Raw genomic sequence first — 110126 nt, forward strand, 5'->3', positions numbered from 1 at the left:
TTGGAAGGCTGTGAACCCAGAGCGAGAGGTGGCTTCTGCCAATAGCTAGGGAGAGGCCAGCTCGGTAAGAAGAAAGCCAGAAGGAGTGAGGCAGTTCCCTACATTATCAGAGTCCCTAGACCCAGCTCTGCCTGAACTCCTTTCCAGTAAGAGACGCACTGGGGGCTCCGTGCCTACTCAGGCTTATTGAGATCATCAGATCTGAGCCACGGGAAGAGCTAGGATTGCAGGCCTGGTCCCTGGCACCGGTGTCATCCAAGCTCCTCATGAGCATGAGATCTAAAGATTGTGGTGCAAAGCCTACCCAAGTAGGAGAAATCTGTGAGACCGTTATCCCCATTAATCAGAAAACAAAAAACAAAAATGGGGCTGTGGCTCAAGTGATAGAGGGTCAGCCTTGAGTGAAAAAGCTAAGGGACAATGGCCAGGCCTTGAGTTCAAATCCTAGTACAGACATAAAGAAGGATGGGAGGGAGAGAGGGAGGGAAGAAGGAAGGAAAGAAGGAAGGGAGGGAGGAGAGAGGGAGGGAGAAGTAAGTTATGGCTCTGTGCAGAATGCTCAGGATCTCACATTGCTAAAGTCAGATGATCCTTGTGACCTGCTACCTCTGAACTAGAACTCACAGCCCTAGGGCTGCAGGAAGTTGACTAAGTAATTCTCTGATGACTACCTCATGCTCACAACTGAGGCCAAAAGCTCAGCCATGGGAGATAGTGTCAGAGCAGGGACCTGACACCCCTATCAAGGAGTACCCCTGCTCAGATCCATCACAGCTGACAGCTAGATGTGGCCACAGAACAGATTCTAGGTCTGTGGACCTAGGTTTAATGCCCTTTCTGCTTGGCCTGCTCAGTCTAGGTCTTTCCCGCAGCTCTTCCACACACACACCCTACCCAACTCGTCAACTCCCCTTCTCCATTTGTGAAAGAATCAGGGGGCCTTCCCTGCCCCAGAAGGCAGAGGCTGCCTTCAGCTTAAATGGCAAGTTCCTTTTCATATTATCTGTCTGTCTGCCTATCTATCTATCTACTTTGTGTGTGTGTGTGTGTGTGTGTGTGTGTGTGTGTGTGTGTGTGTGTGTGCGTGTGTGTGTGTTGGTGCTAGAACTTGAACTCAGGGTGCTAAGGCTTTTTTTTTGTTGGTTGGTTGGTTGTGGGGCTTGAACTCTGGGCTTGGGCACTGTCCCTGAGTTCTTCAGCTCAAGGCTACCGCCCTACCCTTTGAGCCACAGCCCTATTTTCTGGTGGTTAATTGGAGATAAAAGTCCCATGGACTTTAGTGCCTGGGCTGGCTTTGAACCTTGATCCTCCTGAGTAGTAGAATTACAGGTGTGAGCCATCGTGCATGGCTTGTTAAGACTTTTTCACACAAGAATGGCACTCTCCCACTTCAGCCATACATCTACTATCTACTCCAGGAACGCGCTCTCTCTCTCTCTCTCTCTCTCTCTCTCTCTCTCTCTCTCTCTCTCTCTCTCTCTCTCTCTCTCTCTCTCTCTCTCTCTCTCTCCCCCTTTCTCTCATTAGTTGTGGGGCTTGAACTTGAGGCCTGGGCACTGTCTAGCACTCTACCACTTTGAGCCACAGCTCTATTTCCAGTTTTCTGGTAGTTAATTGGAGATAAGAGTCTCGTGGAAGGCCAGGAGTGTGGCCTAGTGGTAGAGTACTTGCCTAGCATGCATGAAGCCCTGGGTTCAATTCTCAGGTACTACATACACAGAAAAAGGTGAAAGTAGTGGTATGGTTCTGGCGGTAGAGTGCTGGCCTTGAGAAAGCCCAAAGGACAGTGCCTAGGCCCTGAGTTCAAGTCCCAAAACTGGCCAAAAAAAGGATTCTCATAGACTTTCCTGCCTGAGCTGACTTTGAACCATGATCCTGACATGATCCTGAGATCTCAGCCTCCTGAGTAGCTAGGATGACAGGCATGAGCCACCAGCACAAGCCACTCCAGGCTTTTTACTGGCTAAGGGGAGACAGGAATGTCAAGGACTTTCCTGCAGTGGCTGGCTTTGACCTGCCTCATCTCAAGCAGTAGGCACAGACTCCTGGACTCCTACTTGCTGCTGTAACAAACACATACACTGTCTTGTCTTTTCTTTTCTTTCTTTCTTCTTTTCTTTTTCATTTTAGGTTGGTCATGGGACTTGAACTCAGGGCCTGGGCACTCTCCTTGAGCTTTCTTTTTTTGCTCAAGGCTAGCATTCTACCACTTTGAGTTCCAGTTTCATTTCCAGTTTTCTCGTGGTTAACTGCAGATAAGAATCTTTTGGGGCTAGTGGTTAAAGTGCTTGCCTAGCATGCATGAAGACCCGGGTTCGATTCCTCGGTACCACATACATAGAAAAAAGCCGGAAGTGGTGCTGAGTTCTAGCCTTGAGAAAGTCCAAGGACAGTGCTCAGGCCCTGAGCTCAAGCCCAGGACTGGCAAAAAAAAAAAAAGAAAAAAAAGAATCTTTTGGACTTTCCTAACCAGGCTGGCTTTGAACCACAGGTCAAAGATCCCTGACAGGTTTAGGCTGAGATCTGAGGATCATGATTCATACCCAGCCCAGACAGACGAATCTCCAACACTCTTTTTTTTTTTTTCCAGTCCTGCGCTTGAGCTCAGGGCCTGAGCACTGTCCTTGGACTTTCTCAAGGCTAGAGCTCTACCACTTGAGCCTCAGCACCATTTCTGGCTTTTTTCTATGCATGTGGTGCCAAGGAATCAAACCCGGGTCTTCGTGCATGCTAGGCAAGCACTTTAACCACTAGGCCAAACTCCCCGCCCCCATCTCCAACACTCTTAACTCCAGTTAATCTGCAAGAAGCCAGAAATGAAGCTGTGGCTCAAGTGGTAGGGCATCAACCATGAGGGAAAAAAACAAGAAAGAGTGAGAGAGTGTGAGGCCCTGCACACATACACACACACACACACACACACACACACACACACCATGAAGTCCCACATGGGTGTCACAAGACCTGTATGTTTGGGTGCCCTAAGAAATGCCCAGAATAGTTATGAAAAGCTAGCATGCCCAGTCTGCTACACTGTTTGCCTGCCCTGGCATGAATGGGTCCACTCTCTGAGCAAATGGCCTCTTTTTTTGGGGGGGGGTCAGGGGGTCAGTCGTGGGACTTGAACTCTGGGCCTGGGCACTGTCCCTGAGCTCTTCAGCTCAAGGCTAGCACCCTACCTCTTGAGTCACAGCACTACTTCCAGTTTTCTAGAAGTTAATTGGAGATAAGAGTCTCATGGACTTTAGTGCCCGGGCTGGCTTTGAACTGCAGTGCTCAGATCTCAGCCTCCTGAGTAGCTAGGATGACAGGTGTGAGCCACCACACCCAGTCATGGGCCTCCGTTTCTCCATCTGTAACATGGTGGAATTGTTATTTCTTCTTTTGTTGGTTTTAAAAGATGAAGAACCATGTAACAAGGATTCAGAGCCAGTACTCGTTTTTTTCTTTTCTTCTCTTTTCCTTCCTTCCTTCTTTCCTTCCTTTTTCTTTCCTTCCTTCCTTTTTCTTTTCTTTCTTTCTTTCTTTCGTGTGTGTGTGTGTGTGTGTGTGTGTGTGTGTGTGTGTGTATTGGGATTTGAACTCAGCGCCTAGGTGTTGTCCTTCATAGCCTTTTTGCTATAGACTGGTGCTCTACCATGTGAACCACAGCTCGACTTCTGGCATTTGGATGTCTAACAAAGAGACAACAGTGGCACAGATTTTCCTGCCTCGGTTGCCTTTGAAGTGTGATCTTCCGATCGCAGCCCCCTGAGTAGGTAGCAGTGCAGATGTGAGCCACTTGAGGCCTCAGCTTGAGGACAGGCTTGTGAGGAGCCTTGGGTCCCTGCTCCAAGCCGTATGTGGTCTCCAGCTCATAGCTGAGGAATGTCCTCTGAACAGGAGGCAGGTGAGGGATGGGTGATGGGAAGATGACACAGCACGACAAGCAGGGCAGGTGTGATCCTGTACGGGCAAGCGCTCATTGCTGGTGACGGATTCCATAAAGGCCACTCTCATCCCACTTCTCCAGAAGTGCACCTGCGTTGGGGAGAGAGCTGCACCCAAATAGCCATTCCATGTGCCCACAGATACAGAGACCACAAGAGCAAATTGTGGGCATGTCGGCCCACGGTGTGGCATGAAGGCCTCTGGACCCCCTGTGAAGTACACAGGACCACAAGGAGAGTTAGTTTGTTTGATTTGTTTTCCTGTGCCAGTCCTCGGCCTTGAACCCAGGGCCTTGAGCACTGTTCTTGGGCTTTCTCAAGGCTAGAGCTCTACCACTTGATCCACAGAACCATTTCCAGCTTTTTTTTCTATGTATGTGGTACTGAGGAATCAAACCCGGGTCTTTGTGCATGCGAGGCAAGCACTCTACCACCAGGCCACACTCCCAGCCCCGAGAGGGGATGCTTTTCAAGCAGCACTGTATTCATACATGACCTGCAGAATTGAAACTCCTTTGTATAACTATTTTACAAAAAAATAAATAAAAAATTAATATAGTAGCCGGTCACAGATGATGGATCACGTCTCTATTCCTAGCTACTCAGGAGGTAAAAAAGCCAGCCTGGAGTTTGGGAGCATGGCCTAGTGGTAGAGTGCTCAACTAACATGCATGAAGCTCTGGGTTCGATTCCCTGGAACCACATACACAGAAAAAGCCGGAAGTAGAGCTGTGTGGCTCAAGTGGTAGAGTTCTAGACTTGAGGAAAGCCCAAGGACAATGCCCAGGCCCTGGGTTCAAGCCCCAGGACTGGCAAAAAAAATAAAAATCCAGCCTGGGCAGGAAAGTTTACAAGATTCTTACCTCCAATTAATCACCAGAAAACTGAAAATAGCACTGGGGCTTAAGTGGTAGAACCTTAGCCTGGAGCAAAAAGAGTTCAGGGATAGTGCCCAGGCCCTGAGAAACAAAAATAAAGATGATCGAACTATGCCAGGAGCTGGAGAGTCACACTTATAATCCTAGCAGCTCAGAAAGCTGAGATCTGGGAATCCAGGAAGATAAATCTGTGAGGAACTCTTACCTCCAATTATGTTGCAAAAAGCCAGAAGTGTAAGGAGGTGAGGACAGAGACAAAAGGGACGAAAGGGTGATCAAACACAGCAATGGCTCTCACTAAACACCATCTTGAAAGAGAACTACACAACTTCTGGGTGGGGTCAGGAAGGAAAAACCAGAAGAGAGCCTGGGAAGGGGTGACATTATCCTAAAAGAAATGTCCTCTAGAGCTGGGAATGTGGCTCAGTGCTTGCTTACTTGGCATGCATGAAGCCCTGGGTACAATTCCTCAGTATCACATAAACAGAAAAAGCCAGAAGTGGCACTGTAACTCAACTGGTAGAGCACTAGCCTTGAGCAAAAAGAAGCTCAGGGACAGTGTGCCCAGGCCCTGAGTTTAAGCCACAGGACCAGCAAAAAAAAAAAGAAAGAAAGAAAGAGGGGGAGAGAGAGAGAGAGAGAGAGAGAGAGAGAGAGAGAGAGAGAGAGAGAGAGAGAGAGGGAGGGAGGGAGGGAGGGAGGGAGGGAGGGAGGGAGGGAGGGAGGGAGGGAGGAAGGAAGGAAAGGAAAGGAAAGGAAAGGAAAGGAAAGGAGGGAGGGAAGGAGGGAGGGAAGGAGGGAGGGAGAGGGTCTGGGAATGTGGATTAAGGATAGAGTGCTTGCCTAGCATACATGAAGCCCTGGGTTCAATTCCTCAGCACCACATAAAGAAAAAGCCAGAAGTGTAGCTATGGCTCAAATGGTAGAGCCAGAGCTCAAGCTCTATGACCTTCGAAAAAAAGAAAGGAAGGAAGGAAGGAAGGAAGGGAGGGGATGGGGTTTGACCTAGTGTTAGAGTGCTTGTCTAGCATGCACAAAGACCCAGGTTTAATCCCTCAGTACCACCAGTAAAGAAAAAAGCTGGAAATGGTGCTGTGGTTCTAGCCTTGAGAAAACCCAAGGACAATGCTCAGACTTCGAGTTCAAGCCCTTGGACTGGCAAAAAGAAGAAGAAGAAAGGAAGAAGGAAGGAAGGAAGGAAGGAAGGAAGGAAGGAAGGAAGGAAGGAAGGAAGGAAGGAAAAAAGAAACAAGGAAAGAAAAGCCTGCCGTGGAGTTGTGGGTGAAGTGGTAAAGCACCAGCCTTAAGTGAAAAAGTCAACTGAAGAGCACAAGGCCACAGTATCTTACCTTGTTATCTGATATATTGTGTATATGTTTATTTGGTTCTTTGAAATAGGATAGGGAAGGGGGGACAACAAGATGAGGGGTGGGGGTGGGGGAGGGAAATGGTATCATGAGAAAGGGCATCAATGCTTGTGAAGTAATGCACCCTCTATCTGGTGAATATAATGTAACCCTTCTATCAATTACAATAATATATATATGGGGCCAGGAGTTTGGCCTGGTGGTAGAGTGCTTGCCTAGCATGTATGAAGACCTGGGTTCGATTCCTCGGTACCACATACATAGATAAAAACCAGAAGTGGTGCTGAGGCTCAAGTGGTAGAGCTCTAGCCTTGAGAAAGTCCAAGGACAGTGCTCAGACCTGAGCTCAAGCCCAGGACTGGCAAAAATAAATAAATAAATAAAAGTAATAGACATAAATGAGTTAACAGAATGGATGTGTCCACCACCCCATTCCCAAGACCTTAGCTCTCATCCCTGGGGCTCAGCTGGAAACCAGGCTCAGAGATCCCTGAGCACATGGGACAGAGCGCCATGACCCGCCAGAGCCACTGCTTGCGGCAAAGTCCCCTAGCTCTTGCACCCCTGATCATAATTCATGTGATGTTTCCAGTTGCTTCCTCCCCACCCCTTCCACCTGAGGGAACTGTCAGAGAAGGACCAAAGTTCACTTGAAAACAGAGCCATTCAAGGAAGGTGTCATAGTGTCCAAGACATCCCAGAGCACAAACCACTGGACCTTTGCATAGACTTAGGATGGGAGGGGCCTGTGCCACCTCCACATTTCACCCCACACTACTTCTTCACACCTGGGGGACCCCCTGGGCGAGATTCAGTAATGCGGGCACAAGTAGAAGTCTCCTGTTCTAGGTGGAAACAGATGGGGGGGGTGGTCAGGCAGTTCAGCTCCATGTAGAGAGGAAGTTCCATGTGCTAAGCCTCCCCTTTTGCAGCCAGGGGGCAGGGAGTTAAGAGCACAGTACTTCTAGGCCAGGGAAGGGGCGGGAGGATCAGAGACTGAGATGGCTTTTCCAGAAGGCCCAGGGTTGGTGACCAGTAAAGGTGTGAAGGAAGCTGGATGGCCATGGCTCACGCCTGTCATCCTAGCTACTCAGGAGGCTGAGATCTGAGGATCACTTTTTTTTTTTGGTTGTTGTTATTTTGTTTTTTGCCAATCCTGGGGATTAAAGTCACAGCCTGAGCACTGTCCCTGGGCTTTTTTCAAGTCTAGAGCTCTACCACTTGAGCCACAGCACCACTTCTGGCTTATTCTGTGTATGTGGTACCAAGGAATCAAACCCAGGGCTCGTGCATGCTAGGTAAGCACTCTACCACTAGACTACACTCCCACCATTTTTTTTTTAACCAGTCCTGGGGTTTGAACTCAGGGTCTGGCACTGTCCTTGAGCTTTCTCAAGGCTAGCGCTCTGCCACTTGAGTCACAGCACCACTTCTACCTTTTTCTGTGTATGTGGTACTGAGGGCTTCCTGCATGCTATTTAAGAACTTTACCATTGGATGCTGTCTCTGAGGGGTTTGTTTTCGTTGTTTGTTTGTTTTTTTTTTGTCGGTCATGGGTCTTGAACTCTGGGTTGGGCACTGTCCCTGAGCTTAAGGTTACCGTCTTACCCCCAGAGCCACAGCCCCACTTCTCATTTTCTGATGGTTAATTAGAGATAAGACTCTCACAGACTTTAGTGACTAGTCTGGCTTTGAATCTCGATCCTCAGATCTCCGATCCTCAAATTACAGGTGTGAGCCACTGTGCCTAGCCTTGTCTCTGAGTTCTTTTGCTCAAGGCTAGTGCTCTACTAGTTTGAGTCAGAGCTCCACTTCCAATTTTCTGGTGATTAATTTGGAGACACAGACTTTCCTGGCCAAACTGGCTTTGAATCGTGATCCTCAGATCTCAGCCTCCTGAATCACTAATGATCTACCAGGAAAAAAATAGACGTCTAGCTGTGGCTGGAGAGGTAGCTTGAAGGCTTGAGCAAAAGGACATTGCCCAGGTCCTGAGTTCAAGTCCCAGGACACACACACACACACACACACACACACGATGGGAATGCTAGGACTGATGTTCTTCCCTGAAAGAGGAGGAAACACCACAGCTCTATTACAAGCAATGGGAGGAAGCTGGTGCTAGCAAGGTCATGCCTGTACTCCTAGCTGCTCAGAAGGCTGAGATCTGAGGACCGAGCTTCAAAGCACAGACTGAGAACAACAAAAAAAATGATCCGTGAGTTCATTATTTTCAATTTATCACTGAAAAGCCTGAAGTAGAACTGGATCAAATGGTAGAGTGCTAGCTTTGAGCAAAATAAGTTCAGGAACAGCGCCTAGGCCTTGAGTTCAAGCCCTGGACTAGTATCAAAAACCAAATTGAACAAAGAGCAATGGGAGAAGATCATTCTTGCCCTAAAATACTGTGTCCCCTCACCAAAATCCATTTGCAAAAGCTTCCTCAAGAGCTGAGTACTGGTGGCTCACACCTGAAATCCTAGCGACTCAGGAGGCTGAGATCTGAGGCTCACAGTTTGAAGTTAGCCTGGGTAGGAAAGTCCATGAGACTTAACTTACAAACCAGCAAAAAGCTGGAAGTGGAGCTGTGGCTCAAGAGGTAGAGTACTGTCCTTGAGTGTAAAAGTTCAGGGACAGAATTCAAGTCACAGTACCAGCACAAAAACAAAACAAAGCAAAACAAAACAAAACAAAAACAACAATAAAAACCCTTTCCATGAGGATGCCAAGAATATCTGGTCTGTGGGGTTCATTGGGACCCCAGAGTACCCCAGAACGCAGCTCACCGTGCCCCGTGGCTACCCAGACCCACACAGACCTGCCCCAACATTTGAGTTCTCTTCCCCAGATCAAAGCTGAACTTGGTGTGGACAGCCTGCAGGGCCAGGCTCTGCCATATGTAAATTCTCTGCTCGTCTCCACATCATGGAGGTCTGGAGCTCTGGACAGGAAGCGGAAGTTCAGAGTCTCAGGTTCTTTTGTGCCTGAGCTGGCTTTGAATCTTGATCCTCAGATCTCAGCTTCCTGAGTAGCTAGGAGTATAGGCGTGAGCCACCATGCCCAGCTTTTTTTTTTTTCTTTTTCTGATGGTGATACTGGGGCTTGAGCTGAGAACTTAGGTGCTGTCCCTCAGCTTTGTCACTCAAGCTGGCATTCTGCCACTTGAATCACAGCTCCACTTCCAGCTTTTTGTGGTTCATTGGTGATAAGAGTCACAGACTTTCTTACTGGGCTGGCTTCAAACCATGATCTTGACCTCTCAGCCTCTTCAGTAGCTGGGATTATAGGTATAAGCCACTAGTGTCTGCTGTCTGGTTTTTTTTTTCTTTTTGGTTGTTGTTGGTTAGGTGATCCTTGGATTTGAACTCAGGGACTGGTGCTTGGTAGGCAGACACTCTATTGGTTGAGTCATGCCACCAACTAACTTTCTTTCTTTCTTTCTTTCTTTCTTTCTTTCTTTCTTTCTTTCTTTCTTGTCCTGGGGCTTGAACTCAGAGCCTGAGCTTTCTCAAGGCTAGATCTCTACCACCTGAACCACAGTACCACTTCCAGCTTTTTCTGTGCATGTGGTACCAAGGAATTGAACCTAGGGCTTTGTGCATGCTAGGCAAATACTCTACTATTAAGCCACACTCTCAGCCTGATGCCAGTCTCATTTCTAACATTCTTTTTTTTTTTTTGTTCCAGTCCTAGGGCTTGAACTCAGGGTCTGAGCACTGTCCTTGGACACTTTTTGCTCAAGGCTAGAACTCTACCACTTGAGCCACAGCGTCTACACAGAGCCAGCTTTTCCTGTGTATGTGGTACCAAGGAATTGAACCCAGGGCTTTATGCATGCTAAGCGAGCATTCTACCAACCACAAGGCCACACTAGCAGCTCTCCATTTATAACATTCTTTTTCCCACTCCCTCCCTAGCAGTCTGCTGGACCACACACAGCAGGCACCCACTAAATCATTTATTCCAGTTTTGCCCAGGACCAACTGCATGCTGGATATTAGCCCTGTGTGTTGGGTGACATGGTTGTTAACGCCTAGGCATGGAGCCAGCTGTACAGGAAGAATTTCTGGGGAGCTCAATATAGGGGTGGGGGTACCCCATGTGTGTGCCAGGGAAGAAAAGGCCCAGGGGAAGGCACACCAAGCAGAGGACACGTGTGTACAAAGGCCCAAGGTGGCTCCCTCTTTGATCACCCAAAAAGGCTAATGAAGAGGAGAGGTGACATAGACCCGCTAGGGACTGAGAAGGACTAAGATTATCCAAGGTCATCGAAACCTCAGAGAGGTTAAGCAACTTGCCCTGGGTCACTCAGTCAATGGAGATGTTGCTTTAGGGCTTGAATCCAGACCTATTGCCTGACGGCCACGTTACAGTCATCCTGAGGGAGCCACTTGGATGATATCTTGAGTAAAGGTGACTGTGAAATCATGCTGGGGCTGGGCCTTGAGCAAGCTCAGGAGGACAGCTGTCCCCTGTTGGATTCTGGAGAGGTAACAGATTCCTAGCAATGGGACCTGGGCTCCCTCTGGTGGTGGATATGGGAAAGGGTTAGCATAACCCCTTGAAAAGTGGGCAGGAAGGTGGTTTAGCACTCAACTCCCTTCTGCAGGAAGCACAACTCCAACCAACTCCTAATTAAAGCCCTGGTTCCAATGCCTTCTCCCTTCAGGAAACCTTCTTTGTCCGGGAAACGCCAATGTTGCCCTGTGGTCCTATTATCCCATCCAATCTCATAAAATTGAGGGTGTTTGGCTATAGCCAACCCAGGGTTTGGTGGGCAGTAGGTGTATAACAAATGTGGAGCAATTAAATGCAAGATGAGGCTAGAAGCACCCTCAGAAACTATCCTTAATGACCATGAAAATTAGACTGATGCTGGGCTGGTTCCTTTGAGCAGGGAGACTATACCTTCCAAGCACTCAGGCACTGAGTTGTCAGACCAAAGCATCAGGCTTTTATCCCACTGTCTGACATGGAGGCTTTGTAGGTTTCTCCTTCCATTTACAAATGGCTCCTGTCTTCATTCAAGCCATAGCCACCTGCTGTGTGCCAGGTTTTGTTATAGAGTCGGTCAGGAACAAGTTACAAAACTTTCCCAGGCCAAATGCTGATAGTTGGCAGACTGTAATCCCAGCTACTCAGGAGACTGAGATCTGAGGATCTCAGTTTGAAGCTAGTCTGGGCACGAAAGTCCACAAGGCTGTTATCTCCAACTAGGCACTTAAAAAAAAAAAAAAGCTGGTTTGGTCTAGTGGTAGGGGGCTTGCCTAGCATGCATGAAGACCCGGGTTCAATTCCTCAGTACCACATTCATAGAAAAAAGCTGGAAGTGGTGCTGAGGCTCGAGTGGTAGAGCTTTAACCTTGAGAAAGTCCAAGGACAGTGCTCAGGCCCTGAGCTCAAGCCCAGGACTGGACACACAAAAAACCAACCACCACCACCAAATAAGATCACCTCATTTTCCTGCGGCCATGCCCTTACAATTCACTAGGTGGAAATAAGACTATGTGAGAAATGGACATTTCGCGAACAGGTGAAGGATGGGAGAAAGCAAACTCCATGGGAGTGGAGAACGAAGAGCTCAGGGACAGGACTGGAGCGCAAGCACCCGGACCAGAGGGAAGATTCACTTCCGCCTCGTCTAGGCTCCGCCTCCAGGCCTCATTTGCATCTCGTCTTAGCCCCGCCCCCAATCCGGGAGTTTCGGGTCCGGCCCTGAGCCCCGCCCCTCAGCTTTCTCGCATCTCCCAAGTTGACCCCGCCACCGCCCAGATCCTGGTTGCCCAGGAGACGGTTCCGCCCCCCCACCCTCCCCTCCCAGCAGGCCTCGCCCCCTCCGCCCCTCTTCCGCTGTCTCCAGGCGTGGCCGCACATCCGATCCAGGTTGCCAAGAAGATTCGGCCCGCCCCTCTCAGGCAGGCTTATCCAGCTTGCCCAGCTGTCAGTCACGACAGGCTCCACCCCGTGGTTCGGCGCTTCGTCTGAGCGCTGTACGTTGTTTGCTCCACTACGGCCACCGTCGCCCACGTCGCCCCGCCCCCGCACTCTGCACATTTCCTTGCGTCGTTCCCGCGCCTCACGCTATGCGTGCCGTGCGTGAGCATGCGTACCAGGAGTGAGCGTGCGCGGGCGCGTCGGCCGGCGAGGGAGCAGCAAACGGCCGGCGGCGGGCGGCGGGCGCCGCGCGGGGGCCGGGCGGGCGGCGCGGAGGCGGCGGTGGCCATGGCTGAGGCGTCGCCGCAGCCGGGACGGTACTTCTGCCACTGCTGCTCGGTGGAGATCGTGCCGCGCTTGCCGGTGAGGCCCGGGCGGACGGGCGGGCGGGCGGGCGGTGGGCCTGTGCGTGCAGGCCTCGTCGGGCCGCGACCAGGCGTGGGACGCTAGCTGGGAAACTGAGGCCGGCCGGCGCCAGCGAGGGTTTTCCCGCGCTGGCTGCGGGACACCGGGACTCTTCCGGAGCGGGGTGGGTTCGGGTGGCCCCGCGGCCGCCGTCGAGACCCCCGCCCCTGGACGATCCGGGCCTTCGGTTCAGTGCACTCGGCTCCACTGGAGGCGCAGAAGCGGAGGCCTCCCCGCAGGGTCGGGCGGACCTCGGGCGTTTCCCGGGAGTTCGCGGCTCCTGGACCGGGAGGCCGCGGGGCTCCAGACCCGGACGCGGTGCAGGGGCGTGCGTTCGCCGAGCGCGGGGCCCCGCTGCGGGGGCGCACGGCGCCGGCCTCGGGATCGCGGCGCGTGTCTCTTGTCGGGGCTGGGTTGGCGTCGCCTGGAAGCTCCAGGCCCCGTGAGGGGGCTCCGCCGCTGCTCCGGGTGGGTGTCTGCGATTGCCCTCAGTCTCCGGCCCAGGGCGCGGGGTCCAAGAAGGCCACCCGGCTCGCCCAGGTGTGTTCTTGCCTGCCTTCCGGCCTCCGCGTCCGGGTCACTTCCTGGTTCTTGGGGCTCTCACATTGATCTCAGGCCGACCTGGGATTATCTTGGTGGAGGAGGCTTGGGGAAAATTGTCTCCCGCCGCCCCCTCCCCATCGGGATTGTGAGCCTGCGGGATGTGGGTGGGGGCGGGCAGTCATCTGCGTTTCTGTTCCTCCTTCCCCTCCTCCAGTGGGTCGGAAATTGGGGCGTTATCCCAACCCCATCCCGCTTTCCAGGGATTGAGTTCAACACATGCTCCTGAAGTTGGCCATGTAGAGAAAAGCAGGACAAAAAGATGGAGGGCTGTCTGGAGCTGCTGACCTGGGTGAGGGGTTGTGGGCTGGCTCACAGCCTGGGCAGTGTTGGGACTTGACCTTCGAGACGGTGGCTATGGCATTGTCTAGGAGTCTGGACACAGAGGAATGGCCCATGGGCCAGGAAGAAGAGTGCTTGAGCGATTCCAGGGGTGAGCAGGAGAGAGAGATGTGGCCTCCTGTGCACAGGGGAGTAAGTAGAATCCAGGGTGTGGTGCAGGCCTGGGAGATTGAAAGCCCCTCTCCCACTTCAGCGCCCACCCCCACCCCAGCCTTGCTACTGCCTCTCTGTTTTACTGGACCTCCACTCGGGATTTGCTTTTCTTGGCTACTCCAGGCAGGATTGGTGTTCTGATGGCATCTGGGCAGGATTGGTACAATCTCTTCAAGTTGGTGCCACCTCAGGACAGGCTTTGCGGCAAGCCCCACAAGTGTGACGCTGGTGGCCTGACCCAGCTGTGCCCTTAACTGCTATTAATTTCTCTTTCTGGGACCAGCAGAGCACCTGTGGTGTGGCTGTGGGGGGTCACCTCCTGCCCCTGTGGCCTTGGACAAGGAGAACCCTGACCTGTGACTTTTTGGGTAGAACGTTTTCCTAAGTACAATGACCCCGTGTGGTCTTTGCCCTCCTAGGGTTTGTAGGCTGGCAGGGGAGTGAAGGGTTGAAGCACAGACATTGGTAAGTTTCATAGGAGCAAATAATGGTGGCTCTGTCTTCGCCTGTGACTGGCTCTGGTGTTCTGCTGTGAGTCAGAACAGGACTCTCCAGCAGGCATGCTGGGATGGGGCATATGGGAAAGTCCCCGCCTACCACAGGCACTGTGTGAGGAGGGGAACTGGCTCACCTGCTGCCACTAAACTTGAGCTGGTGGTGAGACACCGGCTTCTGAGGTGACAGGAAGCTACGCTGCAGTGGTGACTCCTAGGTTCTCAGGGCTTCTCTGGGGCTGCCCTTGGTGATGGGTCAGGCAGAGGGCACCCAGTGGTGCCACTGTTCTGCCGTTGGCATGATTACCTGTGTGTGGCCTGGGTTGGCCCTTTCATGCATGCGTGTTGGGGTTGAGGAGTACATGTCTGCAGCTGACTGGCAACTTGCCTGTGTCTGCTGTTGTCAGCCAGAAGTTGTGTGAACCGTTGGGGCTCAGCAGTATTGGGTGCCCAGGTAAATTTGCAGCTATGAGGAGCAATCGCATAGCATGTGAGATTCAGGAAGGCTGGCTTGGCTATATGTGGAAGCATGCCCCCATGGGCCACCTGGAGCTGGAGGCCATAGGCAGGTACATGGGCTCAGACTTGACCCCTCAGAGCATGCAGCGAAGGCCGTGTGCTGGGTGGGCGTGGAGCGCCGGAGCGCCTTGGCCAGCACCTGTTCAGCACTGGCCATCTGGCTGAGTCAGGATGGCAGATACGGCTGGAGGCACCCACTGCACATTTGCTCTTGGGCTGTGGATTGTCTGTGAATCTGCCCTAGTGGGAGTGTGCCATTCTTAGGTGTAGGCAGGATCCGGGGGCAAGCCCTTTTTCTTTTTCTCCCCCCCTCCCCAGGCTAATGAGGCACCCCTTGCCATTTGAGGCACCATTCTACATCCAGCTTTTTTGGTAGTTTAGCGGAGATAAGTTTTTGGTTTTATTTTTGTGTTTGTCAGTCATGGGGCTTGAACTCAGGGACTCTACCACTTTGAGTCACCGTGCCGTTTCTAGCTTTTGAGTGATGAATTGGTGACAAGAGTCTCACCAGGACTTTTCTACCTGATCTGGCGTTGAACTGCACTCCTCCAGTACCAGCCTCCTCAGTACCTAGGGTCCCAGGCTGACCTGCTGCCTGGGCACTGTCTTGGTGTGTGAACGGACCCCATTCGGTGGCAGCTCTGCCCATCCCTCTTTAACAGGATCTTACTCCTTTTTGGAGGTCCTGAGCTGCCTACCTTTGTTTTTCCCTCTCCTAGCTCCACCCCAGGAGAGTGTCTGCCGGCCACCAGCTCCACAAATCCTGTACTCGCTTCTGAGGCAGCTCTCTTTCTTCCTGTGTCTCCCTGCCCCCAGTGAGGGTCTGCAGAAGCCATGGCCCCAGAACAGAGGGGAAGACTCCCGTGCATGGCGTTCTGCACTGGGTGGTGGACTTGGGATGCCTAGCCTCAGACAGAATGGCAAGGGCTGAGGAAGGGATCTGACTGGGGGTTCTGTGGACAGCACACCGGGCCTCAGGCTCACTGGCAGTGTCTGGTATCCTGGAAAGAATTTGAAGGTAGGGTCCAGTTCCACTGGGCTGAAGTGCTTGCCAGCTTGTGTGTATGCTGGCTACCACCCTGCCAGGGGTCCTGTATAGCCACTACATCAGGCCTCACCCTGCCTGCCAGCCTGCAGTAGGAACCTGATGTCCTCCATGTGAGCTCAGGCCTGCCCAGGGACAGACAGGGCAAACCTAGGCCATAGTGGCATCCCCACACACCTCCACACCCCAGAGCAGCCCCTGAAGAGCAGGAACCAGAGTGAAGGGTGCTGAGCGTGGAGGGACACGGCTTACAGGGAGTGATGTCGCTGAAGCCAGGTAGTCATTCGGCACCAGCCCTCTCTCTAGCCTGTCTCTGCCTCAGTTTGCCCAGCTTCCCTGTGTGTTGCTGTGGATACATGTCCCAGGGACGTCCTGCAGTGGACATAGGGCTGCATAGATTCCTACTCAGCCTGGACTCAGTCCATGTCCCCCCAAGCAATGGGGTGGAACACAGCTTATGCAGAGGATCCAGCAAGTGGGGAACCATGTAGGGGAAGGACATTTGACCAAGGGCAAGACCGTGTGCACAACACATGTGGCTGAGGTCAACAGCAGGCAGACATGTGGGCTGGGCCGGGGTAGGGGGGTGTGAAGGAGGTGCTGCTTTGGGCCTTGCTTGTATGCAGGTGCCACGCTTGCCCCAGAGCAGGTGGCAGCTGGTGACTGTAATGAGGGCTCTGACTTAGAGCCCTGGCAGCCATCCCAGGCCAACTGAGTCAGCTGGCACTTATTCTCCTGGTGACTAATGTTATTGGGCGTCTTGTGCTCATTGGCCAGCTACAGACCTGCCTGTGCATACAGGTCCCTAGCCTGGTTTAACTTGTGTATTTCTTAGTGGGCTACAGCATTCCATCTGTATGTAACCGCCAGCCCTTTTCCACCCCAGCCAGCCTTCTCTGCTTCTTAGGCCTCTGTGCACAGCTGCCTTTCCCTTCTGCCCACCTGCTTGAGCGCCTTTGCCTCTCCACAGCCTTTGCTTCTGCTGCTGGAGCAGGTGCAGTGGGGGTGCTGCCCACCCCTCCCTAGAGGCCAGCAGGTAAAGCCTCACCACCCTCACACTTCAGTGTCCCCTTGGGTAATGTGAGGCCCATGGCCACCTCAGCAGTGTGTTTACCCTCAAAGCAGCCCTGGAACCCTGGGGTGTGCCTGCATGTCACCTTACACTGGTTCCTCTCCTCCCTGTTTGTGTCCATGTCCTAGGTCAGGTGGCCCTAGGACACTGAGCCCCATCTTGCCTGCAGCATGAGTGTGTGGCTTGGGCGGCCCTCATGGAGCCATCGAGCTGGCTCAGGGCCTGGATGTTGCTGAGCCAGCCCTCTTTCTGTGCCTCCTGTCACTGTGGGACATATGCTGACAATAAAATAAGCCCATGTCTCCCTGAGAGGGAACTAGATCTCATTTGCAAGACAGGGGATGGGGAAGGGGAGACTTAGTGATCAAAGACCAAAGAGGGAGCTGTCCTCACTCTCACCTCAGGCACAGCAGGGCCTCTCCATCTGTCCATGAGCTGCCATGATGCACAAAGAGAACACCTCTTGCACTTACCAAACGACAGAGACCCCCATGAAGAGAGTGGTTTACAGGTAGATGGCTCTTGGTGATCTGGCTTTCTACTCTCTCCTGCAGGATTACATCTGCCCGAGATGTGAGTCTGGTTTTATCGAAGAGCTTCCAGAAGAGACCAGGTAGTGCAGCCCTTGGCCACAGAGGCTGGCATTGTAGGCAGGGACCTGGGGCTGGACTGGACTGGGCTGGCCTGCCGTGGCCATGATCCCTCTGTAGCCTAGCGTTCTTGGCCCACTGGTGCATGTCTCCAGCATGAGGCCCTCAGAGCCCAAAGGGCTCAGCCAGTGAGCCTGTGCTTGCTGCGAGCCTTAGCCAGAGGCCCACTGTGCCGCGTGTGCAACTGTCCCTTGACCTCTTCCAGGTCAGTCTTCCCATCAGGGAGATGACAGGCATCTCCATCATGGTGAATCCTACCTTCCTGGCAGGCAGGACCAGGAATGGGCTGCAGAGGGTGGCCCCATGCCCGGGGGACAGGGAGGGACATTGACTGCCACTGACAGGTGCCGTCTTTCCCCAGGAATACAGAAAACAGTTCTGCCCCCTCTACGGCCCCCACTGACCAAAACCGGCAGCCATTTGAGGTGAGTGGAGCTCCTGTCCCCATACTGCATGCTTCCTTGTTCCACCTGAGGTCCCTGCCTTGGAGGGGCTGAGGCTTGATGGCCGTGGCTGCTGTCCCCTTCCAGCACCCCTTATCCCTTGCATCCCCTGTCCCTCTGTGTCTATAAGTTGCTGGCGTCCAAGATCTATCTGCCTTGGGCCTGCAGGAGTGCACAAGCCATGCTTCTCTGCCCGGATTCATGATGTCCCAGTGCCCGGGACAGATGTAGCCAAAGGAGACTGGGAGATCCACAGGGCCAGATGGTGGTGGTGGTGGTGGTGGGTGGGTGGGTGGGTGGGTATGTTGGCTTGAGTCTGTCTGTCTGCCTTCCTTCCTTCCTTCCTTTTTTTTTCCCCCCAGTCCTGGTTCTTGAACTTCAGGGCAGAGCATTGTCCTTAGACTTTCTCAAGGTTAGCCCGCATCTGGCTTTTTCTGTGTATGTGGTAACCAAGGAATCGAATCCAGGGCTCCTTGCATGCTAGGCGAGTGCTCTACATCTAGGCCTGATTCTTGGCCCTTTTTTTGGGTCAGTTCTGGGGCTTGCACTCTGGATCTGGGTGCTGTCCCTGAGCTCTTCAGCTCAAGGCTACCACTCCATCACTTGAAGCCACAGCGCCACTTGGGATTTTCTGGTGGTTAATTGGAGATAAGATTCTCATGGACTTTTGTGCCCAGGCTGGCTTTGAACCTTGATCCTCAGATCTCAGCTTCCTGAGTAACTAGGATTACAGGCGTGAGCCACTGGTATTGGGCTTTTGCACCTGTCTTTCTGCCCTGCCCCCAGGTGACCTTGTGGATGCTGTGGGCTTCTCACTGTATGTCACTTTCTGAAAGAAAGTGAAGTTCTACTGGACCTCCTACACTCCCTCACTGCCATGTCCCAGCTTTCCACCCCCACCTGCTTTACCTGGCTGTGCACAGCACCCAAAAGACCATGGAGGCTCAAGGTGCCCGCTCTCTCCTCAGAATGTGGACCAGCACCTGTTCACACTGCCCCAGGGCTACGGACAATTTGCTTTTGGCATCTTTGACGACAGCTTCGAGATCCCCACGTTTCCTCCTGGGGCGCAGGCCAGTGATAGCAGGGACCCCGAGAGCCGACGGGAGAGAGAACACCAGTCTAGGCATCGGTATGGCGCCAGACAGCCCCGCGCCCGTCTCACCGCCCGGCGGGCCACCGGCCGGCATGAAGGCGTCCCCACGCTGGAAGGGTGAGGGGACCCAGTGTGCTGCAGAGGGCCCCACTCGGAAGATGGGATGTTGAGACTCTGGGAGAGGGGCCTACATTCAGCTGCAGCCCCTTGAAATCCTGGCCTTTGCCTCCTGGCAGCCTCCATCCCGGGGAGCCCGGGTATGCACACCGCACGGGGAGCTGCAGCCACACATGTCCCCCCCCCCCCACTTTTTTTTTTTCTTTTTCTTTTTTCTTTGCCAGTTCTGGGGCTTGAGCTCAGGGCCTGAGCACTGTCCTTGGGCTTTCCCAGGGCATAATGCTCTACCACTTGAGCCACAGCACCACTTCTGGCTTTTTCTATGTTATGTGGTACCGAAGAATCGAACCTGGGTCTTCGGCAAGCACTCTGCCATTAGGCCAAACTCGTGGCCCCTTTTTACTTTTGTGTGTTGCTGTCAGTCCTGGGGTTTGAACTCAGGACCCGGGCGCTGTCCCTGACCTTCTTTTGCTCAAGACTAATGCTGCACCACTTGAGCCCCACCTTGGCCTTTTTGTTTTGTTTGTCAGGTAGGGTCTCATGGTTCGCCTGGGCAGCCTCAGCCCTCTCTACGCCTAGCTGTTGAAGCCAGCATACCTGGCTTGTCTCTTGAGACGGGTCTCACTCGCTCTTTGCGTGGGCTGGCCTCCAACTACAATTGTACTGTTCTTTGCCTCTCAAGTAGCAGGGATTTTATGTGTGAGCCATCACATTAGATCAAAACTTTCTGAAACGACTTGCCAAGTGCAAGTATAGGAACAACAGTGCAGAGACCAGAGAAAGGTCCGAAGAACTGATTGCAAAGGTATGAATTAAGGATCCAAAAGAAAGATTAGTTTTGATAGTCCTGGGGCTTAAACTCAGGGCCTGAGCACTGTCCCTGGGCTTTCTAAAGGTGCTCTACCACCTTGAGTACTACTTCTAGCTTTTTCTATGTATGTGGTACCGAGGAATGGAACCCGGGTCTTTTATGCATGTTAAGCAAGCACTCTACCACTAGGCCAAACTCCCGGCCAACAGATTTATTTGTAAATCGCTTTTTAAACTTCAGGGAAATATTTTTTTTTTGGCCAGTCCTGGGGCTTGAACTCGTCCAGGGTGCTGTCCCTGAGATTTTTTTCTCAAGGCTAGTGTTGTACCGCTTGATACTCTCACCATTTCCAGCCTCTTTTCTTAGTAGTTTATTAGAAATAAGCCTCGCAGTCAGGCAGCGGTGCCTCACACCTATAATCCTAGCTAGTCAGCAGGCTGAGATTTCAGGTTCATGTTTTGAAGCCAACCTGGGCAGAAAAGTTTCCGTGAGACTCTTACCTCCAATTAACCACTTAAAAACCAGAAGTGGAGATGTGGTGCAAAGAGGATAAAAAAGGAAAAAGGAGTCTCATAGACTTTTCTGCTCGGGCTGGCTTTGAACCACAATGCTCATATCTCAGCCTCCTGAATAGATAGGGTTACAGTTAAAGCCATCAACACCTAGCAACCTTTTTGTTGGTCATGGGGCTTGAACTCTAGGACTAGGTGCTGTCCCTGAGCTCCTCACCTCAAGGCTACCGCCCTATCCCTTAAGCCTCAGCGGTTTTCTGGTGGTTAATTGGAAATAAGAGTCTCATAGACTTTAGTGCCTGGGCTGGCTTTTTAAGGCAAGATCTCACGGTAGCCCAGACTGGCCTCAAACTCTTCATCTTTCTGCCTCAGCCTCCCAGGTGCTAAGATGACAGATGCCATCCTGTCTGCAAATATTACATTTTGGTCATAGCTTGTCATTGTCAAGATTTTTATTTGTTTGTTGGAATTTTATTTTTTTGCCAGTCCTGGGGCTTGAACTCAGGGCCTGACCACCATCCTGGGGCTTTCTCAAGGGTAGTGCTCTACCACTTGAGCCACACCACCACTTACAGCTCTTTCTGTGTATGTGATACCAAGGAATCAAACCAAAGGCTTTATGTATGCTAGGCAAGTACTTTACCACTAGGCTACACTCCTGGCTCAATTTTTTTTTTGTTGGTTTGTTTTTCTTTTGCTACTCATGGGGCTTGAACTTGTGAGCCTAGGCTCTGTCCTGAGCCTCTCTGTTCAAAGCCAGTATTCTACCACTTGAGTCACAGCACCACTTCTGGCTTTTTCTGTTGATATAGTACTAAGGAATCAAACCCAGGGCTTCATGCGTGCTAGGCAAAGCACTCTTAACACTAAGCCACATTCCCAGCCTTGTCAGTGTCTAAAGAACTAAACAGAATCATTGTGGGATCCTACTGCCAAGCAGTAATGCTGTTCCTTAAAAGTATTTCCTTCAGTCCTTGTCCTTCTACAGAGACCTGACCTTTGGCTTTTTGAATGTTGCTGTGAACATATCAAGTTCATCAAAAGGGAAGAGCTGCTGAGAAAATGGTTCATCTGAGTGCAGCCATGGTTGACTGGGGGCTGTGGTACTTAGAAGAATCCCAGCCAGGGCTTCCAGGCTGGCCTGAACTCGAGTCATCATAGGAACCCTGCCACAGAAAGCCACTAGCCAGCCACCAGTGGCTCACGCCTTAACCCAAACTCCAGTTAGGCAATCCAAAACTGGAAGTGGAGCTGTAGTAGAGTGCTAACCCAGAGCAAAAGAGCTCAGGGACAGTGCTCAGGCCCAGAGTCCAGCCCCACACTGGCTAAAACAAAACCCAGAGCACTTGAAAGCTGACTGTGACCTGCCCTTGGCACCGAGAGCAGGTCTTGCCCTGCCTGTGCCCCCATTATGGCCCTTCTCTTCCAGAATCATCCAGCAGCTGGTCAATGGCATCATCACTCCGGCCACCATCCCCAACCTGGGCCTGGGCCCCTGGTGAGTAGTGGGTGGGCATCCGGACCCCTACCACCTTGCACCCCCTGACCAGGCCTCTTCCTCCAGGGGTGTCTTGCACTCAAACCCGATGGACTACGCCTGGGGGGCCAATGGCCTGGACGCCATCATCACACAGGTACTGGGCTCTCTGAGGGGAGCGGGTGTCTGGGCCCGTGCTGGGAGTCCAGTGGAATCTGGGACAGCACATTCTGCACCTGAAGCCTTTTTAAGTCTCTGTTGCCCAGGCGCAGTTCCTTTTGGTGTCCCGCCCGGGGAGGAGCTGTGCTGTGGGCTGGCTTGTGCCAGCTGCATGGGAGCCCCGCCCCCTCTTGTCTTCCAGCTTCTCAATCAGTTTGAGAACACTGGTCCCCCACCTGCAGACAAGGAAAAGATCCAGGCCCTCCCCACCGTCCCTGTCACCGAGGAGCACGTAGGTATGCTCCCTGTCATGGAGGCCAGCCCAGGAGAGAGACAGGTCATCTCTGTCCCCTCGTGATCTCCCCAGCCCTCCTTCCCTCCCTCCTCCTCCAGGCTCTGGCCTTGAATGTCCTGTGTGCAAGGATGACTACGCACTGGGTGAGAACGTGAGGCAGCTGCCCTGCAACCACCTGTTCCACGATGGCTGCATCGTGCCCTGGCTGGAGCAGGTGAGTGCCCCTGCCCTCCTGCCAGACCCTTCTCCTCATCCCTGCTCCTGCCCTCTAACTCTCTTGCCTTGCCTCTGTGCCTCCAGCATGACAGCTGCCCTGTGTGCCGGAAGAGTCTCACAGGACAGAACACAGCCACCAACCCCCCGGGCCTGACAGGGGTGAGCTTCTCATCCTCGTCCTCCTCGTCCTCCTCCAGCTCGCCCAGCAATGAGAATGCCTCGAGCAACTCCTGAGTCCCAGCTGGCCACCGGCCTCTGGAGAGCACTCGGCCCCTTCTACCTTCCCGGGCTGAGGCTGCTGTGGAGAGCGCGGCTCCTTACACCTGCCTGGCGCCAGCACCGCTGCGGCGTGGACTGAAGGTGCTGCGCCCGTGGTCCTGGCAGCACTGGGCCGGCGCAGGCCACAGCCAGGCTGGGGACTCGGCTCAGACCATGCGCGCAGCCCCTGGAGGGACTTCTGTGCCCGTTTGCTGCCCTGCCAGAGGGCACAGGCCACACGGCCCCAGTAGGTCCCTCCCTTCGTCTCTAACCTCACCCTCCACATATTCCATGGCAGAAAGGTTTTTATGATTTTAAATTATTACTGCTTTGAAATAAATGGACGTTTTAGCCCATGCGCGGCCACGCATGATCTGTGGAGGAGCCTGGGTAGAGCTGCTCCCACCCCAGCTGCGCTCACCCCGACAGGCAAGGCCCCGTCCACCCCAGGGCCCCCCGAGGCCACAGCCTCAGCTGCACAGCCAGCGCCAGCCTGGACCGAGGGTGAGGTGACCCGCAGAACCTGGAGGGAGCTGCTCCGACAGACCTTTTGTAAAGGGAGAGATGTGTGTATCTTGAAAGCTATTTAAAATACACCTACTTGAAAAGAGGAGCTGGTGATTTGGTGTCTTCCTTCTGCCGGGGGCCCAGTTCCCCGGCCCTGGGCAGCCCACCCGTTTGGGAGCCAGAGCTGGCCACGCTGTAACCAGGTGTCAGGTACACGTGAGATGACAGGACTCAGACACTGAAGTGCGCCAGCTTGTCCCCGGTAGGCACTGTGGCACAACCAATTGTGTGGGTGCTCTGAGACCCTCCGCTCCTTAAGAGGGACCTGCGTGCCTGCCCTGGACATCAATATCTTGGTGATTCAGCTTCATGGCAATTGCTGGGGGCCAGTCACGCTGAGTGACGAGGGATCTCTTCACCCCACGCTGCCCTTTGGGTCTCTGTTAACCTGCATAGCTGGGTGGCTGTGTTCCCCACCATGCCAGCCTGCAGCACCTGGTGCCTTCTACAGTTGATACCTGTGGACCGTCATCATGCAGACACCCTAGCAGGTGGCAGAGTGCCAGAACACAACTCTGGTGATAATGGCTGTGATGTCACTCACATCCAGAGTCCATCAACTCTCTGGCACCTGGGAAGGAGAGCACCAAGGTGGAAAGACTGTTATCATCTGTTAAGGACTAAGGACTTCCAGGTGTCTGCAGCCAGGCAGGTGTTCACACAGGTGGGCCATGGCGCTGCTCTCCTGGTGGGATGGAGCTTCACATCTGCACATCATGGCTGCTTAAGCAGCGGAGCTGCCAGCCACATCAGACCAGATGGAGCTTCAAACAAGGGCCAGAGACAACGATGGGACTCTGAAGGCCGGTTAGGAGAAAGAATCTACCGTGGAGAGACAGTCTCCACAGGACATTGGCGCCGAGCCCTCAACTGGCCTTCCCTGTCCCTGTGAAAGCCAGGCTGGCCTGATACTGTCATTAAAGCACTCTTGTCACAGTGACCATGCATCTGATGACTTCAAAACATTTATTATCTGGGCTTGGGTCAGTCGCCTGAAGCAGGCTCCCTGGGCTGTGGTCAGGCGGGGCAGTCCTGCAAAAATCCAGGTCCCGCCTGTTTCAGCCTCGACGGACCTCATATCCCTTGGCTCGCAGCCCCTTCCTCAGCACAGCCACAGGGTACCAGTCTCTGCCTGCCTCCTCTTGAAGTGATGCTGGGCCCAGAATGATCCCTGGCTCAAGGTCCTTTGATCACACCTGTAGAGTCCCTTCTGCCATATGAGGTGACAGTCCTCAGAGGCTGTAGGGCCTGGGACAGGCTGTCATTCTGCTGACCGTGTGGGGCTTAGTTCACCTCACCACCCCTGACCCTGAGTCTTTGGTACTCTACCTTAGCTGTCCATCCTCTGCAACGTTCCTTATCCTTGCTGTCCCTAACCACCCAGTATGTCCCCACCCCCGGGCCTGGGCCTGTGCTGGCAGATTCAATGGCCGCATCCTATGACTTCCGCTCAGGCCATGCACACTCGTCCTCACCTCGTCTCCAAAGGACACAGGGAAACTGCCCACTGGCTGCATTTTCCCTCCAGCAGGAGGGTGTCCTGAGGGCCAGCCTCACCCAGGCAGGACTCCATGGGTCCCCAGTGCCTGGCACACGGTAGAACTGAAGGACAGGTAAAGGAGCAGGGCTGGGTCCCCGCCACCTTCCCCCTCTGCCTGACTCTGGACACTCGCTCTGTCCTGCCCACTCCTCCCGGGTCTGTCCACAACCCCCTCAAAGCTCAAGGGCTCTCAGAGCAGCACAGGCAGGAAGTGGGTGGACAGGTGGTGTCGCCGTGTGCGGCTGCCTCTCCGGGGTGACCCCCTGCCATCCAGCGCCAGGAACATGGGCCGGCCGCGGTGGCGCCAGCGGAGGGAGGCGTAGGTGTTGTAGCCGTTCTCCTCGATGCGTTCCCGGAACCTGCAGTCCACAGTGTAGACCCGCTGCAAGGGCGGGCACGTGAGGCAGGGGAGCCCGCCACCCGCCGCCCATACCTGCCCGTACCCACCCACCCATACTCACCGACCCATACAGGCGGCCCCAGCGGTTCATGGCCACGTAGAAGCCAGAGTACACAGCCTTGATGACCACAGTGCCCACGAGGACCGACCGGATCTCAATGACACCTGGGATGGGGTGGGGGTGTCAGATCTCGCCCAGCTGCAGGCTTCCCCCAGCTGTATCCACCCACAGCTGGCCCGGATCCCTGAGTTCAAACCCCAGTACCCATACAAACAAGAATAACAGGAGCCCCACGAGGACCGGGGGTCTTAGGGCAGCAGGCCAGATTTGCAGAGGCCAAGCTTCTGTGTCCTATACAGCATGCAAGCTGGGAGCAGACCGGACACTGCCAAGCTCAGGTCTTGGAGGAGCCAGCTGGCAGGACTTCCACGGTGGGCCCACTGCCGATGGCAACACAGGCAGCTGAGGTCCCCAGCAGCACCTGCATCATCCTCTGCCAGCCTTCCCCTCCCTCTGGGATAACACAGCCTTGCCTGGCTGGTGCCAAGAGACAGAGCCCAGGCCACAGGCAGCAGCCGACAGCAGACAGCAGGGTCACTGGTAAGTGTTTACGTGTTTGAATGCCAACTGTATACTTTCTCTGCCCTCTGTGCTCCCTTGAGCCTCAGATGGGCGATGCTGACAGCACCTACTTACCACAAGAAGACTACAAGGAATAGCAGTTAGCTTGGAGCCCTGTCTGTCACTTTGGGAGAGCCCTGCCCTTCTCTGAGCTACAGCTCTCCCCTCTACCAAAGGGACAGAGGAGCTTCTGCATGCCGTCTGATCCTCAGCTTGGACCTAGAGGCCAGGCCCTTCTGAAGGCACCCAATATCCACACTGCCTTCATTCCTGGTCCTTGTTCTCATCCTTACCACTGGGCCTTTGAATCTGATGTTCCCTTCTCCCAGATACACCATTTCTTCCGTGCAGAGTCAGTTCCCATTATTCCAGGCTCAACCACCTCAGAAGGGCTCTTGGGGTTCAGAAGAATTGGCTTTGACCACCTCCAGGCCACAGCCCAGCCATTGTTTCCTTGGAGCCTACATAGCCCCTCTGTGGCACTGAGGGTAGAGCACGTGGATCATCGCTATAAGTTCTCATGCCCAAGATCTCCAAGAAGTGCTCAACTAATAACCAAGTCCCAAGAACCTGGTAAAACCCAGCCCCACCCACAGAAACATCCATCATCCATCATCACCTCCATCCTTGACCCGGGAATTAGAAGTTCAGAAGTTGTGACCATTCCAGATCACCCAGGGGAGCCAGGCCTCTCCTCCAGCCTGAGGCCACCCCGCCTGGCCCTGCCACCATGGATGGACCTGCCTGGCCGGTCCCCTGTCGTGGCTCTGGTCGCGTGCAGCCTAATAAGAGCCTTGGAACCCAGATGAAAGCCACTGGGACAGGCAAGGTGATTACCAGCTCTGATGGTGGTGATTCAGATAGCCAGAGAGGCGTTCAACCCCCTCCCCAGCTCCCCTGCCAGACTTTGGGGCTGTGGGGAAGCCCCCCCCCCCTTGGCCTCCAAGTCACCTCCCAGCTTATCCCTCTTTGCCCTGACCTGTTTTCTTGTCACATACGTGTCACAGTACTCATTGAATGCCTACTCTATACCGGGTAGGGCCGGGTGGAAAGGACAGTTGAGGTTCTCGGCACTGGGGAGCTCCAGCTCCATTGCCTCCTCTTGGCAAGCCCCTGGAGCAGATCATTTACCATCTCGGTGCCTCAGTTTCCTCATTTGCCACATGTGGTGTCTGGGAAGAAACAGAGGGGATCCTACCCCAGGCATGTCCTAACTACTGAGAGTCCCGAAGTGCGATGCTCTCTGGTCCCCATTCGTGGCCCATCTGAGCGGGCAGCCTCAGTTTCCTCCCCACCCCACCTCACCCCTGTTCATAGGTTGGTGACTCCATCCTCAGAATAATCTTCACCAGATTGCCACGCAGCCAGGAGACTCGACTCTGACTTGGGGGTGGGGGTAGCGGGGAAGCGCTACCATGTTACTGTTACTACCGCCCGGGGTTGTGATCTGCCTCCACGCCACCACCGCCCGCCATCCCCGGGCACTCACTGTCCTGGTCGTGGCGCCAGCGGGTGCCCTGCACCTGGCCGCTGGGGTCCACGCGCAGGAAGAAGTGGGTGGAGGAGAAGAGGCGCCGCCAGCGCACGTCGCCCTCCAGGTGCGGGTAGCTGCGTGGTCTCCGCGGTGTGTTGGGGTTGCTCGCGGCGCCCGGAGCCCGCGCCAGCAGCAGCCAGGCGAGGCCCAGCCAAAGGCGGTGGCGCATGGCTCGCGCCCACTGCGCCCACTGCGCGCTCCAGCCTCCCGCGTCTGCGATTCAGCCCTGCTGCGGCCGGGGGCGAGGCAGCAAGAGCCGCAAAGGAGCCAATGGGGAGCTTCGGGGGCGGGGCCTCGGCGTGCAGGGGACCACTGGGCGTTCGGGGGCGTGGCTGGGGGCGGGGCCTCCGGCTTGTTTGTCCCTTGGGGCTGGCGGGCGGCTGGTGCGAGTCCTCCAGCCGACGGCTGCGGGGGTGGGAGATGGGGAGACCTCGGTCTCCACTGGAGAAAGCGACGAAGACAAGAGAGACACAGAAAAGGATCAACAACCAGGCCCCTGTAATCTTTGCTACTGAGGAGGCCGAGATCTGAAGATCAAAGCCAGCCCGCGGAAGAGTCAGAGAGACTCTTTATCTCCAATTAACAACCAAAAAAAAGATGGGAGTGCAGCCGGGGCTCCTGTGGTGGAGGGCTAGCCTTGAGCAAAAAAGGGCTAAAAGACAGCACCTGGGCCCTGAGTTCAAGCCCCAGGACAGGAATAAATCTAAAGGAGATAAATAGAGAAAGAGCTGCCAGGAGAGACAGAGACAGAGAGACTGAGCTAGGGGACAATGTATAGAAATAGAACCGAAAGTGGTGGGTCAGGAGTTAGGCCTAGAAGTAGAGTGCTTCTGTATCATATGTGAAGACCTGGGTTCGATTCCTCTGTACCACATACATAGAAAACAAAAAAACTGGAAGTGGTGCTATGGCTCAAGTGATATTGCTCTAGCTTTAAGAAAGCCCAGGGAGGGCCTGGAGTTTGGCCTAGTGGTTAAAGTGCTTGCCTAGCATGCATGAAGACCTGGGTTCGATTCCTCGGTACCACATACATAGAAAACAAAAAAACGAAGTGGTGCTATGGCTCAAGTGGTATTGCTCTAGCTTTAAGAAAGCCCAGGGACAGTGTTCAGGCCCTGAAGGCCCAGGACTGACAAAAAAAGAAAGAAATGAAAATGTTTGGGGGGGGGTCAAGGATGGAAGTTTCTTTCTTTTTTTTTTTTTTTTTTTGCTGGTCCTGGGGCTTGAACTCAGGGCCTGGGCACTACCCCTGAGCTTCTTTTACTCAAAGCTAATGTTCTACCACTTGAGCCCCAGCTCCACTTCTGACTTTTTCTGTGTATGTGGTACTGAGGAATGGAACCCAGGGCTTCATGCATGCTAGGCGAGCACTCACTCTTCCACTAAGAAACAGTCCAAGCCCAAGGAGGGAAGTTTCTATAAGGAGTGCCTGTCTGTGCCAGGGCGGCTTGGAACGGACATGGATATGCCGGTGGGGGAGGCAGGGAAGGGAGAAACCTCATCTTCCTCTGAATTGTAGCTTATGGGTCTGGCCTGGGTGGAACAGTTGGGCAGTGGGATAGGACATGGGAACCTGGGTAGGAGCGGGGAGGGAAGAGAGACAGGCAGGCTAGCCACTGGCTAGTAGAGATGCACAGGTGGCAGAGAACCCAGTGCCTGTCTTAGTGTCCGAACTGCATGTTGGGGGAGCAGGAGGGGGTGTTGTGTCCACACTAATAAACCATGTCCCCATAATAGCCACTTCAGAGCCTCAACACACAGTATCCCAGCCACTCGAGAGGCTGGGGTCTGAGGATCATGGTTGGAAACCAGCTTTGTCAGCCAAGTCGGTGAGATGTGTGTGTGTGTGTGTGTGTGTGTGTGTGTGTGTGTGTGTGTGTGTGTGTATGTGTGTATCCTGGGGTTTGAACTCTGCGCCTGGGCATTGGCCTACTACATTGAATCACAGTGCCACTTCTGGTTTTCTGATGGTTCATTGAAGATAAATCTCACAGACTTTTGTGCCCTGGCTGCCTTTGAACTTCAATCCTCAGATCTCAGCCTCCTGAGTAACTAGAATGACAGGTATGAGCCAGTAGCCCTGGGCTCTTATCTCCACTGACCCACCAAAAAAGCCGGAAGTAGAGCTGTGACTCCAGTGGTAGAGCACTGAGTTCAAGCCCTAGTACCTTTGCATAGTGTGTGTGTACGTGTGCACGCACACACATACACACATACAAAAACCAGTTCTCACCCCGTGCTCACCACAAGCCAGCCATCCTACAGGACCTGCCCTAGGCGTACCTTTAAATAGCAGCAGCAGGGTGAGGGCGTACTAATAAGCTGCACTTTTGGGGAGCCCTGTGGAGGGACAACCGGTCCTGCAAGGTGTCAGGGTTCCTTTCTGGTGGCTCAGGGGATCCCTGACTCGGGTTGGCCTCAGGTGGATACCCCTAGGGAAAAGAGCTGGTGCCTGTCTCGGCCTAGGCCTGAGATGGGGTGAAGGCGCGCCATGTCTGGATCCAGCCTCTCTCTTTTCTTGACATTGAGGCCACACTTGAGATCATCTCTGGTGGCCACACCTCAGCCCCTCCTCTATGGGCTGGGCTGGGGGAAGGCGGGTGTCTGGCAAGTGAAGAGAATTCTGGGAAGGGGTAGTGTCATGATGGCACCACAGAAATATATTGGCCGGGAGAGTGCTTGCCTAGCATGCACGAAGACCCGGATTCGATTCCTCGGTACCAATACATAGGAAAAAGCCAGAAATGGTGCTGAGGTTCAAGTGGTAGAGCTCTAGCCTTGAGAAAGTCCAAGGACAGTGCTCAGGCCCTGAGCGCAAGCCCAGGACTGGCAAAAAAAAAAAAAGAAATCTTGTCTATTTTACTGGGCATCCAGAAACTCCCATTTCCCTTTTTGGACTGTCCACCCTGCACTCAGAGGACTCGGTATGTTTGGGACCTGGGAGGGAGGACGCAAGGCCAGCCTCACCCCTGGCCTCTAGGTTGTTTAATAACAGCTTCATTGAAATATAATTTGCATACCATACAAATCACCCATTTAAAGTGTACAATTCAGGGTTATTAGTGCATAAGAGGAATGCAACCACCACCTCTAATTCCAGACCATTCCATCACACCAAAAGCAGCCCCATCCTCATGAATAATCACCCTATCCCTTCCCCAGCCCCTGGCACCCCAAACCTAAAGCCAACATCTATGGGAATTTCTGTCATTGAGAACTATGTCCTCAAGGTCACTGTACATGGTATCAGACAGAGAGCCTTATCCTCCAAGCTTGCAGAAGTGTGTGTGTGTGTGTGTGTGTGTGTGTGTGTGTGTGTGTGTGTGTGTACACATGGACCAGTACTGGGGCTTGCATTCAGGGCCTGGGCAATGAGTTCCTTTAGCTTTTTCATTCATGGCTGGTGCTCTACCATTTAAGCCACAGCTCCACTTCAGGTTTTTGGTGGTTCATTAGAGAGATAAAAGTCTCATAGGCTTTCCTGCCTGGACTGGCTTCAAACCATGATTCTCAGCTTCCATGCTCCTGAGTAGCTTGGAGGACAGGGGGTGAGCTACCAGCACTCAGCAACTTACAAAGCAGTTAAGAACAGGCCAATGAACCCTGCTATTTCTGAACTCCACGAGTGTGTGTGTGTGTGTGTGTGTGTGTGTGTGTGTGTGTGTGTGTATTTCTTTTGCTCTCCATCAGCAGAATAGTCAAACAATACTTTGGGACAAATTCCCACAGCCACACAGAAGGCCAAACCCCTGAAACACACACCATGGCATGACATTAAGTCAAACTAGCCACACTCAAAGGTAGCCCACGGATGGGACATTCTAGGACATGTGAAATCCGCCTTCATAGGAGATGTCAAGCAAGGCTATTCAGCCACCCTCAGGGTTAAGAAAGACACAACAGGACTTTGAGAGCTAATGGGGTCTACCATTGTTCTCTGTTCTGAGATTGTTTTTAAGGGTATTAAGTTTGAGGAAACGGAACTCTTTGCTCATTAATTGTTGTTGGATTTGTTTGAGATACGGGTTCATTATGCAACCCAGGCTGGACATAACCTTTTAATCTTCTTGCCCCCGCCTCAAAAAAGGCTAGAAGCAACAGGCAGCAAATTCCTCGAGCCTGTAATCCTAACTACTCAAGAAACTGAGATTGGAATTGCAGTTCAAAGTCAGCCAAGGCAGGAAAGTCTGAGAGACTCTTATCTCCAGTTAACTACTAGAAAACCAGAAGTGGAGTTGAGACTACAAGTGGTAGAGCACCAGCCTTGAGCAAAAGAGCTCAGAGACAGCACCCAGGCCCTGAGTTCAAGCCCCAGTACTGCCCCAGTACCAGCATTAAAATAATAATTTTTTAAAAATCATGAGGATTATGGTCCAGAGCCAGTCTGGGCAAGAAAGTGCATATGACTCTTATCTCCAATTAACCACCAAAAAGTCAGAAGTGGAACCCTGGCTCAAGTGATAAAACACTAGCTTTCACTGATAAAGTTAAGGGACAGCATCCAGGATCTGAGTTCAAGCCCCAGGACCAGCGTACCCACACACACAAAGAAATACTCTGAGATCAGTGTGAGTCACAGCTGGTGACTACAGATACGAGCCATGGCAAGCTTCCTGCAGCCATCCTTAGGGGAGCAGCTCTCATGAGAAGATTCAGCCTGCTCAGGGCAGGCCAGCCAGGGCGGGGCCTGGTGTCTCGTCAGACCCTAGAGGAGCCTGAGTGGAAGGGACCAAGACAGCCCTGCTAGGCTGAGTCAGGAAGTTGAGCTCAGGAGGAAGTCACAGCTGAGGTCACGGGGCCCCAGGCATCCTGGGGTGAGCAGGGCAGGTTGGGGGAGACACTGCTGTCTACTGAAAACATTCCCAGCTGGTGGCATCACGGAGGTCAGGCCTGCGTGGACAGCTGTGCCTGGGATGCTCTGTTGAGGGGCCCCAAGTCCAGTAGAAGCAATGGGTTGGGAAAGAAAGCCAAACAAGGGGGCCCCAGGGCAGCTTGAGTTAAGGAAAGCCCTGGGCTCCTCTAGCACACCAGCTCTGCTCTTCTCCCCCAGATCCTGCCCTAGGGCTTTTGCACCTACTGCCTGGGAGATTCACCAAGAGATTGACCTTTGTATGAGCCCTGTCCTTCTTACTTGCCAATCCAAGGCCAAGGGCTCCTCTCTCTAGGCCTCAGTTCCTCACATTAAACAACAGGGTGCACAGCTGCCTCTTGGGATTTCCTGGAGGCTGCTGTGAGTCCATGCTCCCAGAATCACCTCATTCCTTTCTCATCTCCTCCTGGGGGCTTCAGGTAAACTGAGGCCAGAGGGAATGGAGGGGGAAAGTACCTAGAGAACCCAGTTGCCTATTAGCTTTTTCTTTCTTTTCTTTCTCTCCATTCTTCCTTCCTCCTCCTCTTCCTCCCTCCGCCCCCCCCCCTTCTTTTTCAGGATATAGGCTGGCTTGAATTCAGAGCCGGGGCACCTGACTTTTGTGTGTGTGTGTGGGGGGGGTCATGGGGCTTGAACTCAGCCTAGGAGCTGTCCCTGAGCTCTTCAGCTCAAGGCTACCACTCTACCCTTGAGCCAAGCCCCACTTCCCGTTTTCTAGAGGTTAATTGGAGATAAGAGTCTCAGGTCCTTTTGTGCCCAGGCTGGCTTTGAACCTTGGTCTTCAGATCTCAGCCTCCTGAGTAGTTAGGATTACAGGCGTAAGCCACCGTGCCCGGCTTCTTTTTTCTTTTAAGGCCAGAGGCTTAAGCTCAAGCTCAGTACTTAACTCTTTTGCTCATTGACTGGTGCTTTACCCACTGAGTCATGCATCCTACCCCTCCATTGTTTTTATTTTTCAATTGAGAGTTGGCCAGATCTGCCCAGGTTCACTCCTGTAATCCTAGCCACTCAGAAGGCTGAGATCTGAGAATCAAGATTTGAAGCCGGCCTGGGCAGCAAAGTCCATGAGATTCTTATCTCCAATAAACTCCAAAAAGAAAAAAAGAAAAGAAAAGCCCAATGCTAGTGGCACACAGAAAAATAAAAAGTGGTCAAAATAACCAAGAGAGTTGGCGAAATCTGGACTTTGACTTCCATCTCTCATGCTGTTTGACTTTGAGTCGGTTAATTAATTTACCTGAAATTCAGCTTCCTTCCCAATACACAGGAGATTGTAAGTTCAAGCTGAATTAACTAAAAAGACTGAAGACAGAAATCCCTTAACTGCCAGGGCTGAAAGGTTGGCCTAGTGGTAGAGTGCTTGCCTAGCATGCACGAAGAACCGGGTTCAATTCCTCAGTACCACATACATAGAAAAAGCCAGAAATGGTGCTGTGGCTCAAGTGGTAGAGCTCTAGCCTTTGTGAAATACCAAGGACAGTGCCCAGACCCTGAGTTCAAGCCCCAAGACTGGTAAAAAAAATAATAATGTGGGGTTGGGAATATGGCTTAGTAGCAGAATGCTTGGCTGGCATGCTACTGGGTTCAAGTCCTCAGCACATACACAGAAAAAGCTGGAAGTGGCATTGTGGCTCAAGTAGTAAAGTCCTAGCCTTGAGCGATTCTCAGGGGCAGTGCTCAAACCCTGAGTTTCAAGCCTCATGACCAGTAAGGGGGTAACCTAAGCTGGGTTACTGTGGCTTACTTCTATGAATTCTAGCTATTTAGGAGGCTGTGATCTGAACATCACGGTTCAAAGCCAGCCCAGGCAGTAAAGACCTTGAAACTCCTGTCTCCAGTTAATTGACAAAAAGCTGGAACTGGCTCAAGTATTAGAGCAGCAGTGAGTGAAAAAGCTCAGGGACAGCATCCAGGCACTGAGCCTAGGAGAGGGACAAAACAAATACAAAAACAAAATCTAAAGCAACAAGGGCGTGAGGTCTTCAGGCAAGGCTCAATTGTGCAAGGTCCTGATTTCAAACTCTGGTACTGCACAAAAAAAAAAGAAAAAAAAAAAAAGGAAGTGGAGCTGTGGCTCAGAGTGGTAGAGTGCTAGTATTGAGCACAAAAGCTCAGGGACAGTCCCCAGGCCTCGTGTTCAGATCCCATAACTGACAAATAAATAAATAGATTGGGCAGGGAGCAGAGCCTAGTGGTAGAGTGCTCACCTAGCATGCAAGAAGCCCTGGGTTCCATTCCTCAGTATCATAGAGAGAAAAAAGCCGGAAGTGATGCTGTGGCTCAAGTAGTAGAGTGCTAGCTATCCTAGAGAAAGCTCAAGGACAGTGCCCAGCCCCTGAATTCAAGCCCTAGGACTGGCAAAATAAATAAATATAATACAAATAAATACTACTAATAAATAAATCAATAATAAATATAATAACAAATAAATAAAAGCTGGAAATGTGGCCTAGTGGCAGAGTGCTTGCCTAGCATGCACAAAGCCCTAGGTTTGAGCCCTTGGTACCACATAAGCAGAAAGAGTCAAAAGCGATGCTGTGGCTCAAGGAGTAGAGTGCTAGCTATCCTGGAGAAAGCTCAAGGACAGTGCCCAGGCCCTGAGTTCAAGCCCTAACAATAAACAAACAAATAATTCAAGTCCTTGGCCTTGCAAGTGACAGCCTTAAAAATGTACCCAGGGTGCATGGCAATGCCTGTCCCACTGACCCCAGCCCCTCATGCTGGGCACAGAGGGAAAAAGCAATCAGAAGATTCCTCTGGTGCATGAGTTTTTTTTTTTTTTTTTTTTTTGCCAGTCCTGGGCTTGAGCTCAGGGCCTGAGCACTGTCCTTGGACTTTCTCAAGGCTAGAGCTCTACCACTTGAGCCTCAGCACCACTTCCGGCTTTTTTCCTATGTGTATGGCACAGAGGAATCGAACCCGGGTCTTCGTACATGCGAGGCCAGCACTCTACCACGAAGCCAAACTCCCTTAGCCTTCTGGACTCTGCCCCGTTGCTTCTTGGGAGTCGTAGTTCGGCCCGCGCATTTCCGTTCCGAGAGACCCTTGGCAGCCACCATACTCCCGCAGAACTACAACTCCCGGCAGGCCGTGTGCACGCTCCGCGGCGGGCAGCATGTCGTCCCTGTGTTGGACCCGTGGCACGGCGGGGTTCCGCAGGACTCTGCGGTTCTCGGGGAGCTCACGTCCCGCGGTCCTGGAAGGTAATTCACGGGGAGGCTGGCGCCCCCCCCACACCCCGGGGCGACCCCGAGTCGCTGTTCGCCCCCCCCGGCGTGACCTTCGGTTCTCGCGGCCCAGAACCCAGCAGCCTACCCCAAATTCTAGCCCCGTCCCCTTTGCCCTGTGGGGCCTTGGGAAGGGCACGAAGGCCACCCGCGTTCCCCTGCGCTCCCCGCATTCCCCAGGTGGCGACGGTGGCGCTCTTCCCTTCGAAACTGTGTTTCTCGCTGAACTTGGGGGCTCCTTTATTTGTGCAGGGACACCCCACCCCCTTCCTCGGCTTGACTTTTCAAGCTTGGTTTCCCTCCCTTGCGTTTGGATGCCAGATCGCTGACCCCTGAAAACCCCCCTCTGTCACACCCCCAGGGACCATGGTTGGTGGCCCCAGAAGGAGCTCATCCGCCAGCCCCCGTCAGCTAGACCGCAGGAAGGACTGGTGCCTCGCAGAACTGCTGGAAGGTGAATGGGGCCTCAGGGTGTGGGGCCAACTGCAGCCCCCTGTGTATGGGAAGCCCTGGACTGCTCCTGCTGGGGTCACAACTCTGCTTTCCAATAGTGTGCCCTGGAGAAGGGAACTAGCTTTGTCAAGGGTTCCCCAAGGGATGCTCAGAGGGTGACACTGAGGGGGGTGGCATTTGCTTCCTTCCCCTTGGGAATTCTAGGCCTGATCTCTGTACTTGAGCTCTTTTGCTCAAGGCTACTGCTTTACCAGTTTGAGCCACAGTGCTACTTCTGTTTTTAGGTTTGTTTTTTTTTTTTGGGGGGGGGATGATTAATTGGAGATAAGAGTCTCAAAAATGTTCCCACCCTAGTGAGCTTTGAACTGAGATCTTCAGATCTCAGCCTCCTGAATAGTTTAAAATTACGGGCAGAGCTTTTAGTGCCTCAGGGCCTTATGTTTAGTCTGAGACTAGCCTCTTCTTACCTAAACCTCCAGCCCAACTGAGATAACAAGCTTATCTCACCCGGCTTATTGATTGAGACTGGGTCTTCCTGTTTCCTCAAGCTGGCCTTGAACCATGATCTTTCTGAGCTTTGTCTCCTGAGTAGCTGGGATTACAGGAAGGAGCTACTGCACATGACTTTTATTTCAACAGAGCTATACTAGGCTCCTGCCATGCGTTCTGTCTGGGTCTTGATTAAAGCCAACTGCAAGGACTCTCAAGTATTCTAGTATTCTGGTGAGGAAAACTCAGGAAGCAGAAGACAATTGCAGTTGCTTCTCAGTATTCCAGGATTTATACTCAGTACCTGGCTAATGTTATATTTTGGTTATTTGGTAAAAATGATCGGAAGGGGCTGGGAGTTTGGCCCAGCACTCAAGAAGACTTGGTGCTTCTGTGGCTCAAGTGGTAGAGCTCTAGCCTTGAGAAAGCCCAAGGACAGTGCTTAGACCTTAAGTTCAAGCTCTAGGACTGGCAAGAAAAAAAAAAAATCAGAAGGCCAGGTGCCCACAGTTCATGCCTGTAATCCTAGCTACTTGGCAGCCTGAGATCTGAGGATCGCAGTTCAAAGCCAGCCCTGGCACAAAAATCTCTGAGACTCCTAAGCCCAGAGTTCAAGCCCCATGACCAATCAAAAAATAAAAAAAGACCAGAACCTTTTATTTTCCTGAGATCAGTGGCTCAGTTGACAATAACCTCCTAGAATGTGCCCTGTCTAGAGTCAAATCACCCTGTTGGCGGGAGCGGGGGGAGCCCCAGCCAGGGTGGTTCAGGTGCAGATCACAACATGTGCAAAGGCCTCAAGGTAAGATAGGGGCTGTCAGACGGAAGAAGTGAGTGAGGGGAGCTGAATATTGGGTGTCAGTGGCTCAAGCATGATATTCTAGCTACAGAGGAGACTGAGATCCGAGGATCACTGTTCAAAGCCAACCTGGGCGAGAAAGTCTGAAATTCTTTTTTTTTTTTTGCCAGTCCTGGGCTTGAGCTCAGGGCCTGAGCACTGTCCTTGGACTTTCTCAAGGCTAGAGCTCTACCACTTGAGCCTCAGCACCACTTCTGGCTTTTTATCTATGTATGTGGTACCGAGGAATCGAATCCGGGTCTTCATGCATGCTAGGCAAGCACTTTAACCACTAGGCCAAACTCCCGGGCCGTTTTTTTTTTTTTTTTTTTTTTTAACCAGTCCTGGGCTTGAGCTCAGGCCCTGACCACTGTCCTTGGACTTTCTCAAGGCTAGAGCTCTACCACTTGAGCCTCAGCACCATTTCTGGCTTTTTTTTCTATGTATATGGTACCAAGGAATCGAACCCGGGTCTTCGTGCATGGTAGGCAAGCACTTTAACCACTAGGCCAAACTCCCGGCCCCTGAAACTCTTATTTCCAACAAACCACTGAAAAAGCTAGAAGTGGAATTGTGGCTCAAGTGGCAGAACCAGTCTTGAGGCGGAAAAGTCAAGTAAAAGAGCAAGTGGGAGAGGTTAGGACATTCCCTTTGGGAGGCTAAGAGGGCAGAGTTAGAGGACGTGCTAAGTCGTGGTATGGAAAGAGTTACAGGTGACACCAGGAAGGACAGGGTGTCCAGTGAAGGGGAGGCTTTGGAGGACCAGGTCTCGGGGAACTCAACTCCTTTGGGTATTTTTTTGTGTGGTCGTTTTTATTTGTGGGTGGTGGGATTTGACCTCTGGGTCTGGGCGCTGCCCCTGAGCTCTTCAGCTCAAGGCTAACACTCTACCACTTGGAACTGCAGTACCACTTCTGGTTCTCTCGTGGTTAATTGCTCAAGCTGTCTTTGACCCACGATCTTCAGATCTCAGCCAACTGAGTAGCTAGCATTACAGGTGTGAGCCACTGACGTCCAGCAAGTCAACTTCTTTGGGGTGCTGGATTTGAGAGGCTTAGTGGGCAGGACGTAAAGGATGTTAGCAACAGCGTTTGTGGTACAAGGTCAGAGTGGAAGCTTTGCCCTGCCCTTCTGGGTGACTAAGCAGGGCCTGGTTCTCTGCCTCTGTCTGCAGTGTTGGAGGCGAGGGTGCAGCAGCTGCAGGCCGAGAGCCTGTCCTCGGTGTCCGTTCAGGATGTCCTTTCTCGCTGGGAACAGAAGCTCAACAGGGATAAGCAGAATATCCAGAAGCGCCAGCCTCATATAGAGATACTTCGGAAAAAACTATCAGAAAAGGAGGGCCAGAAGCTGAAACTGCAGCCCCTGCGCCTGGAGCCCGAGTTCAAGAACAAGAAGCTGGCTAGCTGCCTACAAGGGAAGCTCCAGAGCCCCTGGGAAGAGAAGCTGAAGAAAGTGCTGCAGAGCATTCCCCAGAAGCTGAGCACCCACGAGCAAGCCACACTGACTAAGGAGAAGGAAGAGTCGGTGTCTAACTGGCAGCAGAACCTCTTGGCCTTTCTTCAGTGCTGTGTGTACTCAGACCAGGTGCCCCTGGCCCACCATGTGCTGGTCAATCAGTACTCGATGTCCCGGAAGCGAGAGCTTATCACACTCGCCATGTACAATGTTGTCATGCAAGGCTGGGCCCGAGAGGTGAGGGTCAGGGAGCCTGGTGGGGCAGATACCCCAACTCCTGCATATCTACCCTAACAGTGCAGAACTGAGGGCCCTCACATAGATTTCCACTCTGTGCCTTGAACCCTAAAGCTCAACTCCTTTATGTTTTAGTCATTCTTTGTGTGTTTATGTGTATGTGTGTGGGGGGGGTGTGTCCTGGGGTTTGAACTCAGGGCCTGGGTCCTGCCCTTGAGTTCTCTCAAGGCTAGTGCTCTAGCACTTGAACCACAGCTCTACTTCCAGCTTTTTGGTGGTTAACTGGAGGTAAGAGTATCACAGAATTTCCACCTTTGCTGGGCTTTGAACCTTGGGCCTTAAGTCTCCGCATTACACTTGCTAGGATTATAGGCCTGAGCCACCAGTGTCTATCAGGCGCTCTGCTTTTGTTTTTTTCTTTGCCAGTCCTGGGCTTCGGCTCAGGTTCTGAGCACTGTCTTGAGATTTCCTCAAGGCTAGTGCTCTCCAGTTGAGCCACAGCACCACTTCTGGTTTTTTCTATGAATGGGGTACCAAGGAATTGAATCCGGATTTTTGTGCGTGCTAGGCAAGCACTCTACCACTAGGCTAAATTCTCAGCCTGTGAGACTCCTATCTTTAATTAATCACCAGAAGATGGGAAGTGGGGCTGTGGCTCAAGGGGTAGGGCGGTAGCCTTGAGCTGAAGAGCCAGGGAACAGTGCCCAGCCCCAAGTTCAAGTCCCATGACTGACAAACAAAAAACAACAACAATAACAACAACAAAAAAAAATGGAGCAGGAAAATGTGATCCGGGGGAGGAGTGAGTCCGTGGAACGTTTACTACATTGGTGAAACTCCAGCAGGCGAGGCCTGAAAGCACATGCCTGTCTCCCAAACCCAGAAGTCCAGTGCCAACAAGCTCCAGAGGGGCACACTGCCTCTGACAGCCACTGGCTGCTCTGCTCCTGTGTGTGGCTCATTCTCTAGGGTCACTGGTGCATCGGGGAGGGAGTCGGGGCTGTCCCAGGCCCTCAGCCCTGGCCTGTTGTCCCTAGGGCTCCTTCAAAGGGCTGGTTTATGTGTTCTTCATGGTGAAAGACTCTGGCCTCACTCCAGACCTGCAGTCCTATGCGGCTGCCCTGCAGTGCATGGGGAAGATAGACCAGGACACCCGCACCATCAAAAGGTAAGGCCTTAACCCCGGCCCGGCTTGCTGGCCCGTCCTCCCAGCTGCTTAGGAGACTGGGAGCTGAGGCTCACTGTTTGAAATCAGCCCGGATAGGAGCCAATGAGACTCCTATCTGCAGTTAAGAAGCAAAAAGCCAGAAGTAGAGCTGTGGCTCAAGTGGTAGCGTACTAGCTTTGAGCAAAAAAGCTCAAGGACAGTGCCCAGGCCCCGAGTTCAAGCCCCAAGACTGGTGAGCATGCGCACACACAAAAAAAACAAGACAAAGTCTCTGTGTGGTGGTAGCCACTGCCGGGCGGGGAGCTGCTGGGCCCAGTACGGGTGCACTGAGTTGAGCAGAGGAGGAGGGAGCAGGAGGTGGCTCCAGGCCCGTGAGCCAAGCTGGCCCAGCCCTGGTGTGCCCTCACCTGTGCCACCTCACAGGTGTCTGAAGCAGATGACCAAGGAGGGGCTGCAGCTGAAGCAGCTCTTCACAGACCTGGTCTTGTTCACTGAAGAGCGTAACATGCTCCTGCGTGCTGTGCTCAAGGCTCAGCCCAACTTCATCCTGCCGAAGCCCCCGCGCCAGGTCAACACGACCACCCTGCTCAAGGACGTCTACGCCCAGGTAAGATCCAGACCAGGCAGCCTCACCTCCACAGTAGCTGAGCCCCTGCTCACCACTGCTGCTGCTGCCTGGTGGCCTTGCCAGCCACTGCGTGGACTCCAGGGAGGCCGAGCAAGCATGAGTACTGGGCCCTGCCCTGCCAGGGTATAAAAGGCCTTGACCCCGAGATGGGCAGGTAGGGGGTAGAGAGGGAGGGAATGGGACAAGGCCATGAGAAACTGAAGTGTGGATCACAGCCCGTGTCAGGATGTCACTCAGCCAATAGCCAGGGCTGCTGGAAGAGGCCCTGGTGTGCTTTCTGCTGCACAGCTCACGGCAAAGCTCCTGCCAGGTCCCCATTGATCTCCCTGCTCATTTCCCATCCGTGTTCCCCCATGGTGGGGCCTTTGATGTTTTGGTTACTCACTGAGTGTGGTGTCCTCAAGGTCCTTCCACACTGGGGGGTGACAGTCCAGCCCATTCCTGGCCTCGGGTGCTTCCCTGTGGAGAGACCTGCTTCCATGTGCAGCTGGGCTTTCCTTCCTCTAAGCTCTGGGTTTTAGTCCTGGTCCTGGAACTTAAAACTTGGGGTGGATGCTGAGCATTTTTGTTCAAGGCTAGTGTTCTACCACTTGAATCATAGCTCCACTTTGGGCTTTTTGGTGATTAGAGATAAAGAGTCTTGAATGGGCCAGGTGCCAGTGGCTTATGCCTGTAATCTTAGCTGCTCAGGAGGCTGAGATCAGAGGATTTTGGTTCAAAGCCAGCCCTGGCACTACAGTCTATAAGACTCATCTCCAGTTAACCACCAGAAAACCAGAAGTGCTGCTGTGGCTCAAGTGGTAGAGCACTAGCCTTGAGCTGAAGAGCTTAGGGACAGTGTCCAGGCCTAGAGTTCAAGCCTCACAGAACAACAACAACAACAAAATCTTTAATGGCTATGGCATAGAGGTAGAGTGCGCTGTGCCTTTTGTGTGTGTGTGTGTGTGTGCGCGTCATGGGGTTAAACTCTGGGCCTGGGCTCTGTCCCTGAGCTCTTCAGCTCAAGGCTACTGCCCTACCTTTGAGCCACAGCCCCACTTTCCCTTTTCTAGTGATTAATTGGAGATACGTCTCCCTGTTTTTAGTGCTCGGGCTGGCTTTGAACTGGGATCCTCAGATCTCAGCCTCCTGAGTAGCTAGGATGACAGACGTGAGCCACCATGCCCAACTGTTCTGTGTGTTTTTAACTTATTTATTTTTATTTTTCACCCTGTTGCAAGCTTGGGATGGAGATAGACATGGGGGTGCAGGCTCAGTCCACCCTGGTCAGGAGACATGGCTGCTTGCAGAGACTGTTCTGTGACCTTGCTGGGTGAGGGGCTTGTGGGAAGTGAGTGATGAGCCAAGCTGTGGGGGCGGCCAGTTCCCCTGTGGGAGCACAGCTCTACTTCCGGCCTCTCATCTGTGGTGTCCCCTCAGGACGGGCCCGTAACCTACCCGAAGCTGCCGCTGCCCCTGAAAACGCTCCAGGACCTCTTCCAGCAGCAGCTGCGCATGGAGCTAGAGACCACCGTCTCTGTGAAGTCCGTGGAGAAGATCTCGTGTCTGGACGAGCGGGCCGAACACGCGGTAAGGTGTACCCCAGGTCTAGGCCAGCTGGAGGCTCAGGGCAGAGTGTGGCTCCTGGGCTGGGGCTCAGCCTTGGCTCTTGATAGGGTCCCTGCCAGCCATGCCCTTTGCCCCGGAGACCACCCCCCCCAGCCAGGCTGGTTGAGATGCTGCCTAAAAGACCCCAGGCAGCCCCACCTGGCAGGCATGTCTCCAGATGCCAGCTCATAGTCTGGTGGCTGCCGCCATGACAGTCTGCATCGTGCCCTTGCTCAGCGGAAGATCCTGAAGACGCTGCGTGCCCAGTGGGAAGCTGCGCTCTACCGAACGTTGCAGGAGACAAAGGCCCGCACGGCCCAAGAGGCACACCTGGGTCAGCCCTCGCTCTACCCCTTCCTGTGCCTGCTCAGTGAGAAGGACCTGGTGGGCATTCTCATGAAGGTGCGTGCATGGCGGGCAGCTCCTGCGCCAGCAGCCGGGCGGGTAGCAGGCAATGGGCAGGCGGTGCTCATGGCTGCCTCGACCCTCAGACCTTGCAGGTGTTGCCCTCCCAGGGCGAGTCCCTCATATTCCTGTCCCAGGACCTGGGCACACGCATCTTCAACCGGTTTGCTATTCAGCAGAAGCAGCGCAGCAAGGAGTTGCAGCATCTGGAGCAGCGGTACCTGCAGTACCTGCACCTGCTGGCCTCCGACACCCAGGTGAGAATGGACAGAGGCAGCTTCACGTGCCGGGGCAGCCTTGCCGCATGGCCTCTGACTGACCCTCCCCGCAGGTAGCCAAGCCCTGCCTCCCTCGGCAGTACTGGGAGGCGCTGGGGGAATGGGACGTGCCAGCACCACAGCCCTGGCCCGTGCCACTGCTCATAAGGCTGGGCAAACAGCTGGCCGAGATGCTGGTGCTGGCTGTGGAGATGCCTCACAACCTGACCAGTAGACAGGGCTCCAGCAAGCTCATCCCTGTGCTGTACCACGTCTACTCCTTTCGCAGCTACCGCCAGGTGGGTAGGGCTTCCGTGCCACGTGGGCTCCTGTGTTCATTTTGGGGCCACTGCACAGAGGGTCCCACCCAACCCCCGGCAGGAGCCCGCCCCTGATCTCTGCCGTCCTGCCCAGGTTGGCATCCTGAAGCCACACCCAGCCTACACGCAGCTGCTGGCCACGGCCATCGAGACCACACTGAACTTTGATTCGAACTCTATGCCCATGCTGTGCCCCCCGCTGCCCTGGACCTCGTCAACCACAGGTGCCTTCCTGCTGAGCCCCACCAAGCTGATGCGTGGTGTGGACGGCAACCACCAGCACCAGCGCCTGCTGGACCGCTGTCAGCCCTTCGAGCTGCACGGCGCCCTGGACGCGCTCACCCAGCTGGGGAACTGCGCCTGGAGGGTCAACGGGCGCCTGCTGGACCTGGTGCTCGAGGTCTTCTTGGCCAAGGGCAGTACCCGCCTGGGCGTGCCGCCGCCTGCCTCGGAGGCACCCCAGCCGTCCTTGAACGTTCCGCCGCTCCACATGACGCCCAACCGCAGGGCTGAGATGCGGCGCGAACTGATGCGCTGCCTGAAGGTGGCCAGGGAGATGCACAGCCTGCGCATGGAAGCCCTGTACCGCCTCTCACTGGCCCAGCACCTGCGGGACCGCATCTTCTGGCTGCCCCACAACATGGACTTCCGTGGCCGCACTTACCCCTGCCCGCCTCACTTCAACCACCTGGGCAGCGACCTGGCTCGGTCTCTGCTGCAGTTCGCAGAAGGCCGACCCCTCGGCCCCCAGGGCCTTGACTGGCTCAAGATCCATCTGGTCAACCTCACTGGCGCGAAGAAGCGGGAATCACTCAAGGCCCGCCTGGCCTTTGCCGACCAGGTCATGGAGGACATTCTGGACTCTGCAGACCAGCCCATGACGGTAGGGGCCTGCAGGTGTCCTGCCCTTATTCTCCGTCTACCCCCTCACGTGCCTGTCTTGTCTGTCTGTCTGTCTTGTCTTTTTCCACATGTGTTTTCTTGGCTCTGGCTTCTGAACTCATTCCTGCTCAGCCTGTACTGTCTGTCTTTGTTCCTTATTCCAGTTCAGAAATAGCTGATGGTTCCCAGTGAATAGCCTTCTTTTCTAGAACCTTCTCCCCTCGGGTGCCCTGGCTCCTAGTCTTGCCCGTCTCTTTCTTGCCACCATGTGTGTGTCTGCCTTCCTGTGTTCCCACGTTTCCCGAGGCAGCTCGACCGATCCACACTTGAGTTCTGCCCACACCCTGGGGCCTGCACCTCACCTGCAGGTCCACCCGCTCTCTCCCACAGGGCAGGAAATGGTGGATGGAAGCTGATGAGCCCTGGCAGACCCTGGCCTGCTGCATAGAGGTGGCACAGGCCGTGCGGTCTCCTGACCCCGCTGCCTATGTGTCCCACCAGCCTGTTCACCAGGTGAGTGTGGGGTCAGCCCAGCGGAGCCCTCACACGGACGGAACCCTGGGCAGCTGGGGCCCAGAGCAGTGGGCTCAGGCCCACAGACATCCTCCTTCCCCTGTCAGGATGGCTCCTGCAACGGGCTGCAGCATTACGCTGCCCTGGGCCGGGACAGCATGGGCGCTGCCTCCGTCAACCTGCTACCCTCGGAGCTGCCCCAAGACGTGTACAGCGAGGTGGCCCAGCAGGTGGGTGTGAGGGCTCTGTCGTTCCCTCCCAGGGCTGGTCCCGTGTGGTTCCCACGCTCTCATCTCAGCCTGTCACGCCATGCGGCGGGGAACCTGACAGTGGGTGATGCCCCCGCGGCCAGGTGGAGGTGTTCCGCAAGCAGGACATGGAGAACGGCGTGCAGGTAGCGAAGGTGCTGGACGGCTTCATCAGCCGCAAGGTGGTGAAGCAGACGGTGATGACGGTGGTGTACGGCGTCACCCGCTACGGCGGCCGCCTCCAGATCGAGAAGCGCCTCCGGGAGCTGAACTCGTTCCCCCAGGTGCCGCTCCTCAGGTGTGGGGTGGGGGTGTGGGGTGGCGGAGTCCCGTGGGCCCTGGCCCGGCTCACCCCCTGCCCCTGCAGGAGTTCATCTGGGAAGCCTCCTTTTACCTCGTCCGCCTGGTCTTCAGGAGCCTGCAGGAGATGTTTTCAGGTACCCGCGCCATTCAGGTACGTCCAGGGCACCCCATCGCACCCCTCCCAGGCTCTGCCCTGGCCGCAGCCCTCCCTGGGCCCGCGGCCTGAGCTCCTGTCCTGCCCGCAGCGCTGGCTGAGCGAGAGCGCGCGCCTCATCTCCCAGGCAGGCCACGCGGTGGAGTGGGTCACCCCCATGGGCATCCCTGTCATCCAGCCCTATCACCAAGACACCAAGTTACAGGTATGGGGGTCCCCGTCCCCTTTGGCAAAGCAGGGTGCCGCCTAAGACTTCCTGACTCCTCCCTCACACCACAGATCCTCGGAGGGCTCCAGAGCCTCACCTACACCAGCACCGTGGACAGCACACAGTGAGGGGACACCTGGGGAGAGGGTGTGGGGGGGGGAGGGCTGACCCCCAGCCTGCTGCTGCAGGTTCCTCCTGTCCCCAGGAAGCCCAACACACTGAAGCAGAAGAACGGCTTCCCCCCCAACTTCATCCACTCGCTGGACTCCACACACATGATGCTCACCGCGCTGCACTGCTACAGGTGGGCCCTGCCGTCCTGGCGATGGGGCACGGGAGGAGGAAGTAGGGGAAAAGGGTGTTTGTGCCCATGCGAGGCTGGGCAGGGGTGAGGGGTCTTGGAGGGCCCCACACACTAGGGTCCTGGCCTGCCGGGTGTCACGTGAACACCCTTCCCATGTGTCCTGCACGCGGGCAGTCCGGGTACCTAATGTGGCTGGGACTGGGCCGAGCTGGGACTCCCTACCCGGGTCTGGGGGATGGCCTCAGCTGGAGCCCACGGTAGGGGTGGCATGGCCACCGCAGGGCTGCAGCAGTTGCCGTGGTGAGGATGGGGCAGGCTGGGAGTGAGGGGCGCCATGCGGAGAGGCCAGGGCCAGCCAGCCTTCCTCCTCATGGCCCACGCGCAGGAAAGGGCTGAACTTCGTCTCCGTGCACGACTGCTTCTGGACTCACGCGGCTGACATCAGCGTCATGAACCAGGTGTGTGCAGCACCCCTCCCGCGCCCTGGAGCTCCCAGGGGCCTGCGGGCACCCCTGTTCCCCACAAGCAAGAGCTCTGGCTCCCCCTGCAGGTGTGCCGCGAGCAGTTCATCCACCTGCACAGCCAGCCTATCCTGGAGAACCTGTCCAGCTTCCTCCTGCAGCGCTTCTGCAGCCACCCCAAGTGAGCCTGCCTGGACCCCCTGCCTGCCCTGCCCTGCCCTGCCCTGCTGCTTGCCAGAGTCTCACCCTCCCCTTCATGCCAGGTCTCAGAATGCCTCAGAGAACCCCGTACAGTCCCAGCTGCGGCAACGGCTGATGGCGGTGCCCCCCATAGGTGAGGGAAGGGCTGGGGGGTGCGCGGTGGGGCGGGTGCCCGAGCCCCCGCGGCCTCCTGGACCCTGGGGGTTCCAGGCTCCCCAGGTCTCAGCCCCGGCTCCCTCCGCAGGGGACTTCGACCTGAACCAGGTGAAGCACTCCAAGTACTTCTTCAGCTGACGCCCCGCCCTGCCTTGTGCACGGTATAAATAAAGCTGTCCCACGTCACGGAGCCGCTGCTCTCCGGAAACGCGCCGCCAAGCAGTCGGACACGGCGCGCTGGGCGCCAATGCTGTCGTTTATTGCGCGGAATGGGGGGTGTGGGTTAATGGGGCGTGGGGGGCGCTGCTGCCTCGGCTCTTCAGTACATTCATCACAGCGGCGGGGACCCCGGCCTCGCCCCCCACGCCAGTGGCCAGGATGTCCGGCCCTGAGTGCCGGGCAGGCGCGTGGACGGGGCCGGGCAGTTATTGCGTGAGCGCGGCGGGGACAGCGGGGAGCCGGCCGGCCAAGTATTGCACTTAAGTCAGAAACCTCCCTCCCTCCTCCGGCGGGCCCCTGCCCTTGACGGCGGGGACCTGAGGCACCGAGGTGAGCGAGCCCCTTGCCCACTGCGCACGGCCGCCGGGGGGCAGGGCGATGGGGGTGGGCGCGGGGCGGTGGGGGGACGCCGGGCGGGGGCCGCCGCCGCCGTCCGGCTCCGTGGAGTCCCTCTATGGCTTGGCGGGCGGGCGGGCGGCCGGGGCGCGTGGCATGGCTTTGGTCTGGTGGCGGCCCTGGCCCGGCGGCCCGCGGGGCGGCGCGCGAGGGTCACAAGTTGGACGAGAGGCGCGAGCGCGCGGAGTCCAGCGGGTCGAGGCCGCCCGCGGCGGAGGCGGCGGCGGGGACGCCGGGCGAGGCCGAGTCCCTGCGGTCCGGGCTGGGCGCGGCGGCCCGGGCGGCGGGCGCCGGCCCCAGGCGCGGGGTGGAGCTGCTGGCCGGGCGCGCCGAGGCCGCGGGCCCGGACACGGACACGCCGTGGGGCAGCGAGGGCTGCGAGGCTGACAGCGGGCGCGAGGCGCGACTCAGGCGCCGCGCGGGGAGCGCGGGGCCCCCACGGGCCGCCGGGGAGCTGGGGGCGCCGCCGCCATAGGGCGAGGTCCGCGGCGCCCGGGGGCTGGCGGGCGCGCCCGGGGGGCTGGCGGCGGGCGGGGGCCCCGGCGAGGGCACGGTGGGCGCGGGGCCCGGGGGCGGGCGGCGCAGCAGGCGCGGGGAGCCCAGCGCCAGCGGCCCCACGAGCGGGCGCGCCACCTGCGGGCAGAAGCTCATGGCCACCGCCTGCTGCAGGGTGGCGATGGCCGAGGTGACCTGCGGCGGGGGCGGCGGCGGGAAGAGGCCGACGCGCTGGCCCAGCTCGGCCTGCTGCACCATCTCGCGGTCGTACTTGACGATCTCCTGGATGATGGCGTTCTCCTGGTTGTTGAACACGCCCGAGCTGAGGTCGTGCTGCACCTTGTGCAGCAGGATGGAGTTCTTCTTACCTGCGGGAGGGCGGGCATGGGAAGGGCCATCAGCACGCAGGGAGCAGGGGTGGGGGAGGCTCAGCAAGCACCAGAGATCAGACACTGCACTGCCAGATGTAAGCGTGTGCTGAGTGCTTTCTGTATACTGTCCCGCCACCCCTCCATCCGCAAGCCCACGGCCTCACCTCTCCCGGTCCCTTACTCAGGGGCAAATGCCCATCAAGCTGGGACAGCACTATTCTGCATACAACTCCATGTCACATGCCAACCTGACCAGCCCCTTTTCATTGACATACACCTTCCAGGGCTTCCCTGGTTCCATCTGACTCAGGCCCCATCCCATCCTGCCTTCCTCCTCCAGGAAGGCCTCCTTCCTACCTGGGCATCTGCCTGTACAATTGCTAACAGCAGCTTGTCTCTGCTTTCCTAACCTGGCAGTGCCCCTTGGCTCTGGGCCCCCTCCTCAGGGACTCCCCTCTCTCTTGGCACACAACCTGGTTACTTATTCCTAGGACATGCCACCCCCCAAACCCTGGCCATTGGCATTTGCCAAACATCTGATGCATCTAACATTTCTTTCCTGGGGTGACTGGTGTTGCCACCTGTCTGGAGTGTGAAGGGATCTTTGGGGGGGTCTCCCTCCCTCCCCATGGAGGCCACAGGACGCACCGATGCGGTCCAGGCGGTCGATGGCGACAGTCTCGAAGGCTCTCCGCATCATGGGGTACTCCTCCAGCACCTCGTTGAAGTTGTCCACGCTCAGCGAGTAGAGGCGGCAGTAGGTGTCGGCACGCACGCTGGCCGTGCGTCGGCCCCGCGTGAGCAGACAGATCTCTGTGTGACCCAGGGTGACCCCGCTCAGACCCTCTGCCCCTCCTTCCCTGGCCTCCCAGCAAATCACCCCGTCCAGTCTGCAGAGTGAGTGTGTGTGTGTGTGTGTGTGTGTGTGTGTGTGTGTGTGTGTGTATTCCCGCACGTGTCAGTCCTGGGGCTTGAACTCTGGGGCCTGAGTGCTATCACTAAGTTGTTTGTTTTTTGGAGGGCCAGTCCCAGGTCTTGAGCTCAGGGCCTGAGCACTGTCCTTGGGCTTTCCTCAAGGCTAGAGCTCTACCACTTGAGTCACAGCACCATTTCCAGCTTTTTCTATGTATGTGGGAACCTGTGTCTTCGTGCATGCTAGGCAAGCACTCTACCACTAGGCCAAACTCCCAATCCCTGTTTTGTTTTGTTTCTTTTTTGCTCAAGGCTAGCATTCTACCACTTGAGCCATGACTCCATTTCTGACTTTGGTAGCTAGCTCACTGGAGAGAAGAGTCTCCTGGACTTTGCTGCCCAGAGGCTGACTTCAAACTGTACGATCTCAGCCTCCTGAGAGAACCAGGCTTACAAGCGTGAGCCTCCATGCCCCGCTGGCCTCTGCAGCCTCTTTGGAATAGTGCTGCCGGGGGCCATGCCTACCTTCTGGGCTCCACCCTGCCAGAGCCCCCCCACCCCGCCCTGGGGAGCTCACCGCCGAAGTAGGAGCCATCGGACAGCTTCATCTCCTTGTTGCCTTTGGTGAGGACGCTGACCACCCCGTGCTGGATAAAGTACATCTTCTTGCCAATGGTGCCCTCTCGGATAATGTAATCGCCTGGCTGAAAGACCTCGAACTTGAGTTTGGTCAGCATAGCCGTGACAAAGTTGGGATCAGCATTGGCAAACAGTGGCATAGAGGCCACCAGCTTCCGGCAGTTGAAGTTGACAATTTCCTGTGGGACAGGAGACAGGGCAACCTCAGCTGGGGCCGCCTCCGCCTCCTCCTCAGTGACCCGGATGCAGCATGGTGCCCAGGCAAACAGCACCCTCACCTCTGCTGACGCCACCCTCAGAAATGAGCCTTGAGAAAGTCCAAGGACAGTGCTCAGACCCTGAGCTGAATTCCTGGGACTGGCCAAAAACAAAACAAAACAAAAACCTACCTACTTAAGAGGCTGAGATCTGAGAATCATAGTTCAAAGCCAGCCTGGGTAAAAAAGTCTGTGAGAGATTTATCTCCAAGTAAGCACCAAAAACGCCAGAAATGGTGTTGTGGATCAAGTAGTAGAATAGTAGCTTTGAGCAGAAAAGCTGAACTCTTCCCAGGCCCTGAGGTCAAGCCCCAGTACTGGTCTAAAACAAAAGGCCCAATCACGTGGGTCCTCAGACATTTCACCTTTCTGGGGACATTCACTCCTGTCCCTCACAAAACTGACACAGTCCCAGTGAAAACACACCGCAGCTGTTCAAGGTCACTTAGCAGGATGCAAGAGCAAATCATAGCAGGAACCCAGAGGAGGGCGGCAGAAAAGTGTGGCATGACTCACTGGGGGGCTGGCACTGCACGCAGATAGGCCTGAGCGGGAAGCAGAAAGTCCAGACACACAGAATAGTGCGTGTGTGTGAGTGTATGTCTGTGTGTACGTGTGTACTTGAGGCCTCAGCTCAAGGCTGGTGCTTCCGGCTTTTTGCTGGTAGCTGAGAGGTGAGATCTCTGCTGGAGGTGAGACTTGTGCTTGGATTTGTCTCCCTGGGCTGGCTTCAAACTTGTGTCCTCAGATCTCAGCCTCATGAGTAGCAAGGATTACAGGTGTGAGCCACAGGCTGGACTGTAAGTAAGATGAGACGCTCTGAAGAGCACAAAGAAAAGCACAGTTCATAGAAAGCAAAATGCAGCCAGGCCTGGTGCCTTACACCTGTAAATCCCAGCACTCGGGAAGCTGAGGCAGAGCCATCATAAGGACTTTTGTTTGTTTTTAGCTTCTACAAATCAACTTTATTCTCAGAGCCAACCTAAGTGAGTTAACAAACCCACACACTGCCAACTCTTGTGGCAATCATGTTTCTTTTTACCTGGACCCAAATCTCATCCTCAACCATGAGTTCTAGGCTGCAAAAGAGGATTTACTGTTTGCACCTGTCTGTAAGGCTTTGTTGCTGGAAATAAGGAAGGGGGAAAGGAAGTGGAAGGATCTGGCTGTAGGAAGCTAGGTGGACGGGAGGGAGAGGATGGGGAGACACAACTCTGGAACTGTATAAACATCTGGATGCTTCATTAGGTGGCCGGCAGTGATTGCCAGTGTTGGCCTTCTTTGAGCTGCTGGAATTAGAGCGTTAATAAAGGCTGGGTGGCTCCAGGTAAAATCCAGTGCACTTGAAGCGGAACCCCAGGGAGGGTTTCCACGGAGGCTAGCCACAGCTCTGCCTGCCCTCGGGGCCACCCTTTCCCAGGAGCTGCCCTTGCTCCCCACGCTCTTGCCCTCACCATGCCCTCCATCGGGACACCTCTCATCTTTGCCCCGCCTGACTCCCAGAGTTCTCTGTGGTCCCTGACCCCCAAGAGCTGTGAATGTGACATCACTTGGGGAGAAGGAAGAGCTTCAATTAGTTGCCAACAGATTCAGAGAGCAAGATTCAGAGAGCCTCGGGAGCCAGTAGGTGGAGCCGCTGGTGGAGCCGCTGCAGAGACTGCGGAGCTGGGGTTGGAGCGCAGAGCAGGTTCACACAGCCCCACAGAGGCTTCACTGACCGCCCTGCTCACTTCTCTTTTTGGTTGGTCGTGGGACTTGAACTCAGAACTTGGGAGCTGTCCCTGAGCTTTCTGATTTGGCTAGCGCTCTACCACTTGAACCCCACAGCTCCAATCCTGGTTTTCTGGTGATTCATTGGAGATAATCTCACAGGCTGGGAATGTGGCTTAGTGACAGAGTGCTTGCCCAAGCATGCATGAAGCCCTGGGTTTGATTCCTCAGTACCACATACACAGGAGTGGTAGAGCCGCTAGCCTTGAGCAAAAGTCCAGGGACAGTGCCCAAGCCCTGAGTTTTCAAGCCCCAGCATTGGCCATTTCACAGACCTTCTCACACAACCTGGCTTCTAAATGGAGATAAGAGTCTCGGGTCCTTTTGTGCCCGGGCTGGCTTTGAACCTTGATCCTCAGATCTCAGCCTCCTGAGTAGCTAGGATGACAGGCGTGAGCCACCGGGCCCAGCTGCTCTGCTTACTTCTACCCTCTGAAAGTTTGTGGGGTGTCCCAGGGACTCGCGGGGACAAGGCTCATGGAAGGGGGGAGGGCAGAAGTGCTGCAAGGTTGGGCCCTCACTGCCACGCAGGCCTCACCTCCCGCAGGGGCGCGTTCAGCTCTCCCAGGATGCTGTCCTCGTCGAACATTTTGCCCTGGTAGCGGTGTTCGTAGTAGTCGTGGATCTTCTGGCGGAAGTCGGCAGGCAACTTGTGGAAGGACATATACTGCTCCACCTGCTTGTACTGTGGTGAGAGGAGTGGGGAGGGGTCAGGAGCCGTAGCAGGAAGAGACCCCGCCCTGCCATCCCACCCGCCCGCCACGGCTGACCTAGTCACAGCACCAAGATACCGTTTTGTGTTGTTTTGGTTGGTTGTGGGGCTTGCACTCAGTGCCTGGGCACGGTCTCTGAGCTTCTTTTGCTCAGGCTGGCACTCTATTACTTGTGCCATACCTTCCACGCTGGCTTTTTAGTGGTTAACTGGAGATAAGAGTCTCATGGACTTTTCTGCCCAGGTTGGCTTTGGACCACGATTCTTGAAGATATCTGACTAGCTAGGATTACGGGTGTGAGACACAAGGGGCCTGATTTAAACGGCTCTCTCTCTCTCTCGGACCAGTACTGGGGTTTGAACTCAGGGCCCTGTGCTCTCACTTGGATTTTTTTTGCCATACATCCCACTTCCAGCTTTTGCTAGTTCACTGGAGATAAGGGTCTCACTCTCTTAGTGTTGTGCCAAGATTGTCCCATGTTCTGGGAGTGACCCCCTCCCCCCCTTGCTCAGGGCCCATGTACTAGGAATCAAAAACACATGCTCCCGGAACTAGCCCAGATTTGAACCCCAGGTGACAACAGCCCAATGCTCAGTGGTTAGACACCTGAGATCTGACCAATCCTGAAGTGACCAGTGGTTCCAAGTTACCAAACAGCCAATCAGGTGATTGTAACTGTGGAATTCCCCTATAAAAGCTGTGTGAAACCTTTGTTCAGGGCCTCTTAGCGTTGCCGGCTACGGGCACGCGGAGGTCCGAGTTCGAACTCGTAATAAATGACCCTTGCTTCTTCGTTTGACTTCCACCTCTGGTGGTTCTTTCGGGGTCCTAGGAATTCGGGTACAACACTTAGGACTTTCCTGGCCAGGCTGGCTCTGAACCTTGACCTCAGCCTCCTGAATGGCTAGCATTACAAGTGTTAGCCACCAGTGCCTGTTTCCATTTTTTTTTTTTTTTTTTTGCCAGTTCTGGCTTGTGCTCAGGGTCTAAGCACTGTCCTTGGACTCTGGACTTTCGCAAGGCTTATACTCTACCACTTGAACCACAGTGCCACTTCTGGCTTTTTCTATGTATGTGGTGCCCAGGAATCAAACCCAGGTCTTTGTGCATTCTAGGCAAGCGCTCTACCACTAGGCCAAACTTCCAGCCCCCTCAATATCTTTTTTTTTTTTTGTGGGTCATAGGGCTTGAACTTGGCCTAGGCGGGGTCCCTGAGCTCTTCAGCTCAAGGCTACTGCCCTACCCCTGAGCCTAAGTATTGTCTTTAAGCTCTACAGCTCAAAGCTACCACCCTACCCTGGAGCCAAGCGCCATTTCCCTTTTCTAAAGGTTAATTTGAGATAAGAGTCTCAGGTCCTTATGTGCCTGAGCTGGCTTTGAACCTTGATCCTCAGATCTCAGCCTTCTGAGTAGCTAGGATTACAGGCGGGAGCCACCGCTCCCACCTCCCCTCAATATCTTTTTTTTTTTCCTTTTTTTTTTTTTTTTTGGCCAGTCCTGGGCTTGGGCTCAGTGCTTGAGCACTGTCCCTGGGTTTTTTTTCTCAAGGCTAGGGCTCTACCACTTGAGCCACAGCACCACTTCTGGCTTTTTGCAACATATGTGGAACCAAGGAATTGAACCCGGGTCTTCGTGCATGCTATGTAAGCACTCTACCACTAGGCCAAACTCCTGCCCCCCCCCAATATCTTTTAAGTAACAATTCATCTGCATTAGAAACAGCAAGTAATATTCTAACAAGCAATTTTTTTTTTCTGGCACCTGGCCTGGGTAGCAAGTCTTATGTATTTATATTAATTCCAATACCAGGTGATATTCTGGTATTGAAGAAGCAGACACAGGACAAACACATTTCATGTGAGGACACTCAGGCCATGGCTGGGCTACACTTACATTAAGATACAGCTGGGGTTTTATTTTTGGAACTAACCATGCTGAACCCTCTCTACCTGGGACACAAGGCCAGGCTTCCTGTGGCGGGAGGCAGATTCCCCAGGTGACCTGCCTGGCCTGGTTCCCTTCTGATGTTCTTTCCAGAAACCATCAATCAGCCCCTCCTAAGCAGGGCTGGGGGGTGGGGGTGCCAGGCCCTGCTGTCCCCAGGATGCCACCCCAGGGATGTCCCAGTCATTTCCGCCCCACCCCGCCCAGCTCCAGCTGTCCTGAGCTCAGCGGAACCCGTGACGTGCAGGCGGGTGGCAGCACCAGCTCATGTTTGGGTGCGAGGCTGTGACTTCCGGACAGCGGGCGCCTGGCACACAGCCCAGCTAAGCCGGTGTCCCGACTGGCACTGTGGGGTGGGGGGGGTTGTTTAGAGCCAACTCTCAGCTAGAGCAGCCACCCAGGCAGAACAGATAGGGTGACATCTGGAGGGGCCACACACACAGTCAGCCCCAGAGGGGAAACTGAGGCATGCCATGCACAATGAAGCCACCCACAGTCCAGATGGGCCCAAACGCTCTCACCCTCTGTCCTTCTTACTCTCAGTGGCACCCTGTGGCCGGTCCTGGGACCAGCCCCATAGGCATCTGGTTGGACACAGGCAGACAGGGACCCCTTCCATTAAACTGAAGGAAGTCAGGGCTACCTCCCCCCATCAGCCCCTGGGCTCTACCCCAGCTCCCCCCCAGCTCCCCTGTGTCGCTGACCTTCTCCTGGTACTGGCGCCTGGAGGAATCCAGCGACTGGATGAGCGCCGTGGCGTGGCCGATGAACATGGCGTAGCAGGTGGCACCCACAATCATGCTAAGCATGGTAAGCCAGATATCCGTCATGCTCTCGGGTGCCTGCCGCCCGTACCCGATACACAGCATGTGGCTCATGGCCTTGAAGAGCGCAAAGGAGTACAGCTCGCTCCACGAGTGGTTCTGCAAAGCCAGGGGTGATGGTTTGGGGATGGCTCTGTCGCCACCTTGATCCCAGCCTTCCGTTACAGGAAGGCAGTGGCGAGATCTCGGGGGGCCGGAGGTGACAAGAGAAACCCGTGCGGGGAGAAGACACACACGCCCTTTGTGTGTCATGGAGACAGCAGTCTCACGCCAGCTCCCGCTGCTCTCCTGGGGACTCTGAGCCCCCAAAGGAGCTGGACCTTGACCAGAGCACCTGAGAGGTCAAGAGGACATGAAGTTCCAGAGGGTTTGGGGACAGAGCCGTGGAGACACCAGGATCACACCGGAGGGGCAGTGGGGAGGTGGGAGGTTCTGTCAGTCTCTCTTTCCCTCATCCCTGTATCCTCAGTTGACCCAGCTTAGGGGGGGGCAGGCACATTGGGCCGCGCTAGGAAGTGGAACCGCTGTGCGGGTGGCAGCTGAACAATGGGCTCCTCAGGCAGGGCAGCTGTGCCAGGCGCTGGGGAGGGGACCGTGGGCTCTTCCTCCACATTGCCTGACCTCCACGCAGCCTGTCTTCTCCCACCGAGCCCCACATGTGTCCCTCGCCTCAGGGTGGGAAAAGGGCTCTGTGCTACCCAGACTTCACTGCAACTGGCAAGGCCAGGAAGCAGCAAGTGCTTGTTATTTATTTATTTATTTATTTATTTTGCCAGTCCTGGGCTTGAGCTCAGAGCCTGAGCACTGTCCTTGGACTTTCTCAAGGCTAGAGCTCTACCACTTGAGCCTCAGCACCTTCCGGCTTTTTTCTATGTATGTGGTACTGAGGAATCAAACCCGGGTCTTCATGCATGTGAGGCAAGCACTTTAACCACTAGGCCAAACTCCTGGCCCTTATTTGTTATTTCTGAGGGCTTTTGATTCCACATTCACATTTAAGTTACGATGCAATGCACACTCCCCATCTCACTTGCTTTTTTATTCTGTTGGTTGTGGGGCTTGAACTCAGGGCCTGGGCCATGTCCCTGAGTTCTTCTGGTTCAAGGCTCCTGCTCTACCACTTAGAGCCACAGCTCCACTTTCGGTTTTCTTGTGGCTTATTGGAAGTAAGAGTCTCTGGGACTTTCTGGCTCAGGCTGGCTTTGACCAAAATCTTTAGATCTCAGCCTCCTGAGTAGCTAGGGTGACAGACATGAGTCACCAGTACCCACCCCCCCTCCTCTTTTTTTTTTTGTGCTACTACTGCAGCTTGAACTACTGGCCTGGCTTTAGCTTTTTCATTTGCTGAAGGGCTGGAGTTCCAGCTAGCACTTGAGTCACAGCTCCACTTTTGGACTTTTTAAATTGGATGTTAGAGTTTTGAAAACTTTCCTGCTGCGGCAGGCTTTGAACCATGATCCTCAGATCTCAGCCTCTTAAGTAGCTAGATTGAGGGCAGAAGCCACCTGCCTTGACACCCTGTCAGCCTGAGCATGTTCTTTGCAATACATTTGTGTAAAGATAAAAAGAGAGGCAACAGGAAAGCAGCACCCAGCAGGTCTCTGGGTGAGAGATGATCCCCACAGGTGCCCAATGGTGGGAGCTGAGCTAGACTTCCCCAGCTGAGAGGGGTGGGGCCTGAACAGGGCAGGGCCCGAGTGGGCGTGGCCCGAGTGGGCGTGGCGGGGCGGGGCTCACCACCATGTTGTTGATGGACACCCAGCAGTCGCTGGGGAAGTCCTGAAGCATGGGCACCAGGAACTGCAGGCAGCCATCCCAGTGGCACAGCAGCAGCATCATGCTGATGAGGTTGCAGATGCGCATTACTGCGCTTGCCAGGTCATAGGTCATGTGGAAGATCTGTGGGGAGAGCACTGTTGGGAGGGTCCCAGACTCTGGTCTCCTGTCCCAAAGACGACTCCCCTAGCCCTGAGAGGTGCCCCTGTCCCAGCCACTCCAGCGCAATACCCCCAACTTCTCTCCAGCCCCCTTCCATTCTGGCTCCCAACCAAGGACCCCTACATTTTCTTCTCTCTGAGTCATGTGGCCTGAACTGGGCTGAACTCAGGGGCCTGAGCTCTGTAGCTCCAGGCTAGCTAGCACTCTACCACTTGAAAGCCACACCTCCACTCTGGCCTTTTTGTGGTTAATTAGAACTAAGAATCTCCTAAACTTTCTTGCTTGGGTGGCTTTGAACTGTAGTCCTCAGATCTCACCTTCCTGAGTAGTCAGGATTATACACATGAACCACCAGTCTGGCTTAAATGTGTGTGTGTGTGTGTGTGTGTGTGTGTGTGTGTGTGTGAGAGAGAGAGAGAGAGAGAGAGAGAGAGAGAGAGAGAGAGAGAGAGAGAGAGAGAGAGAGAGAGAGAGAGAGAGAGAAGGGGAGGGAGGGAGAGAGAGAGAGAGAGAGACAGACAGACAGACAGACAGACAGAGACAGAGACAGAGACAGAGAGCAGGCACATGCCACCACTGGGCCTCTTACTATTACTTGGCTTTTTTGCTCAAGAGTGGTACATGAGGGACCAGGAGTTTGTCCTAGTGGTAGAGTGCTTGCCTAGCATGCACCGAGACCCGGGTTCGATTCCTTGGCACCACATACATAGAAAAAAGCCAGAAGTGGTGCTGAGGCTCAAGTGGTAGAGCTCTAGCCTTGAGAAAGTCCAAGGACAGTGCTCAGACCCTGAGCTCAAGCCCAGGACTGGCAAAAAAAAAAAAAAAGGATTGGTATGTGATTCATACTTCCACTTTCAGTTTTTTGTGGTTAATTGGAGATAAAAGTCTCCTCCAATCGAACCTGGATCCTCAGCCTCCTCAGTCTCTGCCAGGACTGTCCAGTCCCTCTTGCTGAGGATCCAAAGCTCACCCTTCAACTGGTCTGCCCCTATTCCTATCACACACACACACACACACACACACACACACACACACACACACACACACGGCCACTGAGAGTGTATGATCTGAAGGATGGAGGCAGAAGGTGTGGACTTGAGAGGGAAGAAATAGCTTTGTGTCTCTGGGCCTCAGTTTCTCCATTAGTAGTAACATTGTATCTCTCCACTTGCTGAGCAGAGCAGGGAAAGAGAGGACCAACTGCATGACCCCCACCAAGTGGTCTCTCCATGAAGCTCCACTTGGTGCCTCGATGGTGATTTCTCCAGGTCCCTCATCCAACCTGGCTTCCTCCCTCCCCCTCTCTTTTTTTTTTTTCCAGTCTTAGTGCTTGAACTCAGGGCCTGAGCACTGTTCTTGGACTTCTCAAGGCTAGCGCTCTACCTACTAAGCCAGAGCACCACTTCTGGCTTTTTCTGTCTATGTGATACTGAGGATACTGAGTGATGGAACCTGGTCTTCGTGCATTCTAGGCAAGCACTCTACCACTAGGCCAAACTCCCGGTTCACCTGGCTTCTTTGTGTATGTGTGTGTGTGTGTGTGTGTGTGTGTGTGTGTGTGTGTGTGCCAATTCTGGGGCTTGAGTGCTGTCCCCGAGCCTCTTTGTGTTCAAGGCGAGCTCTACCACTTGAGCCACAGCGCCACTTCTGGTTTTTGAGTGCTTAAGTGGAGTTAGGAGTCTCATGGGGACTTTTCTTCCCAGGCTGGCTTTGAACCAGGACTCTCAGATCTCAGCCTCCAAAGTAGTGCCCCCAGTGCCTGGCTTCCTTGAGTACTGTCCTTGAACACTGTCTAGAGCTCTACTACTTGAGCCACAGCACCATTTCCAGCTTTTTCTATATATGTGGTACCAAGAAATCAAACCCGGGTCTTCAGTGCATGCTAGGGAAGCACCTTACCCCTTGGTCAAATTCCTTCCCTGAGCTTTTTTAAAAACTGAAGTCACTGGGTGCCACTCAAGCTAGCTTTGCAGATCTTACCCTCCCTTGAGGAGCTAGGGTTACAGGCATGAGCCACCAGTGCTGGGCTCAACTTGGCTTTTGAACACAAATCACGATGCCCTATCATTTCCTCTCAGACCCTGAGTGCTTCTCCTAACCCAGGGCCTCCCCTATCATGGAACCTTGCCAACTCCTTGATGATCAATCTTGGACCCTGGTAGCCTCTGGCCCACAACCAGAGGCTCTGCTCCACCCTGGCCCCCTGCAGTGCAGAAAAGCCTGGACAGGCCCCGCCCACACCCGAGGCCCCGCCCACTCACGGCCCCGCCTCGCCTTCACCTTCTCCCACTGGTGGATGTAGCAGATGAGCCTGGACAAGTCCCCGCGAGGCCCCGCCCACAGCCGAGGCCCCGCCCCCACACGGTCACGCCCCGCCCTCACCTCCTCCCACTGGTGGATGTAGCAGATGAGCCTGGACATGCCCCCGTGAGGCCCCGCCCACAGCCGAGGCCCCGCCCCCTCACGGCCCCGCCCCGCCTTCACTTCCTCCCACTGGTGGCTGTGGCGGATGAGCCTGGACAGGCCCCCGCGAGGCCCCGCCCACACCGAGGCCCCGCCCCCACGGTCCCGCCCCGCCCTCACCTCCTCCCACTGGTGGATGTAGCAGATGAGCCTGGACAGGCCCCCGCGAGACCCCGCCCACCCCGAGGCCCCGCCCCGCCCTCACCTCCTCCCACTGGTGGCTGTGGCAGATGAGCCTGGACAGGCCCCCGCGAGGCCCCGCCCACCCCGAGGCCCCGCCCCCACGGTCCCGCCCCGCCCTCACCTCCTCCCACTGGTGGATGTGGCGGATGAGCCTGGACAGGCACCCCCGAGGCCCCGCCCACCCAGAGGCCCCGCCCCCCACATAGGTCCCGCCCCGCCCTCACCTCCTCCCACTGGTGGATGTAGCGGATGAGCCTGGACAGGCGCAGCAGCCGCAGGAGGCTGAGGATCTTGGTGAAGCGCACGATGCGCAGGGCGCGCGCCGTCTTGTAGACCTCGGAGTCAATGCCTTTCTCCACGATGAGGAAGATGTAGTCCACCGGTATGGACGACACAAAGTCCACCACGAACCACGTGCGCAGATATTTCTTCTTGATCTTCTCGGGATCCAGGATGATCTCGGTGTTGTCCTCAATCACGATGCCCGTGCGGAAGTTCAGCACCAGGTCCATGAGGAAGAAGGTGTCCGAGACCACGTTGAACACGATCCACGGGGCCGTGGTCTCGTCCTTGAAGAAGGTGATGCCCACCGGGATGATGATCAGGTTCCCGACCATGAACAGTAGCATGGTGAAGTCCCAGTAGAACCTGGGGAAGAAAGGGAGCTGGTTCTCACCTCCTCACCTCGGCTCAGGCCGTGACCTCTGCCCTCCCTCCTGACCTTGGCTTAGACCTTGACCTCTGCCCCCCCCATTGCATTTCCAAGGAGGGCCAGCTGCTCTGGGCAAGGACCACACTCAGGGCCTCCAACACCTTCTCCCACCCCCTCCACAGCCCATCTTCCTCTCTCCCGCTGACTCTTGACTTTTCCTCACAGTTGCAAAGAGACTTCAACACAGTGGCTCAAAAATAGATGAAACACCAGCTCCAAGGGGAAAAAGTAGTTCATGAGACTCCATCTCAGTCAATGGCCAGGCCTACCACCCCACTGATTCAGGAAGACCAAGTAGGAGAATCCAGCTCAGACCAAGTCCTGGCATAAAATGAGACCCTACCTCAAAAATAACCAATGTAGCCCAGCACTGGTGGCTGATACCTGTAATCCTAGCTACTCTGGAGGCGGAGATGTGAGAATTATGGTGATTCAGTGCCAGCCCAGGCAAGAAAGTCTGGGCCTGGGTGTTGTCCCTTAACTCTGATGCTCAAAGTTACCGCCCTACCTTGAGCCAAGCCCCACTTCTGGTTTTCTAGAGGTTAATTGGAGATAAGAGTCTCAGGTCCTTTTGTGCCCAGGCTGGCTTTGAACCTTGATCCTCAGATCTCAGCCTCCTGAGTAGCTAGGATTACAGGTATGAGCTACCGGCGCGCCGCCGGCAAGTCTGTGAGATTCTTGTCTCTGATTAATCACTTGAGCTGTGGTTCAAGTGGTAGAGTTCTAGACTTATACAAAAAAGCTTAAGGAGGATGGGAATGTGGCTTTGTGGTAGAGTGCTTGCCTAGCATTCATGAAGCCCTGAATTTGATTCCTCAGTACTACTTAAACAGAAAAGGCTGTAAGTGGCACTGTGGCTCAAGTGGTAGAGTGTTAGCTTTGAGCAAAATAGCTCAGGGACAGTGCCCAGACCCTGAGTTAAAGCCCCTGCAATGGGAGAAAAAAAAAAAAAAAAAAGCTAAGGGACACAAAAGAACAAAAAAAAAAAAAAAAGGAAAGGTAAAAAAAAGTGTTAAAAAGATTGAGGGTCCGGAGTTTGGCCTAGTGGTTAAAGTGCTTGCCTAGCATGCATGAAGACCCGGGTTCAATTCCTTGGTACCACATACATAGAAAAAAGCCAGGAGTGGTGCTGAGGCTCAAGTGGTAGAGCTCTAGCCTTGAGAAAGTCCAAGGACAGTGCTCAGGCCCTGAGCTCAAGCCCAGGACTGGCAAAAAAAAAAAAAAAAAAAAATGGGGGGGGGGGTTGAAACTATGCTCCAAGTGGTAGGGCATGCCTTGCAAATGTGAGGTCCTGAGTTCAAACCTCAGTACAGGTCACACGATACATGAGGGACAATGTGCCTTCTCATGACTGGCAGAAAATAAAACAAAACAACAACAAAACATCCATACAATAAAAAGCAGAGGCTAGGTGCTGGTGGCTCACACATGTAATCTTCGCTACTCCAGATCTGGGGATTGCGGTTCAAAGTCAGCCCAGACAGGAAAGTTTGAGACTCTTCTTCTTTTTTTTTTTTTTTTTTTTTTGCCAGTCCTGGGCTTGAGCTCAGGGCCTGAGCACTGTCCTTGGACTTTCTCAAGGCCAGAGCTCTACCACTTGAGCCTCAGCACCACTTCCGGCTTTTTTCTATGTATGTGGTACTGAGGAATCGAACCCGGGTCTTCACGCATGCTAGGCAAGCACTCTACCACTAGGCCAAACTCCCGGTCCAAGTCTGAGACTCTTATCCCCAAATAATCACAGAGAAACTCAGAAGTGAGCCGGGCGCAGTGGCTCACGCCTGTAATCCTAGCTACTCAGGAGGCTGAGATCTGAGGATCATGGGCAGCTCGGGCACTAAAGTCTCTGAGGCTCTTTTATCTCCAATTAACCACCAGAAAACCAGAAGTGGCTCAAGGGGTTGGGTGGTAGCCTTGATCTGAAAAACTCAGGGACAGTGTCCAAGCCCACAAGTTCCACAATCGACCAAAACAAAAAAGAAAAGAAAAGAAAAAAATCAGACAGACAGACAGACAGAGAGAGGAGGAGGGAGGGAGGGAGGGAGGGACAGGAAAAAAAAAGCAAAGAAGAAGGGAGGCAGGTGTCCATGGAAGGCAGGGAAGCCAGGCAGTCAGATGCCGGTGCTGGCAAGAACCGTTCACAACTTGGCAAATGTTTGGACATTTAATATAATACACAAACAGGAAAATGATGATAGGTGACTTCCCGCTGAAGCTCACTCAGGCAAATCCACCTTGCAGTCAATCCCCAAATTCCTCCTGGGAGGCACAGCAGGAAGGGCTGTCCGTCCGGGGAGTGCTCTGGAGGCGCAGGTGCTGGGCTGTGAATGGGCTAGTCTCCCCACAGGGACAGAGGCCGCATGCAGAGATGCCCCGCCTTCCGGGATTGAGAAAACGCCAGTAAAACTTCCCCTGGGGGTGGGGTGGGGACGGCCAATGAAACATTCCTGGAAAAGTTAAATGCAAGCTGGATGCTCATGGCTCACACCTGTCATCCTAGCGACTCAGGAAGCTGAGATCTGAGGATCCTGGTTCAAAGCCAGCCCAAGCACGAAAGCCCATGAGACTCTTATTGTCAGTGAACCCCCAGAAAACTGGCAGTGGCGCTATGGCTCAAAGTGGTTGAGTGGTAGGTAGCCTTGAGCTGAAGAGCTCCGAGCTCCGGGACAGTGCCCAGGCCCCGAGTTCAAGCCTCACCACTGACCAAAAATAAATAAAGTTTAATTTAGGGTACCACAGGAGCAGCAGAAAGTATCTGAGAATGAGGCCACGCAGAGCAGCCAGGGCCTCAGCAAACCTGCACCCCCGTATATACAGCAGGTGGCTCCAGCTGCCAGGAAACAGATGGACGAATGGACACACACAGAGTGGTCCATCCACACTGTAGCACCACACAGCCATGAACAGGACATGAGAACTTGGTGCTCAATGAGAAGCACCTCAATGGAGGTTCTGCTGGTAGGAAACACCGGGAAGAGATGGATTCAGACACAGGCGGGATTTATGGGGACCAGGGACTGGGTGCCCACTCATGAGACAAGCTTCCTTTTGGATGATGGAATGTTCTGGGGATGGATGATAATAATTGCACAATAAAGCCAATTGTAATAATTGCACAATAATGCTAATGTACTTAGTAGTGCCACTGGGCTATACAAGTTAAAATGGCAAAGTGGAAATTTTTATGAGATACGAATTAGTTATAGCATTAAAAAAAAAAAAAAAAGCTCTTAGTCTGCTGCCCGTGGCAGTAATCCTAGCTAATCAGGAGGCTGAGATCTGAGGAGGATCAAAGTTCTAAGCCAACCCAAGCAGGAGAGTCCATGAGACTTTTATCTCTCTCTCTTTTTTTGGGGGGGGGGGGAAGAGACATATCTCTAACACCAAAAAGTACAAAGTGAAGCCCAAAGCTGTGGCTTAAGTGGTAGAAGAAGGAAAAAAAAAAGCTCAGGACAGCCCTGCCTCAATTCAAGCCACAGGACTGGCATTTCTCCCACCCCTCCGAGAAAAAAATCTTAAGTTCTAGGTGCTCATAAGCCCCTTCCTTGTATAGATACAGGCAAAGCACTGGGGCTGGCTGCGGTGTGGTACAGTGGTGAGCTACAGCTTAACAGGAAGAGGCCCCGGGTTCCATTCTCAGCACCATAAAAATAAAAATAAAATAAACAAGCCATAAGCACCCAGGCACTGATTCAAGCCCCAGTGCCAGCAACAAACAAATAAATAAAGCAACCAGCTGTGTTGGCACACATCTGTAACCCTGGCACATGAAGTACAAGGACAGCCTACACTAAGAAAACTATTTAAAGATAGCAAAAAAAAAAAAAAAGTATAGTCTCAGCCGGGTGCCAGTGACTCATGCCTGTAATCCTAGGTTCTCAGGAGGCTGAGGTCTGAGGATTGAAGTTCAAAGCCATCCCAGGCCCTTACCTCCAATAAACTACTCAGAAAAAGCTGGAAGTGGAACTGTGACTTAAGTCGTAAAGCGCTAACCTTAAGCACAAAGAGGCTCAGAGACAGAGCCCAGACCCTGAGTTCAAGCCCCAGGACCAGTAAAAAAAAATTTTTTTTAAATACAAATATATAGTCTCAGCTGGGTGCTGGTGGCTCATGCTTATAAGCCTACCTGCTCAGGAGGCTGGGATCTGAGGAAAGCCGCTCAGGGCAGTAAAGAAAGTCGATGAGATGCTTATCTTCAATGAATCACCAGAAAACTGGAAGTAGTGCTGTGACTTAAAGTGATAGATCTGAGGATCATGGTTTGAAGCGAGCCCAGGCAAGCCCATAGACTTTTCAATTAAGCAGCAAAAGGCTGGAAGTGGAGCTGTGGCTCAAGTGATAGACAGCTAGCTTTGACCTCAGTAAACACTGTTGAATTCAACTATACAAGCCAGGTGTGGTGGCTTGCGCCTGTAATCCTAGCTACTCAGGAGGCTGAGATCCAAGGATCTCGGTTCAAAGCCAGCCCGGGCACTAAAGTCCATGAGACTCTTATCTACAATGAACCACCGGAAAACCAGAAGTGGCGCTGTGGCTCAAAGGGGTAGGGTGGTAGCCTTGAGCTGAAGAGCTCAGGGACAGCGCCAGGCCCAGAGTTCAAGCCCCACAACCTACCAAAAGAAAAAAAAAAAATCAACTATACAACTTGTAGGTGGGAATGAAAGGGGAAGGCGAGACATTCTCCAAAACCAAATGCATTCTTTTCTCGACTTACATAACTGCAACTCCTCTGTAGATCACCTTTATAATCACCAAACATTTTTTGTCCTTAAATTCTCTCCCCACCCTACCCCAAGATGTGCCCTCTCAAGACCTCAAGGTCATGTCCCCACCAGATAACCAGGTTTGTGGGTGTGTCCAGAGACCCGGCTCCTGCCGTTTTCCTCAAGAGAAGTCAGGCTGAGGGATTTGCCCAAAGAAGTGTCTGAGGACAGGGCGCCTTCCAGCAGCTGTAAATGGGCTCCGGCCACAGCCCTCCACTTCGGGGAATTGATCTCAAGGAAATTGTCCAAAGAGGAGGAAAAAAAAATTTTTTAAGTGATCTGTACTGGGGTGTTCATGGCACCTGGGTCTATCTGCCAGAGCCAAGGGCTGGATGGAATCCAGCACCTCCCATCCTGGCAGTAGAGGCCAGGCCCAGCTGGCACCTTCACGACCGACCTTGGACTGAGCTCCTCCAGCCCCTCAGAGATTTCTGTCTCATCTTCTTTCCTCTGCCTACCTGGGGTGCAAACCTCTTTGGGAAGACTTGGAGGTTCTTGGCTGTGGTGAGGAGGAAGCTAGGCCCACTGCACATGCCCACAAACTCACCCAGGAACTGAGAGGGGTCCCCTAACCTTCGGGGTCAAGCCTGACTAACTGTTAAGCTGGGCATTGGTGGCTCACAGCTGTAATCCCAGCTACTCTGGAGGCTGAGATCTCAGGATCACAGCTCAAAGTTAGCCAAGGCAGAAAAAAATCTGTGAGATTCTAACCTCCAATCAACTTACTTCCTCTCCAAAAAAGAAAAAGCCAGACGTAGAGCGTGGCTCAAGAGGTACAGAGCTATCTCCTTTTCTTTTCTATGTATGTGGTACCAAGGAATTGAACCTAGGGCTTCGTGTATGCTAGGCAAGCACTCTACCACTGGGCCATGCTCCCATCCCCCCAGTACTACCTTTGAGCAAACAAGCTCTGGGCCCTGACTTCAAGCCCCAGAACTGACACACAGGTGTGTGGCCCCCACCACACACAACTGAATTACTGTTCAAAAGTCCAGAACTTGCTGGGCATCGTGACTCACACCTGTAATCCTAGCTACTCAGGAGGCTAAGATTTGAAGATCGAGGTTCAAAGCCAGCCTGGGCACAAAAGGGACCTGAGACTCTTATCTCCAATTAATCTCTAGAAAATGGGAAGTGGGGCAGCGCCCAGGCTGAGTTCAAACCCCATGACCCACCAAAAAAGAAAAAAAGCCCAGAACTTCCTCTACTTCCTCTGCCTGACTATGGACCATCTGGCTGGCTCGGCCCCAGCCCCCCTGGTGTGGGGCAGTGCCCACCCAGTGACCTTGAGGGCCCTGGCACAGAGGATGGAGCTGTCCCCCTGCCTGCTGCATCTGTACCCCAGCTCTCAATCCACTGGATGGCTTCTTGGACCAAGGCCTTCCCTCCCTTTGGAACACAAGATAGGAGCCAAAACAAGGAAGAAAGTGCAACCAAAGGCTGGAGGCATGGTTCCAGTGGAACACAGCTGCCCAGCAAAACAGAGGCCCTGGGTTCAAACCCTAGGACCACCGCCTAAAACAAAAATAAACAAACAGAATGGCCAAAGGGCCTGGAAACCAGCAGGAGGATCTTGAAACCAGAGGAGAGGCCTCGGTCTTGGGCCTGTACCTCATTTCCTGCCTCGACAGCTCCTCTGGTCTATCCTTGCTGACAAGCTTGGTCCCAATGGGAAGTCACAGTAAAAAGGGTACGGATGCCATGCCACAAGTGGACCCCACCAAGGGACACTGAAGCCAGGGGCAGAGGAGACCCCAGGTACCCTGTCATCACCTTGTTATCCCCAGACTATGATGTCCACACCCACCCTTCTCCATGTCTCCTATGCTGGACAGCCTTGAATGGCCATTAACTGTCTTGGCACTTTGCTTAGCCCTTCTCACTGCCCCTTTGCCACCCACCACTGAGGAGACCAAGGGCCTGGCACATGTCACCCCTCTTTGGCTCCAGAGCCTTTCTGGTTAGATGCCAGTGTTGACCCAAACCCCTCCTCTACCACAGGGTGTGTGTGTGTGTGTGTGTGTGTGTGTGTGTGTGTGTGTGTGTGTTCAGCAAGATAAGAAGCCACAATAAAAATCTGTGTTTAAAGACTCCCATCCTTGGGGCCAGGAGTTTGGCCTAGTGGTAGAGTGCTTGCCTAGCATGCACAAAGACCCGGGTTCGATTCCTTGGTACCACATACATAGGGGGGAAAAAAAGCCAGAAGTGGTGCTGAGACTCAAGTGGTAGAGCTCTAGCGTTGAAAATGTCTAAGGACAGTGCTCAGGTCCTGAGCCTAAGCCCAGGACTGGCAGAAAAAAAAAAAAAGACTCCCATCCAGTAGAGTATGCACTGGCAGTACATACATGTTATCCCAACACTGGAGAGGAAGAGGCAGGAGGATTGTGAGTTTCAGGTCTTGTTGGGAGGCACTGCAAGCCCTTGTCTGAAAAACCCAAGGACAAGGCCAGTTGTTGGTGACTCACCCGTTACCCTAGCTACTCAGGAGACTGAGGTCTGAGGACTGAAGTTTGAAGCCAGCCCACCACACACACACACACACACACACACACACACACCCCCTCAGAGGCAGGGCTGACGGCCTAGGACTTGGCAGTGTCCCCAGCATAGGTCTCAGAGGCCACCACCATCTCGGGAGACCTTCTCACACTGAGGACCTGTGGGGCCCCTGGGTAGAAGTAAACTCACAGTATCTTTCCAGTGCCTGCCATTCTCTCAGCGAAACTGAGGCAACAGTACATTCCCTCCCCCCCACCACCCTACAGGTCCCGAAGCTTGAACTCTAGGCCTAAGGGCTGTCCTAGAGCTCTTTTGCTCAAGACTTCAAATGGCGATCCTCAGATCCCAGCCTCCTGAGTGGCTAGGACTACAGGTGTGAACAACCAGTGCAACAGCAGGATTTGGTGCTCTGGGTCCCCTTCCTTCCTGCAGAGCTCCTGATCCAGGGAGGTTACAGATGAGGAAACTGAGGCTGAGGGAGCTGAGGTGCCTGAGGTCACACACACAGTGCTCCTGAGTCCTCTTTAAACCATGAGGAGGGGTTGGGGAGTGGGATGGAAGGAGCAGGGGGCTCTGCTAAAGAGTCTCAGCCCTAACTGGAGCAGGGGGGGGAGGGGACAAAGAGGCTGGCTGCTGAGACCCAGACACCAGAGGTCAGGGGTGGGAGGGCAGGCAGGGGCGCCACCTCCCTATGCAGTGGAGCTGAGGCCAGGCTAGGCCTTTTAGGGATCACAGATCAATCCTGGGGATTAGAGGCTAGAGGTCAGGGATTAAGGGCGAGGCTGGAATGGAGGATTAGGAATGAGCTAGGATGTTGGAGTTGCATCTCTCGGTGGCAGGTGTCAGGGATTAGGCATGGAGGGACTCAGGAGGGGAAGTCAGCCAGATTCCCAACGTCCCCAAGCGAGAGTTGGATGTATGCCAGGCACACTCAGACAGACCAACCCGTCCCTGGCACCCACGGGACAGAGAAAATGAGAGGCCACCACAACAGAAATTCATGGAATGTGACTGATGGGGGTGCAAGAGACTCTCCAGGAGGGGGCACTGTGGCCCAAATTGGCAGGAAAGCTGCTGAGAGGGGCAGCACCCAGGCAGTTAGGACCAGCACATGCAAAAGCCCTGCCGCTGCCATGGGGCTTCTCCAGAGGCCAGCCACAATCAGGCCAAAGGAGCAAGGAAGAGATGAAGGGTGGAGGCAGAGGTGTGACCAAAGGTAGGCAAAAGGCTCCACGATGGCTGAGTCACAGAGTATGGTGGCAAAGGATGAAGCTGGCTGAGGAAGGGATTCTGTTGCGTCCCTGGACACTGGTGGCTCACACCTATCATCCTAGCTACTCAGCAGGCTGAGATCTGAGGATCACAGTTCAAAGCCAGCCCAATCTGGAAAGCCCATGAGAGTCTTACCTCCAATGAATTAAAACAAATGTCAGAAGTGGTGGTAACACGTTAGCCTTGAACACAAAAGTTTAGGAACAGCACCCAGGCCCTGGGATAGTACACACACACACACAAAAGTGTGTCTTGGGCCCTTTGGGTCTCTCCTGCGACGTGGAAGCTGGTACATTGTGCTGTGGGAACCTCCGAGGATCCCTGGGCTTTGACCGCTATGACCTTGAACCCCTATAGACCCCCGAGGTCTCCTTGCCTAAGTAGAGAGAGGCCCCAGCTCCAGTCTCTCAGAAAATGCCCTTTGCCGCATGCAGCTGATCCGCACCCACCCTGGATCTCTCCACTGGATGATGCAAGGGTTTATCATCCAGGGATTTGCACAGTGAGAAATGCACAGCCTGACCACGCTGATCTGCTAACCATCTAGGGAGCCTGTCCCCTTCCCTGTCAGCCTCCAGCTCACCCCAGCGCAGACAGCGTGAGAATGGTTATCACACTGGGTACCCATGGCTAACACCTGTAATCCCAGCCACTCAGGAGGCTGAGATCTGAGAATCTTGGTTTGAAGCCAGCGAGGGCAGGAAAGTCTATGACTCTTATGGCCAATTAACCACACACACACACACACACACACACACACACACACACACACACACACAGCCAGGGCCAGGAATATGGCCCGGTGTAGAGTAATTGCCTAGCATGCACAAAGACCCAGGTTCAATTCCTCAGTACCACATACATAGAAAAATGCTGAAGTGGTGCTGTGGCTCAAGTGGTAGACACTAGCCTTGAGAAAGTCCAAGGACAGTGCTCAGGCCCTGAGTTCAAACCCCAGGACTGGCAAACAAAACAAAACTAAACTAAACTAAACAAAAAACCCAGAAGTGGAGCTGTGTGGCTTAAGTGGTAGAGCATAGCCTTGAGTTAAAAACAAAGCTCAAGCCGGGAAGTTTGGCCTAGTGGTTAAAGTGCTTGCCTAGCATGCATGAAGACCCGGGTTCGATTCCTTGGTACCACATACATAGAAAAAAGCCAGAAGTGGTGCTGAGGCTCAAGTGGTAGAACCCTAGCCTTGAGAAAGTCTAAGGACAGAGAGAGAGAGAAGAGAGAGAAGAGAGAGAGAGAGAAGAGAGAGGAGAGAGAGAAGAGAGAGGAGAGAGAGAAGAGAGAGGAGAGAGAGAAGAGAGAGAGGAGAGAAGAGAGAGAGAAGAGAGAGAGGAGACAAGAGAGAGAGAAGAGAGAGAGGAGACAAGAGAGAGAGAAAAGAGAGAGAGGAGACAAGAGAGAGAGAAAAGAGAGAGAGAAGAGAGAGAGAGAGAAAGAGAGAATAATGGGTATCCATAGGTACCTCCCTCCTCCTTGCTGGCTGTCACCTGCCACCACCCTGGCCATGCTCTGAACCTGAGAGGTCTCTCCTCCCCCCCAGCCCTCCCACTCAATTCTCCAAGCTAGATGTCACAACTTCCCAGGGCTTCCCCATGCCAAGCCCCAGGTCCATGCCACCCACAGGCCCGAGGCACTCCAGCAGGAGGTGGGCAAGTCCAGTGATAGTAAAAAGGAGCCTCAGAAGCCAGGCATTTGCTGGTAGCTCATGCCTGTAATCCTAACTACTCAGGAGGCTGAGAGATTCAGATCCAGGGTTCAATGCCAGCCTGGGCAGGAAAGTCTGTGAGGCTCTTATCTTAACCCCTGAAAAGCTAGAAGTAGAAGCATAGGGCAAATGGTTGAGTGTCAGTCTTACGCAAAAAAAGCTTAGAGACAGTACACAGACTCTCATTTCAAACCTCAGTACCAGCACCAAAAAGCCAAACAAACCCCACACACCAAAAGCAAAACCTATTTGTACCCCTGGTAAATCCTCCATTCTGGTGTTCTGCCTGCGACCTGTCTCCACCCAGAGTCAGAAAGGTCTAGAAATGGCACAATGGGAGGCAGCGAGGCCAATGTGGCAGCTTTGAAATTCAACCATGATTCCCCTCGTCCTAAATACAGGCCACACTCCCCCTCTTTAACCTGCTCACCTCCACACCATACAATCTTCCTGCCTCACTGGTACCCCAGTGTACCCACAGTGGCCTGTGAGCCACGGCACAGGTAGGCAGTGACCAACCTTGGGTCCCCAAGCATTAGAGTCCCAATTCTCCTGCCAGCCTCCCTCCCATGTACGCAGCCTCCATTAGCCACCTGCCTCCCCCCAGGTCACAGGCAAGAGAAGCCTGCCTGGGACCCCCCAGATGTTGGTCACGATACTGACTTGTGCTACTTGTTGTCAAGGGCCCCAGGTTTATGTTGGCAAGACCAGGGACCCAGGGGGACTCTCTCGGGCCCCATGCCTGGCCAGCTGGCTCTAGGACTTCCCTTACAGTGCAGCCAGACTTCAGAGCAGGCACACAGAACGGAGAGCCAGACACTCGGTGGGACAGCCGGGAAGCGTCTAGGGAGCAACTTCTGGGGTCCCCCAACTTCAGGCCTTCCCCGAAACAGAGTCAGGGCTGTAATTCTCTCCTTGGGCCCCTCCGGAGCGATGGAGGCCCCAGGGAAAGGACTCTCCCCACAACCTTCCAGAAGTAAAGGAGACTCGGGCCTAGGGGGAAGAGGCTCCCCCGGCTCGGCGCTGTCCTCGGTGCTGAACTCTCGTGCCAGGCTGGGTCACAGGCAGTCCCTGTCCACACTCGACCCGCAGGGCGGGGGCCCTGCCCTGCGCACAGCTCACCCCACTGCCGCGATACACACCCATGCGTGCGTGCACGGCACCCCGACGCGTGCACCTCAGGGACCCACCAGGAATCCCTCTCCCTGGGGACACGCCTCCCCAGATGCACCCCCTCCCCGGCACACGCCCCCCCCAAAACACAAACCCACCCTTCGTTCCTTGCTCCCCTCACCCACTCGTTACATGGTCGTGCTCACACGCGCGCGCGCGGCCTGCAGGGACACGCACGGACCGTCCACGCTGGCCGGTCACACATCGCCAGCACCGGCGGTTCGGAGCCCCCTCCCCTGCCACCCCGCCGCGCGGTCTCCCGAGACGCGGCCCCCGGGGGGGGGTGGGAGTGGCGGCGCCGACCTCGCGCGCGCGGCGGGGCGCTGGGTCACCCCGTTCCCGCGGCCTGCGGACCCGGGACGCGAGCCGTCCCCCTCCACCTCCCGACCCCGGGCGCAGGTGGAGACCGTGGGAGCGCGCCGCGCCCGCTTAACTCCTTCCCCGCCGGCGTCTCTGGGGCGCGTCCTTCCCGAGCGCCCTTCCTTCCTTCCTCCTCCTCCCTGCGCCCACGTTCCCCTCTATTCGTCCTCTCCGCCCCCTCGGGCCATCAGACCCTCGCCCTGCTCGCAACCCAGGCCCGGGGATGCGGGGTGATGGGGGGAGGGCTCCTGGGAAGAGGCGCGCGGGGGGTCACCGGGCAAAGGAGGGAGAGAGCCGGCTACGCGACCCCGGGGTCGCCCCCTCAAGGACGCTCGCAGCCGGGTCACCCAGCAGGCGGGCTCCGGGTCACCGGGGGCGGACGCGCCCGCCCCGCCCTCCCGGGCGCTCTCCAAGGACGGCCCCCCGCGCACCGCCCCGGCCCGCCCGGGGCCCCCCGTGGCGCGAAGGCCGCCCCTCCCGGAGGCGGTACCTGAAGTCGCTGTACGGGTGGATGATCCAGGCCCCCGCCGACTTCACGCGCTCCTGCTCGCGCTCCACCGCCTTCTGGCTGCCGAACATCCGCAGCGAGAACTTGTTGACGCCGGGCTGCAGGAGCGCGCCGAACTGGCGCTGCATGAAGCTGGCCTGGCTGCCGCGCGGCTCCCCGGCCGGGCCCGCCTCCTCGCTGCCCGCCTCCTCCGCCGGCCCCGCGGCCGCCGCGGGCCCGGAGGCCGACCCGCGACACGAGAACGACACCTTGGGGCCCCGGGCCGGGCCCTCGGGGCCCGCGGGGCTGCACTGCGGCTCGCCGCGCCCGCACTCGCCATTCGGGCTGCCCTTGGCCGCGCTCGCCGCGCCCGGCGTGCCCGGGCGCCCGCACGAGCTGTCGCGGCTCCGGAGCCGGGCGCGCGGGCGGCCCTCGTCCGCCGCCGCCGCCGCTTCGGGGGGCGCCGCCTCGGGCCGCGGCGGCTGCGGGGGGGGCGCGGGCGCGGGGCCCGGGGGCGGCGCGGGAGGTGGCGGGGGCGGCGGTTGAGGTGGAGAGGGCGCGGGCGGCGGCGGCGGCCCCGGCGCGGGGGTCGTGCCCGGGCTCTCCCCGGGCCGCCCGCCGCCCCCGCGCGCGTCCATGGCGAGGCGGCGCCGGGCAGTGCGGAGCGGAGCCGCCGCCGCCGCCGCCGCCGCCGGCCGAGCCCCGAGGGAGGGAGGAGGCGGGGGCGGGGCGGAGCCACGGGGGCGGAGCCTCGGCGGCGGGGGAGGGGCAGGGGCGGGAGCCCCGCCTCCACCCGCGCCCCCCTCCCACGCGGCCCACCCGCCCCCCCCCCCTCCGCCGGGGCCGCGCCGGGGAAACTGAGTCGCGGTGCGGCGGACGGCCCAAGGTCAGGAGGCCCTAGGCCCTGGGGACGCGCGCAGGCCTGCTCCCACAGGGGAAACTGAGGCTCCAGAGGTGGAAGGACGCACCCAAGGTCACCGAGCCCAGCCCAGGGCCGGGGCCTGCGCGCGCGGCGCCGGGGAGGCACTTGGCGCCTCGCGCTCTGGCTGTCCGGAGCGAGCGCACCGCGGAGGGGCGGCCGCGGAGACCTGGCCACCGCGTCCCGTCCCGAGGTGCCACATTTCCATCATAAACGATGCTTGCACAGGTCTCGGGATCCTGGCTGGATCCTGTCGCTGGCCTGTCCTGCATGAAGACCCTGGAGTGTGGTGGGGAGGGGCCGGCAGGGGTCCCATGCCCACCTCTGTCCAGTCTGCATGTGGGGAGGCAAAGACAGAGCTCAGAAAGACCACCCCGAGGTGCCGGCGACCCATCCCCAAACGATGTCCTAGTGGGAGAGGGGCGGTTGCCCTGATAATTTGGTGGGCTTTGGGGCTCCCATTGCCTCTCCACTCCGTGTCCCCGCCCCCCCTCTTGGTTCAGGTCCTAGCCCTGGGGGACAAGGGCTCCTCCCTGCTTGAGACTGGAGCAGGCTGCAACATTACTAATGCCAAGTGACGTGGAGTCTGGCCCTAGCCCCCATTCTACCCAGCTCCACACGAGAGGGAGACAGGCAGGCCAAGGGAGGGGCGGGGGAGGACCACTCAAAGATGAAGGGAGGGAGGGAGATCACAGCCTGGGAGGTAGGGAGCCCCAAGACCCTCCAGCTTTGTTTCTGGTCTGATTCATCCAGTGATGACATGTCTGTTAGGTGCCCTCCGCCCACTGGGCCATCCAGGCCGGGAGGGGGTAGATGTGACTTGTCTCTCTGCCCACAGCAGGTGCTTCATAGGATAGGCCCTGCCCCGCTGCGTGTCTTCATTTGACAGTGAGTGGACAAGACTGAGCTGCTACCTCTTACCTCTGCCAGGCTGCCCCATTCAGGGGCCTCTCAAGACCCCCACAAGCACCACTCCTGATGCCATCTCTAGGCAGAGTTGGTATTGGCAGTGCGAAGCTCTAACCCGCCCCAGGGTAAATGCGTGTTCCGGCTGAAGGGAGACCTTTTATGTTCACCCTGGGAGGATGTCAGGCTGGGCAGGTTGCCAGAGCTCCAGGGTTTATGGCTGGGTTGGGTGAAGAGGCAGCTAGTCCTTCAGCTGTCTCAGGACCCACAATACCTGTCCTAGGTTGCTAGAACTCAGGGCTCCAGGCCCCTCTCTGCAGCTGGGGGACCTGCCCCTGGATCAGGACCCCTGAGCTAGGGGTCACCAGTGACCTTGGGGAATGACCTCCAGCTACACAGGTCCAACATGGAGCACCTGCTCAGAGCAAAGCACCATTTATCTGTTTATCTGAGAGTCATTAAAGCATCTCATTCAGGGGCTGGAGATTCAGAATGGGATGGTCTAACTGGCAGAGACAAAAGAGAATCACAGTAAATGCGACATTCCACAAATATTCTGTCTCAGGGAGGTTGGGAAGTGTCAAGAGGGGGAAGGGAAAAGGCCTGTCCTGAGATAAGTGGGCAAGCGTAGTAGCTCGCTGCCCCCTGGACTTCTGCAAGGAACATCTGGGAAGGCAGTTTGGGCCCCTGATCTTCAGGACTTGTACAAGAAGCATGTTGATCTAGGGCCCGAGGTGCCAGAATTAGGGGCTAGACTTAGATCTGCAGACTCTAGGTCCACAGTGTTGCCTAAAATCCTCATCACTGACTGCGCGTACTGGTTTAGGTGCCTCACATCTGTCATCCCAGATCTCAGGAGGCTGAGATCTGAGGACCACGGTTTAAAGCCAGCCAGGACAAAGAAAGAAAGGCCCATGTGACTATTTCCAATGAACCAGCAAAAAACTGGAAGTGGACATATGGTTCAAGTGATAAAAAGGCAGGAGCAAAAAAAGGCAGGAGAGGGCTGCGAGTTTGGCCTAGTGGTTAAAGTGCTTGCCTAGCATGCACAAAGACCCGGGTTCGATTCCTTGGTACCACATACGTAGAAAAAAGCCGGAAGTGGTGCTGAGGCTCAAGTGGTAGAGCTCTAGCCTTGAGAAAGTCCAAGGACAGTGCTCAGGCCCTGAGCCAAGGCCCAGGACTGGCAAAAAAAAAAAAAAAAAAAGGCAGGAGAGAGTGAGGCCCTAAATTCAAACCCCAGTACTGGCACAAAAATACTTATGTCCATCTCTGGACTTGGTGTGGCCACAACAGGGTCTTGGGGTGGTCTGCTTTCCACAACAGGGCCTCCTCGGGCATTTTCCTGACCTCCCAGCCACACCTGCACCTGTAAGGCCTTCTGCAGGTCAGGGTCTGAGGCTTGGAGGTGGAATCTCACAGAGTGGGGCCATGGAGTGGAAAAAACTGAACCACCAGGAGGCAGACAGGAAACTTGAGGTGACACTCAGCAGGCCTATCTGGTAAGACTGGTGCCCTGTGGCTTTGGACTCCTGGAATGACACCCATAAGACGTCAGGGTAGATGGGCAGCTCCCCCAGCATCTGAACAGTGAGCAGAGCCAAGCGCCATTGGTTCACACTTGTTTCCTAGCGACTCAGGAGCCTGAGATCTGAGGATCGTGATTCATCAGCCTGAGCAAGAAAGTCTGTGAGACTCTTCAATAAAGTACTCAAAACAACTGAAGTATACAGTGCTCACTTGAGCAAAAGCGGCTCAGCTTCACACTAAGTTCAAGCCCCAGGACCAGCAACAACAAAAACAGTGACCAGGCACTGATTCTGTCCATCGTGCCTCAATCTCCCGGCCCCCCCCGCCCCCAAGCTCCATGCACAGCCAGGAGACCCCCCAGTCCCTCCCTTGCTTCCCTGGGCCTTGGCTCCCTCCCCAGCCTTGTCCCTTGGGGTGGGGGTGGGGTGGATAAAGGTTGGAAGCCAGCAGCCAGCTGTTGGGCACAGTCCTGCACCATCAATAAACCCTTGTTTGCCAAAAGGCTGCCCTGGCCCCGCCCTTCTCTGCACACTGGGGGTTGCAACTCCTGAAACGCACCCAGCTTCCGGTGGGGATTTTGACTACTGCTTCCTGAATGTCCCAGGCACTATGACAGGATGACCTTATGTCATCTGAGGCCGGTTGCTGCCAATTCTTGGTAACAGCCACCACTGTGCCCTAGTCACTGGGTGTGGGGCTGCACACTGCAGCAGCTCATGCAGTGCTGGTGTGTGTGGAGAGGTGCCTGCTGTAGGCACCTATGTTCTTATTCCCATGTGCAAACTAACACTGGAAGTCTACCCTGCCTGGCACTCCTGCACATGCCCTCTGAGCCAGCCCAGGGGCGCCACCTCCACACACGATGTGTACCCACTCACAGGCTTGCACAAGCGCTGGCTGCCATTCACCAAGCCCCTTCCAGTTCACGCACAATCTCCAGCACCAGGTGTGCCTCGGGTGCCCGAGCCACTAAGCAAACCAAACCTGAGAGGCCTTCCTGTCCTCCCAAGGTCACAGCCAGGCAAGTAAGGACCTAGGTGTGTCCAGCAGCAGGTGCAGGCCCTGTGGCCCAGCTGGGCAACTCAAGGTGTGGGCACCCCGCCCCCCCAACTCTCACCCTGTGGGCATGGCGCCCTCTAGTGGCTGCTGTGGGGAAGCACAGGGCCACAGCGGCCTCAGGCGTGGCACATCCCAATTCTTGGTAAAGTGGAGATGACTCCTTCCAGGGATGGACTGTGGGCTGGGCCGGGTATTTGTTTTGGTTCTTCTAGTATTAAAATGCTACCACTCTCCCTTCCCCAGCCCCCTAACTCCTTCTAGCACCCCAATACTATGTAATGACTAAAAGAGGCTGGCCTAGGGTCGACCCACGCTGCCATCTCCTTCCAGAACTTTCCCCCCCCCCCCCCCACACACACACTCCCATTCCAGCCTTGTGCCTCCCCTATTTCCCCTATTTGAGCCATCAGGGAACCCTTGAGGCATATGACACTGGCAGGTCTCCACTGCTGCTGCCCAGGTCCCATCTTGCCCTCTGCAGGCGGGCTGACAGACCTAGGCCCAAAACTCAGCCAGCAGAGGAGACAGGAAACAGCTGGCCAGTCCTGCCCAGGGCTTCCCAGCCCGACCCTTCTTTGGTCATCAGCAGCCCCTGCTCCTTGGTCCCCTGACTGCTGAGAGCGGGCCGCCTGGCCAGCCAGTCCCGGGCCCACCCCACGTCCCGCTGCCTCACAGCAGAGGTGAACTCAGACAGGTGAAGTCAGTCTTTATTATGGCAGCTGGGGATTGGGGGTCCCAGGAGGCCCAAAGGTAGTCCACGGAGATGAGCACTTCTGCAGTTCTGGTCCTGGGCACACAGACATTGGGAGGGGCTTGAGGTCACTGGGGAGCAGTGAAAGGATCACCCTAAGAGCGAGTGAGTGGGGCTCTCCACCAGGTCAGAGACTCACTCAGCTTCTATTGGGTTTGAAACAGATCATGGCCTTCAGAAGCAAATGAGAGCACAGGTGTGGCTGGGCAGTGCCAGTTTCAGCCAGGGCACTGGCCCAGCCTGGCGTGCCACCCAGGGCCAGGCCCCCAGCCCTGCACACCCGCCCTGGAGACTGGGGGACACACCGACCACCTGGGGCTCTAGTGGCATGTTTAGAAAGGAGCCCCTCCACGTGGAGCAGAGCCTCCTTCAGTGAAGGAGGGACTGGAGGAGGGACTCCGTGGGGACTACAGCTGTGTGCTTTTGCCGGGTGGCTTTTCTCGGAGGAGAGAGGATGTGAAATTTGGCAAACACGGGAAGGAGTCCTGTGGGAGGCGGGACGCAGATGCCAGGCTCCAGGCAGGCGGCTCTGGTCCTCAACCAGTGCCCCAGGCCCCAGGCCCCGGCCTTGCTGCACACCTGCTCAGCTGGTGGACCTCTGGCGGACGCTCTTGTCTTTGTCCAGGCTGTGTCCGCTGCTCTTCCTGGGGATACAGGGCAGGGCCTCAGCACGCAGCAGGCGTGCTAGTACCAGCCCTCACCTCCTGCCTGCTCAGCAGCCACCTCCCTGGCTGGTACCCAATGAGGCCCTCCCTCATGGAGGGTGGTCCATGCAAACTAAAGAACAAGCCTCACCCTACCAGTGAATAAAGGCTCTAGGGTACCCCAAGATCTCTGAGACTTACAGTGGTGCGGAGCCTAGTTCGTCTTCTGTCATGTGCAGCCACATGAGGGGAGGGGGGAGGGGAGGGAGAGGGGGAGAGAGAGAGAGAGAGAGAGAGAGAGAGAGAGAGAGAGAGAGAGAGAGAGAGAGAGAGAGAGAACAAGGCATCAGTGTGGCCTATGGAGTGCCTGGCACCACCAGCCTGTCCTGGGGTCCTGTGGGGACACAGCTTTGCCACGGTGGCATGGCTGTGTGCACCTGCACTGCCTCACCAGGATCTGTGCAAAGGCTCCATGCTGCTGGCTCACGGGCACCCTGCAGCGTGCGGGGACGCATGAGCCCAGCCACTCAGACAGGAGCAGCATCATGCTGTCTTGGGGCTCCAATGGCTGCATCCTCAAAGCCCCACCAGCGAGCTGCCCTCTGTGCAGCTCACCCCACCACTGCAGGATACCCCTGGAGCCTAAGGTCCACACTGCTGCCACGGCCCCTGGTCAAGGGGACACCCTAACCCCGCTTCTCAGGGCCGCTCACCATCTGCATCTGCATCACGGCTGGGCTTCTGTCGCTTCTCACAGATGAAGATTATGGTGAGCAGCACCAGGACCTCGGCTACAATGCCCAGGAAAGGCCAGAGGGCCGCCAGGTGGCTGTGCACACGCAGCGTAATGGTTGCTGTGCCACTGCCCTCTTCAGTAGTGGCATTGCACAGGTAAGTGCCAGGGTCGGTGCCCACTTCCAGGTTATTGATGGTCAGTTCAGACTCCACCCATGTGGAATTCTCCACGTATTTATTGCCGTCAATGATGATGAGCTGGGGGTGGAAGGGGGCTTGTCGGACCAGGGGAACCCCCTCATATCCTCATCCACAATTGTGGGCTCTCCCATGGCCCCGGCTATGGGCTCTCACCTCATTGTGGGAATCAACCACCTTGTGCCAGGTCCAGGAGCCGATCTGGGGATGGATCTCAGATTTGCAGATAAGTGTGACTGATGTACCCTCCTCACCATGAAGTGATTTTTTTGCAGCCTTGATTTCAGGGGGCCCTAGGGAAAACAAGGAGGGAGGCCAACACCCAGGCCTGTAGGTCACTCACAGCCCCCGTCTGCCAGTCCCAGTCCCAACAGGTGCCAGGCAGTCCAGCCCCAGGCTCACCGCTCACTTGGATCTGTGCCCTGCCCGAGGGCTCCGGGAGGAAGATGCATGAGTAGTTGCCTGACTTTGTCTTCTTGTCCACACTGAAAGCAAAAGAGCCCTGTGGCGAGGCTGGTGGCTCTGCCACAGCCTCTACTTCTTTCTTGTGACATAGCCACACAGGTTCGGATGAACCCAGGCCTCAGTGGAACCCGCCAGGGACACAGAAGATGCCTGGGGATGGGTGCCAGGGAAGGAGGTGGCCTCTCTACCCACGTGAGGACTCTAAGAGGGTTCTGTGCACACTGTGCCTGCTTAAGCCCCAATTAAGCCCAGGACTGGCCACCATGGCATGAGACAGGCACCAAGCTTTGCTTTTCTGTCACAAACGTAAGGCCACTGAAGCTTCCTGTGAGTGCCAGGAGAACTCTGGGCCCTGTCCTCTAGCGCCTGGGTGGCCCCTTGGCTCCCAGGCCACCCCTCCAGCCCCGCTCACGAGAGCCCCCTGCTGGCCTCCCTGGGCACTCACTCGAGCTCTGTGGTGGGACCGGGCAGTGCGTCCTCCTTTACCACCTTCTCACCATGCATCCACCGGTGGCCCTTGATCTCTGTGGAGCTCTGATTTAGGGTACAGACGAGGCGTATCTTGGACTCGAGCTTCTGCACAGAGGTCTGGATGGTGCCCGCTGCGAAACCAAAGCGAGGTCTGCAAGGGACGCAGGCCTTGCCCCAGCAGCCTGCACTGTTGTTATGGTTTACAACCACAGGGGCCCAAGGTCCCAGGGGCTCCCCCGCTCCCCACAGTGCAGGCTAACTTGAGGCCAGCTCCTCTCGGATCTGGTAACAGACACACCCACAACACTCTCCAAAAAGGATCCAGGCACAGGGGAGGACGGGCCTGCCAGGCGTCTGGAGAGCAGGGGGAGAGGACGGAGCAGGAGGGAACTGGAGACGACAGGGCAGGACAGTTATGGTCCAGGGTGTAAGTTGAGGACCCACCTCCGGGACCCAGGCATCAACCTGCTGCACTGCCCTGTACAAACTGGATCTTCCTGTCCAAGACAAGCCACTGCCATACAGCTCTGACCACAGGTTTGGGTTTGTTTTTTTTTTTTTTTTTGGGGGGGGGGTTGGTGTCAATCCTGGGGTTTGAACTCAAAAGGCCTGAGCGCTATCCCTGAGTGTTTTTTGCTCAAGGCTAGAACTCTCATTTGGGCTCCAGATCCACTTCCAGCTTTTTGGTGGTTGAATGGAATAAGAATCTCACAGGCTTGCCTGCTCAGGCTGGCTTCAAACCATGATCCTCAGATCTTAGACTCCTGAGTAGCTAGGATTACACATGGGAGCCACCAGCTCCAGACCAGCACTTTTCAATGGAGCCAACCTCTTGACCAGCTGATAGCATTCCCGTTAGGAATCAAAATGTGATCATCAATTGGAACCAGAAGCTGAGAGGCCTCATAAAGCTGAAGAGCCTTGTTCCTGGCTGAACCTGGCAGAATACCACAGGCTAGAACCACAGACTCCAGAGCCACTGGACAAGTGCACAGGTGATGGACCAGCCAGCCACGGAGGGGCTGGGCAGGTGCTTGAGGAACAGGTAGGAGGGCCGAGGGGATGGGGCTAGGGACCCATCTGCGAGGGCAGGGCCTGCCAGCACCCTGGCTAGGCCAAATGCTGAGGCCACCAGGTCTAGGCCACAGGCCCTGGTCCATAGGACTGGGGCTCTTTGCAGGAGAGAAGGGTGGAGAGCTGGCTGAGCAGCATCTGGACTCTATGAAGCAGGAGCCAGGGTTGGGTGGCACAAGAGGGAGACGGAGGCCAATACTTGGGCCACTCACGTTTGAGGACCACCACGCTCGCCTGAGCACGGACCCACCTGACCCTGGGTGTCAGAGTCAGGTGGTTGCGGTCGGGGTCGTTGTTGGCCCGACACTCATAAGTGCCCGCATCCTCCACGCTGAGTTTGTCGATGGACAGGCTGCTGGCCGCATGCTGGTGATAGGTGGCATGGATGTGGACACGGTCCAGCCGGGCGCCATCCCACAGCTGGGAGCAGGTGTCGTTGGGACTATTCCCTTCAAACCACCACTGGATCTCGGGGACAGGTCTGCCCACAGCCTCACAGTGCAGGGCCACACTGCCCCCTACCCACCCCTCCTGGGACAGTGGGGCCTGGATAAAGCCGGCTATGGGAGAGAGAGTTAGTACCCTGTTAGTACGGGGAGAAATATAGGGCCAAGAAAGGCCAGCATTGGCTGAGGTGACCATCCCTCAGGAGCTGAGCAGTGAGGCCTGGCCCAGGGCTGCCTTCAGAGAGACTGGCTTCCTTTCAGCCTGCAGGAGAAGCTGAGGCATGTTAGGAGAACAGAAGAAAATGAGAGACAGGAAAGCAGCTGCGCCTGTGCTCCAGGCAGTCTCCAAGGGATCCACCCAGTGTGACTCCCACTGGGCACGGGACTTCTTACAGCACCCAGCTCCAAAATAAAACACCTGAGACCAGGTGGGACAGTTACTTCAAAGTACCTGATCCTACACCTGGTCCTGAAACCAGAGACACCCCAGCCCAGGCACTGGGTCCTTCGGTTCACCTGGTCTCAAGTCAAACCTTAAATCCCCAAAGTTGGAGAGAGCCAGAGGCTCACATCTGCCAACCTTGCTACTTCAGGAGGCTGAGATCTGAGAATCATGACCTGAAGCCAACTGGAACAGACAAATGAGCAAGAATCTGATCTTCAGTTAAACAACAGAAAGCTGAACGTGGTGGGGCACAGTGCTAGCTTTGAGTGAGAAAAGGCAAATGAGAGCAAAACGTCCGGAGTTCAAACCCCATTACTGGCAAGAGAAAAAGCCAGGTGCACAGGCACTCACGCACAACTTAGCAGCTATTCTTCATCCAGAGACACTACAGCCTGGCCCTGCTCTGCTCCAGAACAACCTCGATACACGTTATGAGCCTGGGGAAGCGCATGCCGCTGGCTCAGGATCCAGAGCCACCCGGGGCAGAGCAGAAGCCCCATGTCTCTAGGTGTGGCTACCTGAAACTTCTTACCCCCCGCCCCACCTGGATGCTGGCACTGCGGCTTCAACTCACGGCCTGGATACTGTCCCCAAGTTCTTCTGTTCACGGCTAGTGGCGCTATCTCCTCGAGCCACCACTCCACTTCTGGTTTTCTGGTGGTTAAAGAGGCTCAGGGACTCCTGCCCAGGCTGGTTTCAAACTTCTATCCTCAGTTGCAGCCTCCTGAGTAGTCAGGATTAGATGTGAGCCACCTCCCTGTACTTGTGGTGCCAGAATATGAACTCTGGGCTTCCCTGCCAAGACAGGTGCACTACCATTTGAGCCAGAGCCTCAACCAGGGAGTTTCTCTCTCTCATGGGAAGGAAGGAAGGCGTCTTGGTCAGCGGAGACTGCGTAATGACAAAGGACAGAGGGTCTCAGGAACTGCACTCAGTTCCGTGTGCCTGCCTAGGGCCCAGATGGATGGCAGGCCCACCACACACGCTCTACCGAGCTGCAGCACAGGGCTCATGCTGGCCCCGAGGCCTCCACAACTGGGTTAGGACAGATTTTTGACAGCACTGTTTTTGTGCAAGGGACCCCTTCTGGGAGCCTACATGTTTTCAGTCAGGATTTCTGACTAGCTGGGCACAGTGGCTCACGCCTGTAATCCTAGCTACTCAGGAGGCTGAGATCTGAGGATTGAGGTGTAAAGCCAGCCCAGGCACTATCACCAGAAAAGCAGAAGTGGGGCTGTGGCTCAACGTTGTAGAGTGGTTGCCTTGAGCTGAAGAGCTCAGGGACAATGCCCAGGCCCAGAGTTCAAGCCCCACAACCAAAAAAAAAAAATTTCTGATTGCAAAATAGCAGCTTTAGGCAAAGTGGAGCGATCCGCATGTCAGGGCAGGAATATCAGGCTGCCCCATCTCATGTCCGCACACGGGCTACGTGCCTCACAGTCTCTGCCCCAGCCGTAATGGGTTTCGCTGCCCTGTCTCTGATGAAGGCTATATGGCAGGAGGCCTGCCCATCTCCTCTCATCCAGCACAGGCTGAGCCAGGCCCCTGTCTAAGGCCCCTTTGCTGGACTTCAGTAAAGTCAAGAGTGCAGTCTGGACACATGATCTGTAACGGGCATTCTCCAGCAGTCACCCTAGTCTAAAAACAGTGCCCTCTTGCCTGCCCACTGGCAGCCAGGCTGGCCAGGGGGCCATCAAAGCTGCACTCGGGGTACACCAGGCAGGGCAGGGCGCCTCTCCCTAAGGGAGCTCATACCCAGTCTTTCTCCTTCCCATCTGCATTGCTGCTGAGATAGGAATAGGAGAGAACATTCTAGAATACTGCACTAGTGACCTCCTACCCCTTTCACCTGAGGCTCACCTGATCTGGTCAGCAAATTCACACCCTCCTTCTATACAGCCGTCCTGGCATACATCTCAGCACAGGGCCCAGAGACAAACATAGTCACTCACTCCAAGAAAAGAGAGGAGTGCGTGTGACTCAGTGGTGGGGCCCTCGCCAGCGTGCACTGTGTGTTGGCTTCAAGTACCAGCATCACACAGCGTCCACACAGACTTCCCAGCCTCCGGGTGCCTGGATTACACCTCCACCAGGCTGTGTGGCCACACCAGGGAAGAGCTCCGGGATCTGTGGAGGAGCTATTTGGAGCCAGAAGCCCTGCTGGGCTCTGGGCAAGGAGACAAGACTGCTCTACCCACCTACCCCACCATGGAAAGCTCTGAGCCTTACCAGGTACTCAAACTACTCAGGAGTAAGATCTGAGGATGGTGGTTTGAAGCCAGCCTGGGCAGGAAAGTCTATGAGACTCTTATCTCCAATGAACCACCAGAAAAACTAGAAGTGGAGCTATGGCTCAAAGTGGTAGAGTAATAGTCCTGGGTGAAAAAGCTCTGGGACAATACCCAGGAATCTGAGCTCAAGCCCCATGACTGACCCAAAAAAAAAAAAAAGCTCCAGCTTACCTTCACCACTTTGCCAGGGGCTCCACCTTACTCTCCAGGGCAACCCCCTTCTCCCCCTTGCCAAGACCCAGCCCCCTCAGCTCAGAACCCCCTCCTCTCCAGCAAAGCTCAGGACCTCATGCTCCACCCCTCTGCTCCCTAAGTAGCAGTATGTGTATATGCATACACATATCCCATCCCAATACTGGGGATCCCAACACTTAAACCCAGGGCCTCACAGTTTAGTTTTTAATTCACTTCTGGTCTTTTACTATGTGAAACTCCACACCTCCACTTCATTTGTCTGCCAGGGCTGGCCTTGAATTGTATTTCTCAGATCTCAGCCTAAGTAGCCTAAGTAGCAAGGATTACAGATGTGAGTCACTAGTGCCTTACATTATTATTATTTCTTCTTCTTCCTTAGCCTCTGCCCCCCACCCCCCCTCTTTTTGGTGCTAGTACTAGGGCTTGACATGGCCCACATTCTCAATTCTCACTTGGCTTTTTCACCCCTGGCTGGCACTCTACCACCTGAGGTATACCTTCCATCCTCAGCCACTATAAATCTTTAACCAGATCTTAATGTGCACACAGTAAGTGCAGAAAACACCTTTGCCAAGCAGAAAGGTAGCAACCTGGCTTTTCTCCTATAAAAATAGCCTTGGATCACACTCCAAGGAGCTCACCCTGCAAGCACAGCCCCGTGGGCAGCTCTGAGCCAGGAGGCCAAGGCGACCTCTCTGTGACCTTGAACACCTGACTCCCCTCCGGGGCCTCAGTTTCCCACTTGTAAAGGCAGGAGAGGAACCATCTCACTTGGTGTCCCATTCAGGCAAAATAAGAGGGCCACAAAGCCCAGACTGGAAGGAGGCTCTTAGGGCATGAGTGTGGGAGCACAGAATGGGGTAAGCTCAGATTTGGTGTAAGCTCAGATTGAGATGTGGCTAAATCCTACCAAGAATGATAATCTCTCAAGGGCTGCTTCCGAGCACATGGAGCCCAGTGTTCATCCGGGGACACCAGGGGATTTCTGGAGAAGAGCACCAGGGCCCAACAGGAGGTCAGTAGTCTGGCAGCACAGGTCCCAAACCATGGTCACATGAACATGCCGGGGGCCAGAATTGGTCAGCTCTGGCACTACTTGACCACGTGGGTACCCTACATCCCAAGCCCCCACCCCCACATGCCCTGCAGGCTTCAGCCTGTGGACCCAGGCCAAGCAAGCACCTGATCAAGCCCTGAGGCTAATAAAGAGCCTCCTCAAATACCCAGGCCTCTTTTTCCCTGGCCAGGGGCAGATGAGCTGTTTAGGACCAAAGTTCTGGATGCCCTGGGCTAGGCTTAGGGGTTGGGTTGACCACCCCTGGGCCTCCCAAGTCACAGAAAAATCACAGAGATTCATTTTCACTAAGAGAGCAGGAGCTTCAGATCACACTCACCCGGGAGACAGCAGGTAACCAACCTGGCTGGAACTTTGCCCCAAACGCCGGGGACTATTACTCTGACACCAGTGCCACTCCCTGGAGCTCCCCGGGGCTCACCTTTTGCCTCCAGATACACCCTCTACAAGGACACCAAGGACTTCTGCTGAGCCCTGTGCGGTTAGCAACCCCAGACCTGTGGCTGGAACCCAGAGGTTCCTCAGGCCCGGGCCAACCCTTAAGGCCCACCACCTCCATCTTCGGGAACGTTACCCCAAGGCCCTGCTGCTGCCCCTGGAGGCCCCGAGGGTCACGCCTCCATCTGCCACCACCCCACCACCCACCCGGGGGGGAGGGCCAAAGCTTCCTTCCGGTCTTGGCCCTGTAACTTTGGGGATCTCATCTCCAGGCACTGTGACTCCCCAAGTCCCCTAGAAGTCCCCTCTCACCCAATTCCATCCCCCCCCAGGGCGAGAAGACCTCTCCTCGAGCTGGACACCCCCCCCAAGAAAAACCCAGAGAAAATGGCCCGCAGGCAGCGTGGTCTTCCCGGAACCTCCAGGGTAAGCTCTCACCTTCATCTTCTCGGGTGCAGATCGCACAAAAAAGGCCCTTTCCGGCCGGGCCAAGACCCCCACCAAGGCCCAGGCCCCCCCCTCCAGTCAGGCTTTACTACCCCGTCGCGGCCCCCAACCCGCTCCTCACCCGTTGCGGATGCGCCCTGGACGCCCAGCAGCGCGAAGCCCAGAGCCAGAAACACCGCAGCCGCCATCATGCCGCCGGAGCGAGAAGGAGGAGAAACGGCCACCCCCGCAACGCCTGCCCGAATGTCCGCTCGCAACCGCCGCCGCGGTATAAGTAGGGCAAAGCGCGGCGGGGCGCGCGCACGCCGGTGACGTCACAGAGCGGGGCGCGCCGGACGCCATTTCCTGCGAACGCGCGCGCACGCACGTACTCCAGCTGCGGGAGACTCGCGCTACAGAAGCCCGGAAGTCGAGCCGGACCGCTAGCACGTGACCTCCCCAGGCCCCACCCCTATGGTGGAGGTGGGACTTGAGGTTGCTAGAGAACGAAGGCGGGGCCTCGCTGGGGCGGGGCCTCTTGGGGGCGGGGCCTCGGAAGGCGGGGCCAAAGCTCGGCTGGTTGCTTTCTTGATGTTTTTGTTGTTTGGGCTTTTGTTTTTGCCTTTGTTTTTGTGGTTTTGTTAGTTCTGGATTTGAACTCAGGGCCTGGGCATTGTCCTAAGCTTTTTATTTTTATTTTTTTTTTTTTGGTGGGTCATGAGGCTTGAACTGGGCCTGGGCACTGTTCCTGAGCTCTTCAGCTCAGGGCTATTACTGCCTTTACCTTTGAGCTAAACCCCACTTTCCGTTTTCTAGAGGTTAATTGGAGATAAGAGTCTCAGGTCCTTTTGTGCCCGGCTGCCTCTGAACCTTCATCCTCAGATCTCAGCCTCCTGAGTAGCTAGGATTACAGGCGTGAGCCACTGCATCTGGCTCTACCACTCTGAGTCTCAGCACAACTTCAGGGTTTTTTGGTGGTTAATTGAAGACAAGAAGTCTCATGGACTTTCTCTCCTGAGGGAGCTTTGAACTGATCCTCAGATATCAGCTCAAGGCTACAGCCCTAGCCATGAGCTTGGGTGTTGTCCCTACCCTGGAGACAAGTTCAATTTCCCATTTTCTAGAGGTTAATTGGAGATTAGATTCTCAGGTCCTTTTGTGCCCGGGCTGGCTTTGAACCTTGATCCTCAGTTCTCAGCCTCCTGAGTACCTTGGACTCTAGGCGTGAACCACCTTGCCGGGCTGTCCTGAGCTTCTTTTGCTCAAGGCTAGCCCTCCAGCACTTGAACCACAGTGCCTCTTCTGGCTTTCTCTGTGAATGTGGTAAAGAGGAATCAAACCAGGGCTTCATGCATGCTGTGCAAGCACTCTACTACTAAGCCACATTCCCAACCCTTGATGTTTTGGTTGAGACTGAGCCTCTGTGTAGCCCAGGTCGACCCTGAATTCTGATCTCCAGCCTCAGCCTTCTAAAGACTGAGATTATACCTCTTTTATTTATTTATTTATTTATTTATTTTTGCCAGTCCTGGACTTGAGCTCAGGGCCTGAGCACTGTCCTTGGACTTTCTCAAGGCTAGAGCTCTACCACTTGAGCCTCAGCACCACTTCCGGCTTTTTTTTTGTATGTATGTGGTACTGAGGAATTGAACCCGGGTCTTCGTGCATGCTAGGCAAGCGCTTTAACCACTAGGCCAAACTCCTGGCCCGAGATTATACCTCTTTTATTCTTACTTTCTTTTGTGCCAGTCCTGGGGCTTGAACATTTTCCCTCAAGACTGGTGCATTACCACTTGAACTGCAATTTCACTTCCAGCTTTTTTGCTGTTTAATTGGAATCTTCTGGACTTTCCTTACCCAGGCTGGCTTGAAACCATGATCCTCAGCTCTCGGCCTCCTGAGTAGCTAGGATTACAGGTGTGAGCTACCAGCACCCAGATACATTCCTTATTTTTGAAGGTTATGAGTCAGTGCACAGTTACACAGGTTGGGAAAAGTGAAATGGTATATTTTTGGACATGAGATCTCAAGGCTTGTGTAAATAATTTTTAAAAAAGTAAATTTTAAGTTTGGGAGAGAGGGAACATAGTTATATAAAATTTATTAAAATAAAAACAAAAGAAGGACTGGGCACTGGTGGCTCACACTTGCAGTCGGAGTTATTCAGGCAGTTGAGATCTGAGGATGCTGGTTCCAAGCCAGCCTGGGCAGGAAAGTCCATGAAATTGCTTTTTTTTTTTTTTTTCCGGGTGGGGGGGTGGTTAGTCATGGGGCTTGGGCGCTGTTCCTGAGCTCTTCAGTTCAATGCTAGCACTCTACCACTTGAGCCACAGTACCACTTCCAGTTTGTCTGGTGGTTAATTGAAGATGAGAGTCTCATGATGGGGCTGGGAGTTTGACCTAGTGGTAGAGTGCTTGCCAAGCATATGCCAAGACCCTAGTTCAAGTCCTCGGTACCACATACATAGAAAAAAGCTGAAAGTGGTGTTGTGGCTCAAGTGGCAGAGCGCTAGCCTTGAGGAAAAAGCCCAAGGACAGTGCTCAGACCCTGAATTCAAGCCCAGGACTGGCAAAAAAAAAAAAAAAAAGAGTCTCATGACTTTTCATGCCAGGTCTGGTTTTGAACTGTGATCCTCAGATCTCAGCTTCCTGAGTAGCTACGATTGCAGGCATGAGCCACTTTTGAGAATCTTATCCCCAATGAACCCTCCAAAAAGACAGAAGTAGAGCTGTAGCTCCAATGGTACAGCAGCAGACTTGAGCACAAAAGGTCAGGGACAGTGCTTAGGCCCTGAGTTCAAGCCCCAGGACTGACAGAAAAGTAAAAAGGTACTGGTGGCTCATGCCATAACCCTACTCATTCAGAAGGCTGAGCTCTGAGCCAGTCTAAGCAGAAAAGTTCATGAGACTCTCATCTCCAATTAGCCAGCAAAAAAGCCAAAAATAGAGCCGTGGTTCAACTGCTAGCCTTGAGTGAAAAAGCCAAGCAAAGTCTGAGGTCCTGAGTTCAAGCCTCAGTCCCAGCACAAACTAAACACCACTACCAACAACAAAAATGGTGAAAAGCTACATGTATCTGTATGGGAAACAAAGGAGCAGTGGAAACTGGGAGAAAGTACAGGAAGAGGCGACATTGTTCAAAAAGAAATGTATTTATTTCATGCTAGGCCCTAGTGGCTCACGCCTGTCATCCTAGCTACTCAGGAGGCTGAGATATGAGGATCCTAGTTTGAAGCCAGCCCAGGCAGAAAAGTCCCTGAGACTCTTTTTTTTTTTTTTTTTAAACCAGTCCTGAGGTTTGGACTCAGGGCCTGAGCACTGTCCTTGAGCTTTCTCAAGGCTAGAGCTCTACCAATTGAGCCACAGCACCACCTTCGGCTTTTTCTATGTGTGTGGTACCAAGGAATCGAACCCAGGGCTTCAGGCCTGCTAGGCAAATAGTAGACCATTCACCCAGCCATCAGATACTCTTATCTCCAATTAACCACTCAAAAGGCCAAAGGTAAAGCTGTGGCATAAAATGATAGAGCATCAACCTTGAGTGAAAAAGCTAAGAGACAAGGCCCAGGTCCTGAGGTCTAGACCTAGTACAGATATTATGGGGAGGGATGGTACATGCGATGAAGTCCAGAAATGGCACAGAAGGATACAGCGTGGGTAAAGGGGGCACTCAGTGCGGAAGTCCAGATGAGATGCCAGTCCACCCAATCCTAGCCATGGTGGATGGGCAGGACAGAGCTTGGTGGGGGAGGCCCAGGCTTTGCTGGCCCAGGGCTCCTGTGTACATGGGAGAGTGACTGTGCTTCAAGCCTGGGAGCCCTATGCAAGGGGGAACTATGGGGGGGGGGGGCTTCAAGCTTGAAAAAATCACAGAGAGGACCGTGAGAAGCTACGTGCAGATCTAGAGCTGAGCAGGGAAGAGCCAGCTGGCATCAAAGCCCCTAGGGTCATAAATAACCAGGCTGGAAGGAATTTCTGCCCTGAGTTCCCCCGCCTGGCCTCTGAGAAATCTCAGGGCTGTCAGGAAGGCTTTGTGTACAAAGCCCTATCCCCTCTGCCAAGACCTGGATTTCTGAGCTCCTCCTCCCTGGAGCCCTTCCACCATCCCTAGGGTCTCACAGCTCTCTCAGCTCTCCACTGTTCCTCCACCTCCCAGAACCAGCCAGGTTTAAGGGAATAAAAAGAAGAGCCAGCTGGGCACTAGTGGTGCATGCCATAAGTCCTAGCTACTCAAAAGGCTGACATCTGAAGATGGTGGTTCAAAGCCAGCCTGGGCAGGAAAGTCTGTGAGATTCTTATCTCCAATAAACTATGGAAATGTTGCAAGTGGAGCTGTGGCTCAAAAAAGCTCAGGCCCTGAGTTAAGGCTCCAGGACTGGCCCCCCTACACACACACACAAGTGTGTGTACACAGTTATTTATGTACGTAATATGGGCTTTATGCACGTGTTTCTGGGGTTTGACTTCAAGGGCTTTTGCTTGTCAGACAAGTCCTCAGTCACCTCGCCTTCAAGTCCTGGGTTTTTTACTTTAGGCATTTTTTGGATAGGGTCTCAAAGTTTTGTCTGGGGAAACCTCAGCCTATCATTGTCTTCCTTATGCCTCCTGAATAGCTGGGATTATAGGTATGAGCCTGGCTGAAACCAACAGTTAAAATGCTTTTTTTCTTTTTCTGTTCTTTTCTTTTTTCTTTGTTTGCCAGTACTGTGGCTTAAACTCAATACCTGGACACCGTCTTTGGACACTTTGGCTCAAGGCTAATGCTCTACCTCTTGAGCCACAGCACCACTTCCATTTTTTTTTTCTGTGTATGTGGTACCAAGGAATCGAACTCAGGGCTTTGCAAATGCTAGGCAAGAACTCTTCTCTACCACTAAGCCACACTCCTATCCTTTAAAGTGTTTTTTTTTTTCAACTCTATTTGCATGTAGCTTGAACTCAGGCCCTGGGCACTGTCCTTGAGCTTTTTCACTCAGGCTGGCACTCTACCAGCTTGAGCGACATCTCCACTATGGCTTGTTAGTGGGTCGTGGCTCCTTGGAGATAAATCTCATGGACTTTCTTGCCTGGGCTGGCTTCAAACCTCCATTCTCAGACCTCAGCCTCCTTAATAGCTGGGGGTATAGGTCTGAGCCACTGGTGTCTGGCTGTTTTTGTTTTGGACAAGAGTGTGGCAGTGCTGTATTCCTGGCTGGCCTTAAACTCAAGCTCCTCCTGCCTCTGCCTCCACGGATTAGAATTAAGGTGTATGCCTCCTCCCCTTGCTTGTATCTGTTCCTTTCTCCCAGGAAAATGACAGCAATGACACATGCACCCCAAATCCTCCATCAGGCCTTCCAGCTGCATGTGAGGGATCCACACCCCCTCCTCACACTCAGGAATGAATATTTCTTCTAAAGAGCTAAAGTAGGCCAAGCAATGTAAACACATTAAAACAAAATAAATTCCACCTGCAGGAGCTGGTGTGGCTCTGGCCCTGTTGTGACTGGGGGACGGGCAGGGTTGGTGAGTATTTGTTCTGTGGGAGGCATGCCTGGGCAGGTGACAGGGACCACCGTGGTCCCTCATTGAGTTGAGCAGTTCTTGAGGTCTTTGTTCAACTGAAATGCCAGAAGATTGCTTTTTTTTCTTTTTCCAACAGCTCACTTAGAAAAAGTCTCCAACCTGAAGAGAGATCATAGCATCAGTGACCTTTCACCTGGATTCCTTGGCTCGGAGAAACACACACACACACACACACACACACACACACACACACACACACACACACACACACACCTCCTTCATCCTCCATCTCAGTCTCTCCATCTACCTCTGTCCATATTTTTATTTATTTATTTTGCCAGTCCTGGGGCTTGAACTCAGGGCCTGGGTACTATCCCTGAGCTTCTTTTTGCTCAAGGCTAGCACTCTACCACTTGAGCCACAGCGCCACTTCTGACTTTTTCTGTGTATGTGGTACTGAGGAATGGAACCCAGGGCTTCATGCATGCTAGGCAGGCACTCTATCACTAAGCCACATTTCCAGCCTTGTCTTTATTTTTTGTGCCAGTACTGGGGCTTGAACTCAGGACCACCTGCTCTTACTCAGCTTTTCACTCATGGGGTAGGTGCTCTACCATTTGAGACATGCCTCCAATCCAAGCATTTTGCTGGTTAATTGAAGATAAGAGTTTTGGGGCTGGACTGGGAGTGTGGCTTAGTGGTAGAGTGTTCACCTAGCATGCATGAAGCCCTGGGTTTGATTCCTTGGTATACCACACACACACACACACACACACACACACACACACACAGCCAGAAGTAGTGCTGTGGCTCAAGTGGTAGAGCGCTAGTCTTGAGCAAGAAAAGGCTCAGGGACAGTGACCAGGCCCTGAGTTCAAGCCCCAGGACAAGCGAAGAAAAAAAAAAAGGAAAAAAGAAATGTACTCTTTAGCTGGGACAGACTATTTTGAACCAGGAGCCTCAGATCTCAGTCTCCTGAAGTTGAGACTCCATGCCCGAGCTTTTTCACTCAAGGCTAGTGCTCTGCCTCTTGAGCTGCAGCTCAACTTCAGCTTTCCCATGGGTACGTGAAAAGAAGAGGCTCCTAGACTTTCCCCCGTCTGTGCTGGCTTGGCACTTCCTGAATAGATAGGATTGCAGGCATGCATTATCTCTGCTTCTATCTCTGTCTCTGTCTCTTTCTATCTCTGCTTATTTCCTCAAGGCTAGTGCTCTACTAGTTGAGCCACAGTGCCACTTCCAGCTTTTTCTGTGTAGGTGGTACTGAGGAATCAAACCCAGGGCTTTGTGCATGCCAGCACTCTAACCATTAGCCAAGTCCCAGCCCCTACTGTGTGCTGATCTTGGGGCTTGAAAGCATGGCCTGCTGGCCTCGGAACTTCTTTGGCTCAAGGCTGGTGCTTTACCACTTGAGCTACACTTCCACTTCCAGCTTTTTTGGTGGTTAATTGGAGATGAGAGTCTCACAGAGTCTTTCCTGTCCAGGCTGGTTTTGAACCACAATCCTCAGATCTCAGCATCCTGAGGCGCTGGGCTCTGCGTGTCTGATGTCTTATCTGTCTCTCTGTCATTTGTGTGTCCCCCGCCCCCCCTCCCGAGTATCCGAGACAGACTGGCTGAGGGGCTCACAGCTCAGGCCTTCTTAGCTCACCTTGGGTCAAATCCTCCCATGGCCCCAACTTTGGCCTTTATGGATTTCTTCTCCCTCGTTGGGCAACCCAGGTCCCAGTCTGCATTCACCTTCTTCATAGCTCGGCCTGGCATGTGACTTGAGCGTGCCTAGGAGCTGAAACTGGTTGTCCACAACCAAGAGACCAGTGTTTGTATGTAGCTTGGGGGTGAAACTAGTCTCAAGTGCCCCCGGAAGTTAAAGGCAGGACTGTCTGTGGACATGCAGTCTCTGGGGACGCAGTGAGCACAGGAGGATAGAGGGTAAATCTGAATGCAAGAGCAGTGTCTCCACACGTGACAGCTGAGGCACACACAGGATTGACACAGCCACAAGCCCACGAACACTCCACGCAGGAAGGACTTGGTTGGAGTCTCAATGTAGTCTCAGTCTCCACTTTTGGGGCTGAACTCGCAGGGTCTCTACCTCACAATCCCAAGACACTGGTGACTCGTGCATGTAATAATCCTAGCTCCCCAGGAAGCCGAAATCAAGGCTTGTGGCTGAAAGCTACCTCTAACGGAGAAGTGTGAAACTCTTATCTCCAATAAACCACCAAAAAAAACCACAAAACAAAACAAAACAAAACTGGAAGGGGAGCTGTGACTCAAGTAGGAGAGGCCTAGCCTTAAGCAAAAAAAAAAAAAAAAAAAAAAAAAGTTCAGGGACAGAGCACAGGCCCTGAGTTCAAGCCCCAGGACTAGCACTATGATGAAACAAAACAAACCTGAAGCCATCCCCCTGGCTTGGGAGTCTTCACACAGTTCAGGGTTGTGGCCCAGCCCAGCTACACTGGCACTTTCTCTAAGTCCTAGGTCTCCAGCTGGGAGACCTAGGGGTAGCTGAGAAAGCCACACAGGCAGAAAAACTTTTTAGCTCCAGGACCAGCCTGGAGCTGGGCACCCAGCTGGAGTCTGACACAAAAGCGCAAGTTAAATAGTTTTATTCCCCTACCTAGCTCGGCTCTAAGATGTGAGTGAGAGAGCGACCCCGGCTAAGCTCACAGGCTGCTTTTATAGGCCACCAGCCATGTGGTTGGGCTTGGCCATACACAGGTGACCAATGGAATCTCAACATACTTGAGTGATGGCTGGGGCAACCACTGACACCTTTGCTGTTTGAACTGACCTATCAACTAGGTGGGCTTCTGGCGCACTGCTCTGACTACAAAGGAAAGGGAGGGAGTTTCCTGGCAGGCCAAGGGGGTTGGGTGGAGGAGGACTTTTGGTAACTCCACCTGGTTTAGCTGCTCTTGTAATCTGAGCTGCTATCAGGGAATTTACAGCCCCCAGCTTAAGTCAAGTACTCCTTTGTCATGAAGACCGGAAATGCCGGTAGGGGATGGATTTTAGGGGAAGTCAAGAAAGGGGTCCCTTCACCCAGGACCCTGTTGGGGGACAGGGGAGCCAGTGGCCTCAACCCAGCTGGGCTGTTTCTTTCTCTGCCTTCTGGAGTTAACCAGGCCTCACTAGAGGAATTTAAGGGACCCCCTCTGCTTTCCAAGCAAGCATAGGGCTGAGGACCCATGTTTGTCTACAAACATCACTTGGGCTGCATTTTAGAGGCAGTAAAAGCTGTGACTATGTATAATGGCACGAGGTACAAAGAGCCCAAATGTCTGTGGAAGGATGAGTGTGTAGAAAAGGTAACATGAGCCAGGTCAGTGACTCACAGCTGTAATCCTAGCTGCTCAGGAGGCTGAGATCTGAGGATGGAAGTTCAAAGCCAGCCCCAGGCATTAAAGTCCATGAGGCTGTTATCTTCAATTAACCACCAGAAGTTACCGGAAATGGCTCTGGGGCTAAAGGGGTAGGGAGGTAACCTTGAACTGAAAAGCTCAGGGACAGGGCCCAGGCCCAGAGTTCAAGTCCCACGACTGACAAAAAAGAAAAGAAAGAAAAGAAAAGGCGACATGAAGCTGGGCATGGTAGTACATTACCTATAATTCCAGCGCACAGAAGCTGAGGGACGATTGTGAATTTCAGGATTATGTGGTCAGATTCCATGAAGAGCTCTTCCCCCATTGGGAGCTCGGGACCTGCCACTTCCATGACGAAGGAGAAGAGATGAGGACATGACACCCCCAGAACACACGAATGTAATAAAAACTATAGGCGATCATTGTATTTTGGTGTTGCTCTATTGGTGCCAGTCCTGGCCACTGTCCCTGAGCTTTTGTGTTCAAGGCTAATGTTCTAGCACTTGAGCCATAGCTCTACTTTTTGTGGTTTATTGTAAATAAGTCTCATGAACTTTCCTGCCAGGGTTGGCTTTGAACCACCATCCCCAGATCTCAGCTTCCTTTTTCTTTTCTTTCTTCCTTTTTTTTTTCCTTTCTTTCTTTTTTTTGTTGACTGTGAGGTTTGAACTCTGTCCCTGAGCTCTTCAACTCAAGGCTAGTGCTCTACCATGTTGAGCCACAGCGCCCCTTCCAGTTTTCTGGTGGTTAATAGGGGGTAAGAGTCTCATGGAATTCCATTGGGCTGGCTATGAACTGCGATCCTCAGATCTCAGCCTCCTGAGTAGCTAGGATGACAGGCAAAGCCACCGCACCCGGCCCCAGCCTCCAGAGGAGCCAGGATTGCAGGCCTCAGACAATGGGCCCAGCTATGTCTGCTTTATGTCCTCTGAAAAGCCAGCTCCTCTTGCTGGGACCTTTGGAACACTTGACCTAAGTGACAGAGCCTCCAGTGCTGGGAGGGGCAGGGCGGGCCTCTCTGAGCCCAAAGGAAAGTTGCTGGGGCCAGACCGGGGTCTCTGGCACAAAGTTCAGAAGGCAAAATAAAGCCAATTAAGATGTTTAAATTAGGGGCCAGGAGTTTGGCCTAGTGGTTAAAGTGCTTGCCTAGCATGCATGAAGACCCGGGTTCGATTCCTCGGTACCACATACATAGATAAAAGCTGGAAGTGGTGCTGAGGCTCAAGTGGTAGAGCTCTAGCCTTGAGAAAGTCCAAGGACAGTGCTCAGGCCCTGAGCTCAAGCCCGGGACTGGCAAAAAAAAAAAAAAATTACATTGTGGTCATCGCAATCTTTGCCATGGTTTTGGTGTCCTTGCAGCTACTTCCAACTGTTCAGTGGTTAACTGGAGATGAGGGTCTTAAGGACCTTTCTTGTCCAGGCTGGATTTGAACTGCACTCCTTAGATCTCAGCCTCCTGAGTAGCTAGGTTGACTGACAGGTGTAAGTCACTGCTGCCTGGCAATAGGCAGTTTTTGGAGTGCTGGAGTGTTCTAGAATTAGAGGTGGCTGTTCCACTCTGTGGATTGTACTCAAAAGTCCCGGACTGAGGCAGGACGCCGCTGTCTCACACCTATCATCCTAGCTACTCAAGAAACCGAGAGCTGAGGCTCGTGATTCAAAGGCAGCCTGGGGAAGTCTGGGAGACTCGTGCCTCTAATTCACCGCCAGAAAACCGGAAGTGGAGCTGAGGCTCAAAGTGGTAGAGCGCTAGCCTTGAGCTGAGGAGCTCAGGGACAGTGCCCAGGCCTCAGGGCACTGTTCAGGCCCCAAGATCGGCAACTAATAGTAATAATAATTATAATAACAATTCTGGGCCATTCTGTTTCTTTTTACCCTCACCTGCTCAGTAGCTGAGGACAGCAATGTCGCCTGCCCACCGACGGCTCCTCGTTCAGTCCCCTTCTTTCCCCTTGCCAGCACCCGCATGTCAGGCCTACCTGCATCTGGGCAGACCTGAGTGGAACTTCCTTGCCCATTTTACAAGGAAATAGACCAGCCTGGCTTAGACGTTCTTTTTCTGTCACCATTTATTGGCTTTCCATGTGACACCTAGCCCCACCCCATGCCTGCCCCTTCCTGTGAGGAGAGGAGGGGCCCTGCTTGTCAGGCTGGGGGCTGGGTGACCAGCAGCCAGATGGTCTTCTTCTTTTTTTTTTCTTCCAGTCCTGGGCTTGAGCTCAGGCCTGAGCACTGTCCTTGGACTTTCTCAAGGCTGGAGCTCTACCACTTGAGCCTCAGCACCACTTCTGGCTTTTTTCTATGTATGTGGTACCGAGGAATGGAACCCAGGTCTTCATGCTTGCTAGGCAAGCACTCTACCACTAGGCCAAACTCCCGGCCCTGATGGTCTTCTTGATCCAGGGCACATATGGGTACACAGCGGTGGCCACGGGGGGTCTGAAGACATTGATGCAGGTCTTCCCACTGAAGGACAGAATGCCATCCACCTTGTCTTTGCTGCATATCACAGGGCCACCTGAATCACCCTGGAGGAATCGACACAATGCAAGTCAGCCTCTGCATCCAAGGAGACAGCTGAGTCTGTTCCTCTCCCTGTGCAATCTATTTGCACTCTCCTTCCCACCCCAGGGCCTTTGCACGGATTGTCTATTCTATGGTGCTAGAGTTCATACTGGAGTTTTGTTGTTTCCTGAGGCTAAGTACCCTAGGTGTAACTTGAACAGTTTTTTGTCTGTTTGTTTTGTCAGTTTTGGGGCTTGAACTCTGGGCCTGGGCACTGTCCCTGAGCTCAACTCAAGGCTAGCACTCTACCACTTGAGCCACTGCACCACTTCCAGCTTTTTCTGTTTATGTGGTACCAAGGAGTTGGATCCAGGGCTTAGTGCATGCTAGACAGACACTGTGCCACTAGGCCACACTCTCAGCTCCTGTTTTGTTTTGCTTTTTTTATGCTAGTACTGAGACTTGAACTCAAGGCCTTTCACTCCCACTGGAGCTTGAACTCTGGGTCTGGACGTCGTCCCTGACCTCTTCTGCTTAAGGCCACAGTGCCACAGTGCCACTTCTGTTTTTTTTTCTAGTGGTTAATTGGAGATGAGAGTCTCATGGACTTTCGTGCCAAAGCTGGCTTTGAACGTCGATCCTCAGATCTCAGTCTTCTGAGTAGCTAGGATCACAGGCGTGAGCCACCATGTCTGGCTTACTGAGCTTTTTTATTTTGTTTTATTTTGGCCAGTCCTGGGGTTTGAACTCAGGGCCTGAGCACTGTCCTTGGACTTTCTCCAGGCTAGAGTTTTACCACTTGAGCCACAGCACCACTTCTCCTATTTCTATGTATGTGGCACTGAAGAATGGAACCCAGGTCTTTGTGCATGCTAGGCAAGCACTTTAACCACTAGGCCAAACTCCCAGCCCGAGTTTTTTTTTTTAATGGAAGGGTGGTATGCTACCACTTGAGCCACAGTTCTATTTATGACTTCTTGATAATCAGAGATAAGAGTCTCCAAGACCTTTGTCTGCCTGGACTGGCTTCAAACCTGGAGCCTCAGCTCTCAGCCTCCTTACTATCTAGGATAAGAGCCTATCTAACCTCCAGCGCCCAGCTATGTCTCAGTATTTGCACATATTTGTGCTAGTCTGGCCCTCTTGGACTCCCTAAGGCATGGGAGTCAGAGGCTGGTCTGGATTACAGTGGGCTTGGCTGGGAGGCAGTCCAGCCAGTCTGAGCTGCCCCCCATGCCCGCTGCAGATACCTTGCAGGGGGCCTGGCCCTGGGTGTCCGAGGCCACACAGAGCATGTTGTGAGTGATGCTTCCATTCCAGAAGCGGCTGTTGTTGCACATCCTGGCATCCAGCACACGGAGCTCCAGCTCCTGCAGCTTGTGGGCCAGGTGCCCAGTGGGGTGGGTCATTCCCCAGCCGGCCACGCTGCACTTTGTGCCCGCAGGTATGACACGGTGCTTTCTGTTCACCCCCATTGGCCGGATGGTCCTGCTGGCTTTCACCTTTCTGTCCAGCTGTGTCGAGAGGAGGGGCAGTGAGGGGAGTGGGCGGGTGAGCTGGACATCCATGTCCCCCCCACCTCTCCACCCCACCCCCCGGCAGATGCTCGGACCCCTCCCTCCACACACCTTCAACAGCATGAGGTCATTCTCCAGATTCAGGCTATAGCCTGGGTGTTTGATGGCTGCCTTGATGTGGAAGGTGAGGCCGGGGTCCTGGCGATTGTGGAGGTCGTGAAGGCCCAGAACCAGTCTCAGCCGCTGCAGCCTGTGCACAGAGCGGAATCAAGAGGGCAGGCCTCAGCTTCTTACCTGCAATCCCAGCTACGCAGGAGGCTGAGATCTGAGGATCATGGTTCAAAGCCAGCCTGGGTAGGAAACTCCACGAAATTCTTTTTTTTAATTCTTCTTATGTTGGTCCTGGAGCTTGAACTCAGGGCCTGGGCACTGACCTTGAGCTTCTTTTGCTGCTCAAGACTAGCACTCTACCATTTCAGCCACAGCACTTCTGGCCTTTGTTGTTTGTGTGATACTGAAGAATCGAACCCAGGACTTCATGCATGGTAGGCAAACACGCTACTGCTAAGCCACATTCCTAGCATCCCCTCCCCCCCACACTTATTTTAACTCAAAGCTGGCACTTGGCACTTTATCACTTAGAGATGAGTCGCACAGACTCTTCTGCTCAGGCTGGTTTCAAACCACAATCCTGAGATCTCAGTCTCATGAGTAGCTAAGATTACAGGCATGAGCCATGGCACCCGGCTTCTTTTTGATGGCTCCTTGATGATGCTATAGATTAAGTTCCCTCCTGGGTTGGCTCTGGCCCTCTGGCAAGCTCTATTATTCTGGTGAACACAGGGGACACAAATCCCTAAGCATCCAGTCGGAAGGGGGCCCCCCTCTGGTCTTCCCGTGGCATGTGGAGCAGCCCCCCGACTCCCCGGACTCCACCATCCCCACCGAGGGAGAACCAGCCCTTCAGGATTAACACCCCCATGGGAATGGGGACATGGAACAGCTTAGGACACAGAGGAGGGGCACTCACGGAGCTGTCAGACAGTGGGCCGCGGTCAGCACCCACTGGGGGTGCACGAGGACACCCCCACACAGGTGCAAGCCGGCTTTCTGCAGTGACGCCATGTAGGGACGAGAGTGGGGGGTGACCTCATGACCCCCGATGATTTTGGCCTCCAGTGCGTCGCCAGCTGGGTCGGGGGGTGAACAGATAGGCCAGGTGAGGGCTCATGTGTCCACTCCACTCAGAGGTCCTGAACCCCACAGAGTTGCCACCCAAACAAACCCCCAGTGCTCCCTACAGCTTCCATCTTTGGTCTGCTCCCCTTACTAAGCCTTCCCCTCTGCTCAGCCCCTGGTGAAGTTCAAAATGTCAACCATGCCAGGTGCCTGAGGTTCACGCCTGTAATCCCAGTTACTCAGGAGGCTGAGATCTGGGGATCATGATCAGAAACCAGCATGAACAGAAAGTCTGTGAGACTCTTATCTCCAGTTTAACCACCAAAAAGCCAGAACAGGAGGTGTGGCTCAAGTGACAGAGCCCTATTCTTGAGCAGAAAAGCTCAGGGATAGTGCCCAGGCCCTGATTTCAAGCCATATAACTGATAAAAAAGAAAAAAAAGCAATCATAGCTGGGTGCCAGTGGCTTATGCCTATAATCCTAGCTATGTAGGAGGCTGAGATCGGAGGATCCAGATTAAAGGCTAACATGGGCAGGAGAGTCCATGAGACTGTTGTCTCCAACTAACTAGCACAAAAAGTCAGAAGTGGAGGTGTGCCTCAAGCAGTAGAACATCAGCTGTGAGCAAAAAAAAGGGAGAGCTGGAGGCCTTGAGTTTAGATCCCAGTACAGGCATGCACACACAATTATATCCACCATAATCTGCACTAATGGGTCTCACCTACAATCCTAGCTATTCAGGAGGCTGAAATTCAGAGCATCTCAGTTGAGGTAGAAGTGTGGGTAACCCACGCTTATCTCCAATTAACCAGCAAAAAGCTGTGCTGGAGGTTTGGCTCAGTGGCTGAGGGCCAGATGAATAATCAGGAGACCCTGAGTTCAAACCACGATATGAGCAGGCAAGTAAAACAGTCTTAGGCCGTGGAAGGCCTCAAATGCCAAACACCCAGAGATTCTGGCCCTAAGGTTGTGCCTAAGACATACAGCACTTTGTCTACAAAGATACCTGGACAACCTCTTGTACAGTGGCACATGTCACACAAACCACTGAAGGGGACAGCAGTGTCCTTTCGTAGGAACGTATCACCACACTCTGTCCGTGCTGGAACATCACACAGCAAGGCTGTGACTGATGCTGTAATGTAAAAGGACTTTGAGGACTCAGTGCTCAGAGCAGCAGACACAGAGAGCCTCATCGTGTGTTAGGAAACATCCAGAACACATGAATCCAGAGACTGGAAGGCAATTTGTAGGTTCCAGTGCTGGGGAAGACGTGGGGCTTCTTTAACTTGTTTTTTTTTTCCTTTCAGTATTAAGGTTTGAACTCACAGCCTTGAGATTGCTTAAATCATACCTTCAGGTGCATTCATTATCTTTCAGATGGAGTCTCTTCCCAAGCCAGCCCCTGACCCTGACCCTCTGGCTTCAGCCTGCATTTCTCTTGTCTCAGATTAGGACTGTCTTATCTATGCCTCCTGGGTAACAGGCAAGTGCCACCATGCCTGGTTTGCTTTGTTGAGATACGCTCTCATGGGATAGGAATTTTATTTGAGTGTGTGTGTGTGTGTGTGTGTGTGTGTGTGTGTGTGTGTGTGTATGTCATAGAATGTTCTAGAATTTGAAAGGTACTACAAATAAGACTTGTAAACTGGATGAGTAAATTGTATAGCATGTGAATTATTTCTTTATAAACTGATCACAATTTTAGATGTAAGTTTTCTTGTGTGTGTGCATGCACACGCATGTGAGCTGGCCTTGGGGCTTGAACTCAGGCCATGCTTTTTAGCTCAAGGGAAGTGCTCTACCACTTGAACCACAGCTCCACTTCTGGCCTTTTAGAGATTAATTGGAGATAAGAGTCGAACATTCTTGCCCCAGCTAGGTTTGAACCAAGATCATATATCATCGTCCTGAGATATGTGTTGTCCACCAGCGCCTTACCCGGCTACAATTATTTTAAAAAAATTGATAAGGGCCAGGAGTTTGGTAGAGTGCTCGCCTAGCATGTACGAAGCCCTGGGTTCAATTCCTTGGTACTATATACACAGAAAAAGCCAGAAGTGGCACTGTGACTCAAGTGTCAGAGTGCTAGCCTTGAGCAAAATGTGTCCAAGGACAGTGCCCAGCCCCTGAGATCAAGCCCCGAGACTGGCAAAAAAAAAAAAAAAAAAAGCCTCGGGGCCGGGAGTTTGGCCTAGTGGTTAAAGTGCTTGCCTAGCATGCATGAAGACCCAGGTTCGATTCCTTGGTACCACATACATAGAAAAAAGCCGGAAGTGGTGCTGAGGCTCAAGTGGTAGAGCTCTAGCCTTGAGAAAGTCCAAGGATAGGGCTTAGGCCCTGAGCTTAAGCCCAGGACTGGCAAAAAAAAAAAAAAAAAAGCCTCTTGGTGACACCAGCCCTGCATGGCACGTACCCACCTCCTTGCCTCCAGTCACTGGTGCCCTACCAGTGCTGCCTCCTTCCCATTGCAGGGCTCTTGCACATGCTACTGCAGGACACATGGATGGGTGGGTGTGGATGGATGGACAGGAGAGGAGATGGATGGTTAGAGAGCTGGCTGGATGGTGGTACATGGGTGGTTGATTTATAGATGGATAGGTAGATGGATGATGGACAGAAGGATGAACAGATGGCTAGGTAATGGGCAGATGGCTGATAAATAGGGAATCCCAGCCTGAGAGTCCATCTCATTCTGTGGCCAGAATTATTGTATGGCTCAGCACTCGGCTCCCTCCTCCTCACACTCCCAGGCACCTAAGGTTCTGAGGTTGTAGGTGGCATCTAGTCTCACCTGCTCTGCACGCCCCCTGCCCCCCTCTGGAAAACCCTTGCATTTTTCTCTTTTTTTATTGTCAGGATACTGTAAAGAGGGGTTACAGTTACATTCGTCAGGTGCTTTACTTCTCCCACATTCATACCCCTTCTCATGTTTTTGTCCCTGTTTCCCTCCCGCATTTTTTTTTTGCCAGTCCTGGGGCTTGAACTCAGGACCTGGACACTGTCTTTGGACACTTTTTGCTCAAGGCTAGCGCTCTGCCACTTGAGCTACAGCACCACTTCTGGCTTTTTTTTTTTGTCAGTTGTGGGACTTGAACTCTGGACCTGGGCGTTGTCCCTGAGCTCTTCAGCTCAAGGCTACTGCCTTTCCCCTTGAGCCACAGCAACCCTTCCAGTTTTCTAGTGGTTAATTGGAGATAAGCATCTTCCAGACTTTATAGTGCTCGGGCTGGCCTTGAACCGAGATCCTCAGATCTTAGCCTGCTGAGTAGCTAGGATTACAGGTGTGAGGCATTGTACCTGGCTGACGTGTAGCTTTTTCTGAGTATGTGGTACCAAGGAATAGAACCTAGGGCTTCGTGCATGCTAGGTCAGCAGTAGGCAACAATCCCAGCTCAATCCTTGCAATTTTTTTTTTTTTGCCAGTCCTGGGCTCGAGCTCAGGGCCTGAGCACTGTCCTTGGACTTTCTCAAGGCTAGAGCTCCACCACTTGAGCCTCAGCACCACTTCCGGCTTTTTTCTATGTATGTGGTACCAAGGAATCGAACCCGGGTCTTCATGCATGCTAGGCAAGCACTTTAACCACTAGGCCAAACTCCCGGCCCCCTTGCAATTTTTTTTTACAGTGCAGATCCTTGGGCTTGAACTCATAGCTACAGCTCCACTTCTGGAGCATAATGGTAGCTAATTGGAGATATAAGTGTTACTGACTGGGCACTGATGTATCTTGCCTATAATGCTAGCTACTCAGGAGGTTGACATCATGGTTCAAAACCAGCTCAGGCAAGAAAGGCTGTGAGACTCTCCTCTCCATTTTTCCACCTGAAACCAGAATTGGAGCTGTGGCTCAAGTGGTAGGGTGCTAGCCTTGAGCAGAAGAGCTCAGGGACAGCATGCAGGCTCAGAATTAAGCCCCACTACCACAAATCATCATCATCATCATCATCATCATCATCATCTCATGGAGCTAGGCTTGGTGGCTCAGAGCTGAAGAGCTCAGGGACATCACCCAGGCCCAGATTTCAAGTCCCATGACTGACCGAAAGGAAAAAAAAAAAGTCTCATGGATTTTCCTGCATGGGATGGCTTTGAATTGAAAGCCTCAGATCTCAGCCTCCTGAGTGGCTAGAATTACAGGCGTGAGGCTAGGGCCTGGCCTTTGTAATCGTCTTGATTCCCAGCTCCAGGGGCGTCTGTGCATTGGGAGATGGGAACAACAGCTAGGTCATCCCACACTACGGCTGAGGGGAGAGCTTCGGGGCACAGGAGGTCCCCAGGGCCACAGCCACCCTCAGGGTAAAGGAAAAACTGCAGAGAGTGTGTGTGTGTGTGTGTGTGTGTGTGTGTGTGTGTGTGTGGAGGGTGTGTGTGTGTGTGTGTGTGTGTGTGCGCGCGTATGCACACGCTGATCCTGGGGCTTGAACACAAGGTCTGGGTGCTGTCCCTGAGTTTTTCACTCAAGGCTAGCACTCTGCCACTTGAGAAACAGTGCCACTAGGGGCTTTTTGGAGATAACTTAGAGGTGAGTCTCACAGACTTTCTTGCCTAGGCTGATTTTGAACTGGCACCCTCAGCCTCCTGAGCAGTGAGGATTATAGGCGTGGGCCACTGGTGACCAGCCACAGAACAACCTGGCGGCAATCTTTTTGTCATTAAGGAGGAGAAACTGAGGACCCCTGACACCCGGGCAGTAAGGACACAGCATTCTGCTGCTGATACAGATCAAAACCCTCAGAGGAAGTAGCAAAGGGGCCTCAGGCAGGGAGGGGCCGCTAATTTCCACTCCTAGGGAGGACAGAGGTATGATAGCGATAGCTCTGAGCTCTGGAACTTCTTTCCCTATGAAGGATCATTAAGGCCTGATGCACTGATTCATGCCTTGAATCCCAGCTATTTGAAAGGCAGAGATCTGGAGGGTGGAGGTATAAGGATAACCCTAAGCAAAGCTCAGTGAGATTCTATCTGAACCAACCAATCTCGTGTTCATTGCTCTATTCCCAGCTATGAGGGAGGATGAAGGTAACAGGTTCAAAGTCTAGGATGGTCTGGGGGAAAAACTATGAAGTCCTACCTGAAAAGTAACTGAAGCCATAAAAGGGTCTTGGTGGATGCTTACCTAGCAAGCGCAAGACCCCGAGTTCAAACTTCAGTATGTACTATCAAATATAAATAAATAGGGCTGGGAGTGTGGCCTAGTGGTAGAGTTGCTTGCCTAGCATGCATGAAGTCCTGAGTTGGTACCATATACACAAAAAAAGCTGGAAGTGGTGCTGAGAGAGTGCTCAGACCCTGAGTTCAAGCTCCAGCCACTGGCAGCCCTCCACCTCCAACACACACACACACACACACACACACACACACACACACACACACACACACACACGATCGATTGTCTGGGTTCAAAAAAACATGGTAGCACCAAGGAATGTAGGTTCCTCCTGTAGCTCAAGAAAGAATCACACAGACAGACAGATAGACACAAATACACACACACTAAGTCCCAAATCAACACGGAAAGCATCTAGCATGAAGCACCTTATGGGCAATGCTGGAACTTGAACTCAGGGCCTCATGTTTGTAGGCAGGTACTCTACCATTTTGAGTTGCAAACAACCCCGACCCTGATACACAGCTCCTAAACCCCATATGTTCCTCTCCACATGTCAAAAACACTCCCTGACCTTGTGGCTCACTCTGTATAATCTCAGTTATTTAGGGATTTGAGACCTGAGAATCTAGGTTCAAAGTCAGCTGGTGTAAAAAAATGTCCTGAGATTGTATCTCCAAAATAACTAGTGAAGTGGCAGATTGGAGGTATGGTGCAAGCGGTAGAATGCCAGCTGTAGCATGCAAACTAAGCAAAAGCATTAGGCCCTGAACTCAACCCCTGCTACTGATACAAAATCCAATCTAAAGAACAAAAAAACCCACTGTTGTTTTCTGATGAGACGTTTTGTGTGAATGGCACAGAAATTTTAAAGCACAAAGTTGGAAGTCAGACCTAGTGGGCTGCTTGTTATTCTATCACCAGGAGGTTGAACACAGGAGGATCTGGAGTTCAAGTCTAGCCTGGGCTGCAGGTCAAGACCCCAGCTCAAGAAGCAAACCATTGGGGCCAGGAACTTAGTCTAGAGGTAGAATGCTCGCCTAGCATGCATGAAGCTCTGGGTTTGATTCCTTGGTACTACAGACACAGAAAAAGCTGGGAATGGTACTGTGGCTCAAGTAGTAGAGCATGAGCCTTGAGAAACCACAAGGACAGTGCTCAGGTCTGAGTTCAAGCCCCAGGACTGGCAAAAAAAAAACAAAAAACAAACTCAAAACAAAAACAGAAACACATTGAAAAGTACACAATTGTACCTTGGAAGAGCAAAATTCCCCCCCTGTTCCTGAGACCCTTCTAGAAACGTTAACAGCATACAAGCGACTTCTTGTACATTCTCTTAGAAGCTAGAAGGCTTTTTGGTGGTTAATAAGCGAGAAATCTAGTGAACTTTTCAGCCTAAGCTGGCCTCAAACCATGGTCCTCAGATCTCAGCCTCCTGAGTAGTTAAGAGCTACAGGCGTGAGCTTATTTCCCACTTCTCCACTCACACCCACGATTCCCACACCACTGCTTTCCTATGTATAGTCCACTCTCCTCCAACTCCTGAGCTCTGAGCCTCAGTTTCTCTATCGTTCCCCCAGTTCCCTCTCACCTGCCCACAGTGTCCCGAAGGCCAGTAGCAGCACTGGGAACCAGTGAGCCTCCATCTTGCTGCAGGATTTCTGTTTCCTGTCCCCAGTGGTCTCCTCACCCCTGCCCTCTTCTGTGAGGGCTGGTGACATTCACAGCCACGCCCTCTATACCAGGCTAGAACTGGAGTTACTTTACCCACAAGCAGCTCATTGCATCTAAGAATGCACTGGAGACAAAACCCCCATCACCCACAAAGGATCACACCATCTGACAGTCTTCAAATCCTCCATCTTTGTGTATACTGTGTGATAATTAGTATGACAAAGTTGGTGTGTGTGTGTGTGTATGGTATGCTCATCATGGGGCTTGAACTCTGGGCCTGGGCACTGTCCCTGAGCTCTTCAGCTCAAGGCTAGCATCCTACCACTTGAGCCACAGTGCCACTTCCCATTTTCTCGTGGCTAACTAGAGATGAGTCTCAGATTTTCCTGTCCAGTTTGGCTTCAAATTGAGATCCTCAGATCTCAGCCTCCTGAGAAGCTAGGATTATAGGCATGAGCTTCCAGCACTTGGCTGTAACTTGATTTGTCTTGGGGGATGGAGGAAGGTTGGCACTGTGATTGAAACTCAGGACCTGCTGTGTGCTGGATAACTGTTGTGCTGCAAAACCACACCCCCAGAACCCACTTTTTATTTTGGTGCCAGTCCTGAGCTTGAGCTCAGGGCCTGAGCACTGTCCTTGGGCTTCTTCAAGGCTAACGCTCTACCACTGAGCCACAGCACCACCACAATGCTTCTGACTTCCTCTAAGTATGTGGTACCAAGGAATTGCTGGGTCTTCATGCATGCTAGGCAAGTACTCTACCACTAGACCAAACTTATACGCCACACTCTACCACAAAGCCGAATCTCCCCCCACCCCAGTTTTTTTTTTTTTTTTTGCCAGTCCTGGGCTTGAGCTCAGGGCCTGAGCACTGTCCTTGGACTTTCTCAAGGCTAGAGCTCTACCACTTGAGCCTCAGCACCATTTCTGGCTTTTTTCGATGTATGTGGTACCGAGGAACCCAGGTCTTCATGCATGCTAGGCAAGCACTTTAACCACTAGGCCAAACTCCCGGCCCCCCCACCCCAGTTTTTAAAGCAATTCTGGAATGCTATGCTAGACTTCACTAATTTTACCACCTGAGCAACTCTCCTAGTGCAATTTTGCATTACTGCTTTTAGGTAGGGACTGGTGATTGCTTTTGGCTTTTTCCCCCACAAGTGTTGCTTCAAATAACAGCCCAAGTGGCTGGAATTACAGACATGATCCACTGTGGCTGGCCTGCCCCCCCCCCCCCACCTCCCCAGACAGGTCACACTGTAATAACCCTGATTTGGCAGGCCTCAAATCCTCCCTCCTAAATGCTTGCATCAGAGGCTCACACTAGCATGTCAGCTTTTTTTTTTTTCTTTTGTCCTGGGGCTTGAACTCTTGGCCTGGGCACTGTCCCTGAGCTCCTCAGCTCAAGACTAGTGCATTAGTGCTCTACTACTGTAACCCACAGTGCCACTTCCTGTTTTCTGGTGGTTAACTGGAGATGAGTCTCAGACTTTTTGTTTGGGCTGGCTTTGAACAGGCATCCTCAGATCTCAGCCTCCCGAGTAGCTAGCTTTACAGGAATGAGCCACTGGTGCCTGGACTCTTTTTCTTGTGAGAATATACATTTACCTTATTTTATTTTTGCTAGTCCTAAAGCTCTACCACTTGAGCCACAGCACCACAGCACTGCTTCTGGCTCTTTCTATATATGTAGTACCGAGGAATTGAACCCGGGTCTTCATGCATGTTAGGCAAGCACTCTACCACTAGGCCAAACTCCCAGGCCTTCTTATTCACTTTTACAAATAAAGTTCAAAGGCTTAGCGCTCTCACAAGCTATGCAGCTGCCCCTACCATCTATTTCCAGAACTTTTTATCTTGCCAGGATGAATATTCTGCACATACAGAAACAGAAAAAAAGAAACCTGCAGAAACTGTTTTATAAAGGGCGGAGGAAGAGAAGGGAGTAATAGAGGGGGTGGCATTGACTGGGCTACAGTGCTCATGAGTGGAAATGTAACTGTGAAGTCCTCCTCGTACAACTGATGTGCTTTATAAAAAGAAAAAAGGCACCACTTTTATTATATTCCCAAGTGGAAGCTCCATCCCATTAATCACTAGCCTCCATCTCCTGCTACCCACTATTCCACTTCTAGACTGACAGCCTTCTGTGAGTGGCTCAGTCTGTGGCCTGGGTTGTTTGTGCTGCCAGCTTTCTCCATGTCAGAAAAGCTGACATTAGCTGGACACCAGTGGCTCAGGCCTGTAATCTTAGCTACTCAAGATGCTGAGATCTAAGGATCACAGTTCCAAGCCAG

The 110126-nt window shown here is 54.0% G+C and overlaps 6 protein-coding genes across 8 annotated transcripts; 2 read left to right on the plus strand and 4 right to left on the minus strand.

Moving 5' to 3' along the window:
- Positions 1 to 12276: 12276 nt before the first annotated feature.
- Positions 12277 to 22856, plus strand: Rnf126 (ring finger protein 126). Of its 2 annotated transcripts, none has more exons than XM_090339785.1 (9): positions 12277 to 12471; positions 17293 to 17351; positions 17750 to 17813; positions 18800 to 19044; positions 21797 to 21865; positions 21932 to 22001; positions 22206 to 22299; positions 22397 to 22512; positions 22599 to 22856. In XM_090339785.1, exons 1-9 carry the CDS (start codon positions 12277 to 12279, stop codon positions 22746 to 22748), a joined length of 1062 nt encoding a protein of 353 aa, XP_090195911.1. In that variant the 3' UTR covers positions 22749 to 22856. The 2 variants fall into 2 exon arrangements, with proteins under 2 accessions (XP_090195911.1, XP_090195916.1); XM_090339790.1 differs by having other exon boundaries at positions 12314 to 12471; positions 18800 to 18963.
- Positions 22857 to 24885: 2029 nt separating this feature from the next.
- Fgf22 (fibroblast growth factor 22) lies at positions 24886 to 27604 on the minus strand. Its single transcript, XM_090328610.1, has 3 exons — positions 27391 to 27604; positions 25341 to 25444; positions 24886 to 25261 (listed from the first exon to the last, which is right to left on the minus strand). The coding sequence occupies exons 1-3, from the start codon at positions 27602 to 27604 to the stop codon at positions 25070 to 25072; spliced, it is 510 nt and encodes a 169-aa protein (XP_090184736.1). The 3' UTR covers positions 24886 to 25069.
- A 7816-nt stretch (positions 27605 to 35420) lies between these two features.
- Positions 35421 to 46985, plus strand: Polrmt (RNA polymerase mitochondrial). Its single transcript, XM_090339796.1, has 21 exons — positions 35421 to 35508; positions 35894 to 35986; positions 38487 to 39004; positions 40042 to 40172; positions 40596 to 40779; positions 42220 to 42369; positions 42625 to 42789; positions 42879 to 43049; positions 43124 to 43348; positions 43464 to 44252; positions 44642 to 44764; positions 44872 to 44994; positions 45117 to 45296; positions 45380 to 45466; positions 45561 to 45674; positions 45749 to 45801; positions 45883 to 45981; positions 46367 to 46439; positions 46532 to 46623; positions 46706 to 46776; positions 46888 to 46985. Exons 1-21 carry the CDS (start codon positions 35421 to 35423, stop codon positions 46935 to 46937), a joined length of 3579 nt encoding a protein of 1192 aa, XP_090195922.1. The 3' UTR covers positions 46938 to 46985.
- A 52-nt stretch (positions 46986 to 47037) lies between these two features.
- Positions 47038 to 73541, minus strand: Hcn2 (hyperpolarization activated cyclic nucleotide gated potassium and sodium channel 2). The gene is made up of 8 exons (XM_090339807.1): positions 72907 to 73541; positions 60148 to 60571; positions 57077 to 57238; positions 55220 to 55438; positions 52397 to 52543; positions 49770 to 50010; positions 48929 to 49093; positions 47038 to 48277 (listed from the first exon to the last, which is right to left on the minus strand). Exons 1-8 carry the CDS (start codon positions 73539 to 73541, stop codon positions 47568 to 47570), a joined length of 2703 nt encoding a protein of 900 aa, XP_090195933.1. The 3' UTR covers positions 47038 to 47567.
- A 4467-nt stretch (positions 73542 to 78008) lies between these two features.
- Bsg (basigin (Ok blood group)) lies at positions 78009 to 87254 on the minus strand. Of its 2 annotated transcripts, XM_090339825.1 has the most exons (8): positions 87114 to 87254; positions 80556 to 80712; positions 80048 to 80130; positions 79802 to 79938; positions 79426 to 79705; positions 78914 to 78938; positions 78648 to 78712; positions 78009 to 78104 (listed from the first exon to the last, which is right to left on the minus strand). In XM_090339825.1, exons 1-7 carry the CDS (start codon positions 87181 to 87183, stop codon positions 78652 to 78654), a joined length of 813 nt encoding a protein of 270 aa, XP_090195951.1. In that variant the 5' UTR covers positions 87184 to 87254; the 3' UTR covers positions 78009 to 78104; positions 78648 to 78651. The 2 variants fall into 2 exon arrangements, with proteins under 2 accessions (XP_090195951.1, XP_090195943.1); XM_090339817.1 differs by having other exon boundaries at positions 78009 to 78712; positions 87114 to 87253.
- A 10806-nt stretch (positions 87255 to 98060) lies between these two features.
- On the minus strand, positions 98061 to 107819 carry Gzmm (granzyme M). Its single transcript, XM_090328637.1, has 5 exons — positions 107746 to 107819; positions 100897 to 101056; positions 99978 to 100116; positions 99600 to 99863; positions 98061 to 98372 (listed from the first exon to the last, which is right to left on the minus strand). The coding sequence occupies exons 1-5, from the start codon at positions 107798 to 107800 to the stop codon at positions 98208 to 98210; spliced, it is 783 nt and encodes a 260-aa protein (XP_090184763.1). The 5' UTR covers positions 107801 to 107819; the 3' UTR covers positions 98061 to 98207.
- Between the last annotated feature and the right edge of the window lie 2307 nt (positions 107820 to 110126).

This window comes from Megascapheus bottae, chromosome 1 (genome assembly GCF_031878675.1).
Source record: "Megascapheus bottae isolate mThoBot1 chromosome 1, mThoBot2.hap1, whole genome shotgun sequence".
NCBI classification, from domain to species: domain Eukaryota; kingdom Metazoa; phylum Chordata; class Mammalia; order Rodentia; family Geomyidae; genus Megascapheus; species Megascapheus bottae.

What these genes read in the sequence shown, in the direction of transcription:
- Rnf126 (XM_090339785.1), top strand. Translation starts at nt 12,277, where the DNA reads ATGCGTACCAGGAGTGAGCGTGCGCGGGCGCGTCGGCCGGCGAGGGAG. An exon ending in GGCGTCCCCACGCTGGAAGG is followed by an intron (nt 19,045 to 21,796) that starts GTGAGGGGACCC and finishes CTTCTCTTCCAG; the next exon opens with AATCATCCAGCAGCTGGTCA. An exon ending in TGTCACCGAGGAGCACGTAG is followed by an intron (nt 22,300 to 22,396) that starts GTATGCTCCCTG and finishes CTCCTCCTCCAG; the next exon opens with GCTCTGGCCTTGAATGTCCT.
- Fgf22 (XM_090328610.1), bottom strand. Translation starts at nt 27,604, where the DNA reads ATGCGCCACCGCCTTTGGCTGGGCCTCGCCTGGCTGCTGCTGGCGCGG. An exon ending in CTGGCGCCACGACCAGGACA is followed by an intron (nt 25,445 to 27,390) that starts GTGAGTGCCCGG and finishes ACCCCATCCCAG; the next exon opens with GTGTCATTGAGATCCGGTCG. An exon ending in GGGGCCGCCTGTATGGGTCG is followed by an intron (nt 25,262 to 25,340) that starts GTGAGTATGGGT and finishes CCGCCCTTGCAG; the next exon opens with CGGGTCTACACTGTGGACTG.
- Polrmt (XM_090339796.1), top strand. Translation starts at nt 35,421, where the DNA reads ATGTCGTCCCTGTGTTGGACCCGTGGCACGGCGGGGTTCCGCAGGACT. An exon ending in ACCGCGCTGCACTGCTACAG is followed by an intron (nt 45,982 to 46,366) that starts GTGGGCCCTGCC and finishes GCCCACGCGCAG; the next exon opens with GAAAGGGCTGAACTTCGTCT. An exon ending in CGCTTCTGCAGCCACCCCAA is followed by an intron (nt 46,624 to 46,705) that starts GTGAGCCTGCCT and finishes CCTTCATGCCAG; the next exon opens with GTCTCAGAATGCCTCAGAGA.
- Bsg (XM_090339825.1), bottom strand. Translation starts at nt 87,183, where the DNA reads ATGATGGCGGCTGCGGTGTTTCTGGCTCTGGGCTTCGCGCTGCTGGGC. An exon ending in GGTCCCACCACAGAGCTCGA is followed by an intron (nt 80,131 to 80,555) that starts GTGAGTGCCCAG and finishes TTTTGCTTTCAG; the next exon opens with TGTGGACAAGAAGACAAAGT. An exon ending in CCGTGATGCAGATGCAGATG is followed by an intron (nt 78,939 to 79,425) that starts GTGAGCGGCCCT and finishes TGCACATGACAG; the next exon opens with AAGACGAACTAGGCTCCGCA.
- Hcn2 (XM_090339807.1), bottom strand. Translation starts at nt 73,541, where the DNA reads ATGGACGCGCGCGGGGGCGGCGGGCGGCCCGGGGAGAGCCCGGGCACG. An exon ending in TGTCCATCAACAACATGGTG is followed by an intron (nt 55,439 to 57,076) that starts GTGAGCCCCGCC and finishes CTGGCTTTGCAG; the next exon opens with AACCACTCGTGGAGCGAGCT. An exon ending in CGATGGCTCCTACTTCGGCG is followed by an intron (nt 49,094 to 49,769) that starts GTGAGCTCCCCA and finishes TGGGTCACACAG; the next exon opens with AGATCTGTCTGCTCACGCGG.
- Gzmm (XM_090328637.1), bottom strand. Translation starts at nt 107,800, where the DNA reads ATGGAGGCTCACTGGTTCCCAGTGCTGCTACTGGCCTTCGGGACACTG. An exon ending in CTTCGGGACACTGTGGGCAG is followed by an intron (nt 101,057 to 107,745) that starts GTGAGAGGGAAC and finishes CCCCCGACCCAG; the next exon opens with CTGGCGACGCACTGGAGGCC. An exon ending in GCCCACTGTCTGACAGCTCC is followed by an intron (nt 100,117 to 100,896) that starts GTGAGTGCCCCT and finishes CTCTGTGCACAG; the next exon opens with GCTGCAGCGGCTGAGACTGG.